Source organism: Lithobates pipiens, unplaced genomic scaffold (assembly GCF_037356315.1).
Source record: "Lithobates pipiens isolate NorthernLeopardFrog02 unplaced genomic scaffold, aLitPip1_a1.2 Scaffold_16, whole genome shotgun sequence".
NCBI classification, from domain to species: Eukaryota; Metazoa; Chordata; class Amphibia; order Anura; family Ranidae; genus Lithobates; species Lithobates pipiens.
In genome coordinates this window covers 263,302,173-263,446,351 of record NW_027507748.1, presented here as the reverse complement: position 1 = coordinate 263,446,351, position 144,179 = coordinate 263,302,173, and the positions used below count along the sequence as shown (strand labels likewise).

The 144,179-nt window shown below is 44.9% G+C and overlaps 2 protein-coding genes across 3 annotated transcripts in view; both read left to right on the top strand.

Moving 5' to 3' along the window:
• The window catches only part of LOC143984328 (gastricsin-like), a 37,683-nt gene extending 28,985 nt beyond the window's left edge, over positions 1-8,698 (top strand). The window contains exons 8-9 of the mRNA XM_077484567.1: positions 2,281-2,379; positions 8,545-8,698. Coding sequence (XP_077340693.1) covers positions 2,281-2,379; positions 8,545-8,697 — 252 coding nt within the window. The 3' untranslated portion in view covers position 8,698. The remainder of the gene's footprint in view (positions 1-2,280; positions 2,380-8,544) is intronic.
• Positions 8,699-32,637: 23,939 nt separating this feature from the next.
• On the top strand, positions 32,638-129,674 carry TFEB (transcription factor EB). Of its 2 annotated transcripts, XM_077481366.1 has the most exons (10): positions 32,638-32,798; positions 41,621-41,823; positions 92,131-92,363; positions 108,118-108,372; positions 115,354-115,434; positions 115,541-115,661; positions 123,525-123,581; positions 123,755-123,830; positions 126,086-126,233; positions 127,630-129,674. In XM_077481366.1, exons 3-10 carry the CDS (start codon positions 92,166-92,168, stop codon positions 128,008-128,010), a joined length of 1,317 nt encoding a protein of 438 aa, XP_077337492.1. In that variant the 5' UTR covers positions 32,638-32,798; positions 41,621-41,823; positions 92,131-92,165; the 3' UTR covers positions 128,011-129,674. The 2 variants fall into 2 exon arrangements, with proteins under 2 accessions (XP_077337492.1, XP_077337491.1); XM_077481365.1 differs by lacking the exon at positions 41,621-41,823.
• The last annotated feature ends 14,505 nt before the right edge of the window (positions 129,675-144,179 follow it).

The following is a 144,179-nucleotide window of genomic DNA, read 5'->3' as shown; positions in this document are numbered from 1 at the left end:
TGTCACAAGCGATCGTGGGTGGCAGGCAGACATTGGGTCCACCGGGCATGCGCATTAGCTCCGGGGACATGCTGTGCGTACGCCTGCTAGATCTTCTTAAAGGAGCAACGTATACCAACGCAATTTACGCAGCCGCGCCAACCTGCTGCAGCATAAAAGTGGCGGCTGGTCGGCTAGCGTTTAAACTTTACCAGCTTGGAAAATTCAGTTTGTAAATGGATAGAAACCTGACTAAAAGACCGATTTAGAGAGTAGTGATTAAAGAGGAACTGCAGTCTGCTCACATAATTTGTAATAAAAACATCTTTGGCATTCTGAAGCTTCCCTCCAAACACTTTGCATATTATTTTAAATATACTGTGATTCTGTACTTGTCAAATATGTTGCAGAAATCTCCCTCCACTAAGCCTGGCTGCAGCCATTTTAACTGTGGGCAGCTGTAGCTGCTGTCTGTTCACTTCCTGGATTTACACAGACACACAGATGTACACCTCCAGCTCTGCAGCTATCACTGGCCCTCTTATGACTCATCCCCCCCTCCTTTCCTGGCAAACTTTCACAAGAGTGAGAGCAAGGGCTGTGCATGATGTCATAAGCCTAGGCTAATGACCAGACAAGAAACAGGAAGTGGGCTGTATAAGGTATTTACTGGCGGAAAAATAATTTTTTTACTGTCAAAAGTTAAAACAACAAGGGCAGAAGTTGAAAAAATAAAGTTTAAAAGATTAAAATGATTGCAGGTCCATTTTAATGACTCATACACTATATGGTCTAAGGTTGTACATGGTGTACCCCAAGGTTCAGAGTTGGAAACCTTAGTTGTTAACATATTTACCAAATTTTTATAAAATATATAGTGTTTGGGATTAAAAGTACAATTTCAGTGGTTACAGATGACACCACGTTATGTAGCGAAATAACGTCTTACAATACAACTTACAATCAAACCTCAGTATTTAATTAGGCAACTATGTGACTAATGAGGTTCAGTGTTGATAAATGTCAGTTAATACACTTTTAGACATAAAAATTATTTAATAATAGAATCCAATGCCAAACTGCCGTTTCTAAAGCAAACTAAATACTTTCTTGAATGAAAATAGATACAGACTCCAGAGGGATATAATTTTGCCCCTCAATCGTTAGTAAGTCTTCATATAAAATATGCAGTTCCATTTTGGGAACCAGTTCACAAAAAGGATATCCGAGAACTGGAGAAAATACAGAAAAGGACAACCAAACTGATAAGAAGCATGGAGTTGCTCAGCTATGAGAAAAGATTAGCTTAACTGAATGCATTCCCTCTTGAGAAGAGGCGATTATGGGGATATGATCACCCTGTATAAATACATGAATTGCCCATATAGTGAACTTGGTCTGGAGTTGTCCATTTTCAGGTGCCTCTTGGGGGATCAGGAAATATTTTTTTCCCCTGCTGTAGCAAATTGGATCATGCTCTGGTGGGGTTTTTTCCTTCCTCTGGATCAAAATTATAGCTTTTGAAATTTCCTTTCAAATTTGGCTGTTAGTGAACATAACGAGTAGAAATTTATCCGAAATAACGAATGTCGTATCTAAACGAATGGAACCTTATTATTATTTATTATTAATTTGTTCCATTCTTTTTGTTTAGATGCGGCATTCATTATTTTGGATAATTTGTAACTTCAGATAAATTTGTATTTGTTACGTTCACAAACAGACAAATTTGAAAGGAAATTCCAATACCTAGATTTTAATAGTTAGTTATTGTTAGTTAGTTATTATTTCGAATTTTACCGATTTTCATTCTTTTTTTCAGATTTTCAAATTTCCAAATTTCTGAATTTTCTAATTCCGAAAAATTCTAAAATTTGGAAATTCGGAATTAGAAAATTCAAAATTCAGAAATTTGAAAATTCTAAATTTGGAAGTTTGAAATTCAAAATTTGGAAAATGTGAAATTTCAAAATTTGGAAATTTGAAAATTCTAAATTCAGAGATTTGGAAATCTGAAAATTTTCGAATTTCTGAATTCCTGAATTTCAGAATTTCCAAAAAAATTATGAAACAAAAAGAACAAATTTTTTGTCAGTGCACACTAGAGACTTTGATAATAAGCTTCACTATCACGAGAAGAGGACGTTGGAGCGTGTACATAGAGCAGTGCAAAGGAACATTCAGTAAAAAATTAAAAATACAATATACATACAGATAACATGACAAAAAAAGATCATAGGCTAATATTAAACTTTTTATGATGAATATTAATATGTCTATATCAATTATTTTGTCTTTCAGTTCCTAGTAAACTGTAACAATGTACAGAACTTGCCAACAATCAGCTTCACCATCAATGGAGTCCAGTTCCCCATCCCACCCTCAGGATACATAATCCAGGTAATGAAAGTTGGTTTTCGCATTATTGATAGCTAAAAGAAACATTTGTTAAAATTCTACTTTGGCTTTTCTTGCAAAAATGTCACCTGACTTCAAAATCACGTAAACATTTTTTTTTCCCTTATTCTCCAACAATCAAAATACATTCACTTCATAATTACCCTGTAATTTATATTTCATGAAATTGTTACTTTCTATGTTTTGCGGCCTCCTTGCAACATCCTCCATGAGCTCCTGAACGTCTCCTCTCAACCCTCACATCCATTTGCCGAATGAGCAGTGCATGTTAGGTGTAATGGTCATGTGCACTGCTTTACACACACTACAAATCCCATTATTATCAACCCATAGTCCATACAGGAAGCAGGAGAGGGTGGCTACGTTCCTACATATAGTGGGACCATGAAAAAAAAAAAAAGAGTTGTAGATTTGAAGGAGGTTAAAGTAATTTTTGCGTTAAGAATACTTACCTAAATATATTTTTTTAACCAGAGTTTAGTTTAACTTTAACACTTAACTCTGGGGCACTTTCCCAGAAGAACCTGGGCTGTCTTCCAAAAGCTGACACTACTGTCTCTAGCTATTTCCGGGAACTTAGTATACACTACAGTATGTATATAGTATATACAATAGCTCACAAAAGTGAGCACACGCCTCACATTTTTGTAAATATTTTATTATAACTTTTCACGTGACAACACTGAAGAAATTACACTTTGCTACAAAAGTAGTGAGTGTACAGCTTGTATAACAGTGTAAATTTACTGTCCCCTTAAAATAACTCAACACACAGCCATTAATGTCTAAACCGCTGTCAACAAAAGTGAGTACACCCCTAAGTGAAAATGTCCAAATTGGGCCCAATTAGCCATTTTCCCTCCTCGGTGTCACATTAGTGTTACAATGTCTCAGGTATGAATGGAGAGCAGGTGTGTTAAATTTGGTGTTGTCGCTCTCACTCTCTCATACTGATCACTGGAAGTTCAACATGGCACCTCATGGCAAAGAACTCTCTGAGGATTTGAAAAAAATAATTTCTGCACTACATAAAGATGGCCTAGGCTATAAGAAGATTGTCAAGAGACCCTGAAAATGAGCTGCAGCATGGTGGCCAAGACCATACAGCGGTTTAACAGGACAGTTTCCACTCAGAACAGGCCTCGCCATGGCCAACCAAAGAAGTTGAGTGCACGTGCTCAGCGTCATATCTAGAGGTTAACTTTGCAAAATAGATGTATGAGTGCCGCCAGCATTGATGCAGAGGTTGAAGGGGTGGGGGGTCAGCCTGTCAGTGCTCAGACCATCACCACATCTAAAGATGATGCACAAGAAAGCCTGCAAACAGTTTTCTGTCGACAAGCAGACTAAGGACATGGATTACTGTACCCATGTCCTGTGGTCTGATGAGACTAAAATAAACTTATTTGGTTCAGATGGTATCAAGCGCGTGTCACGGCAACCAGGTGAGAAGTACAAAGACAAGTGTGTCTTGCCTACAGTCAAGCATGGTGGTGGGAGTGTCATGGTCTGGGGCTGCATGAGTGCTGCTGGCACTGGGGAGCTTCAGTTCATTGAGGGAACCATGAATGCGAACATATACTATGACATACTGAAGCAGAGCATGGTCCACTCCCTTCAGAGACTGGGCCGCAGGGCAGTATTCCAACATGATAACTACCCCAAACACACCTCCAAGGCAACCACTGCCTTGCTAAAAAAGCTTAGGGTAGGAGTGATGGACTGGCCAAGCATGTCTCCAGACCTAAACCCTATGAAGCATCTGTGGGGCATCAAAAAACGGAAGGTGAGGAGCACGCAAGGTCTCTAATATTCACCAGCTCCGTGATGCCATCATGGAGGAGTGGAAGGGGACTTCAGTGGCAACCTGAAGTTAAGCTCTGGTAAACTCCATGCCCAAGTAGGGTTAAGGCCGTGCTGGAAAATAATGGCCACACAAAATATTGATAATTTGGACCTTTTCACTTAGGGGTGTACTTACTTTTGTTGTCAGTGGTTTAGACATTAATGGCTGTGTGTTGAGTTATTTTGAGGGAACAGCAAATTTACACTGTTATACAAGATGTACACTCACTATATATATAGTGGTGTAGTGGTTAGCACTCTCAACTAGCAGTAAGAAGGGTCACTGGTTCGCATCCCAACCACAACATCACCTGCCTGGAGCTTGCATGTTCTCCCTGTGCCTACGTGGGTCTCCTCTGGGTACTCCGGTTTCCTCCCACACTCCAAAGACATGCAGGTAGGCTAATTGGCTTCTGTCCAAAATTGGCCCTAGTATATGAATGGGGACCTTGGATTGTGGGCTCCTTGAGGATAGGGACAATTGTAGACACTCACTCAGGATGGACTGGTGTCCTTATTCAACCTTAGTAACTATATATATATTATGTAGGGGGGCTCTTTGAGATTATGAGATTCCAGTATAAGGGGGCGTTCTCCACTGTTTGAAGCATTTGTAGATCACTTCACTCCTCCAAAGGAAGAGCGATCTACAAAGCTTCATAAACTGGCATCCAGAGGAGAACGATCTTAGTAACTATATATATATATATATATATATATATATATATATATATATATATATTATGTAGGGGGGCTCTTTATTTTTTAGCATTAACCATGCAGTCTGTTCGTGTACTGAGCAGTGATAATTTATCACTGCTTGATAAACTGACATCTCTGTGTTTCTGTGAATTTCAGGTACGGTAATCTCATAAATTCTTATGAGATTCCAGTATAAGGGGGCGTTCTCCACTGTTTGAAGCATTTGTAGATCACTTCACTCCTCCAAAGGAGGAGCGATCTACAAAGCGTCATAAACTGGCATCCAGAGGAGAACGATCTCCTCTGAGAATGCCAGAGAATAAAACAGTGACATTTTTTCACTACTTCATAAACGGACACGAAACGTACTTTAAATAAAGTGCTAATGCACTATAACACATCAAAAACAATAAATCACAGCAGCTGATATTGTTCTATCTCTTTAAATAAAGTGCTGTCTGTATGTGCTATGAAACAAAATCCCAATAATCCACCAAAGTGTCTCACACAGCAATCGATTCAATAAAGTGCAAAGTCCAGAATTCATATAATAAATGTCCATGCAGTTCATATATAAAAGTGCATTTTCTGCTTCACCACCGATGCTATATGGCATGGGAGTGTAAGATCACCACCATAGAAGGGGGGGGGGGGGGGGGGGGCTGCATATTAGAAGGTTAACCTCCACTTTATAAGAGATTATAAGAGATTAGGCAAGCGTAAATAATCAAAATCCCCCAGGAATCAGTTCAACGCCGCCGGATCATGCCACAGACACCGTTCCCTTTAGGCTGCATGTACACTAGCAGCTACTGAATTTGAGTTAAGGAGCTTTTGCCTTTTCATTTTTTTATTTTTTTTTGCCAAAACTCCTAAACTCCATAAAAGCCTATGTGTCAATATACACATAGGCTTTTAGCAGAGTTTAGGAGCTGCTGCAGTTGGGTGAGGTTCAACCTCACTCAACCTTCCTCTTCTTAATGCGGAAGAATCCCATTCAGGATTGGAATGTTTTGACCGCTGGCCATGGAGAAATGCAAAATTTTCCTGCGGCCATGGTAAATGACGTATGCAAGTATACATGAAGTATACAGTGGTGTGAAAAAGTGTTTGCCCCCTTCCTCATTTCCTGTTCCTTTGCATGTTTGTCACACTGAAGTGTTTCGGAACATCAAACCAATTTAAACAATAGTCAAGGACAACACAAGTAAATACAAAATGCAATTTGTAAATGAAGGTGTTTATTATTAAAGGTGAAAAAAAATCCAAACCATCATGGCCCTGTGTGAAAAAGTGATTGCCCCCCTTGTTAAAACATACTATAACTGTGGTTGTCCACACCTGAGTTCAATTTCTCTAGCCACACTCAGGCCTGATTATTGCCACACCTGTTCACAATCAAGGCATCACTTAAATAGGAGCTGCTTGACACAGTAAGGTCCACCAGAAGATGCTTAAAAGCTACACATCATGTCGAGACCCAAAGAAATTCAGGAACAATTGAGAAAGAAAGTAATTGAGATCTATCAGTCTGGAAAGGGTTATAAAGCCATTTCCAAAGCTTTGGGAATCCAGCGAACCACAGTGAGAGCCATTATCCACAAATGGCGAAGACATGGAACAGTGGTGAACCTTCCCAGGAGTGGCCGGCCCCCCAAAATTACCCCAAGAGCACAGCGACAACTCATCCAAGAGGTCACAAAAGACCCCACAACAACGTCCAAGGAACTGCAGGCCTCACTTGCCTCAGTTAAGGTCAGCGTTCATGCCTCCACCATCAGGAAAAGACTGGGCAAAAATGGCCTGCATGGCAGAGTTCCAAGGAGAAAACCACTGCTGAGCAAAAAGAACATCAAAGCTCGTCTCAATTTCTCCACAACACATCTTGATGATCCCCAAGACTTTTGGGACAACATTCTGTGGACCGATGAGACAAAAGTGGAACTCTTTGGAAGGTGTGTGTCCAAGTATATCTGGCGTAGAAGGAACACTGCATTTCATAAAAAGAACATTATACCAACAGTAAAATATGGTGGTGGTAGTGTGATGGTCTGGGGCTGTTTTGCTGCTTCAGGACCTGGAAGACTTGCCGTGATAAAAGAAACTATGAATTCTGCTGTCTACCAAGAGATCCTGAAGGAGAATGTCCGACCATCTGTTCGTGTACTCAAGCTGAAACGAACTTGGGTTCTGCAGCAGGACAATGATCCTAAACACACCAGCAAGTCCACCACCGAATGGCTGAAGAAAAACAAAATGAAGACTTTGGAGTGGCCTAGCCAAAGTCCTGACCTGAATCCTATTGAGATGTTGTGGTATGACCTTAAAAAGGCCGTTCATGCTCGAAAACCCTCTAATGTAACTGAATTAGGACAATTCTGCAAAGATGAGTGGGCCAAAATTCCTCCAGGACGCTGTAAAAGCCTCATTGCACGTTATCGCAAACGCTTGGTTGCAGTTGTTGCTGCTAAGGGTGGCCCAACCAGTTATTAGGTTTAGGGGGCAATCACTTTTTCACACAGGGCCATGATGGTTTGGATTTTTTTTCACCTTTAATAATAAACACCTTCATTTACAAATTGCATTTTGTGTTTACTTGTGTTGTCCTTGACTATTGTTTAAATTGGTTTGATGTTCCGAAACACTTAAGTGTGACAAACATGCAAAGGAACAGGAAATGAGGAAGGGGGCAAACACTTTTTCACACCACTGTACATAGCCACAGCTCCATGAAACTTGCTGGTATCACTGTGATAGGCTGACAATTGAACCACAGGCAGCCAGGTTTCCCATCCAGAATGCTTGGTGCTCCTCTGCCTTATACAACAGTTGGAATGTATTGAGGAAGCCTTGCTTGTAGTGGAAAGTGCCCACTTATGAAAGAATCTTCACCACATCTAGGGAGGCACAGTTTGCTCTGCCAGGTGGTCAAGCATAGATCCCTCTTTAGACTGGCCGTGTACAGTGTATACACTGCGTCCGACACAAGAGCTCACCCCTGGGCATACACTTCTCCTCCTCCACTCAGACATCCTTCTACTTCAAGCAAGGCTATTCAAGGCAAGGCTTCAAGCAAGGCTACTTCAAGCGAGTGTTCTGGCGCGCGGGGGGGGGGGGGGATCTGGGGGGGTTTGGGCCTCTCCCTGTTTGAAAACATTAGAACAGCAAGGGAAATCACTGTACTAATGTTGGATAGTTAGTACAGAGGCTGAGCTGTCAGTTTTTTTTCCTTCAGGCCTGCCCTCTATTATCAAGCCTTTATGACCATAGACCCACCTATCTATCTATCTATCTATCTATCTATCTATCTATCTATCTATCTATCTATCTATCTATCTACAGTATCTTTCTGTCTGTCTATCTATATTTACCTAAAGCTTCATGTGGGATGATGTACAGTAGTAGAGCTTTTAACTGAAGACTATGATTTATTTTGAAATACTGCTGTCAGGTTTGAATTAATACTGAATATATGTATGTACCCTCTGATTCCGCTTGTATTGAATTGTATTGTACCTCTACTGCGTGCCCTCAAACTGTTGGTGCAATATAAATCATGTATTATAATAATAATAATGATGTATGTATTTTTTCTTCTAGAATAACGGTTATTGTATTGTTAGCGTTGAGGAAACCTACCTTCCATCACAGAACGGTCAGCCTCTTTGGATCTTGGGAGATGTATTTTTGAGGCAGTACTATTCTGTCTATGACATGAGCAACAACAGAATCGGTTTTGCTCAAGCAGCATAAGATAGCCATTACTATTGTCTGATGAATTATTCTTTCTCATACTTAAGATAATTACTTCAGGAACATCAAACACAAAAATAAAGCAATGCATTTAATAATTTATTTGAGTCCTATAAAGTTTTTTTTTCTCAATTTGCTGTGGCTAGGCCTTGTATATAAAAAGGTGATATCATACCAGCTACTAGCTCGTTTATTGAAGAATAAGTTCACCTAGAACATTGTGAAACCCCACCAAGTCCATACACTGTTAAAGCTGAACTGCTAATTTTTAGCTAGGGGACCATTAAAAAGCACTTTGACTTCCCTTATAACTCACACTAGCAGGCATCTCTGTTCCATGGAACTGGTCCCGGGTAAGCCAAGTTATACCCGAGTTGATTGATTGATAAACTTGAGTGCATTCAACCTGTCCATATGTGGTTCGAATCCCAGCCGGTTCCTGCTGAACCAGCTGAGATTCGAACCATCCAGCTTAAGAAGTCCTCTTCAGCATTATGCCCTGAAGCCCAATAGGTTGTAATTGATTACCATCATTCCTCTCAGTAGGGATGTCCGAACGGTTCGCCCGGCGGTCGTTTCGTGGCGAATTTCGGCTGTTCGCCGTCCGCCCGAACGGCGGACCATTGCCGCTGTTCGCCCGGCGGACTTCCGTGTTTACTGTGTAAAAGAACTTTGACCTATGATGACACATCCATCATGGGGTACAGGACAGCCAATTGAGACATTACAGCACATGGACACTTGGACATTCCCCATAACTTATAAATAGACCTGATTCGGTGGCCATTTTACATTCTTTCTACTGTCACTATAGGGAGAGGTTGCTGTGTGGAGCAGGGAGAAACTTCAGTGACCCAAATCGCTAGATATTAGGTCCACAAAAGTTCTTTTAAGGACTGGTATCATGGTATAGGTGTTAGGTGTAGTTCAGGATATAGGTTTGAGGCACTGCTGTGCTAGTGATTGTTGCAGCAGCCTGAGTGTCTTTTGTCAGTGTAGAGAAAGGGACAGGACGCTGTGTGCAGCAGGGACAGTCAGTTTAATCATTAGCTGTTACTATTAGGTCCACAAAAGTCCTTTTCAGGACTGGTATGGTAAAGTAGTACAGGATATAGTTTTGAGTGCTATTCAAATTATTGTTCCAGCAGCCTGTGTTTTGTCAGTTTAAATAGGGACAGGCAGGAAGCTGTGTGTGGCAGTGAGGGACAGTCAGTTTAATCAGTAGCTGTTACTATTAGGTCCACAAAGGTTCTTTTCAGGACTGGTATGGTAATAGGCTTGTACACGTATAATATTCTTTCTTCCAAATATAGAAAGAATATTATACCTGACTGCTGCCCTTCTGCTGCAGTAGTCCTTTATCAGTATAGGGACTGAGGTACAGTCTGCTAATCATTCACAACCTACTAGTTCCACAAAGGTCCTTATAAGGACTGGTAAGGTATAGGGTACTACAGTACATAGGGTTGAGTCAGGTACAGTCTGCTATTCCTTAAGGACTGGTATAGGTCCACAATATATAGGGTTGAGGTCAGGTGCACTACTGCTGACTGCTGCCCTATACTGCAGCAGTCCTTTATCAGTATAGGGACTGAGGTACAGTCTGCTAATCATTCACAACCTACTAGTTCCACAAAGGTCCTTATAAGGACTGGTAAGGTATAGGGTACTACAGTACATAGGGTTGAGTGAGGTACAGTCTGCTATTCCTTAAGGACTGGTATAGGTCCACAATATATAGGGTTGAGGTCAGGTGCACTACTGCTGACTGCTGCCCTATACTGCAGCAGTCCTTTATCAGTATAGGGACTGGGGTACAGTCTGCTAATCATTCACAACCTACTAGTTCCACAAAGGTCCTTATAAGGACCGGTAAGGTATAGGGTACTACAGTACATAGGGTTGGGTGAGTTACAGTCTGCTATTCCTTAAGGACTGGTATAGGTCCACAATATATAGGGTTGAGGTCAGGTGCACTACTGCTGACTGCTGCCCTATACTGCAGCAGTCCTTTATCAGTATAGGGACTGAGGTACAGTCTGCTAATCATTCACAACCTACTAGTTCCACAAAGGTCCTTATAAGGACTGGTAAGGTATAGGGTACTACAGTACATAGGGTTGAGTAAGGTACAGTCTGCTATTCCTTAAGGACTGGTATAGGTCCACAATATATAGGGTTGAGGTGCACTACTGCTGACTGCTGCCCTTCTGCTGCAGTAGTCCTTTATCAGTATAGGGACTGAGGTACAGTCTACTAATCATTCACAACCTACTAGTTCCACAAAGGTCCTTATAAGGACTGGTAAGGTATAGGGTACTACAGTACATAGGGTTGAGTGAGGTACAGTCTGCTATTCCTTAAGGACTGGTATAGGTCCACAATATATAGGGTTGAGTTGCACTACTTCTGACTGCTGCCCTTCTGCTGCAGTAGTCCTTTATCAGTATAGGGACTGATGTACAGTCTGCTAATCATTCACAACCTACTAGTTCCACAAAGGTCCTTATAAGGACTGTTAAGGTATAGGGTACTACAGTACATAGGGTTGAGTCAGGTACAGTCTGCTATTACTTAAGGACTGGTATAGGTCCACAATATATAGGGTTAAGGTGCACTACTGCTGACTGCTGCCCTTCTGCTGCAGTAGTCCTTTATCAGTATAGGGACTGAGGTACAGTCTGCTAATCATTCACAACCTATTAGTTCCACAAAGGTCCTTATAAGGACTGGTAAGGTATAGGGTACTACAGTACATAGGGTTGAGTGAGGTACAGTCTGCTATTCATTAAGGACTGGTATAGGTCCACAATATATAGGGTTGAGGTGCACTACTGCTGACTGCTGCCCTTCTGCTGCAGCAGTCCTTTATCAGTATAGGGACTGAGGTACAGTCTGCTAATCATTCACAACCTACTAGTTCCACAAAGGTCCTTATAAGGACTGGTAAGGTATAGGGTACTACAGTAGATAGGGTTGAGTGAGGTACAGTCTGCTATTCCTTAAGGACTGGTATAGGTCCACAATATATAGGGTTGAGGTGCACTACTGCTGACTGCTGCCCTATTCTGCAGCAGTCCTTTATCAGTATAGGGACTGAGAGTTTTGTCACAGGGTCATTTAAAAAATGACAGGCGGAGGAAGAGGCAGGCCCTTCCGCAGGGGTGGTAGGGGTAGGGCAGGAGCAACAGGCTTGAGCCAAAGTGAGAAGTTGCAGAAGGTGCGTTCAATTACTTTAAAGGACGCACCAGACTTGGTTGAGTGGCTCACTCATGTCAAAAGTATAGTGTAAGCGCTCCACTTATATATATATATTCCTTATGGTGATACAAAATAGTATGTACTCATGTGTACCAAAATATATAAAAATACCCCAAAGAAAGGGGGATGGTGCTGCGTGGCAACAAAACTTGAAAGTATATATAAAGTGACTTTCGAATATATATGTAAACAAAAAAATGAAAAAAATTTTTATATGGTGACTGTGTGAATATTTATCCCAGTGGTGAAACAACCGGTAACTACAGATAGATAATCACAGTGATAAAGTCCATAAATAAATATATAGTCCAAATAAACGTGCAAGATGTCAATCCGGATGTGTTATGATGGCAACCAGAATTCTGTGATGTTGTGACCAAGGAAGATAATATTTCACCCTGTGACGATCCCACCACCTTATAGGGCACGAGCTTACCAGATCTATATGACCCTAGTAGACGTACGCCTCAGGGGTCAATCAAAGCTTGTGATCCCAGCCAACATGATCTTAAGAATTGGACGTATCAATCGTGGCATTTACGATCCCAATAAACGACTAGATGTAGTCACTGTTCTTCATGTACAAATCCGACAACAACTCAGGCATGGAAGATGAAGAAACAAGGCCAACATGGCATAATAACGTTTTTTTTAAAAACTCTTTAATAAAAAAATTTTGCTAAAACTCACATTTCCAAGATGGGCAATAAAGCATGTCAGAGAGAAAAGGTGGCAGTAGCGAAGTCCTCCCGACGCGTTTCGACCCACCGGTCATCATCTGGGGTGGGCTCCCGCTACTGCCATACTGCCTTATATAGGTACTCACACCATAAAATGAAATCATTCCCCCATATGTCGCAATTATGCCCACTTCCGGTGTATCCAAGATGGCGGACGGGCGTGCGTTCCACGCCTCGGTTATTATGCATTCCACCTATATGTCCAATCTATTTAAAACTAAAATTGGAAGTGGAAATAGGAAGTGATGATAGCCCCACTTCCGGTGCGGATGAAAATGGTGGCCTGGCGTGCGTTCCACGCCTTGGCCTGGCGTGCGTTCCACGCCTCACATTACATGCGTTCCACCCATTCACATCAGTGTATGAAGAAAAAAGGAAAAACCACTTCATACACTGCGGTATTAAATAACCAGCAAAGGGGGGACCAATCCTCTGTATAGATTTTTAGCCATTCAGATGGACGTGGAGGGATGTCTGAAACGGACTTGACCACACACCATCACACCAAACTCCGACGGAGTCGAACGTGATGACGTACGACTGGATTCGACGTAGGAAGTTCATAGACAGTAGCCAATAGCTGCCCTAGCGTCGGTTTTAGTCCGTCGGAGTAGCACACACACGAGCGAATTTTTCGAAGGGGACCGGGTCCGGCGGAGTTCCGTCGGGAAAATTTGAAGCATGCTTCATTTCTAAAGTCCGTCAGACTTTAGCAAAGCTAAAGTCCGTTGCAGCCCACACACGATCGGATAGTCTGACGGACTCAGTCCGTCGGAGTTTGGATGTCGAAAAGTCCGCTCGTGTGTACGGGGCATAACTCTTCTGCACCCTCCTCATCCACCCTCTTCTTCACTCTCTGCTATGTGCACCCCCAAAGACACTACCCAACAACACCACCACCACCACCACCACATACCTTCCGCTTGAGTCACAGGAATTATTTTCCGATCCATATCAAGACTAGGGATAAGCTTCGTGTTCGAGTCGAGCATACGTTCGACTCGAACATCGGCTGGTCGCCCGTTCGGCGAAGTCCAAAGGTTTTGGTCCGTTCGCGCCAAATTCGTGTGGCGCTCACGGCCCACAATGCACTGCGATGGCGCAGTGAATTGCTGGCTCGTGATTGGCCAAGCATGCACTGTGACCCCGCATGCTTGGCCAATCGCAGCGGCGGCGGCCTTGTGTAGTGTGTTGGCGTCTGAAGCAGTGGGTGTTCTGTGTACCTTCAACACAGTACACACCGATCATTTTCGGACGGTTTTCGATCTTGCTGTTGTGTAGTGGTTGTTGTCTGCGTGCCCTGACCGCAGTATACACCGCTATATTCACCTCACCTATATAGCTAGTGATCTATCTTTTATAATAGAGCTTGCAGTCAGTAGTGTTAGGAACTTGTGCGTGCTGTCTGCGTGCTCTGTACCCAGTACATACCGCTATATCCACCTACATATCTCTTCTCTATTTGAGCCCACTTGCCATCTGCAGGAGTTATTGAAAGTTGTGTGTGCCTCCAGCACAGCACAGTATACATCTGTATATACCCCTTTATCTCTGGTGTTCTATAATAAAGGCATCTGCAGGAGTTAGTGGGTGTTCTGTGTACCTTCAACACAGTACACACCGATCGTTTTCGGACGATTTTCGATCTTGCTGTTGTGTAGTGGTTGTTGTCTGTGTGCCCTGACCGCAGTATACACCGCTATATTCACCTCACCTATATAGCTAGTGATGTATCTTTTATAATAGAGCTTGCAGTCAGTAGTGTTAGGAGCTTGTGCGTGCTGTCTGCGTGCTCTGTACCCAGTACATACCGCTATATCCACCTACATAGCTCTTCTCTATTTGAGCCAACTTGCCATCTGCAGGAGTTATTGGAAGTTGTGTGTGACTCCAGCACAGCACAGTATACATCTGTATATAACCCTTTATCTCTGGTGTTCTATAATAAAGGCATCTGCAGGAGTTAGTGGGTGTTGTGTGCCTCTAGCACAATATACACTACCCAACTGCTTTTTTACCCAACTCCCTTCAGGCCATTACCATGTCTGGAAGGCCAGCAAGGAGAGGCAGACAGGCGCGAGCCGATAAAAGAGGGCAAGCAGGCTCTGTGTCTAGAGACAACAGTGCTGGTCGTGGACGCGGTGCATTGTCATCAGCACGTGGCCATGGGAAACGCTTGTCCTTCTTTTTGGCAGCTGGACATGTTGAGCCACAACATGCCAACAACTTGGTAGAGTGGATGACCAAGCCCTCTTCATCCTCCTCATCCTCTCTCACCCAGTCTCAGGGTACTAGCAAAGCAGTTGCCAACGCATCGTCTTCCCTCGTCTCAATGTCATCACCAGTGACTCCTTCCCTAGACCCACCACGTCCTCCTGAGGAGTCTCCTGAATTCTTTGAGCACAGTGTTGGGTACATGCTCCAGGAGGATGCCCAGTGTTTTGTAGCCTCTGATGATGACACTCAGCTAGAGGAAGGCAGTAGCGTGAATGCAGAGAGAGGGGATGCTCAAGAAGGACAGCAATCTGGCAGTCATGTTCCACAAGCTGCAGCATGCTGCCAGGTTTGCTACAGCATAAAGAGGGAGGGGATGATGAGGGCACTGACTCCACATGGGTGCCTGGTAGGAGAGAGGAGGAGGAGGAGGAGGAGGCACATGTCCAATGAGGCAGGATGCCCTCCGGGGGCCAGCTTAGGGGCAGCACACCGACTGAATCACACCGCAGAGCTCCGCCTGTGCAGGGCGCTGCCTCTGCACGTTATTCTAAAAGTTCTTTGGTGTGGGCCTTTTTTGAGACGAGTGCATCAGATTGCACTGCTGCTATTTGCAACATATGTCTCAAGCGTATCTCGCGTGGCCAAAACATCAGCCGCTTGGGCACCACATGCTTGACCAGTCATATGTTGATCTACCATGCAGCTCGTTGGCAAGCGTACCTCAAAGACCCATACCAAAGAACAAAGCGACCCTCTCCTTGCTCCTCATCAGCTGGCATCTCCAACCCCACTAGACCTTCAGTCCACTCTGAAACCTGCTCTGAGAGGAATGAAGGTGTAGAATTAGGTGTGTCACAGCCAAGTGCTTCCGGGCACTCTGCTAGCAGTACACCCATGTCCGATTATAGCAGGCAAATGTCCCTGCCCCAGCTGCTGGACCGGCGAAAGAAGTTCACTCCCAGCCATCCACATGCCCAGCGGTTGAATGCTAGCTTGGCTAAATTGCTAGTACTTCAACTGCTGCCTTTTCAGTTGGTAGACTCGGCCCCCTTCCGTGAGTTTGTACAATGTGCCATTCCTCAGTGGCAGGTCCCCAAATGCCACTTTTTCTCACGGAAGGCGATTCGGGCTCTCTACCGGCATGTGGAAGGCAATGTCCTTGCCTCGCTGGATAGGGCGGTCAGCGGTAAGGTGCATATTACCGCTGACTCATGGTCCAGCAGGCATGGACAGGGACGTTACCTGTCTTTCACGGCCCATTGGGTCACTCTTCTGGCAGCTGGGAAGGATGCAGGACAAGGTCCAGTAGTGTTGGAGGTTGTTCAGCCACCACGCCTCCAAAATGCTACTATTGGTTGTGACACACCTCTCTCCTCCACCCCCTCCTCTTCTTCTTCCTCCATGGCCTCTTCCAGTGCTCTGTCCTCAGAACCAGCGGTGCTCCGTAGGCGTTCCAGGGGCTACGCAAGTACGCAGGCAAATTGATGCCATGCCGTGCTTGCGCTGGTTTGTTTGGGGGACAGGAGCCACACTGGGGCGGATGTTTTGTCAGCTCTGCAGGGGCAGGCCGAGAGGTGGTTGACGCCACACCAGCTTAAGCCAGGAATGGTGGTTTGCGACAATGGCACCAACCTCCTCTCCGCCCTCCGACATGGACAACTGACCCATGTGCCCTGTGTAGCTCACGTCCTTAACCTGGTGGTGCAGCGGTTCTTGCGCAGGTACCCCGGCTTACAGGATGTCCTGAAGCAGGCCAGGAAAGTCTGTGTGCATTTCCGCCGATCATTTAATGCCTGTGCTCGGCTGGCTGAGCTCCAAAAGGAGTTGAACCTGCCCAAGAACCGCCTTATATGTGACATGCCCACCAGGTGGAACTCAACGTTGGCCATGCTGCAGCGGCTGCACACGCAGCAGAGGGCCATCAATGAGTACCTGTGCGACTACGGCACCAGGACAGGGTCAGGGGAGCTCGGTTTTTTCTCACCACGCCAGTGGGGCATGATCAGGGATGCATGCACTGTCCTGTCACCATTTGAGGAGGCCACAAGGATGGTGAGCAGTGACAGTGCATGCATCAGTGACACTGTACCTCTTGTCCACCTCTTGGAGAATACGCTGCGTGGAATAATGGACAGGGCACTTGAGGCAGAACAGAGGCAGGAAGAGGAGGACTTCCTTGCCTCTCAAGGCCCCCTTTATCCAGACAGTGTTCCTGCTGTGCCACCCATCACACAGGAAAATGATGAGGAGGAGGAAGAGGAGGAGGAGGATGATTGTGTCAGCATGGAGGTGGAGGCTGGCACTCAGCACCAGCAGCAGCAGCAGCAGTCTTGTAGGGATGATTTACAGTGGACTTGTACGTGGCTGGGAGGAGGTAGCTGCGGATCATGTTGTCCTTAGTGACCCAGAGGACTCCGGACCGAATGCCTCAGCTAACCTACGCTGCATGGCCTCCCTGATCCTGCAAAGCCTGCGGAAGGATCCTCGTATTCTTCGGATCAAGGAGAGGGACCATTACTGGCTGGCCACTCTCCTTGATCCACGGTACAAGGGTAAGGTTGCCGACCTTATCTTGCCATCGCAGAGGGAGCAGAGGATGAGACATCTCCGGGAGGCCTTGCAGAAAGGTCTGTGCAACGCGTTCCCAGAGACTGGGAGGTTACAAACTCCTGGTCCTGGACAACGTGTTGCTGAGGCATCGGTCAGAAGGAGCGGTGGAGAAGGTGGCCGTCTGACTGATGCTTTCAGACAATTTTTTAGTCCGCAGCCCCAAGGTATGATCGGTTCCAGCAACCATCGCCAGCGTCTGATTTACATGGTGCAGGAATACCTAGGAGCAAGGTCAGACTTGGACACCTTTCCCACCGAAAATCCTCTGGCTTACTGGGTCTTGAGGATGGATCACTGGCCAGAGCTTGCACAGTATGCAATTGAGCTACTGGCCTGTCCTGCATCCAGTGTTCTTTCGGAACGCACCTTCAGTGCTGCTGGTGGCTTTGTTACCGATCACAGGGTGCGGCTGTCTACCGAATCAGTTGATCGACTGACCTTCATCAAGATGAATCAGTCTTGGATCACCCACAGCTACCAAGCACCTGAAGCTGATGTAACCGAAGAATTTTTTTTGAAATATCACATCCCTTCAAGACTGCCTATGCTGATGCTGAGTGACTGTCCTGTTATGTTGATTGTCTATCCTCTTCCTCCTCCGATGATATGTTGGAAGAACATTTCTGTTTCTGGGTGATGCCATCAGCCCAATTTTTCTGCCCCTGTTTAACAGGGGCGTTTAAGTACAATTTTTGATGCAATGCTTTGCAGCAGGGCTAATTCCTGCAATAAAACAAGAGTATATGGGAGAGGTTGCAGTGTCGTGGCACCAGCACCAGTGCCTAAGGCCCAATTTTTCTGCCCCTGTTTAATAGGGGCGTTTAATTACAATTTTTGATGCAATGCTTTGCAGCAGGGCTAATTCCTGCAATAAAACTAGAGTATATGGGAGAGGTTGCAGTGTCGTGGCACCAGCACCAGTGCCTAAAGCCCAATTTTTCTGCCCCTGTTTAACAGGGGCGTTTAATTACAATTTTTGATGCAATGCTTTGCAGTAGGGCTAATTCCTGCAATAAAACTAGAGTATATGGGAGAGGTTGCAGTGTCGTGGCACCAGCACCAGTGCCTAAGGCCCAATTTTTCTGCCCCTGTTTAACAGGGACATGTAATTACAATTCTTGATATAATATTTCACAGGAGGGCCCGTTCCTGTGCCCACCCAGAGTAACTGTGAGGACTTATAGTGTTGTGGCACCAGCACCACAACCACCAAAGGTCAATTTTTCTACCACTGTTCAACAATGGCATGTAATTACAATTCTTGATATAATCGTTCACAGCAGGGCACTCCAGCGCCCACCAAGAGTCACTTTGAGGGCTTACAATGTTGTGGCAAAACCAACACCTTGTTCCGCCATTTCTGCAGAGCATATAGGGCAGGCCCCTACTTTCAAACATCCAACATACAAACATCTCCTACTTGCAAACGGAAGGAGACAACAGCAAATGAGATGAAAAAAGATGGACGACAAAACAAATTATACAGGGGTAATAACCCTTCCCTATGTTTTCCAAAAAGCTTAAAAATTTTTTTTTTGACTGGAGCTACACTTTAAAAATGTACCAGTTGAAAATTACAAACAGATTCAACTTAACACAACAAACCTACACAGTCCCTGTCTTGTTTGCACCGCCCGTATACTGCTGTTCTGAGTATATAGGGCCTGGGGGCCACACGCATTTCCTTTTTTTAATATGGGTACGGGGTTCCCCTTAATATGCGTACAAGACCCAAAGGGGCTGGTAATGGGCAGGGAGGGCTACCCATGCCATTTTTCTCAATGATTTTCAACCATATTGCAGGAACCAGATATAACATTAAAACCGCAAGCAGCTTTAAATGACGTTATTTCCGTTAAATGTCATTTTGTGCAGGGACTGTTCTAAACACGGGAAACACGTGGCACTTCACAGGCATACTACAGACACCCCCCAGGCACCATATTTAAAGGAATATTTCACTTTTTTTTCCACTTTAATCGTCATTAAAATCAGTGCTCCCGCCAAAACGGCCATTTTTAAAACTTTTTTTTGCATTGACCCATGTCCCCTGGGGCAGGAGCCAGGTCCCCAAACCCTTTTTAGGACAGTATCTTGCATATTAGCCGTTAAAATTAGCACTTTTAATTTCGAACGTTCGAGTCCCATAGACTTCAATGGGGTTCTAACGTTCGTACGAATTTGGGGTCCGTTCAAAAGTTCTGGTGCGAACCGAACCGGGGGGTGTTCGGCTCATCCCTAATCAAGACATTTCTGATGCGCAGCCACTCTTGGCATTGGATCAGGAAGAGGAGGTAGCAAGAACCGCCACTCAGCAGTCTGACGACAGTACCCAGATCAGCCCAAGGAGGAGGTTGGTCCCCGGTGTTGCTGCCTACTCCGAGATCTCTACTTATAGCGGTGGGGAAGGTGACGTCGATGATGACGTGTCTAGTGTTGTCACGTGGGTGCCCACAAGAGAGGAAGAGGAGGGGAGTTCAGAGGGAGATATGGACCAACAGATGGGGAGGAGAAGCAGGAATAACTTACATTGCACAGGAGGGACAAAGCAGACTGCTAATGTATCAGGAGCGAGTCATCGACCATGTACGGTCACATCTGGTGCTCCCAGGACGCCGGCACATGGCTCCGCAGTGTGGGCTTTTTTTAACGTGTCCGCTGCTGACAATAGCGTTGCCATCTGCAATCTTTGCAGTCAACGCATTAGTCGCGGTAAGCCCAACACTCACCTAGGGACGACTGCCTTAAGAAGGCACATAAGCAGCCATCACCGAGCCCAGTGGGAGCAACGGAACACACAAAGCCACACTCCAGGCTCTCACTGTCCAGCCTCGTCTTCTACTTCTCCTTCTCCTCTCTCCTCACAATTGTCCTCCACTCCACCTTCCATCACGCCAAGCTCACGTTTTTCTGCAAAAAGGCAGGCTTCCGTGGGTCTAATGTTCGAGCATAAACGGGTGGTTTGTCAGAACTGATAGCCCGCCAACTACTGCCATATAAACTGGTGGACTCGGAGGCCTTTCGAAAATTTGTGGCCATTGGAACACCACAATGGAAGGTCCCAGGAAAGAAGTATTTCTCAGAGAAGGGCATCCCAGAGCTATATGGCCATGTTCAGCGGCAAGTGAATGTATCTCTGGCACACAGTGTCGGTGCTAAGATACATCTGACCACAGACACGTGGTCTAGCAAACACGGGCAGGGAAGGTATATCACTTTTACTGCCCACTGGGTGAACCTTCTGACGGCTGTCAAGCATGTAACCCGTGGCACCCGTGTAGATTTGGTTTTACATGCAGGCCTGGCTCTTCTTCTCCTCCTCCTACTCCATCCTCCTCCCTCTCCTCCTCGGCTGACTCCTCCTTTTCCGCTGCTAGCGTCTCTTCCGCTGCGCCGCCCAAGCTCCCAGAACCTATTCGATATGCCAGGTGAGACGTTGCCATGCCGTGCTGCGTCTGTTGTGCCTGGAAGCCAAGAGCCACACTGGCCCGGCACTCCTTCCAGCTTTGCGTTCACAGGCAGATCAGTGGCTAACACCGCTCAATTTGACAGTTGGTAAATTGGTGTGTGACAACGGTGCCAATCTGCTTAGTGCATTGAAACAGGGCAAAATGACGCACGTGCCATGCATGGCACATGTCTATAACTTGGTCGTGCAGCGATTCGTTGTCAAATACCCTGGGGTACAGGACAACTTGCGGCAGGCAAGGAAAATCTCGGCCCATTTCAGAAGATCTTACACGGCCATGGCTCGCCTCACCTTCAGCGGCGACACAATCTGCTGGTCAGACATCTTATTTGCGATTGCCCGATGCAATAGAACTCAACCTTCTATATGCTTGATAGGCTGCTCCAGCAGAAACGTGCAGTTAACGTCTACCTGTATGAACTCTGCGGCAGAACAGGTTCTGGGGAGCTAGGTTTTTTTTCACCGCGCCAGTGGCTGCTCATGCGCGATGCATGCAGACTTCTGCACCCATTTGAGGAGATCACCAAACTGGTCAGTCGCAGCCATGGCGCCATCAGTGACATGGTACCTTATGCCTTCTTTATGGAGCGTGCATTGCGTCGTGTCATTGATCAAGCTGTGGAGGAGCAGGAGCGGGAAGATGAGGAAGTCGCAATGCTGTATGAATTCCCAGGGGGGGCTACTCTATCTGAGACAAGTGAACAACAGGAGTCTGAAGAGGAGTCAGAGGAGGATGGTGCCGGGGCGGATGAGGAGGAGCAAGAAGAGCATGCTTTAAACCTTTCTGGGATCCCTGTTGTTGTGCGTGGATGGGGAGAGGAGAATGAAGAGGACAACATTATCCTGGATGATGAGCAGGAGCCAGGCCACCACACCGCTTCCAGTTTAGTGCAAATGGGGGCCTTCATGCTGCAGTGTTTTAATAGGGACCCCCGTATAAAAAGCATAAGGGTCAAGGACCAGTACTTAGACCCCCGGTACAAACACAAAATGGCGGAAATGTTACCGCCATCACAGAGGGCTGTCAGAATAGAGCACTTCCAGGCCTTGCTTCGAGAAATGCTGCATTCTGCTTTTGTGTGCGCTGGCAGAGGAGCAATTCCCACTCCCAGAGAAGGAGTTGCGGGTACCAATCCAACAGCGCCTGCAAGAAGAGGCCGGTTTGAAGATGTGTTGGTGACTTCAGATATGAGGTCATTCTTTCAGCCGACCCATCGACAGGTGTCATCCGGATCCAGCATCAGGGAACGCCTAGACTGTCAGGTGTCCGACTACATCGGGTTAACGGCCGATGTGGACGCTCTGAGGAGTGATGAACCCCTGGACTACTGGGTGGGCAGGCTTGACCTCTGGCCAGAGCTTGCCCAATTTGCAATCGAACTGTTGGCTTGCCCCTCGTCCAGTGTCCTGTCCGAAAGGGGGATCATGACCGATAAGCGTACTCGCCTAGCTCACGACAGTGTTAACTACCTCACATTTCTAAAAATGAATGAGGCATGGATCTCGGAGGAATTCAACACATGTGACCAGTAGACCATGTATATGTCTAGAAACGATTTTTTTAATCGAGCACACAGACCTTCTTTCTTCATTTGGCTCACTTCCTTGTCCAAAAAAAGCACACCGTACTATATGCCCGTACCCTCCTGTTTGAAGAGGTTGAGCGGTGTCATATTTCTACTGGGGCTGCTTATTATGAGGGGCTCCCACCATCCCTGTGCTGTGATTACATCCTCCTGGGGCTGCATATTATGAGGGGCTCCCACCATCCCTGTGCTGTGCTGACTTGATCCTGGGGCTGTACCTCTGCTGTGCATATTGTGAGGGGCTCCCACCATCCCTGTGCTATGCTCATTATGAGGGGCTCCCACCATCCCTGTGCTATGCTCATTATGAGGGGCTCCCATCATCCCTGTGCTATGCTGACATCCTCCTGGGGCTGCTTATTATGAGGGGCTCCCACCATCCCTGTGCTGTGCTGACTTCCTCCTGGTGCTGTACCTCTGCTGTGCATATTATGAGGGGCTCCCACCATCCCTGTGCTATGCTCATTATGAGGGGCTCCCACCATCCCTCTGCTATGCTGACTTCCTCCTGGGGCTGCTTACGGTGCAGGTGTCAGTGCTGTATATCACGGTGCTGGTGTCAGATCACTCTATCACGGTGCAGGTGTCATTGCTGTATGTCACGCTGCTGATGTCAGTGCTGTATATCACGGTGCTGGTGTCAGTGCTGTATATCACAGTGCTGGTGTCAGTGCTTTATGTCACGCTGCTGATGTCAGTGTTCTCTATCACGGTGCTGTTGTCAGATCACTCTGTCACGGTGCAGGTGTCATTGCTGTATGTCACGCTGCTGATGTCAGTGCTCTCTATCACGGTGCTGGTGTCAGATGACTCTATCACGGTGCAGGTGTCATTGCTGTATGTCACGCTGCTGGTGATCATCTCCTGCACCCTCTTCTTTGCCTACCCTGACCTTCCTTCTCCTCCATTGCCTTCATGCGCTCCACAGTCCTGAATTGTCACAACAATTTCACATATAAAAAAAGAATGCTTGTAGTTGTCGATCCCAGATTCACCTCATACCTGTGTTATGTCATTGGCCATGTGGTGGGACTATGTTTGCACAGCTAGTAATTATTTTGTGGCTGCAAATTTGACCTGTAGGTTTGCAAAGTTCGCCTCCCATTGAAGTCAATGGGGCCCGCCACGAACGTTATGGTTCGCGAACTATCGCCGCGTTCGCGAAACATCCCGTCGGAAGTTCGTCCATCACTACCTCTCAGCTTACAGTTTGAAGAAGAAACAGGTCGATTCAGACCAATAATCATTCATAACAAATACTGGCACAAATGATTAGTATCAATGTATGTATTACATTATCCAAGCTGCAAGGATGTGGTTTTCCCTTTCACAGGCGATGGTCTCAGCGGGGGGGCATCAATAGTTTCAAGAAACTATTAGATAAGCACCTGAACGTCTGCAACATACAGGGATATACAATGTTATACTGATATATAATCACACACATAGGTTGGACTTGATGGACTTGTGTCTTTTTTCAACCTCACCTACTATGTAACTATGTAACTATGATAACATTTATACACACCAGGTAGCTCCCAGCCGTTACAAACCAAATAAAAGGATTTTCTAAGTACTGTTGAAGAAATGTAAGCCTTTTATTTGTGTAACATAGCAATGTAGACCAACCCTATAGAAATTGAAGGAAATTTTTCCTTGCAAAAAGAAAAAAAACATCCAAAAACAGGTTATTATGCCTCCATGCCTCTGCCAGATGCATATTCACATGACATTTATTTGCTGTGTGTGTGTGGCATCTTCTCCTTGATACTAAATTTAAATGCCTAATGTAAACTTGCCTGTAAGGATTTGTAGAGATGGTGGTTATATAGTTTGTTTTTCCTTTTAAAACTGCACATAATTAGAATGCACTTCTACATTTACAAAAATTCAAACTGAAATTCAGTAAAAGAAAAAGGCTCCATTTGCTCATACACTGCAACGGCTAAATGCTAGTTTGCATGTAAATAATAATACAATTCTACGCAGTGCACACCACTATTATTCGCACTATTATGCAATCAAAATACCCCTTGAACCCCACACTAGTGCACCAAAACTAAGGTGGATGCAGTGCAGAGCAGCTCATTCACCTGAATGGGCAACATTCAGTGGGTGGTAGTGCCCATGAAAGCAAGAGGGGGTATAATTCCTGTCTGTTGCCTCTGCTAAAGGGGAGCTGTATGCAACATAACCATGGGATTTTACCAACACCCCCCCTCCAACTGCTAGTGTGAATGAGCTCTTAAAGCGGAGGTCCACCCTTAAGTGGACCTTCCGCTCATTGGAATCCTTCCCCCCTCCGGCGCCACAATTGGCACCTTTCAGGGGGGAGGGGGGTGCAGGTACGTGTACAGTACAGGTATCTGCACCCATTTCCGGCGTAGATTCTGCAGAAAGGAACGCCCCTTTCCGCAGAATCTATGCCCCTTTCCGAAAGTCCCCCGCTGCCTGCTGGGAAACACATGGATCCCAGAGACAGCGGGGACCATCCTTATTGCGCAGCGCGACTCGCGCTGATTCCCATACCCAAGATGGCGGCAGCAGCACCCGAGAGACGATCGAGAGATCGGCTTCGGGTGCTGACATCGCGGGCACGCTGGGCGGGTAAGTGTCCTTATTTTAAAAGTCAGCAGCTGCAGTATTTGTAGCTGCTGGCTTTTAAAAAAAAAAAACGGCGGAACTCCCGGCGGACTCCCGCTTTAAGGTGCTACAACCCCTTCACAGTGTATCAATCTGCTAGTACAATAATTTTTAAATATACAGAGTAAACACACCACTGCATATTTATAGAGTGTGCTTACACTGTGTATTTAAATAAATAAATGCAAAGAGCACCGCTGCGAAAAAAATGGGTGTGCTTTAAATTAAATAGTATGTGTTGCTTAAAGGGGGTGTGACTTAAAGGGGATGTGGTCCAAATCTGAAATGAAGGAGGGATGGAGGGAGAAAGAAAGGAGGGAGGAAGAAATAGGGAGGGAAGGAGAGAGAAAGGAGGAAAGAAAGAGGGATGGAGGGCAGCAGGCCCAGATCTTACACCTCAATAGAAGTATGTGTATTACAGAAAATTCAACAGACAGCAGATAAAGAAGATATTCCAAAAATCTGGTGTTAGCGCTTCAATCATTCCGGCACCATGGTTTGCATGGTGTCAGGATGATTGAAGCACATTATTTCTATTACATTGTAATATAAAATGAAATAGTTCAACTCCTCATAGTGCAGAATCAGTGGGAGCCCTGAGCGTCTCAATTGTCACGTCACCTACCACCAGATGCCATCAGGTGTCCCCAGCAGAGTCCCTCCTTACATCAGGTGCCCCCAGCAGAATCCCTTCTTACATCAGGTGTCCCCAGCGGAGTCCCTCCTTATGTCAGGCGTCCCCAGCGGAATTCCTCCTTATGTCAAGTGTCCCCAGCGGAGTCCCCCCTCATGCCAGGTGTCCCCAGCGGAGTCCCCCCTTACATCAGGTGTCCCCAGCGGAGTCCCTCCTAACATTATTACATCAGGTGTCTCCTGGTAATATTGTATGTTTTACCGATATACCTGCAATAAGAATTATTGAACCAGAAATTGTGCTACTTCAGCACGATTTCAAAGCCACAGGTCAGTGCGATTTGCACCTCACTTTCATTGCAGCTTGTGGCTAGGGGCGGACTGACAACTTATGGGGACCCTGGGCAATAGGAGATCATGGGGCCCCCTATGTCCCTGCCCACACTTAAGCCACACCCACACATAACCCCACCTACATATTACAGCTCAGCTGCATAGAGGAGGCATTTAAATATCCACTGCAGCATAGCCTGCATTAAAGTTACAAGCCTCTTTTTGTAGAAGCTGCTGGTCACTTCCAGGTTTAAAGATGGCTGCTGTGTGTTAGCCATCTCTTTGACGCAACCAGGTGCATTTTATGAAAGCAGAAAGCAGTGGACCTGTGTGCAAGATCATAATTTAGCCCCCAACGTCAGAGAAGGAAGTGCGGTGTGCGCAGCGCGCCACAGGAAAAACTGGGTATGGTTTTCAGAGGCTGTAGTTAGGGCCTGCTGTTTACATAGTGCAGTTAAGATGCCCAATGATTGAAGGGTTAATTTCCATGTGCAGCTGTTTGGCTCCCTCTCAGCTCCTTTCTGACAGTGATGCCAAGCCCCCACCACTTTTTTTTTTTTTTACACTGAGCAAACATGGAAAATCTACTGAAAATAACTAATTTTTTTACTGAGATCCTGAAGTATGACAGAAAATCCTATTAAAAACTAAGAGGGTAAGAAGTGGAAGGATAGAGACAGAAGAGGAGGGGGAAGAGAGATAGAAATTGGGGGGGGGGGGGGGGTGCGAGAGAGAGGGAGGGTAAGAGAGGGGGTTGAAAGAGAGGGGTGAGAGAGAGGGAGAGGTGAGAGAGAGGGAGGTTTGAGAGAGAGGAGGGAGAGAGAAAGAGGGAGGTACAGGAGTGAGGGGAGTGAGAGAGATGGGGTGAAAGAGAGAGAGGAGGGAGAAAGAAAGAGGGAGGTACAGGAGTGAGGGGGTGAGAGAGACAGGGTGAAAGAGAGAGGGAGTGGAGTGAAAATGAGGGGTGAAAGATAGGGGATGAGAGAGAAGGGGGTGATAGAAAGAGAGATAGAGGGTGTGTGTGAAAGAGAGAGGGGATAAAAGGGAAAGAGAGAGAGGGGGTGTGAGAGAAAGGGGAGTGAGAGAGAGAGGGGGTATAAGAGAAAGGGGGTGAGAAAGCGAGAAAGGGGGTGAGAAAGAGAGAGAGGGGGTGTGAGAGAAAGGGGGTGAGAAAGCGAGAGATGGGGTATGAGAGAAAGGGGGGTGAGAAAGAGAGAGAGGGGGTGTGGGAGAAAGGGGGTGAGAAAGAGAGAGAGGGGGTGTGAGAGAAAGGGGGTGAGAAAGAGAGAGAGGGGGTGTGAGAGAAAGGGGGTGAGAAAGGGAGAGAGGGGGTGTGAGAGAAAGGGGGTGTGAGAGAAAGGGGGTGAGAAAGAGAGAGAGGGGGTGTGAGAGAAAGGGGGTGAGAAAGAGAGAGAGGCGGTGTGAAAGAAAGGTGGTGAGAAAGAGAGAGAGGGTGTGCAAGAGAAAGAGAGAGAGGGGGTGAGAGACAGAGGGGTAGGACGTGGGTAATCACAGTGGCAGGGCACTTACTGTGGAGAGCAGCGCTCAGTCAGTGAGCCATTGTTGATAGCGAGCAGTGCTGCGTGGCCTTAGGGGTTAGGCTGGGCCCCCGGGTTGTCCCCCAGCTCAGGCATAGCAGAAGTTTTCCCCTGCCACGTAGTCCCGAGTCAAATAGAGAAAGAATGAGTGGAGCTGTCCCTGGACACCACATAGGACAATGAGCGAGCTCCCTCCTCATCACGGGACCCCTCACCTGTGGTGGAGCCGTGCACCCCGAGTGTGTACACTGTCTCCAGCTGTACAGACTGTGCCCTCCATGTACACACCTCACCCATCCCATGTCAGCCCACTCCTCCTCACCTTGACCCTCTATACAAAGTCTAGGACACGAGCCTCTCATGGGACCCCCTACTGGCCCCGGGGCCCTTGAGCAGTGCCTGGGTGCCCGAATGGTCAGTCCGCCCCTGGATATCTGTACACTGCGTACTATTGCCTATATATAACACTGATATCTGTACACTGAGTGGCACTCAGTGTATATAGATATCAGCGTTATTACATGGGGTAGGGAATAGCACCTGGTGTATGGGCACTGGACAGGAACACTCAGCCTGGCTGATATAGATTAACCACTTAGGCTGGATTCACACCTATGCATTTTTGGTGCTTTTTGAATTTTGCAGATTTGCAGTACAGTCCATTTACCATGGTTTCCTATGGAACCCGTTCTGTAGTGCAAATCTGCAAAATGCAAAGAGCACTAAGGCTGGATTCACACCGAGGCATTTTTAGTGCTTTCTGCATTTTGCAGATTTTTACTAGAGTCCATTTATCATGGTTTCCTATGGAACACGTTCTGTAGTGCAAATCTGCAAAATGCAAAAAGCACAAAAAATGAATTGGTGTGAATCCAGCCTTAAGGACCGGAAGATTTGCCCCCTTCCCGGCTAGGCCATTTTTTGCAATACGGCACTGCGTTGCTTTAACTGATAATTGCGCGGTCGTGCAACGCTGTACCCAAACAAAGTTGATGCCCTTTTTTCCCCACAAATAGAGCTTTCTTTTGGTGGTATTTGATCACCTCTGCGGTTTTTATTTTTTGCGCTATAAACAAAAAAAGAGCGACAATTTAAAAAACTTTTTTTTTACTTTCTAGTATAATACATATCCAAAAAATATATAAAAAAACGAATTTATTCATCAGTTTAGGCCAATATGCATTCTTCTACATATGTTTGGTAAAAATAGTCATATATTAATTGGTTTGTGCAAAAGTTACTGTGTGTACAAACTATGGGATAGATTTAGGGACTTTTATTATTTTTTTATTGTTTTTACTGGTAATGGCGACGATCTACGATTTTTAGCGAGACTGCGACATTGCGGCAGACAAATCTGACACTAAATTATACTTTTTGGGGACCAGTGACATTATTACATTGATCAGTGCTATAAAAATGTATAAGGCCTCTTGCACATGATACTCCTGTTTAAGCATCTACTTTTTCAAAAATTTATTTTCACGCATATACGGTCGTGCAAATCCGCGCAGGGAAACTTGTGATTGCATTGAAAATGTCAAAGGACAGATCCGCCTGAGATGTCCCCTGTCAGAACAGGGATCCGCCTTTACAAAAACAAACCCCAGTTCTGCCTCTGTGTACAGCGATCGGGGGGGGGGGACATTGAGTCTGCCGAACCCGCGGGCGTGCTCCCATGGCGCACACGCTCAGTCAAACTCACATGCATGGACCAACATATAAGTACATCGGTTCGTGCAGGAGAGCCGACCTGCCGCAGTATAAGTGTGCATGCGTGCGGGAGTCTTTTTCCCGGTAAGGTCTGGCAGTTCTGCCGGACCTTCAGCCGGGTCTTAAACGCACATGTACCACATGATGTCAGCGGCTGCATTAAACGTAAATATCTCCTAAACCGTACAAGTTTAGGAGATATTAATTTTACCTACAAGTAAGCTTTATTATAGGCTTACCTGTAGGTAAAAGTTAAAAAAAAGATTATACAACCGCTTTAATTAAAATCCACAAGGACTTTTTTTTTTTACCACTCCTATTCCTTTATATTGGCTTTTAAATTTACAAATGCAGCAATTTAGAAATTGGAGGAAAGGTTTAGCACTGGGAAAATATTTTGAAAGATAAAAAGTGCATTTTAGATACATCTACATGGATCAGACCAAAATGAGGGGTAAAGAGGGACAGGGGGACATTGCTCCAAACAAGGGACAGTCCCTCCAAATCAGGGACAGTTGGGAGCAGCCTTTCTCAACCTTTTCAACACAGAGGAACCCTTGAAATAGTTCTCCGGTCTCGGGGAACCCCCTGCTAAAAATTAGAACTCTACAACTCCTGATACATTAGTGAGAAGAATGGTCCTTACACTTGTGGTCATTGGGAAGATTTACCTCCTTACAGATAGCTAAAAAGATCAATGGCGTCAGTGGGAACTTATCTGAGAGGCAGAAAATGCCCAATGCTGAAGGAACCCTGAGCAACCTCTGGAGGAACCCCTAGCAACCTCTGAAGGAACCCCTAGCAACCTCTGGAGGAACCCCTAGCAACCTCTGAAGGAACCCCTAGCAACCTCTGGAGGAACCCATAGTTGCCAACTGTCCTGAATTTTGCGGGACATTCCCGCGATTAGGACATTTGTCCCGAATTAATTTTGTCCCGGGAAATGTCCCGCGAAATTCGGTTTGTCCCGGGAAATTGAATTTCCCGGTTTTTTGACGCCGGCCGCTAGAGGTCGGCGGCCGGCGGAGACAGTGTCTCCGCCGGCCGCCATTTTTAAGAAGACCAGAAGTTGGTCTACACCTGTGGCGCCGCCCACCCCCGCTGCTAGTGTGTGTTTGTGTCAGTGAGTGTAAAGGGCGGTGGGCGGCGCCACAGTCATCTGCGCGCGGCAACGGCGGCATGTCGGGGGCCAGTCTACAATGTGGATGTCGGGGCAGGGTCCAGTCGGATTTCGGGGGCCAGTCGGATGTCGGGGGCCAGTGACAGACAGTCATGGTATGTGGATGTTGGGGGCCAGTCTCAGTCATGGTATGTGAATGTGGGGGGCCAGTCTGTGAATGTGGGGGCCAGTCTGTGAATGTGGGGGCCAGTGGTATGTCGGGGGCAAGTCTGTGAATGTGGGGGCCAGTCTGTGAATGTGGGGGCCAGTCTGTGAATGTGGGGGCCAGTATGTGGATGTGGGGGCCAGTCTGTGAATGTGGGGGGCCAGTCTGTGAATGCGGGGGCCAGTGGTATGTCGGGGGCCAGTCTGTGAATGTGGGGGCCAGTCTGTGAATGTGGGGGACCAGTCTGTGGATGTCGGGGCCAGTCTGTGAATGTGGGGGCCAGTCTGTGGATGTGGGGGCCAGTCTGTGAACGTGGGGGCCAGTCTGTGGATGTGGGGGCCAGTCTGTGGATGTGGGGGCCAGTCTGTGAATGTGGGGGGCCAGTCTGTGGATGTGGGGGCCAGTCTGTGAATGTGGGGGCCAGTGGTATGTCGGGGGCCAGTCTGTGAACGTGGGGGCCAGTCTGTGAACGTGGGGGCCAGTCGTATGTCGGGGGCCAGTGTGTGGATGTGGGGGGCCAGTCTGTGGATGTTGGTGGCCAGTGGTATGCCGGGGGCCAGTCTGGAGATGTGGGGGCCGGTCTGTGGAGTATGTGGGGGCAGGTCTGTGCAGGATGTGGGGGGGGCGGTCTGTGGATGTCAGAGGGGCACCAGATGTAAGAAGGGGCTCCGCTGATGGACACAGATGTGAGGAACGTACCTCTGATGGGGCACCTGATGTAAGGACAGACTCCACTTGGGACACCTGATGGCATCTGGTGGCAGGCAACGTGGCTAGTGACGCGCTCATGGCTCCCACTGATTCTGCATTATGGTGAGTTGAATGATTTCATTTTATATTACAATGTAATAATAGAAATAATGCGCTTCAATCATCCTGACACCATAACAATCATGGCGCCGGGATGATTGAAGCGCCAACACCAGGTATTTGGAGTATCTTTATCTGCTGATTGTCAAACTCTGGAAAACACATATTGCTATTGTGGTGTAGGATCGGGGGGCTGCTGTCTCTCCTTTCCCTCTCCCCCCTTCCCTCTCTCCATCCCCCTCCTTTCCCTCTCCATCCCGCATTCATCTCAGACTCTAACCACACCCCTTTGAGCCACGCCCCATGTAAGTCACGCCCACTATTTAACGTAAACCACGCCCATTTTCCCGCCGCATTTTTTCCTTTTCCTATGCCACACCTATAAACGCATGCCCCACCCCCTAATTATACCACGACTCCGCCCACTGCCAAAAAGGTGTCCCGAATTTTTTTTTTTACAATGTTGGCAACTATGGGAACCCTGGTTGAGAATCACTGGTTGGGAGATATGAAACAAGCCGTGAAATATCTGACAAAGGATCCAAATTTTTTGCATCGATCACATTTCTAAAACCGCCCGATACTCTACTACTGTTTCAGCTACTTTCGTACACAAAATCCCTGAGGTGCTCCAAGCTACATTTACTTTGTTTTGTTTTGTTTGATTCGTGGTCACTGTGCCTTTAAAGCTAAAGAGGACGAGGAAGAAACTCGGAAACAAACGAGTCCAGTCATCCTCACGAGAAGAGACCAGCTCTCAGCTCTGTGCAATGTGATGACAAGTATTCTCCACTAGAGGGGGTTCACGCTGAATTCTCGTAGCTGTAAACTGCGCAGACGCGTCTCCCTGCATAGAGGAACGGCGAGCTTTCCTTTTTCTCGGTCCCTAAGTAAATATATGAACCGTTTTTATCGCCAAACTTATACACAAACAGCATAAAAATAGGCCTCATAAAACTAACGTTTCCCTTAACAAACATGGCGCACTCGTGTGTGTGTGTTCTCCCATGAGCCTCTCCGGCGGGGAACTCCATCTCCCGGTCTCCTCTAAGGCTCGAGGGCTCCCCCTGGTGGCCGAATTGCAGTCCGCTGTGACAGGAGCCGATGACAGCAGTTGACGTGCGGAGTGCGTAGCGGGCTTTGGAGTTTACAGAGGCAACATTTACTGGGTGCGCCTGCCAATCTACCACCGACATCAATAGAAGGGACACGTGCCAGCCGAGGTGAGACACACTGGGTGACCTTCAGGAGGACACGGGAGCCGGGCACCCGGGAGGGGGGAGAAGAGGGGGGCAACGACGACACCCACAGAGTACCGGGGAGTGCCTGAGTGGGCGGGGCTCCGGTGACACCTGTCAGTGGCCGGGCACATCCGGCCAGCGGGAGGTTATTGAGGTCACAGCCGCCTCTGTACCTGAGTGCTGGTGACAGGAAGAGTGCAATCCCATCCCTGGTGTCCATCTATGCCCACTCTGGGTTTGTAGTGCCCTGACTTCTAATAGAGCACCACTACTTCTATTCTATACATCCTGGAGGGGTGGCATCTCCAGTACTGAGGGCACAGCAGGTGTCGCAGCCAGCATGACAATACATTGTATTTATGGATACAGTGCCCCCTAATTACATACTAGTTTTCCACACCAACTCCTGCCCTCATCTGATTGTACAATCTCCTTTAGATCTACCAACAACTTGCCTGATTTTATACAGATTCATTCGGTAGGTGCTCAAATGGCATATGCTTAAACTTGATCGTACAGCGATTATATGGGCAGATTAGCCATACACTGTACAATCACCTTTTTAGAACTACCAAAACCAGGTAATAGGAGGACAAACCTTAACCGCTTCCATACCGCGCAAATTCCAGCACTCCTCTCCTACATGTAATAATCAAAATTCTGTTTGCTAGAAAATTACTCAGAACCCCCAAACATTTATTTTTATCTATCTATCTATCTATCTATCTATCTATCTATCTATCTATCTATATACATATATATATTTATTTCAGCAGAGCCCCTAGGGAATAAAATGGCAGTCATTACAACTTTTTATGTCACATGGTATTTGCACAGCAATTTGTCAAATGCATTAAAAAAATAAAACAAAACTCTTTCCTGAATAAAAACAAAACAGTAAAGTTGCCCAATTTCTTTGTATAATGTGACCGATGATGTAACGCAGAGTAAATAGATGCCTAACATGTCACGCTTTAAAATTGCGCACACTCGTAGAACGGGACACAAAATTTCGGTACTTAAAAATAAGGATGAGCTCCGACGCGTTCGCATACTCCACGTGCAGAGCCCGCCAGGAAGTTGGCGCAGCGCTGCGCTAATCACAGGCAGTGAGACATTGCCCCCGATGCGCGGCTGCAGAGATCGGGCAATGTCTCACTGCCTGTGATTAGCGCAGCGCTGCGCCAACTTCTTGAGGGCTCTGCACGTGGAGCATGCGGACACGCCTGAGCTCATCCTTATTTTAACAATTTTTATAGGTAACATAGTTACATGTTTAGAGTTACAGAGGTCTTGGGCTCGAATTATTGCTCTGTCTCTAACATTTGATACCTCACATGTGTGGTTTGAAGTTGTTTACACATGCGGAAGTGACCTACGTATGCGTTTGCATATGGGGGCGCTTTAAATTATTTTAATTTTTTTAACACTTTCTCCTTTAAAAAAAAAAAAAATGTGATCACTTTTATTCCTATTACAAGGAATGTAAACATCCCTTGTAATAGGAATAGTAAATGACCGGTCCTTTTTATGAAGACCCCACATCTTTCTTCCAGGCCGCAAAGCCTGAGATCCCCAAAAAATGAACGATCTCAGGCTTTCCAGTTGAGTACCCAGCATTGTTCATTTCCGCTGGCCTGGACATGGTGTCATAACGTCGCGCCCGGGCCTCCGAGAGTCAGAGACTGCCGGGGACCATCTGTCCCTCTGAAATCTCTATGGCTAACTTCCACCGGCGGAAGTCATTTCCTGCTGCCTGTAAGAACGATCAAGTGGCTGAACAGCTGAAAAAAAATGTAGCTGCAGACATCATTCAGATATCACCACTGAAAGCCCAGGACGTCATATGACGGACTGCGGTATGGAAGCGGTTAAAGTGTAACCAAAGGCAAAACTTTTTTTTTTTTTTATAGGTTTGAACAGGGTGAAAAGGGATTACCAGCTCCTGTCAAGTTGTTATTGCTGTCTGTGTCCTTGTTAGGGATATTTTCCCTCTCTGTTTGTCTTGGTGACCGTCTTAAGTGAAACTGAAAGAAAAATCCCAAACTGTGGGCTGTCACCAGAACAGGAATAGAGAGGAAATCTTCCAGTGGGGACACTGGTTCTGGTGAGGAGGGATTTCTTCTCATTTCCTGTTTTGTGAGGGTAGGTAAAAGGGGCACCCAATGTCCAATTAGAAGCAAAATGTAGGTGAATATGCAGTCGTTTTATTGAAAATAGCAAAGCATGATAAAGCCAATGCGTTTCGGGGGAACAAAGACTTTCTTCAGGGCTGCTGCTATATGCTAGCGGTAGGTGAGGATGTATCCCAAACTGGTGTCTGTGACACCGAACACTGGAATGTTGCTGTTTACTCTGGCGGTGGCAGCATTGGGCCCCTATGCTGCCACCGCCGTAATAAACAGCAACATTACCTGAAGAAGGGGGAGTCTTTGTTCCCCCCCCCCCCGAAACATGTTGGATGCTACTTTTAATAAAACTACTACATATTCACTTTCAATTTGCTTCTAAGTTGAATACCGGGTGCTTCTTTTACCTAGCCTCACAAGCATTTGCTCACTGCCGCCCTTTTGTCGAGTAGGGCTGGATTCTTCGGGAGAAAACTCTTCCAACCTGCTCCCATTATCACCCACTCATAGACCCTCCACCGAGTGCGACAGTCCAGCGTGGTCTATAACCTTTTAGAGCTGTTTTGGTTATGGGACAGGAAGTGAAGAGAAATCTCCCCTACGGGACACAGATAGGGAGGGGGAAAAATTGACAGGGGTTATAATCCTCTTTTACTATATCCCTCCCAAAAAGTTTTGCCGTTAGCTCTACTTTAAAGTCGAACTAAACTAAACTTTCATTTTGAATAGCGTAAGAGGGGGGGTGGGTTTTAACCCCTGCCAATTTTTTTTTGTTATCTTTTCTCTTGGGGAGAGTTCCCTTTACTTCCTGTCCCATAGCCAAAACAGGAAAATCTCTCCAAAGTGAAGTATCCCCATTGGAAGGTTTCCTTTGTATTCCTGCTCTGGTAACAACCCATAATGTGTGATTTTCTTTCACTTTCATTCTTGGTGATATTGGTGACCAGGAAAATCTCCCTAATGGGGGCACAGACACTATACATTTTGATTGTAAAATCTACCGTCAACTATGTAGTATGAGGGCCTGCCTGATTAGATACGAATTGAATGTTTTGTTTAGGTTTATCTCCATATTATTTGGTTTGAGTAATGCTAAATGAGATTGCACAATCAGATTGTATAGTCTTTCTAAAGCTGATCATACTTTCTTCTATTAGATTGTACAATCTCTGGCTAATCACTTTTTGATTTACCACCAGTATGGGGTCTACCTAAGTTTTGTGTTCAATTTATATCTTCTTCGGCAGGCCCTTGCACTACACAATTGACGGTAGACCTGGAGGAGATTGTACACTGAGGTTGTTTAGTGTATAGCCAGATGTATTCTTCACAGAATCTGATAATATAATTAGATGTCTGAAAAGTCACACAAGGGGGGTTATTTACGAAAGGCAAATCCACTTTACACTGAAAGTGCACTTGGAAGTGCAGTCGCTCTAAATCTAAGCCCTCCTTGTACACACGGTCGGAGATTCCGACAACCAAATATGTCGGAGTAATTCCGACGGATTAATTCCGGAAGAGGTCCGGAAGTGATGTTGCATACACACGGTCGGACTAAGTTGTCGGAAAATCCGATTGTACATAACGTGATGACGTTATTTCGTTAGGACGGGACTACGTTCAGGCTAGTAGCCAATAGCTTTGGTCTAGGAATTTGATGGTGAGCATGCGTGGCACTTTGTCCGTCGTCAGGCTACACATGATCGGAGTATGTCCGATCAAAGCATTTTGTCGGAAAATTTTACCGGCAAGTTGGAAAAGTTGGTCCGTCGGATAGTCCGACGGAAACAGTCCGATGGAGGCCACACACAGTCGGAATATCCGACAAGACGGTCCGATAGGACACATTCCGTCGGAATCTCCGACCGTGTGTACAAGGGCTTAGGGGTAGATCTGAAATGAGGGGAAGCTCTGCTGATTTTATCATCCAATCATGTACAAGCTAAAATTATGTTTTTTATTTTCCTTGCATGTCCCTCTCGGATCTACAGCGACTTTACTTCCAAGTGCACTTACAGTGCAAAGTGGAGTTTCCTTTAGTAAATAACCCCCAATGTGTCATGAACCAATTTCAAGCAAAACCAATCAATTAAATCAAAATTATTTGGATTGGTCTATTAAAGATATGACTTGTTTATTGTGCATCGAACAATCTTTTCTATCTTCTGATATTTTTTCCTATCGTATTTTTTGTATATAAATCATTCTGCGTATGGCCACCATAAGGTCCTTGTCACACATACAGGAGCCAATCAGTCTAGCACAGTGATGGCGAACCTTGGCACCCCAGATGTTTTGGAACTACATTTCCCATGATGCTCAACTACACTGCAGAGTGCATTAGCATCATGGGAAATGTAGTTCCAAAACATCTGGGGTGCCAGGGTTCGCCATCACTGGTCTAGCACATGGATGGAGAATATACAAACTCTATGTAGATAGTGTCCTGGCTGCAATTTGATTCGGGGGCCCCAGTGCCCCAAGAGTGCTAACCACTTTGCCGCTGTGCTGACTTAGAGTGGCTAAAAGAATTAGCGTTCCAGATAATATACTTTAGTCAAAATCGTGTAGCATTGGGGTTGTTTTACTAAAACTGGAGAGTGGGAAATCTGGTGCATCTCAGCATAGAAACCAATCAGCTTCCAGATTTTTGATTGAATAAGTTGAAGTTAGAAGCTGATTGGCTACCATACATAGCTGCACCAGATTTTGCATGCTCCAGTTTTAGTAAATAAACCCCACAATGTCACGTTCATCTGGATTGAGAATTAAAGTGAAACTTTTTTTATTTTTTTATTATTGGAGTAGATAGGGAAGGGTGAGAACCCCTGTCAGGTTTTATTGCTGTCCAGGTACTCATTAAGTTGATTTCCTCTCAATTCCTGTTCTGGATACACTACAAGTAGTGAAAGGAAGTCTCTCCAATGTGAGCGAAGTCACCTGACCTGACAGTTGTCCCCTGTGGGATGTTTCCCCTCTATTACTGATCTGGTGACAACTATGATAATTTAAAGTATTACTGAAGGCAAAACTTTTTGTTTTGGAGGCCATGGAGACGGCCTAGAGCCCTTGTCAAGTTTCTATTGCTATCTGTGCTCCTATTAAGGAGATTCACCTTCTCCATTTGTCCTGTTTGCTTATGTCAGTGATGGAGAACCTTGGCACCCCAGATGTTTTGGAACTACATTTCCAATGATGCTCAACTACACTGCAGAGTGCAAGAGAATCATGGGAAATGTAGTTCCAGAACATCTGGAGTGCCAAGGTTCGCCATCACTGGCCTATGTCATCATCAAAAATGAAAGTAAAAGATAATCCCCAATTTTTCCCCCACAAAAGTAGTAGACGGGAAATCTTCCAATGGGGACACTAGTTCTGGTGACCTGGGAGGTAAGAGAGTAGTAGGGCTTCCCCCTCATTTCCTGTTTTGGCCACAGGACAGGAAGTGAAGGTAACCCCCCCCCCCCTCCCCATGATGGGAAAAATAAACCTTACAGGGGTTATAACCCCCCCTTTCTCTATCCAAAATGAAAAAAAAGTTTTGCCTATAGTTCTACTTTACATAATGTATCTATTGGCCCTTTGAGAACAGAACTTACACTTTATAGTGTTATACTCTTATAGAGGAACTCAAGGCAGATAGGTATATAATCTTGGGATTCATACATTCCTGCCAGGCAGTACAGCCAGGTCCGTGACCTCACTTTTATCCTCTGTGATTAATTACTGTAGCTTGGTCACTAATCCACCCCAGTCTGTGGATTGGACCATGGAGTATCATTATTACGTCTGCCCTTATGGGATTTACAGCTCTGTATATGGCATCAGAACCTGATTGATTCACTTCTATCTTCTCCCAGTCAGGGCCATAGGATTCAGAGACTATTGGGTATACTGCCACCTACAGGAGATTTTGGACACTGTCAAACCTAAAAACAGCGATCAGCATTATATAGCCAATTCTACTCCCAGCATTCCTCAGTTTTTTTGCTAGTGTCTTAGGAGGATGGACATCTTTTCATTAGTGAGTAAAGTGTAACTGTCTTTTTTTTTTTTTGTAGCTATATTTTTCTGCATTCAAGATTATTATTATTATTATTATTATTATTTTTTATTTAATCATGATTCTACTACCTGCTGCTTGAGCTGGTCTCTATGCGCATCTATCCAGGTTGGTTAAGCCCTTTTTCACACTGGCGTGGGTTCAAAGTTGCATGACTTTCAATCCGACATCCCTGCGCAACTTCATCGCAGCTTGCATACCACTTCTTTAACATCAAATGCAAGTCGCTCTGAAGTCGCACCAATTAGAACAATTCCATTGCCATTAATGGGGCGTGACTTGTCGTGCAAATTTGAACTCTCAAGTCGCATGACAAGTCGTGGCAGTGTGAACCGGGGCTAAAGCAAAAGCTTTGGAAGTCCTACCCAAACCTGACAATTTCAAGGCTAACCTGGATTGTAGTCTTCAGGTTAATGCTGAGGGGTTGAGCACTGATGTAATCCCTTAGGTGGAATGTCGCACACATGCGCTCTTCCTACCACCAATAATTATGAAGTAACACATTACTGCCATTGCTCCTCATCATCCGTGGCTCTGTTGGTCTTTGTTGCCCGTCTTCATCATTCTGATCCTTTCCTGCTTTCAGTTTTTTAAGTATTCAAGGCCTAGCTGGATACCTTGAGCAATGGTGCTCCATTGTTGCAGCACAACATGTCAGATCCCAGGTACACAGGGAGCGATTTAGCTGTAAAGGGTCCCCTCAGGTTAGGATCCACAAACAACACCAGTCCTGCCTGTAGTGCCTGACACTGACAGCCTGGAATGTTGTCCTCTGCTTGTGACCCTGCACTCCTCAGTCTACCCTCTGTTAGGCCTGACCCCCTTCCCTTATCCTGGAAGGATTTTACCACATTTATACAGGATTTCATGGGCCAAGTTGTAATCTGGATTGCTTTCTCTGACCACAGAGGCCTTAAGTGGACCTCCACCCCCTTCGCAGCAGAATCAATATTTGTTTGGCTGCAGAGACTTTGGGGTAGATTTACTAAAACGGGTGCATTCAGAATTTAGTGCAGCTGAGCATGGTAGCCAGTCAGCTTCTAACCTCAGCTTGTTCAATTAAGCTTTGGCAATAAAACCTGGAAGCTCGTTGGTTTCTATGCAAAAGTGAGCCTGATTTTGCACTCTCCAGCTTTAGTAAATAAACCCCTATAATGTCTGATGCTGAGACTCGGAAATTCTTAATGGATGACATTGCCAATGAGGAGTTGCAGGCTGCTGCCATTACTTTCAAGTGTGGCTTAGACATGACGTCAGGGATGTCAAACAGTGTTAATTTCATCTACTAAAATTACTAAAACATTTTAGTCGACTAAATGAATACTATTTTAGTCGACTAAAATCCAACTAAAACTAAAACAATTGAGATGACTAGAATACGACTAAAATTAAAATGGAATTTTAGTCAAAAGACTAATGCCTTGTACACACGGTCGTACATTCCGACCACAAAATCCGTCAGATTTTTTCCAACGAATTTTGTCCGAAACTTGTGTTGCAAGTACACACGGTCGGACAAAGTTGTCGGAAAATCCGATCGTTTGGAACGTGGTGACGTTCGTTGCGTACGACGGGACAACGTAGAGGCTAGTAGCCAATTGCCTTTGTCTCGTAATCTGATCATGCGTGGCACTTTGTCCGTTGGAATTCAACATAAACGATTGGAAAAAGTCAGATCGGATTTTTTTGTCGGAAAATTTGAGATCCTGCTTTCCGACGGAAAAAGTTTGATAGAGCCCAAACCCGATCAGATTTTCCAACAATATAATCCGATCGGACCTTTTCCGTCTGAATTTCCGACCGTGTGTACAGGGCATAAGACTAAAACTAAATTGAAATTTGACTTCAAAATTAACACTGGCCTTTAGTGCATGTTCGTACCTCAATACTTTAAATAATATCATGAGATTTTTCACTCCAGCAGTATATAATGAATTTGGAAATTGTAGAGAAATGTTAACTAATGCATTACAATTTAATTACACCCATTTGATTTCAGACGACTAAAATGTACTGGAGATTTATTTGACTAAATACGACTAAAATGGGACTAAAACTAAAATGCCATTTTAGTCCTAAAATTAAAACTAAATCGAAATTTGCTGCCAAAATTAACACTGATGTCAAATCCCAAGAACGAAGTAGTGATTCTGGTTTCAGAGTGATTCAGAAAAGAGAATTTTCTGCAAAGGTCATGTGTCCATGGCCTTTGGACTTGTGTCAGTGGCATCAGTTTGGGACGCTTCTGAGATCATTCAGAATTCACTGACCGCTTCATTTTACCTGCAGTTAATCTCATTCTTGAATATGACCTGCTTCAAGCAGGTTTTGCCTTCCCATAGACTTTCAGTAACTCACAGCAACAAACTAGAATCCACCTTGCACTGGTCTCTTGATTTAAACGTAATGAGTTCTATTTGATGGCTTCATGGTGGGAATTCTTTTCTTCTGTGAGTTCCCGTGCTGAACACTCATAAATATGGTGGGCCCCACTGATGTGCCATCATCTTGGCTGCAAAAACAGTTGACACTCATGAATTCGAGCTTCTTATTGAATAAACTGTAATTATACTTATTGGGCTTCATTCCCCACTCTCCACTCTGCTTAGATCTTCACACCTTGCCCTCCCCCACACATCATCTTCTACAAACTCTGTCAGGACAGTCGGAGTATGAACTCTGCAAAAGTGCTAGATGGAGATTGGGGTACGCATGAGCAGGTGGAGTTGGACTTGACAGTGAAGAATTTGAAGAAGAGGCTTTGTGTCTTCAAGTAGGTCATACAGTGAAGGTGTCGGCCGACTAGGGAAAGGTAAGCATATGACTTGGATGAGGGGGTATGGATGGATATCAAAGCCCAATTATTGTAAGTGCACTAAAAGAGCAGTTACATTAAAGTGTGCCATAGATGGATTCAATCTTGGCCGGTTCAACAGGGATACCGCTATGGGGAGGCTGGTTGCACTGAAGTCAATCCATCGAACGACCTTAGTACAACCAGCCGTCAAAGGCAATAGCACTTCGGGAGGGATTCTCCCATCAGCACTGACTGTGTTGATGGGGGAATCGAGCAATTTTCATTCTTGCATCCATCTATGGCTAGCCTAAGGATGATAAAGATGTTAGAGGGCAGTTGTCCATGCACAATTTGACTGCTTTTAGCAACCAGGTCCCTAAACATATTTAGTCTATAAAGAAGGGGGCGGAAGGCGTGCTACAGAAACCTCTGGTGCCAGCTTATCAGGTTTATATCAGATGTATTGGACAAGGTTTCCAACATCTCTGGTCATACAGTATGTCCTCCACCCAAACACCCTTGTCCAATGGTGATTGATGGAGTCCCATGGACATTAAATCATCTCTTAATCTGGAGGTTCCACTGTTGTCTAACGTTATTAATGTTTAATGGTAACCATACATGGAACTATTTCATATAAGATCTTATTGTCAATAGACTTACTGACCAATGGGAAATCTAATTGTTTGATGCTGGATGGACAGGTGTCTTTATTCAACCTTACTATGATGCGCCATTGACTCAACGATCATCTTAAATGATCTACTTTCCTAAATCCATGTTTTCAATTTAGACCGATCATAATAATTTCCAATAAATGTATCTGCTTTGCTTAAAATCCATTGCACAGTATGTATCTTTTCGATAGTGCATAGATCCGATCATAGTATCTGAATTTGGAAAGAATTGTTCAATCAGATGGTAACGTGTATGGCCACCACTAGTGTTTCTTCTATTTAAACAAAGGATCACTTGCTACCTACGAACTAGATGGTCATTTATCCTATGATTTCGTTTCATGACTAAAGGAGTAGAAAATTTTTACTTTGTAAAGAATGTTTATATAGCTTAGATAGGGGTATAAACAAGCAAAAAAAATTATAAAAAAATCCAGATTTTAATTCTCTTTCATCTGGGGTATTCAAATAAGCAATTTCACCCTTCACTAATGTAAGCGAGCATCTACTCCTTTAATAAATCAACCGCACGGTGTCATGTGCACCTCCCACACACATAACAGTTTTTGCATAATTCAGCTGGAATCTAGGGACATGTACAATGAGACTTTGGTGGTTACCTTTAGATTCCCCTTTCTCATAATGATAAGTATTGAATTGTTTGCCGGCTTGCACATGTTTTGCTTTCTTTTTGAGCTTTCTATGTGGAAATTTCTATCCTGTTCATTTTCACAAATTTTTGATTAGTAAAATATGGAAACAGTTTGTGTGTGAGATGTGAGGAATATTTGCAGAACTGGAGTGTTGTAACATCAGCGAGCTAATGATTGCAACATAGCTGGGATTATTGTGAGCCCCCTCCCCTCCTACCCCTTCGTTAATGTGTGTGCTATGCAAGGTGTCTCAAAAAAGCTAGAGGAAATCAGTCTGGTTTAGTATTTAATAAATGCTTACAAAACATTGCATATATATATATATATATATATATATATATATATATATATATATATATATATATATATATATATATATATATATATATATATATATAGAGAGAGAGAGATATAGATATATAATATACATTTTGGTGTGTTAATGATGATGTTTTCAGTTATAAATGATTTCAACCACTTGACCTCTGGAAAGGCTTTACCCTCTTCATGAGTATTTTTTTTTACGATTCAGCACTGCTCTATTTTAACTGGTAATTGCGCGGTCATGCAACCCTGTACGCAAATTAAATTGATATCACTGTTTTTCAGGGAGCGGCCCATCCATTAAGGGTGCACAGGCACCCCACCTCTCTCATGCCACCCCCCTATATGTTAATCATCCATGGCCACCCCCTATTTAGGCTCTAATAGGCTTCAAAAAATGTGGACTCGGAACGGAGAGCATTGTGCTCGGAGCCCACCTGGGTATGTTAGAAAAGCAAATGGATATTTGCTTTTCTAACACTGAACCGTCTCTCAGCCAATCAGGAACTGCAGTTCTAATACCCGTCACATGATTGGCTGAAGGCACAGGTGATCCTATTGGATGCCAAGCAGAAGGGAAGAAGAGGCGCACGGGAAGCATGGAGGACACGGGACAGGAGCCATCGCCTGACCCACTGCCCGTTCCACAGCTCACTGCTGTCATCCGCTGCTTGACCCGCCATCAAGATGGGGTAAGTGCCAGTCAGACAACGAGCGGGCTGGGGGTAACAGTGAAGCTGCATTTGATGGGGCGGAGTGGCTGAATCTAATTATCACTAGGTTTTTTATTTTTTTGCTATGAATACGAAAAAAATTTACAGCTTTTTCTTAGTTTCTGTTTTACAAACAAATTATTTTTCTATAATTTTAGGCCAAAATGTATTCTGCTACATCTCCTTGGTAAAAATAACCAAAAACAGTGCATATTATTTAGTCTGTGTGAAAGTTGTACAGTCTACAAATTCTCGCACTAAAAGGGCAGGACCGTACAAATACCCCCCCCAAATTACCCCTTTTTGGAAAGTAGACCGTCCAAGGTATTTAGTTAGGGATCAGGGATACTGATTGGTGACAGTATAAAATAAAAACATTTTAAATCGTTTTTTACTTCACTGCACCTCAACGTATGGGTATGTCGCAGCGCCTGGGGGAGCCAAGTGAGTAAAGTGGAATACACGTAATTACATTTTTATTTTTTTTTGTATTTGACACAGTGGTATTGCTATACCTACATACTGTACATTTACATTCTGTTCTGCATAGAACCCTACTGTCCATATAGAGCTTAAACAAATGCATCTGCCCTTCAGAGATCTACAATGTACAGATGTGAAAGTACTGTGCATTGTTGTGTGCTGCTTTGCCTAAAAAAAAGTGTGTAAGGCCAATTTCACACTACAGCGACTTGAAAGTCACGCGATTTTGATGCAATTTTAGGGAATGCCTGTGTAAACTCGAGGTCTATGGACCTCATCACGCATCAAAGTCAGACCAAAGTAGTACAGGGACTACTTTGAAGTTGGTGCCACTCAAAGTCACAGAGATATGAATGGTTATCATTGGGAATCATGGGGTACAACTTGTCATTCGACTCTCATGTCAAAAGTCGCAGAAAAAGTTGCACAAGTGTGAAAGGGGCCTAACAAATTTTGTTTTCAATCTAGGCGCCTACTAAAAAAGTTAGGAGCCAGTTTTTTAACTAACAAAGCTTATGGATGAACATGTTACATGTTTTGGAAGATGAACTTATCCTTTTAACCCTTGCCAGAGACATTTTTGCATTTTTCTCATAGAATACCCACTTAAAGTGGAGGACCACCCTAAAAAAAATATATAAAAACAATCCTTTTAAATACATTAAAAAACATTTGAAAAAAAAAATATTTAACTTCCCAGAAATGCCTGTTGCTAGGCAGATCGTCCTAATCTGCCTGTTCCTATTCTGCGGTGATCTTCAGTCTTCTCCTCACGTTGTCTTCTGGGGAATGGGGCGCGCGTGTGTGTTTCCCAGATCACAGCACCCCATTCACAAAGCGATGCTTGATTTGCGAATGCGTAGTAGGAAACGGGCAGTGAAGACGCAAGGCTCCACTGCCTGTTTTTCTTAGCACGAATGGCGGCGCCTGGACCCAAGGGACGCGTCTGCTCAGGCAGTCGACATCGCGGGCACCCTGGATAGATAAGTGTGCTTATAAAAAGTCATCAGCTACAGTGTTTGTAGCTGCTGACTTTTAAAAATGTTTTTCTTCAGCTGGCCCTCCCCTTTAAGGAACGGGCCTAACACCCAATTACACAATTCCCTATTGCCACACTATTTTGAGACAGAGCCACCTAGTGGCAGACTAGTGCATTGACATGCATTGCATTTGTACTGAACTGTCATTCAGAATGTGCACTGAGGTCCGCAGAAATGAACATGGATGTATAAGTGTGAAACGGGTATATCCAAACCCAAACCAAAAAACGTATATTTGATTTAATTTATATTGCCATCTGTTCACTGTTATACTCTGCAATGTTACACTTACTGGTCCATAGTGTGATGACTGCATTCGTTTTATTTTATTAAGCTTCTTTTGCTTTATTTTTACGTGGTAATTATACAAAAAACACACCTCAAGTACTTGGGTTGTTGCATCACTTTTCCATGGTATCTATGGCGGAGCATGGTTGTTACCCTAGGCCAGTGATTGCAAACCTTGGCACCCCAGGTGTTTTGGAACTACATTTCCCATAATGCTCCACTACATTGCAGAGTGCATGACCATCATGGGAAATGTCGTTCCAAAACATCTGGGGTGCCGAGGTTCACCATCACTGCCCTAGGCTGCTCTGCTGATATGGACTACAAATATGTCCATATCTCTTCATCTCCATTGCATTGGAGGGCAGGGTACTTGGTAGATAACAGATAGCTAGGAAGGAAGATATTCTGTGTAGCTCACAGGAAGTAACAAGGGCGCTTAAGGGAGGAATATAGCCAAATATTTTTTGGCCATTTCTCTTATGGATTACAGGAGTGCAGTTCATTCTGCACTCCTGAGACCCATTTTCAGTCTACAGTCGGCTGGCATCACTCAGCCGGTCCAGACCCTTGATTGTTCCGGACTTTACAGTCCGGGTCCAACAAGAGGCCTGGACCAGTAGCTGGCTCAGCCTCTGTGAGCCACTGAGAACCTCAGCCAGCCCCTCCCACCCCCTCCACAGCCTGGTGCTCCAGGCAGAACAGAGAGCCAATGACAGTCACGGCTATCTGCTCAGAGCAGAGAGGAAAACTGAGTGATCAGCTGTGTTTAATCGCTCAGCTCTCAGTGTAGAGGCGGTGGGGGACAGATTGATGCTGCATCCATCTAAGTTAGTACAAATGTTTTTTTTGTTTTGTTTTTTATACCTGAACTTCTCTTTAAATTATTAGCATGATCAGCAGTTTTTCTTCTGCTTTTTTTTAAGCTAATGCAGCCACCATATCTAAGGGCTACATGCTGCAATATAATACACTTTTGGTTGATGATTGGATACAGCCACTGTTTGACTTTCATTCATGCTTGATGAAGGGGTCCTCTTTGGCCTCAAAATGTTGCAAACCTTTGCGTTTATGAGATCACTTTAACTTTTTTGGATGCTATTTGATGATCTGTAGTATGTTTGCAATGTATACTTTACCCCACTGAGTGAATTTGCACTGTGGATGGGCCAGCTCTGATAAATGTATGCAGCTAGTTTACATCATACCCATTACCTTTTAAGCTTAAAGGGGAAGTCCACCCTAAGGGCTAGTTTACACTTGCTTCAAAACAAGGCTTCGGACACTTGTCAAAGCTCTCTGAACACCAGTCAGAGCTCCTGTCACTAAATAAAATGGTTAGCTTACAGTCCAGTTTACACCTTTTGCCTGGTGCTTCTGTAGAGCTTTGATGAGCCTTTGGTGGGGCTTCGATGAGGCCTTGGTGAGGCTTTGTGTGTGGCTTCGATGAGGCTTCAAGCAAGTTTTGCCATAGACTTCTATAGAGGCTTTAAAGATGCTTTTGAAGCACCACTAAAGCAACATGGGGTATAATTTTGAAGCAAAAGCGAAGTGTAAAGATGACTGTAAGCTAACCATTTTATTTAGCGACAGGGGCTTTGACTAGCGTTCAGAGAGCTTTAACAAAGCCTGTCCAAAGCCTTGTTTTGAAGCAAGTGTAAACTAGCCCTTAATGTGCGTAGAAGCCGAAGCAAGTGTAAATGAGCCCTAACACTAAAATTCCTGCATCTACAGACATCCACAATCTAACACTAACCTATCTAGCCCTCGGGTATACATACCTTTTTTGAAGCCGATCCGTTCCGGTCTCCAGCGGCGGAAGCTCTGCAGAGGACACAGCCGACAGCTGTGAAATGAATGGGGAGTGATGTCACCCATAGAGTTTCTATGGGGCTTCCATTGTTGGATGTGTCCTCTGCAGCCGCTTACACAGTGAAGCCTCGGCTGACAGATCAGTGTGCGATCGGGTCGGGTCGGCTTCAGAAAAGGTATGTATACTGATTTCTTCTGTACAGGGCTAGATAGGTTAGTGTTAGATCGTGGGTGCCTGTAGATGTGGAGATTTTAGTGTTAGGGTGGATTTAACACCGGTTTGGTGGTCGCTATAAGTTGTTAGTGAATTGCTGTACCTATCTTGTATAATTATTATTTTATTATTTCTGTCCTTTTCTTTCCCAGTAGTAAAGTTAAGTTGGACAAGCTTGTTACTTACAGAAATGTGCAGTGACACTGGTGAGCGTGTTAAGAATGGGTCATTGTTTGATTTATAGCTATGTGCTGGGTGAATGGGTCACAGAAAGAAATGTGTGCGGGGCCTTGTCTGCTACAGTGGAGAGAAAAGCCAAAGGGGCACGTCCACATTTTATTTAATAAAAGTTCGTTTTAAAGGTCGATTTTTTTTATTTTTATTTTAAAGCAAAGGTTGTTCATTGTAATTATTGAATTTTCTGGAAGGCTTTCTGTATAAATGAAACGTATGTTAACCATGAGTTGTGTAGTTAGTACACCTGTAAAATAATAGATGAGTTCTAGGCTGATATATAATAGCCCTGTGAAGTTGCCGTCCAGTAAAGATCGCTCTTACCGCGCACTGTCCTCCTGTTTTCAGCTGTCGAACACATCACTTAAATTTCACTGCTAAGCTCGATTCCCCCCTCCCTCCCGCACACTACACACCAAAACACAAACACAGCCTCCATGCTTCTGTATCCGCTGAGCTAAATAGGGCTTGTGACTCACATCCACTGGCCTGCCTTTCATAGCTGCTCAGTTCAGTCTGTGATAACCAGTACCATTAGGACACTCATTCAGTAGACAAATGCCTTATGTTAATAAACGAACAATATAGATCTTTTTTTTTATTATTATACATGATTCAGTGTATAGAGATTGATTTACATATTCAAAACTTGCTATTGGACAGATCAGTATGGATGTCCTGACTTTTTCATACTCTTTCTATAACTGAGCTTTTACTTTACTTCACCCCATTGTCCCCTGACTTTTCTGTCGAGTTCAATATCACAGCTATCAGTCCCTGTGCTTATATCAGGGTGCTAGGTGTGATCCTGGACTCTGACCCCCTCCTTTCAGCTCTATAACACTGTCTAAGGCCTGGTTCACAGTGGTGCGATAATCGCCCCGACTTTAAGAGCACAAGTCGCATGACATGTAGAAATCTATGTTTCCCTTTGAGAGCTATCTTAACTTGTCGGACTTGTGTCGGCCCGACTTTTAAAAAAGTTTCTGCACTACTTTGGTCTGACTTGAGTCCGATTTCAGCCCATTGAATTTAATTGAAGTTGCATCCAAGTTGGATCAAAGGCAATGTTAGCAATGCAAAATGTATTGGGGGAAAAAAAAAACTCTTAGGGTCTGCTATGGATTTTGAGGGGAAACCCCATGTCAAAATTGAAAAAACAAAAATGGTGTGGGGTCTTCTCCAAAATCCATACCAGACCCTTACCCGAGCATGTAGCCACGGGAGGTCAGGAAAGGAGGGATGGGACAATCAAGCGCCTCCCCCAACAACCCCTCCTGAACCATACCAGGCCAGGGAACAAGGGCCTCTTGCATGCAACCCTGTGCTGTGGTTATGAGGGTTTGCAGGTGGGGGCTTATCGGAAACAGGAAGCCCCCTTTGACAAGGGAGCTCCAGATCCCACCCCCTGCCATGTGCATAGTACCCCTACTCATTCATCCCAAACAAAAACAGTGTAGTGTAATAAAAACAGATGACGGTTTTTGACAAGTCCTTTATAAAAAAAATGACTAATGTCCCCCGTGGTAGCTCCAACATCAATCACAATTTCTTCTGCTGCCGCTCCTTGACCTTTTTTTGTTTTGTTTTGTATAAATTTGAGGTGAGGTTTCAGCCGCCATGTATGAGCATCCAGAGCAGCCTGAAGCATGCTGAGAGTGTAGTCACTGACTGAGCTGCCATGGCTACTGATCAGGAACCAGTGGGACAGGCTGCTGATCATGCTACTGCTATGAGAGCCATTCAAAGTGGTCACATGATAGGGAAGTTGCACCACCTTGTGGTGGCCCTTTAAAAGAGAAGTATGCCCAAATCTTTTTTAACCATACTTATCCTGTGACCCAGAGTCAGCTTATAGCGGGCTATTGCCTGCTATCAGCTGACATGGCAGAGCTGCACCAGGCTCTGAAAGGATCCTGACCATATTGTTCAGAACCACTTGGCTGCCTGATTGACAGGTGGCTCCGCCGAAGCCAGCTGCTTCCATCCTCTCTCCAGCCCAGTGCAGAAGGGGCAGTGCAGAGAGTGGTGACTGACAGTCACTACTCTCCACTCCGAGCAGACTGAGAATTGAGCGGGCCACTTTTTTTGGTCTTAGAGCGGGGACAGCTACAGAAGTTAGTGTAAAGGTTTGTTTTCTGTATACCCCAAACTTCTGCTCTGTGTCCCCTTTTAAGCTGAATTCACACTGAACAGAAAGCTGCCAGAGAGGTAAACGGCAGCGCTTTACCCTCCAGCAGCTGTCTGTTCCAAACAACTGTGGTAGAGAGCGGTGTAGTGCACAATTCAGCGCATCACACAGCTCCCATTTTAAATTTTTTTTTTTTAATCATTATTTGACGTGTACAAAAGTAAACACTTCATTCATATTGTTGTACAGCAGATCCTGTGCGGTTCGCTGCAATAAAATGCAGCATGTCTGCATTTTTTTTCCAGCTCCAGGCTGCCCTGTGTGAATAGAACACAAAAAACTGGATAGGCTTGTGTCTTTTTTCAACCAAGGTAAGGCCGGCCATACACAGTTCAAATCTCATCCGGTTCAGCAGGAACTGGCAGAGATTCGAACCGTTAATGGGCAGGCTGAATGTACTAAATCAGGGGTGCCCAACCAGTGGCCCATGACCTCCTGCTCTGGGATGGCGTGTTGGCAAGCCCCGATTGTAGGAGCCAGAGCATCAGTGTTGTGAATGAAGCCAGTGGTAGAGGAAGCAAGCAGCTGTGGAGCAGAGCTGCATAAGCCAATGTTTCCTGTATAGCACCGGTTCCTGTCATAGGTGGAGTGATACCAAATGCACTCTGCCTGGGACAGCAAGTTTATTACTAAAATCACATTGTATATATGGACATATCTGTTCTGCAGTGGTTTCATAGTATAGTTTCATAGTAAGTAAGGTTGAATAAAGACACCAGTCCATCCAGTTCAACCTGAGTGAGTGTCTACAATTATCCCTATCCCTGTACAGTACATTGCACACTCACATCGGTCCCTACCCTCAAGGAGCCCACAATCCAAGGTCCCCATTCATATTCTATGGACAATTTTGGACAGAAGCCAATTAACCTACCTGCATGTCTTTGGAGTGTGGGAGGAAACCGGAGTACCCGGAGGAAACCCACGCAGACACAGGGAGAACATGCAAACTCCAGGCAGGTAGTGTCGTGGTTGGGATTCGAACCAGCGACCCTTTTTACTGCTAGGTGAGAGTGCAAACCACTACACCACTGTGCCGCCCCAACGGTTACTGGGCTGCTTTTAAACTGATCCACAGGTGTAGCGCAGCGTACCTGTGGCTTACCTGCACTGAGCCATAGACTTCTGGTTTTACCTGTGGGTTTGGTGAGCTTTGAGAAAGTGCACTACACCTGCAGGATATGATAGAGTTCTATGGCAAAGTACAGCTAACCTGTAGGAAAGCCACAGGTGCGGGTAGACGGCAGACCATCAGTGTAAAAGTAGCCTTAGGCCCCTTTAACATGATCTGTCTGACCCAATCCGACCCTCCATTCACCTCTATGGAGCGGCAGATGTAAACAGACTTATGTCCGTTAACAGCTGCCTCCTTCCAATCCGATCTGCTAAAAAAATGGAAAGTGGATCCCTCCCCTTCCATTTGATCAGATGAGAGGGCCTATAGAGTAGAGTGGGTTGTGTCTGTGTCTGCTTTGCACACACAGAGTGAACGCAGAACTGTCATCTGCTCATTGTGGCCCACGACTGGTTACTAAGTCGCTTAAGTGGCCCTCGCTCTTCAAAAGGTTGAGCACCCCTGTTCTAAATCAATCAATCATCTTGGGTACAACCAGCCTGCGGGATTCTCGTGCGATTATCGGTAACGGCTATAGCAGCTAATCACTTCATCAATTTTCTACCAGTCGGGGTTTTTTTTTTCTGCTTGTAAAAGCATATGCCTGTGAACTCCTGAAAAAGCCATAGTGTGGATGGATACATTGGCTAACATGGAGGGGAGTTTGCAGGCAAAAAAAAATAGAGCTCAAAAAATCTCAATAGCCTCTAATAGCAGCTTATTTGAGCTGCAGTGAGTATGAGCCTTCAGAGAAGCCTATCTTGCCTTTTATCAAACAAACTTGTCATTAAAGAGGAGGGCCGGTTAAAATAAAAAAAATAAAAAAAGTCAGCAGCTGCAAACACTGCAGTTGCTGACTTAATAAACACACTCACCTGTCCAGGGCGCCCGCGATGTCGGCGGCCCGAGGCCGACCCGTCCCTCGGCTCTCGGGTCCCGGCGCCGCCATTCCCTGTAAGGGAAACAGGCAGTGGAGCCTTATGGCTTCACTGCCCGTTTCCTACTGCGCATGCGCGAGTCCCGCAGCTACTGCGCATGCGCGAGTCCCGCAGCGCTTTCCGAATGGGACGCGCTGTGTTCTGGACAGTTCCCAGAACACAGCGCGACTCATTACCCAGAAGACGCCGCGACGAAGACAGAAGATCTCCGCGGAGGAGGAAGAGGAAGATTAGGATAAAGTGCCTAGCAACAGGCATTTCTGGTAAGTAAAAAAAAAAATTTTTTTCATTTTTTTTTTTTTTTAGATTTTTTTCTAATTTTTAAAATGTTTTTGTTTTTCAGGGTGGCCCTCCACTTTAACTTTCTTTCAGCTCATCCCTTACAGTTATTACCTTTTGTACCTTTTGTACCACTTGGCCTTCCCTTTTTTGTATTGGAAACTCATGAGCAGAGTCCTCTTAACTCTCTTGTGTTGAATTGTAATGTTACTGTACTGTCTCCCTTTCTAAAGTGTTCTGCAAACGACTTTCCTAATGTTTTGTCAAGGCCTCATGCGCACTGGGCACTTGCCCAGGTCTTCTAAATGCCTTTCTCCTGGCAGGAGAAAAGCAATGTCTAAAGTCGTGTTTTTGCAAAATGCGTTTTGCAGCATCAAGTGTTAGTTCGCCTATTCATTTCCAGTGTGGTCAGAATATTAACCACTTCAACCCCCGGAAGATTTGGCCCCTCAATGACCAGAGCACTTTTTACAATTGGCACTGCATCGCTTTAACTGGTAATTGAGCGGTCATGCAATGCTGTACCCAAAAAAAAATTGGCGTGCTTTTTTCCCCACAAATAGACATTTCTTTTGATGGTATTTGATTGCCTCTGCAATTTTTTTTTGTGTGATATAAACGGAGAAAGACCGAAAATTTTGAAAAAAAATTATATTTTCTACTTTTTGTTATATAAAAAAAGATCCAATCAACTCAATTTTAGTCATACATTTAGGCCAAAATGTATTCAGCCACATGTCTTTGGTAAAAAAAAGTCAATAAGCGTATACTTATTGGTTTGCGCAAAAGTTATAGCATCTACAACCTAGGGTACATTTTCTGGAATTTACACAGCTTTTAGTTTGACTAAAATGGCAGGGCAGTACAACCCCCCCCCCCCCCCCCCCAAATGACCCCGTTTAAGAAAATGGACACCCCAAGGAAATTGCTGAGAGGTATGTTGAGCCCATTGAATATTTTATTTTTTTGTCACAAGTGATTGAAAAATGAAAAAATAAAATAAAAATAATTACACAAAGTTGTCACTAAATGATATATCGCTCACACATGCCATGGGCATATGTGAAATTACACCCCAAAATAGCCACGTACAGGACCCTGAAAACCAAGCACCGCCATCAGGATTTCTAAGGGCATACATTTTTTATCTCACTCTGCCTATTACAGTTTCGGAGGCCATGAAATGTCCAGAGAGCACACTCCTCGCACCCCCCCCCCCCCCCCCCAATTTGGAAAGTAGACACCCCAAGCTATTTGCTGAGAGGCATGTTGAGTATTTTGCAGATCTCGGTTTTTGTCACAAAAGTTTTGAGATTTTCAAAAACAAATGAGAGCTGCAAAATACTTTGCAAATACCATAGGGTGTCTACTATCCAAAATGAGGTAATTTGGGGGCGTTTTTTGCTATCTGGACATTCCATGGCTTCCGAAACTGTGATAGGCAGTGAGGAGTGAAATCAAAAATGTAAACCCTTAGCCTGAAGGCGGTGCTTGATTTTCGGGGTCCCGTATGCGGCTAGGCTCCCAAAAAGTCTCACGCATGTGGTATCCTTGTACTCAGGAGAAGCAACAGAATGTATTTTGAGGTGTAATTTCCCATATGCCCATGGCATATGTGAGCAATATATCCCTTGGTGACACTTTATGTACTTATTATTTATTTATTTTTTTGTCATTTTTCAATCACTTGTGCAAAAAAATTAAATAAAATGTATTTGGACTGGTGCCCAGAACTGGACAGCATACTCTAGGTGCGGAGGACCAGAGTCTTGTAGAGCAGGTTAATTATTGTTTTATCCCTGGAGTTGACCCCCTTTTTAATGCATACCAATATTCTGTTTGCTTTTTTTTAGCAGGAGCTTGGCATTGCATGTCATTGCTGAGCCTATCATCTACTAGGACCCCCAGGTGCGTTTCCATCCTATATTTCAGAAGTTCTCCCTCCAGTGTGTAGATTGTATTCATATTTTTTGCCACCCAAATGCATTATTTTACATTTTTCTACCTTAAACCTCTATTTTAGAGGCCATTAGTTGCCCACTCCATTAATTTGTTCAGATATTTTTGCAAGGTCTCCACATCCTGCGTAGAAGTTATTACCCTGCTTAGCTTAGTCTCGTCCACAAATACAGAGATTGAACTGTTTACCCCATCCTCCAGATCGTTTATGAACAAAATAAATAGGATTGGTCCACCTCTGATGATTCCAAGTACTCCCTATTTATCAACACCCTCTGAACTCGCCCTTGTAGCCAGTTTTCAAGCCACGTACTCACCCTATGGACCTTATTTAAACATTTATGGGGAACTATGTCAAATGCTTTTTCAAAATCCAGATACACCACATCTACGTGCCTTTATCTAGATGGCAACTCGCCTCCTCATAGAAGGTTAATAGATTGGTTTGGCAAGAACGATTCTTCATGAATCCATGCTGATTACTGCTAATGATGTACTAGGCCGCTGGTGCTTGCCAGTTCACCAGAAGGATGAGTGGCACTAGTACTGGCTCTTTGCTTCATACGAGAGTTCTGCGGCGATGAAGTGACCAGCATACAAATTGCTTTGGTCCACAACAGATCTATAGAGTTCTGTGAATAATAGCAAATAAAAAAAAACTATTTTCACATGAATTCTGGGTTGGCCAGTGAATGGGGAAAGTATGGGTGCTGCAGAAGTGCTGGGCTCCCAATTTGGATTGGCAAATGCAGCAGGAAGGGCACTATGGGCTCGATAGGCCTGTGTTTGTCTTCTTGGTGGCTGCGGGACTCTACTTGTGCTAGCCACCTCACCAGCTTGAACTGCAGTGACTCGCCATGTCACCAAGTATTACTGCAGTGCTGGATGTACGACCAGGATGTAATAGGCCGCTGGTGCTTGCCAGTTCACCAGAAGGATAAGCTGCGCTAGTACTGGCTCTCTGCTCCATACGAGAGCCCAGTGGTTCTTCCACCTCAACAACAGCAGAAGAAAGGGGGGGCACTACTCTGTCGTCAGAGCTATCTGTCAGGGTGCTGTTGCTGTCTACTGGTTCATATTCTGAGCCTGAATTAGACAGATGGATGACTTCCTCTTCACTGTCATCTGTCAGGCCCAGAAACGTGTAGGCCTCTTCAATAGTGTACCTTCGATTGGACATTTCAGCCTCTAAATTTACTGGTACACTTGTGCGACTCACAGGAAAAAAGAGCACCTGACTGTCAGCAACTGCTTCAAACACAACCAAAAAAACTGTTAGCGTTTGCAGGGATCAGGCCTGACTCTGCGAATACTGCAGTTATGTGTTTTGTAAGTGACAGTGATCGATTGATACTGCACTTGGGTGGGCTGGGCGGAGGGGCTAAACGCGGGTGCTAGCAGGTATCTGGGCTGATCCTGCTGATGCTGCATTTTTGGGAACCCTAAACTATTGGGGACGCTAAGATAGTTCTGATCAGATCAAAGGTAACGTCGCTTTACCCAGCGGAAGCAACCTGCCGCTGCATACCTATGGCGACTGATCCAGAACTGGTTAATTAATTATGGCCATTGATATAAATCAACACCCAAGTTGGCGCACCTAGCACTAAGACCCCTTTCACACTGCCAAGCCTATAGCCTAAAAATAGCAGCGTTTTACCGTCGGATTTGCAGCGCATTTTGGCCGAGAAAGGGTTAAAACCACCCGTAATACGCTGCAATAGCGGCGTTTTGCCGGCAGTAATACAGCGGTCCAAAGAAGCTGCTGGCAGGACTTTTCCTGACGTCCTGCCAGCGCAACGCTCCGGTGTGAAACCCTCAGGGCTTTCACACTGGAGACAAAGGAGCAGCAGTTTGAGGGCAGATTGCAGTCGTTATCTCTAATGCTATAGCGCCTGCAAAACGCCCTCGGTGTGAAACGGGTCTTAAGTGTGCTTACGTGCGTTCAGGCGCACCAGGGATTTTTTCTGACAAAACGCGGCTGCACCTGAATGCGCTGGTAACTTTTTTTTTTTTGCCCTCTTAACGCCTGTAAACACCTATGTGTGCATGAACACATAGACTAACATTAAGGGGCGTTTAGAGACAGAAAAAGAAAACAGCGGCCTATTACATCCTGGTCGTACATCCAGCACTGCAGTAATACTTGGTGACGTGGCGAGTCCCATAAGACGCCCCTAGAAATTATGTTCAAAAAAGACCAAGTGTGCATGAGGCCTATGTGGTGTACATTGGGATTTATTTACTAAAGGCAAATCCACTTTGCCCTACAAGTACACTTGAAAAAGCAGTCACTGTAAATCTGAGGGGGACATGCAAGGAAAATAAATAGCATTTTTGCTTGTATATGATTGGATGATAACATGAGCAGAGCTTCCTCTCATTTCAGATCTTCCCCCTCAGATCCAAAGCGATTGCGCTTCAAGCGACCATCATTCATTAGCTAAATACATGTACCTGAGATCAGGGCTGTTTCTAGACAGGTGAGTAGGGAATCACCTAGCATCCCTCCGGTTTAAAAAGACATCAAGTGGGGTGAAAAGTCGGTATTTTAAAGTGAACCTACAGTCAAAACTTTTTTCCTCAGTTTAGGCTGATATTTATTCTACATATTTTTGGTAAAAATAAAAATTATCGAAATAAGCGTATATTGATTGGTTTGCACAAAACTACAAAATAAGGGATAGATTTATGGCATTTTTATTGTTCATTTTTTTCTTACTAATAATGGCGGAGATCTGTGCCTTTTATTGTGACTGTGACATTGCGGCGGACAGATCGGACACCTTTTTTACAGTATTTTGGGACCAGTGACACTTAGCCCCTGTACACACGGTCGGAGATTTCGACAACCAAATCCGTCGGATTTTGGCCGTCGGATCGTGTCTGAAACTGTTGCATACACACGGTCGGACTAAGTTGTCGAAAAATCCGATCATTCAGAACGTGATGACGTAATTTCGTTACGATGGGACTACATTCAGGCTAGTAGCCAATAGCTTTGACGTAGGAATTTGATCTGAGCATGCGTGGCACTTGGTCCGATCAAAATTCTCTACACATGATCAGAGTATGTCCGATCGAACCAGTTGGTCGGGAAATATTTCCAAGATGTTGGAAAACTGGGTCCGACGGAATCAGTCCGATGCATACCACACACAGTCGGATTATCCGACGACACGGTCCAATAGGACACATTCCGACGGATTCTCTGACCGTGTATAAAAGGGCTAATACAGCGATCAGTGCTATAAATAGGGTGTACCCCCTATACCGCCAGGAAGCCAAGGACGTCATATGATGCCCACCCAGGATGGGAGATCCCACCTGCAGACGTCATATGACTATGGGCGAGTAGAGAAGTGGTTAAAGCTAAACTCTTGAGTATAAAAACTTTCATTCAAATATAATCCTCAATAGCCACAAAGGAAATTAATCCATTTTGTGTGCACTTAATGCCTTTGCAAATACAGATATTATCTTGTAAAGTAGCAGTGGCATCATCGCTGTGTAGGGAGCAGAGCTGTGGGAGGAACTCAGGAGGCCCCACCCACTACCTGCAGAAAACTACAGGAGAAGGTGGATACAAGACCAGTCATCCTGCCATAGGAGAGAGAGAGCAACAGTGACTGGTCTTTATTACAGAATGCACATGCTTCTTTTATTTAGATAACATTTGTTTATCCGAGAGTTCAACTTTTATGGCAAAAAACCTTTGCCCATTCAGGGACAAAGCAATGGGCTTTGATTTTAGAATTCCAGACTAAACCTAAAGCCCAAAAAATGCTCCCTCTCCCCTCCTATTGCCTATGCAGACTAGGATGTATAAGAAATATGTCAATGCCCTACAGCTCGCTCTCATCCAGTCACATGATCACCTATGTCAACTAGTGGCAGCTGTTGGGGAGAGGAAAGAGAGCGCTCAACAGCAGCTGGGAATGCCTGGGAACAATGACGTTACCCATAGGCTCCCATGGCCCATCTGTTGTTGGTGCTCCCTTTGCTCCCCTGCAGCCAATGTTGACTGACACAGGGGACCTGGATAATGTGACTGTATGGGCCTGAGCTGAAAACAGGTAAGTGTACAGATCTTTCTTATGCCGCGTACACACGACTGGACTTTCCGGCAGACTAGGTCCGACGGTCTTCCCGACGGACTTTCGGTAGAGTTCCGACTGACTTTTCGAATTAACGGACTTGGCCACACACAATCACACCAAAGTCCGACGGATTCGAATCTCATGATGTACGACCGGACTAGAATAAGGAAGTCCATAGCCAGTAGCCAATAGCTGCCCTAGCATTGGTTTTCATCTGTCGGACTAGCATACAGATGAGCGGATTTCTCCATAGGAACTAAGTCCGGAGGAGTTCCGGTGGAAATTTTTTAAAGATGTTCTATTTCTAAAGTCACCAACCAAGCCGCTCTCTTCAGTCATCCCAAGACCTCCTGCTCTCTAGCTCCCTTGTCACCTCCTCCCATGCTCGCCTCCAGGATTTCTCCAGAGCTTCTCCCATTCTTTGGAACTCTCTACCCCAATCTGTCCGACTGTCCCCTAATCTATCCATCTTTGGACGATCCCTGAAAACCCTTCTCTTCAAAGAAGAATATCTTGCTTCTAACACTGTTTGCCCTTGTACACACGATCGGAGATTCAGACGGAATGTGTCCGATCAGAGCGCTTTGTCGGATATTCCGACTGTGTGTGGTCTGCATCGGACTGTTTCCGTCGGAATATCCGTCAGACCAAATTTTCCAACTTGCCGGAAATATTTTCCGACATAATGCTCCGATTGGACATACTCTGATCATGTGTAGAGAATTCTGATCGGACAAAGTGCCACGCATGCTCAGATCAAATTCCTACATCAAAGCTATTGGCTACTAGCCTGAACGTAGTCCCGTCGAAATCAAATAACGTCATCGCGTTCTGAATGATCGGATTTTCCGACAACTTCGTTTGACCGTGTGTATACAACAGTTTCGGACAAAATCCGTCGGACAAAATCTGACAGATTTGGTTGTCGGAATCTCCGACCGTGTGTACAAGGGCTTATACTTCCTCCATCAGATCATCCCTCCACAGCTATTACCTTTTGTATCAGTTGACCCTTCCTTTTTAGATTGTAAGCTCTAACGAGCAGGGCCCTCTGATTCCTTTCGTACCAAATTGTAATGTAACTGTAATGTCTGCCATCATGTTGTAAAGCGCTGAGCAAACTGTTGGCGCTATATAAAACCTGAATAATAATAATTACACATTTTATTAAGCATAGGTGTTAGGAGCGAGGAAGGGGACATTTTTAAGACTACTTAGGTTTAGCCTGGAATTCTGCTTTAATCCTCCATATACCCCCAGCATCTACTTACAATGCCTTGAAAAAGTATTCATACCCCTTGAAATTTTCCAAATTTTGTCATGTTACAACCAAAAACGTAAATGTATTTTATTGGGATTTTATGTGATAGACCAACACAAAGTGGCAAATAATTGTGAAGTGTAAGGAAAATGATAAACATGTGAAAAGTGTGGTGTGCATTTGTATTCGGCCCCCCTCAGTCAATATTTTATAGAACCACCCTTCACTGCAATTACAGCTGCACATCTTTTTGGGTGAAGTTTGTAAGATTTCTGGTGAGGACAACCATATTATTAAGCACTGAGAAGCGCACCGGGACATTTATGTGTTTATTCAGGCATGTGCACCGGTATACATTTGTATAAGGATTCATTTTATATATTTATGTGTTTATTTAGGTATTTGCACTAGCACACATTGTTATCAAGTGTTTGTTTGTTTTTTCTCTCACATATGGTTCATTAAGGCAACTACAATTGATACAAGCCATCTTAAGAATTATTTTATCAAATTTTTTTAACTTTTTTGATGTCACTTAATCACTATTAAGTCGGTACTTGGCACCATATGTATAATTTATACCCACTTTAACACTAATTCACATCATCACGTTTAGGGTAACCCCTCCACATAGGGTTGTACACGCAAAGGGATTCACCTATTCAGGTATAGCACCACAATCTACTCCCCTCTTTATTCCATCCATGTTACCATCCATGTTATAAGTAGAGGCAGCTCATACATATTTCCCTTTTTTCCTGGTTTATTCCATAGCGCAGTCTCACTTTTTTTTCTTTGCATTTTTTTGGGTATGTCTACCTGCTTTGCACATCTTGGGTGTGAAATATTTGCCCATTCTTCTTTGCAAAATAGCTCAAACTCTGTCAGATTGGATGGAGAGCATCTGTGAACAGCAATGTTCAAGTCTTGCCACAGATTCTCAATTGGATTTAGGTCTAGACTTTGGGCCATTCTAACATGAATATGCTTTGATTTAAACCATTCCATTGTAGCGCTGGCTGTATGTTTAGGTTCATTGTCCTGCTGGAAGGTGCACCTCCACCCCGGTCTCAAGTCTTTTGCAGACTCTAACAGGTTTTCTTCTAAGATTGCCCTGTATTTGGCTCCATCCATCTTCCCATCAACTCTGACCAGCTTCCCTGTCCCTGCTGAAGAAAATCATCCCCACAACATGATTCTGCCACCACCATGTTTCACAGTGGGGATGGTGTGTTCAGGGTGATGTGCAGTGGTAGTTTTATGCCACACCTAGGGTTTTTCCTTTCGGCCAAAAAGTTCAATATTGGTCTTATCTGACCGAAGCACCTTCTTTTACATGTTTTCTGTGTCCCCCGCATGGCTTTTTGCAAACTGTAAATGGCACTTGTTATGGCTTTCTTTTAACAATGGCTTTCTTCTTGCCACTCTTCCATAAAGGCCTGCTTCTCTGATTAATGCTCTCCTTGCCCAGCCTGTCAGTTTAGGTGGACGGCGATGTCTTGGTAGGTTTGCAGTTGTGCCATACTCTTTCCATTTTTGATGATGAATAGTGTTCCGTGATATGTTCAAGGCTTGGGATATTATTATTCTTTTTTTTTTTTATAACCTAACCCTGCTTTAAACGTCTCCACAACTTTATCCCTGGCCTGTCTTGTGTATTCCTTGGCCTTCATGATGCTGTTTGTTCACTAAGGTTCTGTAACAAGCCTCTGAGGGCTTCACAGAACAGCTGTATTTATACTGAGATCAAATTACACACAGGTGGACTCTATTTACTAATTAAGTGACTTCTGAAGGCAATTGTGTGCCTCAGGAGTCGCACGGGAAGCGCAATCATAGGAGGAGTTCTTTAACGCACCCCCTCACGCGCAAAGTAAGCCTGCGCTGTAGCCGTCATTCAGCTATAGCATGGGCAGGAAGGGATTAAAAACGCACCACAAGTGCTGTTAAAGTGCAGCAAAAATGTTTACTGGCGATTTAAGCGAACCAGGATGAAAGCGCCCTGAATATCTAGCTGTAAAGAACTTGTATTTTTTAAGGTTTTGTCTTTTTTTGTGCTGGGTGATTGGGTGTGTGCATTTTGTATGTGTTTGTGTGTCACCAACTTCCTGGTAACAGTATGGTAAGATATTGAGGAAGCAGGATTGTGTGATGTGGGAATTACCCACAGATATATTGCGGGCAAAAATATTTTCCAAATTCTTCTATAAAAAGTCTGAAGAGGTGAAGGCAGGTAGCCCTATTCTGAGAGGAAAGAGGTCTGTGCAGAGTATATAATGCAAAGTGCAGTGTATATAGCCAAGCAGTTTGGGGTATATGGTGTGCAGCATTGTACATACAGCTAAACACGATGGACTATATAATATACAGCATATAATGTAAAGCACACTATACAGTGCCTTGAAAAAGTATTCATACACCTTGAAATTTTCCACATTTTGTCATGTTACAACCAAAAACGTAAATGTCTTTTATTGGGATTTTATGTGATAGACCAACACAAAGTGGCACATAGTTGTGAGGTGGAAGGAAAATACTTTGTAGAACCACCTTTTCACTGCAATTACAGCTGCCAGTCTTTTTGGGGATGTCTCCACCAGCTTTGCACAGCTAAAGAGTGACATTTTTTCCCATTCTTTTTTGCAAAATTGCTCAAGCTCTGTCAGGTTGGATGGAGAACGTCTGTGAACAGCAATTTTCAAGTCTTGCCACAGATTCTCAATTGGATTTAGGTCTGAACTTTGGTCCGTTCTAACACATGAATATGCTTTGATCTAAAGTTATAAACAGGCCAAGGAAAAATCCAAGGAAAAAAAACAAGCTTAACTTACCGACCAGCTCGCAAACAACCAAGTAAACCTGTCTAACAGTATGCGTTAAAAGCAGGGGTTTAGTCTGCACACATTTACAAATACATGCGTAAGCCACAGAGCCTCGTCAAGGCACCCTGGTATCTGTGATACCTAACACTAACTTATAAGTTTCCTCAAAGTGGAGACACATGCATTCTGATGGATAGGTGAGAGCAGGTGGACTGAAGCTTGATCTATCTATGGAACTATCCCCCTCTGTAGCTCTGGCTGTATGTTCAGGGTTGTTGTCCTGCTGGAAGGTGAACCTCCGCCCCAGTCTCAAGTCTTTTGCGAACTCAACAGGTTTTCTTCTAAGATTGCCCTGTATTTGGCTCCATCCATCTTCCCATCAACTCTGACCAGCTTCCTGTCCCCTGCTCAAGAATTGCACCCCCACAACATGATGCTGCCACCGCCATGTTTCACAGTGGGGATGGTGTGTGTTCAGGGTGATGTACAGTGTTAAGGCCTGTACACAGGCTTTGATTTTCGGACCGCAAATCTTAACGTTGGTACGGTGCTTTCGACAGCTGATTTCACTTTTTCGTCTGACAAAAGCTGGATGTGCAGACTATAAAATTTTCAGATGTGAACTCAACGTCTGATTTTTGTTTCACTAGCATGGTTTTTGTACAAAAAAAAAATGTAAAAAGCAAGACTACGCATGCTCAGAAACGAAAGAATACATAAAAAACTATTCAACATCACTTCTGACGTTGTATTCTGTCAAATGAAAATTATCGTATTGTTAGTAACCTATTCACTTTTGACATGAGACTAGCATGTCACAAAAATCAGATGTTCTGTCTTCCATAAATCAAAGCGTGTGTACTAGCCTTTAGTTTTCCGCCACACATATCGTTTTGCTTTTAGGCCAAAAAGTAAAATTTTGGTCTAATCTGAGCAGAGCGCCACCTTCCACATGTTTGTTGTGTCCCCCACATGGCTTCTCGAAAACTGCAAATGAGACTTCTTATAGCTTTCTTTCAACAATGGCTTTCTTCTTGCCACTCTTCCATAAGACCCCTTTCACAGCACGCCGCTATTTTTAGCGGCGTTTTACCGGCGGATTTGCGGTGCATTTCAGCCACTAGCGGGGAGCTTTTACCCCCCGCTAGCGGCCGCGAAAGGGTTAAAACCGCCGGCAATATGCCGCAATAGCGGCGTTTTGCCGGTGGCATTACAGCGCTGCCCCATTGATTTCAATGGGGAGCAGCAGTGGAGGAGCGGTAAACACACCGCTCCTTCACCGCTCCAAAGAAGCTGCTGGCAGGACTTTTTTCTGATGTCCTGCCAGCGCACCGCTGTAGTGTGAAAGCCCTCTGGCCTTTCACACTACAAACAATGGTGCAGCTTCTTTAGGGCGGTTTGCAGGCGCTATTTCTAACGCTATAGCGCCTGCAAAATGGCCTGGTGTGAAAGGGGTGTTAAGGCCAGATTTGCACGACTAATAGTTGTCCTGTGGACAGATTCTCCTACCTCAGCTGTGGATGTCTTCAGTTCCTCCAGAGTTAACATGGGCTTCTTGGCTGCTTTTCTGATTAACGCTCTACTTGTCGGGCCTGTCAGTTTAGGTGGACGACCATGTCTTGGTAGGTTTGTAGTTGTGCCATACTCTTTCCATTTTCAGATGATGGTTGAACGGTGCTCCGTGAGATGTTCAATTCTAGGGATATTTTATATAACCCAACCCTGTTTTATACTTCTCCACAACTTTATCTCTGGCCTGTTTGTTGTGTTCCTTGGCCTTCATGATGCTGTTTGGTCACTAAAGTTCTCTAACAAACCTCCGAGGGCTTCACAGAACAGCTGTATTTATGCTGAGATTAAAATACACACAGATGGACTCTACTAATTAAGTGACTTCTGAAGGCAATTGGTTCCACTAGATTTTAGTTAGGGGTATCAGAGTAAGCCCAAGTTCATACTGAGCTACGGGAATGAAGCCGTGCGAGTTCACTTGAACTTGCATGATTTCACTCCCGCATATCTGTCAGTCCCGATTTCGGACGGAATTTCATAGGCATCTGTGCATCTGTGTTTCTGCACAGATGTCAATGTAAATCGCAAAAAGTAATACAGAAACTACTTATTGAAATCAGTGCAGCACCACAGATGCTGCATCGCACCGATTAGGACGGTGCAATTTCCGTGTCCATGTCAAATCGCATTTCAAATCGTACCAATGTGAACCAGGGCTAAATTTGTAAACCATTTATCATTTTCCTTCCACTTCACAATTCTGTGCTACTTTGTGTTGGTCTATGCTTCCTCCTCTTCGGCGAGCTGCCCCGTTGTCTTCTTGGACATGTGCGTGTCCCAGAATACAACACGGTCATTCACAAAACGCTTGCGCAGTAGGAAACGGGCAGTGAAGCCGCAAGGCTCCACTGCTGTTTCCCTTAGTTAAGATGGCGGCACCGGGAAACCCGATCCGATGGACAGATCGGCCTCGGGCTGCTGACATCGAGGGCTTGCTGGAAAGGTAAGTGTCCTTATTAAAAGTCAGTAGTGTTTGTAGCAGTTGACTTTAAAAAAACGCGGCTGGAACACCGCTTTAATATTTATTAACCAGAGTGTTCAGAAAACAGGAAATGTTCAATGATTGGCGTTACAAGATATCTCAAATCGGAGGCGTACAAGAAAGGGTTAATGAGCTGGCACTGGGGGTTGCACAGTACAGGATTCATTGCCATTGAATAGAATGGACATAGTAAAGTTGCTGGAAAGTGTTAATAAAAGGTTTAAAAAAGGGAAATGAAAGTGCTCAGTAAAGGACTGTGTGGAGGTGGATAAAAAGAATGTTAATACACAGTAATTGTATTGCAGCTCTGGGTATGGACCATGCTGCTGTGTGGTTTGTGTGTTGGGTATGGTGCACACAGCTGTGACTGTTGTGTACTGTGACTGTTGCCATGGTTTGTGTGCTGTGATGTGTGCGTTGTTTTTTTTTTGTGTGCTGTACCTGGTTTGGACTATATTGTTTAATGGTGTGTGTGTTGATCATTAGACTCCAAAGTCGTACACTTTCCAATGAGACTTTGAGTAGGACTTTACACTCTCTGGAAGTCAAATCAAAAGTCGCACCAAAGTAGTCTTTAAGTTGCACCGATCTGCAAGGGTGCCATTGAAAAGAATGGGGTGCGACTTGTCATGTCCCAAGTCGCGCTAGTGTGAATGGAGCGTTACGGTATGTTTGGTGAATACCAGTGAGGGTGTAAGTCAGCTACAACCAATAAATATTATATGATAAAGGAATGAATAGGAGGGGCATAATAAAGGGTAATGTGTAAACAATATCGTTCCCATGGAAGCGCACAATACATGTGAATTCTCAGAATTCTATTTCACTTTCCTCATGGCCGTTTCCATGTTTGTACCGCCCCGCAAGCGCACCGCCCCAGTGTGAAAAAACGTATTCAAATGAATGGAAGGCAGTTTTCAGGTGCTATTTTTAGAGCTAAAACGCCTAATAACTGCCTCAGTGTGAAAGGGGTCTTATGGTCCACTCACACCGCAACGTGTGCATTGGCATGCTGTGGTATGTTGAATTTTAATATGCACTTTTTTTCCTCTCTTCCTGGAACTTATGCTGGCCTGCTGTTTTTTCTTTGTGTTAATGTGCATTGGTCTGCTATGACACGTTACCATGCATTGTTCTGAAAAAAAAAAAATAGGGCTTTGTCTACTTTTGTTTTTACTGCAAACCAGCACATAACAATGCACCAGTGGGAACTGTTCCTGTTCACATACCTTATTTTCTACAGATCCTGGTGTAAATGGACTCTAAATCACGGGTCCTCTTCTCTTGGTGACAGCAATGGGTGGGCATTAAAGTGATACCAAAAATACACAGTTTAATTTACAATGTACCTTGTTTTTCTGTATGTGGATGATAACACTGTAATTGTTTTATTGAAAAAAAAAATTAAGTACCTTATTCCTATGTGATAGCTGTCATGACCCAGCGCTCTCCCAGCCTGTCTGCAGGGAAACATAAGCAGGAAGAGCCTCTAGTCCTCTGCTGCTGGTCATAGTATCATAGTAGTTTCATAGTTAGTAAGGTTGAATAAGGACACCAGTCCATCCAGTTCAACCTGAGTGTCTACAATAGTCCCTATCCCTGTACATTGCACACTGACATCGGTCCCTACCCTCAAGGAGCCCACAATCCAAGATCCCCAATTCATATACTAGGGCCAATTTGGGACAGAAGCCAATTAGCCTACCTGCATGTCTTTGGCGTGTGGGAGGAAACCGGAGTACCCAGAGGAAACCCACGCAGGTACAGGGAGTACATGCAAACTCCAGGTGGGTAGTGTGGTGGTTGGGATTTGAACCAGCGACCCTTCTTACTGAGAGTGCTAACCACTACACCACTGTGCTGCCCCAAGTCACACATTAAAAAAAATAAAAATAAAAAAAAAAGCCTTTTGAAATACAGAGTAAAAATAAATAAATAATACTAATAAAATGTTTTAAATTGGCATAGAAATATACATTTGAAATCAAATCATATTTTGTGGAAATAACATGGTGTGGGTGGATTTCTGTCAGTCACAGACTGTGTCATGCGACTCCAGCCTGTGTCTTAGAATAAGAGGGAGGTGAAGCCACCATTTTTTTTTTGCATGCAATATCCCACCCCCATTGTGTTTTAGGTGGTTAGTGGGCATGGGTGAGGAGAGAGGGAGTGAGCTGTCATTTACCACCATGAATACACCCACATATGTGACTCTATAGTCACATGAGCTGCTCAGATGTGATCGGGAGGAAATGCTCATTATAGAAACTCACTGAAAACTGAGCGTGTGCAGATTTGCCACCACAGCTCTGCAAAATCCCTAGCTGAATTGGGGGCATAAATAGAGTGGGGAGATAGAGAACAGCAGGTTCAAACAGAAAACGAATCTCATAGTGACTGAGCGAGTATGAACGGCATAAAATACAATATTTATTGCTAGTTTTTTATGACATTTTTAAACTCCAGAAAGTGGGACTGTCGATGTGGTGTCTATAGTGTTGTATAGTTATCCTAGGCCCAGGGCTCACATGTAATGGGTTGATGGCCCTCATTCAGCCCAAGAGAGGAGTTCCACTGGACTTTAGAGAGGTAGGTCAGCAGGGGACGGCACTAAAGAAGAGGTGAACATTGCAGAGAAAGTTTTTCTTTTTTTTTTTTTTTTACCGCGTTGGGCTTCATGAAGAAAAAACTAAATAAATACAGGAGTTCCAATTTTTATGAGCATCTTGCATAGACTTAAAAAGATACTTCAAGGGGAATCAAAGGAAGAACATTGTGTTCTTCACAGAACAAAGTGATTGTCAGTGTCTGCTAAAGCTCAGCATCTTGTCGCTGTGTATTTACCTCATGGTCCAGCTGTTGTTTGTTCAGTGTCTGTCTTATTTAAAGTTGACACAAAATGTATAGTATAATTGGGGGCTTAGCTACCTAAGGTAGCTAATTGTCTGTAGCAACTGTTCTGCTGGTTATTTTCATTTTTTTTTTACAGCAGTAGCAAAATATCACCTTGAAACCCCTCGGTTTCTATGTTACACCTCAGCTTTTGTTTTTTCTCCAGATTTTCGAATCTCACTCCTGTTACTGTAGATAAACTGGTGAGTCAAAAAGAAAGCAGAAGTCGCACACAAACAGGCTGAGCTAAAGCAGAAGAGAGCTATTTCGGGGTATTGATTCCCCGCCCATAGCATCAGACCCCTTGGTATGAAGAAAGATTCAGCTGACACGCATCCAGGGATATATAGGTAAACACCTACCTGGACCTAAGCACACTGTACACATCCGGCCATAGAGGTAGGATACACACAAAAAGAGACACCAAGTGGTCAGATGACCAACATAAGGACAACACTTTCTGTTAACATTACACTGGCTTTCGTTACGGCAGGGGACAGATGGAGATTTGGAATCCTGACAGAACATACTCGGCAGTGTAAGAGAAGAGGGCATTGCTCGCGGATAAACATCTCTCTCACTATGTGCACCCACTGCAAAGTTTCTCCTTTGCATAAGTATTGTTGGCCTCAAATTAAAATGTATTTGGTGCAGGTGCATGTGTTCTGGTCCACTGAGCTAGCAGAAAGGTTTCTTGCCTTAAGCAAGGACAGAATCTTCTGGATAAAATGTAACTAGTCCAATTCATTCTGTACAGTGAGTGACCTTCTGTTCTGTGGTAGATCCTCTGAGCCAGACATGCTGTGTTATTAGACATTACGGAACATATGGCGAAACTCATATGGGAAGTGATTGCTTTTTGAACTTTGGGTTACTTTCTTGTAAAAAAAAAAAAAGTACTTTTCATAACTAATACTGTGTTTTCCTGAAACTAAGACCGGGTCTTACAATAATTTTCGCTACAAAAAACACACTAGGGTTTATTTTTAGGGGATGTATTATTTATTTACGGTATGTACAATAAAGTTCCCCTGTCTTCTCTCCCCCTCTCCCCCTGCCAGCTCAGGAGTCATCATTGTGAAATTCTGTAGTCCAAAAAATAAACCTTAGTTAAAGTCCTTGGAAAAAAAAAAAATCATGTAATTTGTTCTGTAAAAAGATTATATAATGTGAAGTGTGTCTCCTTGTTTAACTTTATTTTGGAAAATACCTCACGTGACCCCTAGTACAGTGAAAGGTTCCAGATGAGAAGGGATTGTGTAGGGATGGTCTGGTGGTCCCCTGGAAACAGCAGTGGTAAGACCCTGTTCTAGCCTGCATTACCAGCACAGCATACTATGACTAAGCTATGTTAATGTGAATTTAAAAATGCCTTATTGTACTTGGGGATACTTGGGATTATTACCGATTCGCTTTACTGTTCATTACTCATTGCATAAAACCAGAACATTCCCAGAAGACGACGTCTCACCTGATCCCTTAAATGATCGCCTTCCAGCTAGCCCTGCCAACAACGTTGCAATTTATTTCTCTTTTTCTGATTTAGCCTTGACTCTGTATTTTTGTTTTTCTTTAAATCTTTCAGTTTCCAAATTGTATTGTGTATCCAGCATTCTTTTTGGTGTTCTTCGGTGACTTCCAATTTCCTTCTCTGCGCTATCCCTAACTACATGTTTGAAGTGGGCCCATAAGTCATCAGTATTGGCAGCATCTTGTAGCAGTTGGAACTGTTTTCTCAGGTCGAGTTGAAATTGTTGCTCAATTTCAGGTGTCTTCAACTTCTCCAGTGTGTATGAGTAGCAGGCCTGTCGGTCTTGCTTTACATTTTTAAGGCCGGGTTCACACTGCTGCGGGGGGAGATCCGGATGTGATTCGCACCGCACTGCAGTGCAAATCACATCCGATCTCCGTAGCGATGCGAGTTCAGCCATACAGATAGTATGGCTGAATTCGCATCGCTCCCGCAGCAAACTCGCATGGGACCCTTTTTTTGGTCCGCAACAGAATCGGATCGCATGGGGGTTCACACCATGCGATCCGATTCCTGTGCGAGTCGGCAGATCGCACTGCGATATGCGGACGGATCTGGGGGTGTCATTAACATATCATTGACACTCCCAGCCGTCCGCATAGGGAAGTGTGAACTGCCGGCGGGAGTAATGCGATGCGGGAAAACGCAGCGGATTCGCGGCGTTCCCGCATCACAGCGGTGTGAACCCAGCCTAATGAAGCTTGAGAGAGGATCTTAGGAGGTGGTGATCAGATCAAATATCTGCTTTACAATACACCCTCAGGTCCATCAGTGCTGAACATCAACGTCTGTTGATGCAAATTTATTTCATTGTTTGTAATTCTATCTTGGGTCTTGAGCTTTTTCTGAATGGTCTTATGTAAAATGTATGTATTTCCAATGCAGAGGCTGTTCGTATTACAGAAGAGCTGTAGATGCTCCCCATAGTCTGTTTGGCTGATCTATAGAGCCTAGATATACAGTATCTCACAAAGGTGAGTACACCCCTCACATTTTTTAAAAATATTTTATTATATCTTTTTATGTGACAACACTGAAAATATTACACTTTTCTACAATGTAAAGTAGTGAGTGTACAGCATGTATAACAGTGTAAATTTGCTGTCCCCTCAAAATAACTCAACACACAGCCATTAATGTCTAAACTAAGTGAAAATGTCCAAATTGTGCCCAAAGTGGCAATATTTTGTGTGGCCACCATTATTTTCCAGCACTGCCCTAACCCTTTTGGGCATGGAGTTCACCAGAGCTTCACGGGTTGCCACTGGAGTCCTCTTCCACTCCTCCATGATGACATCACAGGGCTGGTGGATGTTAGAGACCTTGCGCTCCTCCACCTTCTGTTTTGAGGATGCCCCACAGATGCTCAGTACAGTTTAGGTCTGGAGACATGCTTGGCCAGTCCATCACTTTTACCCTCAGCTTTTTTAGCAAGGCAGTGGTCGTCTTGGAGGGGTGTTTGGAGTCGTCATCATGTTGGAATACTGCCCTGCGGCCCAGTCTCTGAAGGGAGGGGATCGTGCTCTGCTTAAGTATGTCACAGTACTTGTTGGCATTTGTGGTTCCCTCAATGAACTGTAGCTCCCTAGTGCCGGCAGCACTCATGCAGCCCCAGACAATGTCTTTGTACTCCTCACCTGGTTGTCACCACACACGCTTGACACCATTTGAACCAAATAAGTGTATCTTGGTATCATAGGACATGGTTCCAGTAATCCATATCCTTAGTCTGCTTGTCTTCAGCAAACTGTTTGCCGTGAGGTGCCATTTTGAACTGCCAGTGACCAGTATGAGAGAGTGATAGCACCCAATTTAACACACCTGCTCCCCATTCCTTGTAACAATAATGAGTCACATGACATCGGGTAGCGATAATGGCTAATTGTGCCCAATTTGGACATTTTGATTTAGGGGTGTACTCACTTTTTTTTGCCAGCGGTTTAGACGTTAATGGCTGTGTGTTGAGTTGTTTTGAGGGGACAGCAAATTTACACTGTTATACAAGCTGTACACTCACTACTTTACATTGTAGCAAAGTGTAATTTCTTCAGTCCTGTCACATAAAACGATATTATAAAATATTTACCAAAATGTGAGGAGTGTACTCGCTCTTGTGAGATACTGTATGCACCAAAAGCTGGCAGTTTGAGAAGTAGGTCTCATTTTGGGGTTTTCGGGGCCATGCATCTGCTTGGATGTCACTTTGGGAGCAGCAGCTGTGTCTGTGCATCCACGCCATCCGAATAAACAGCAATACGATTGCTGTCACAGGGATGCACGTAACACCTGTGCATCCCAATGCCGGTAAAACATGACCCTGCATTGGGCACGGATGAAATTTTCCTGTGTGGAGGAGGTCTTCAATTTGCCAATAAGGAGATTTATGCGGTAATCTAGGGTTCTTTGCAACAGGTTATAAAAACCTTTTTTCTTACATTTGTCTGCATCTTTAGTAGGTGCAGAAACTTGTACAATGGTTGTCTAAGGCCCCTTTCACACTGGGGCGGGAGGTGCATCGACAGTAAAGTGCCGCTGTTCTTAGCGCGCTTTACTGTTGGATTTGCGGCGCTATTCGGCCTCTAGCGTGGCGGTTTTACCCTCCGCTAGCAGCCGAGAAAGAGTTAAAAACCATTGCAAAGTTTCTCTGCAAAGGAGCTTTACCAGCGGTATAGAGGTGAAGGAGCCCAAAGATGCTTCTAGCAGGACTTTTTTTACCTACCTTCCTGCTAGCACACAGCTCCAGCGTGAAAGCCCTCTGGGCTTTCACACTGGAGACACAGCAGCGGCTGTTTCAGGTCTGTTTTTAGCGCAATAGCGCGTGCAAAATGACCCAGTGTGAAAGGGGTCTTAGTGTGTCTGGCAGGAACCACGCAGTGGTAATGCAGTCAGGGTACGTACACTTTGATAACAAATGTTGCACTACTGAGTCGTATTGGACACATGGGTGGGTTTCCTTCAATGTCGCCATTGGAACTGAGTCGGCGCTGATGTGAGATCTAAGCACCTCCTGACTTGCACAGGTTTTTGCCACACCGTTTAAAATATAAATAGTTTAAAGTAACAGGGTTTTATTTTTGTATCAGTTATTTAACATTAGTTAAAAACCCTGCAGGAATACAATGAATTATTTGAATAGGAAAATAATCTGATGATCGCTGTTCACACAATAGTTACTGTTATGTTACTGTTATGGCACACACAGTTTGTATTAATCCTAATAGTCAATGATGTTATCCATAAATCAACATTAAAAGAATAATGGTCATTTCCATTCTAAGCTTGGAGCCTGCACCCTGGGTGGTCATTATTGTTATTGACCAGGCTAGGAGCAGGGGGCAGTTGCCCCCCGGGCCTCTCTGACCCCCCGTAAAAAGGCTGCACCCAGGGCTGAATTAACATAGGGGACTGACACAGTATACAGCCGCCGACCATCGCTACGCTGTACTAGCAGAGCTGCAGCGGACTAGTGGGAGGCGGGAAGGAAGAATGCTGCCGCTGTGAGTGAGCAGAGGATAATACACAGTGTCTTAGTTGTATGAACTGGCTGAAGTGGTTAATTTATTTTTTTCAGGGTACTTAATTTACAATGCTATTCGTAATATGCAGCATGGTGGGGGTTAATGTATTGCCACTGGTCACTGATACATTAGTGACCAGTGGCCATTAATTAACCCCTTTTTGGCAGTGGCTCCAGTGTCAGTGTTAATTAACTCCTTTATGCTGCAGCATTAAGGGGTTAATGAACATGGACGCTTGTGCCACTAATGCAGCACAAAGGGGTTAATTTGTTGCCACTGGTCACTAATGCATTAGTGACCAGTGGCAATACATTAACCCAGGGCTTGACAAATTTGCTTGGAATCTAGGAGCCAGCTAAAAAAGTTAGGAGCCAAGTCCGTGACAGCGATCTGGACCTGTCCCTGGCCTGACATGGAGACGAGTGAGGGGAAGATAGCCCCCCGCCACCTGTCTCCAAGTCATTGCCCATAGCTCTTAGAAGACTTAGAGGGACATTTTATTTATTTATTTTCAAATTTTTTTTAAATTGCATTTTTGTGTAAATATGAGATCTAAGGTCTCTCTGACCCCAGATCTCATATTTAAGAGGACCTGTCATGCTTTTTTCTATTACAAGGGATTTTTACATTCCTTGTAATAGGAATAAAAGTGACACTTTTTTTTTTTTAAAAGAACAGTGAAAAAAATCTAAATAAAAGTTAAAATAAGAAAAAAAAAATGTAAACGTGCCCTGTCCCGCCCGCATATGAAAGCGGTGTTCAAACCACACATGTGAAGTATCGCCGTGATCGGTGGAGCAAGAGCAATAATTATAGAGGGTATCCTAGGACCACAGAAGGCCTCAAAGCCGCGGCCTCAATTACCGGCTGCCGACGGAACGGCCCAACGCGATCACGCCGGGGGGGGGGGGGGGTCCACGGAGACAGGATACACCCAGGATACCCCCAGCTGTGCTGCCCCAGGCGCCAGGTCGCTAATTCTAGTCGCAAATGTGACCTGGCGCCCATTTTTTACACAAATAGAGAAACGGAAAAAGATCGAACATTCCCCTAAATGCCCCTTTTTGGAAAGTAAACAGTCCAAGGTATTTAGTAAGAGGCAATGGTGAGTTTTAATTTTTCAAGAAATTAAAAAGAAAAGTTTTTTTTTAATACTAAATATTTTTTTTTTGCTTTTTTATGACTTTTTTTTATTTATTTTTACATGCATTACATACATTTTTTTTTACAATAGTTATTATTATTTTTTACACACTTATAACAGTAAGGGAAATGGGTTACTAGGGGCTACTCCGAAAAATGAATGCCCTATAAGGCCTGAATTTCACTGCTATAGCAGACTGCTTTTTCTGCATGAAATCTATTCATCATCGTTTACTATTGTGATTAGTTGTGATTGGCCACAGCTAATCAAATGGTATAGATGGGTTATGATTGGCCATGTTTGTACCATATGATCACAGTGTACACAATGGTATTAATGGATGTCATCCATTGTGTACAATTGTCATGTAATCTGCTGTGATTTGGTCACAGCAATCACATGGTACTGGCAGCAGGCCGGCACACTGATCTGTCATCCACTGTGTTTGGTGGACACAGCAGGTGACAGATCATGGCGCAGTGCGGGCCATGGGGCACGCGCATGCCATGTTCTGGGGAGGAGGTTCTGGGGATGTCCCACCCAGCCATCATTTTACTATAGGCCGGGCGGGAAGGTGTTAATAAGGTGTTAATATCACTTTAAGTACTCCAGCCAGTTTACATGGGGATTATTATTGCAGAAACTGCCATCAATGCTGGGGGTTATTACATAAACTGGCACCATTACTGGGGATTAGTGTTGCAGTAACTGGCACTGATGCTGGGGGATATGATTGCAGAAACTGGCACTGATGCTGGGAGTTATTATTGCTTCTACTGACACAAATGCTGTGGGGTATTATTGCGCAAACTGGCACTTATGCTGACGATTATTATTATGGAAATGGACTCTGATGTGAAAGGGGACCCTTGATGGAAGTGGGCTCCTGATTTAGGGAGCCACTGCTGATATGAAGGGAACTCTGATGTAAAGGACACCATCTGATACTAAGTAGGAGCTCCTGAAGTGTACGAGACTCCAGATGTGAAGGGGGGACTTCTGATATAAAAGGGGGCTAAGTATACTTTGTTTAGTACTGGCAACAAAGTATTCCTCAGCTCCTGAGTGTATACATGGCAGGATTTTTTTAATGAAATCTAGGTTTATGTAAGTGAGTCTCTCATGCATAGTACAGTGATTATGTAGTATTTTGCAGGTACGAGATTAAAACGTTCTCTATTTATGTTAAACAGTCCTAAAATGTGATTTATTGTGTTTTTTTTTTCTTGCGTTTTAATTTACATGGATGACAAAAGTGTCAGGTGGTTATTGGGAGAAGGCAGGGAAGAGGGAAAGCGGGAGGGGTGCCAAGTTCGCTCCACCATGGGCCTCTGGGTTGTACTTGCCCCCTGGGCCAAAAGTTGCCAGTCAGCACATGACTGGGAGCATTTTTAAAATGTGAAGACTGCCCAGCTGTGCACAAACCATAGTAGTGAGAATGCTAACTTACTGCATCTGAATTCTGTATTTCTGTATGTAATTTGTTCTGACACAATTGCCCTTTTAGGCTGGGCACACACTCCGCACGGTGCGACCCACAGCAGGGGACCGGTGCGTCCCTGTTCACCGATTCAGATCCGATTTCAGTCTGAATTTTTGACTGAATTCGGAACTGAAATCGTCCAGAAGACTCACAGGGCTCTTGTGCAATTCGCTCCGGAGCCCCTCCGGAGATGTGTGAAGCAGCTCCATAGAGAGCCAGTCACAAATAATGCCTTGACATGCGAATTGGATGCCGTAAAAAACCCACATCCGGATCGTAATAGTGTGAAGCCAGCCTTAAAGTGATATTAAAGGGTTTCTTTTTTTTTGGTCAAATAACAAACATGTTATACTTTGCCCAGTGTAGCCTGGATCCTCCTTTTCTCTGGTCCCTCACCAGAACTCTTGGCCTCCCTCCTGCCGAGTGTGCCCAGACCAAGCAGCTTGCAATGAGGGTACCCAAGCAGGCTCGTTCACAAGCTGTGGCTCGGTGTGTCTCTACACACACAGAGCATTGGCTCGGCCTCACCCCTCTCTCCTCATTGGCTCACTGCCTGTGATTGACAGCAGCAAGAGCCAATAGAGGGAGAGTCTCTGGAGAGCCAAGACTCTTGTGCACATAGCTGGAAGAATATCTGGCTCAGGTAAGTATTAGGGAGGTAGCTGCTGCACAGAGGAGGTTTTTTACCTTCACGCATAGAATGCGTGAAGGTAAAAAACCTTGAACCTTTACAACCATTTAAATCCGTTCAAAATGTAAATTACATTTACTTTTTTTTGTTTATCATTAGTGGCTAAAATGGCACAACATGTTACCTACAAACACTACACACTTGTTTCAAAACTTTGCGCCATTGACTTGGGGGGAAAAAAGGGTTTGTCCGAGCCAGAGAAAAAAAACTACTATTACTGGACCATTATGGACTAAATAAAACCAACAGAGAAAAAAAAAATAGGAAACCTCCATATACACAACTTTTTCTACCCACAGTTGATCCAGAGAAGGGCAAAAAAATAAAAACCCCAATAAAGCATGATGCAATTTGCTCCAAAAAAGAAAATGAATCTTTCCCATTGGCCCAGGAGGCAATCTGATATTCCCTGGATCAACTACCCCTGGTGTTATTGCCTATAAATGATGGTATCCAGTTATAATTTGTGCATCAAGGAATGCATAAAGGTCTTTTTTTTTTTTAATACAAACTACTGAGCTGGCCAGAACTAGTTCTTGAGGGAGTTTATTCCACATTTTCACAGCTCTTGTTGTGAATAAGCCTTTACATATGTGGAGGTGTAAAGAGTACCCCTTGCAGGGCCGTCTTTAATATTGATTGGACCCTGGGCAAAAAAACAAATTTGGGCCCCCACCTCCATGCAGTTTCGCTCTCCACCTGCTTTGAGACATACATAAAAAAGCAGCTAGACTCACAATCAGTTTACTGAATCAGATCAGACAGCGATTGTGATTGGTTGCCAGAGGTTACAGTGTATCATTACCACTCACTGACTGGTTGCTAGAGGTTACAGCACATAATTTCTGCTTGTTGATTGGTTGCTAGAGATTACTGCACATCAATACTGCTCACTGATTTTGGAAAAGGGGTTTGCAAGTTTCTTCCACATTTGTAGCACATAGAGCAGCCCATTGAAATGTATAGGCTGCCCTACACATGACCTACATCTTCATCCACTCTGTCAGTACACCTTTGCTTCCTTAAATCCATGCTGACCTCTGCACCCTAAACCTCCCCCATCCTCTCCACTCCCCCTCTCCTTTAACTCTACCTGCCTCCTCTGCTCATCTTTGCACCCATCTTACTTACCTCTGTACATTCCCTCCTTGCTCATCTGTGCACTTCGTTACCTACCTCTGCACACCCCACACTACCCTCCTCCCCACTAATTTGCTTACCTTGGCAGAACAGGCTGATTGTAGGCTTAAGGACCACAGTTGTAGGCAGGACTTTCAAGCATGCCCCTTTGCCGCCCCAGGGGGCACATTCAGTATAGGTGATGGTGGATATGACCTCAGGGGGGCATGATATACATATGACTACTGCCTCTATTTATATACGAATCCCGCTGGTCTGCCGCTATTTACATATGAATGTCATCGCTATTTACATATCAATGTCAGAATTTACATGTAAACACAAGGTCTGCAGGTGAGTCATCTGTACACAACAATAGGGCAGAGCTGGGCAGCATTAGTAACATGACTTCACACTGAGATATTGGGACACAGCACAGGACTAAAACCTCAAGGGACAAGGGATTTTAAACTGGGATAGTTTCCAAGTATGAGGCAGCTGCTTTGGGCCCCACAAGGACAGGGCCCAGGGCAGCTGCCCCTTTTGCCCTGCCTTAAAAACGGCACTGACCCCTTGTCATCTGTAGTGACCTGAAAGTGGATAACTCAACACCAAGTTCACTATATGGACCACTTATGTATTCATACATGGTGATCATATCCCCCTAAAGTGATTCTACAGGCCCACTTTTTTTTTAAATAACACATGTTATACTTACCTACTCTGTGTATTAGTTTTGAACAGAGCAGCCCCAATCCTCCTCTATTCGGGTTCCCTGCCAGCGGATTATGAATATAATTAGTTCCAGAAACATGCTTATAATCCAAAGCACTTGTATATCAAAGCGAGCTTCCCCATAAAAAATAATGCAAAGCGGCATTCACAAATCAAGTCAGAATAAAAAAAATATATATATAGCTTGTCTTTTGAAAAGCTCATATACCGCGTTACTCGCAAACCGAGGCATAGCTGTATATTATGGCACAAGATTATCATATTGATTATTGATATTAGTGCACTAATAATTTATATAGTTTGTTGAAAAGTGAAGGTTCACTGAAATTGGTGCAGCTTTTATTATCTTTACTTTATTCTTGATCATTTATTCACCACACCAACGCTGGAGTATTTTGCACTTTAGTACATCTAAAGGGATGCAGCTCCTGCAAGTTTCCTCATTAGAGCCTCACAGGTGCACCATACAGCATAATTCGCACATGGGCACAGACAAATAAACAGCTATTTTTTTCAAAATAACACAAGTTAGGAATCTGCAACAGTTTGTTAAAATCCCTGCAATGAACATGGATCACCCAGAGGGGAAGGTTTTTTTTTTTCCTCAACAAAAGTGGAGTTACTCTTTAAGTTTATGATCTACCAGTAAACTCAGATCCTTCTTGACCATTGGCTCCCCCAGCTGTTCTCCTTCTAGAATGTATGATGCATGTTATTTGCCCTCCCAAGTGCATTTATCAACATTCAATTTCATTTACCACATAGTTGCCCAATTAAACAGTGCACTGAGGTCAATGAAAATACCAGTTAGAATTAGCAAGCTGCTGGCAATTAGCCAAATTGTTTAACGTGAATTAAAACTAAAGCGCAGCGCTGTGTGAAAATAAATGTGCAAACAATTAAAATGTCAGTGCAACAATAAAAATATATCGAAATCGATGACCAATGATTGCCACCTACATAAATTCATGAATATTTATACATAAAGTGCAAAGAAAATGTGCAAAACAATTTGTAATTCACAATGTCCATCAATCATGAATCTGAAAATGAAGAAACGTGATATTTTTACAGTGAGTCCCAACAAATGAAAGTGACTTCTAAATGAAGGACAGTTCAAAGATGTTAGGAAAGTAAGTAATCTGCCCTCTGTGAAAGAAAACCACCATGGAAAGAATGCACCATCCACTGAGCAGCCACCACCAAACGAAATGATCGGGTACTCTTACCAAATCGTGTGGACCCCCTGCCAGCGGCAAGGAGCCAAACAAGCGGAAAAACTGGGGAGATTTTAACTTCCCAGGAACCAGCATAAGGGATGCACAGCAACACCATCCCAGCATCCAAAAAGTATTAGGCTCCCCCAATCATAGAAGGGATCATGGAAGGAAGAAATCGCCACATAGCATAAAATCCTTAACTAAGGTTTTATTGAATAAAGCAATGCACTTACATCAATGTAGATGAATACAGGCACTGTAAACTGTGTGATCACAAAGGGTGATAAAGAACGCAATAACATGGAGCCAACGCAATATGTCCCGACGCATTTTGTGCACTAAGACGTCATCTGGGGTATAGGTATATACCCCAGATGACTTCTTACTGGATGAAATGCGTCCCTTCTATGATTGGTGGAGCCTAATACTTTTTGGATGCTGAGACGGTGTTGCTGTGCACTGGAATGTTGTGGCCATTCAGGTGCTTATCTAATAGTTTTTTAAAACTATCGATGCCCCCTGCTGAAACCACCGCCTGTGGAAGGGAATTCCACATCCTTGCCGCACTTACAGTAAAGAACCCTCCATGAAGTCTAAATTTAAACCTAATCTTAATGAGTGGCCACGTGTCTTATTAAACTCCCTTCCACGGAAATTTTTTATCCCTATTGTGGGGTCACCAGTATGGTATTGGTACATTTAAAATCATATACTCTCTCAAGCATCTCTTCTGTAGCGAGAATAAGTTCAGTGCTCGTAACCTGTCTTTATAACTAATGTCTCCCGGTCCCTTTATTAGCTTTGTTGCCCTTCTCTGTAGTTACATATGGTAGTAGGTGAGGTCGAAAAATGTCCATCAAGTCCAACAAATTATATGTCAGTATTACATTGTATATCCCTGTATGTTGCGGTCGTTCAGGTGCTTATCTAATAGTTTCTTGAAGCTATCACTGCTCCCCGCTGAGAGCACCGCCCATGGAAAGGAATTCCACATCCTTGCCACTCTCACAGTAAAGAACCCTCTGTGTAGTTTAAGGTTAAACCTCTTTTCTTCCAATTTTAATGAGTGGCCACTGGTCTTGTTAAACTCCCTTCTGCGAAAAAGTTTTATCCCTGTTGTGGGGTCACCAGTATGGTATTTGTAAATTGAAATCATGTCCCCTCTCAAGCGTCTCTTCTCCAGAGAGAATAAGTTCAGTGCTCGCAACCTTTCCTCATAATTAACCACTTGCCGCCCGCCCTATAGCAAATGGACGGCGGCAAAGTGGTTTCATAATCCTGACCGGACGTCATATGACGTGATCAGGATTATGAGCCGCTGCGCGCCCCCGGGGGCGTGCATCGCAGCGATCGTTGTTGCGGGGTGTCAGTCTGACACCCGGCAACTACGATCTCGGTAAAGAGTCTCCGACGGAGACTCTTTACCATGTGATCAGCCGTGTCCAATCACGGCTGATCACAGTGTAAACAGGAAAAGCCGGTGATCGGCTTTTCCTCACTCGCGTCTGTCAGACGCGAGTAGAGGAGAGCCGATCGGCAGCTCCTCTGACAGGGGGGGTCAGCACAGCCCCCCCGAGGATGCCCACACTGGACCACCAGGGACGCCACCAGACCACCAGGGATGCCAAGGACAAGATATGCCACCCTAGACCACCAGGGATTCTAGTCAGTGCCACAATGGATGCCAATCAGTGCCCATAATGGATGCCAATCAGTGCCCACAATGGGCATCACTGATTGGCATGCATTATTGATTGGCACTGATTGGCATCCATTAGTGCAATATATTATAATACAATGCCGCCTATCAGTTCCCATCTGTGCCGCCTATCAGTGCCTACCCATGCCCACCTGTGCCGCCTACCCATGCCCACCTGTGCCACCTACCCATGCCCACCTGTGCCGCCTACCCATGCCCACCTGTGCCGCCTAACCCATGCCCACCTGTGCCACTTATCCATGCCCATCCATTCCAATCCGTGCCAATTTGTGCCACCTATCAGTGCCCATCCGTGTCGCCCATCAGTGCCGCCTATCAGTGCCACATATCGGTGTCCATCAATGCCACCTCATCAGTGCCACTTCATTGGTGCCACCTCATCGGTGCCCATCAGTGCCGCCTTATCATTGCCCATCAGTGTAGCCCCATCAGTGAAGGAGAAAACTTACTTATTTGCAAAGTTTTGAAACTGAAACAAAAAAAAAAAAAAAAAATTTTCGGTATTTTTTTATTTGTTTAGCAAAAAATAAAAACCGTAGAGGTGATCAAATACCACCAAAAGAAAGCTCTATTTGTGGGAAAAAAAATGATACAAATTTCATTTGGGTACAGTGTAGCATGACCGCGCAATTGTCATTCAAAGTGCGACAGCGCTGAAAGCTCAAAATTGGTCTGGGCAGGAAGGTGTTTAAGTGCCCGGTATTGAAGTGGTTAATATCCTCCAGACCCTTTATTAGCTTTGTTGTCCTTCTTTGTACTCACTCCATTTCCAGTACATCCTTCCTGAGGACTGGTGCCCAGAACTGGACAGTATACTCTAGGTGAGGCCGGACCAGAGTCTTGTAGAGCGGGAGAATTATTATTTTATCTCTGGAGTTAATCCCCTTTTTAATGCATGCCAATATTCTGTTTGCTTTGTCAGCAGCATCTTGGCATTGCATTCCATTGCTGAGCCTGTCATCTACTAGGACTGTTGCACTGACACTTTAATTGTTTGCACATTTATTTCCACACAACACTACACTTTATTTTACATTCAGTGCATTAAGGTGGGCTTGTAAATTGGAGACATCTTGTAAGGATGGTATTCTACTGCAGAGCTTGATGTCCTCTGCAAAGACTGAAATGTTTATATAATCTCAGACCCTATATCATTTATAAATATGTTAAAAAGTAAGGATCCCAACACTGAACCTTGGGGTACACCACTAATAACCTTAGACTATTCAGAGTATGAATTATTAACAACTATTCTCTGAATGCAGGGCTGGTGCAAGGATTGTTGACACCCTAGGCGAAACCTAATTTTGCAGCTCCCCTTGGCTCCACCCCTGATCCCACCCCCTTTGCTCTGCCCATGTATACGCCACCTTTTTAATGAAGCACCCATAAAATGCAGCCCACCAGTGCCCATCAATGCAGCCTACCAGTGCATATCAATGAATGTTTGTTTACTTCCATTCATTTGGGAGTTGGGACATAGACACAGTCCTCCACTGCTGCTGCTCCTCTGACACTATGTGTGAATGGAGCAGCGGCTGCCTGCTGATGCTGAGAATTAGTTGCTTGCTCCAGAGAGGAGAGAGTTGGAACACCAGTGACTGAGTGCCCCAGGCAGCAGTGCGCTCTATGCGGCTGCCTAGTTTGCCTAGTGGTAGTACCGGTGTCTTGTCTAATAACGTCCTCCATCGGATAGTGTCCGCTGTGTACTGCGCATGCGCAGTACACAGCAACACAGATTCCGAAAATTGCCGAGGATGAACGGCGCCTGCGCCTTGAGTCCAGGTTCTATGCCCACTATCTAAGTGGACATAGAGTAGGAATAAAAAAGAGCCGAGCGCAGCGAGGCCGAGCCCGAAGCGTGGTGAGCGAAGCTCGCCCGCGAGGGGCCCTTTAATACTCACAACCCTATGTCCGCTTGGATGGTGGGGCTACCACCTCCACTCACGGCGCAGGCGCCGTTCAGCTTCGGAAATTTTCCGAAGCTTGGTCTGCTCCGTACTGCGCATGCGCAGTACGGGGCGGACGCTATATGATGGCCGGACACTATACGGCAGAACACCGGCCCTGCCTGGATAGAGTCTCTTAGCCAGTTTTCTGTACATTTTACAAACTGATTTTTCTAAGTTTGTGGAATTTAAAGGCTAAGTTCAATTTATCAAGCAGAATTTTACTTGTTTATAATAATTAGAAGCCTTTTTTAATGTTTTTTAAGCCCAAGCCATCCCAATGTGCTGATCTCTCACTCATCTAGTCCATTGCAGCCTTGCATTTGTACCCTCTCTTTCCAAAATTTCAAAAGATGCATTCTGAGGCCTGGCTTCCTGTAGCATCTTGTGACTATCCAGGAATCTCATGATAGGCAGCCTTACTGCATCGTAGAATAGGATGTGTGGAATACACCTCACTTATTCCTGGTTTTGGAAAGCACTGCAGCACTGGGCTGAATTAAGGTAGTGAGGGGGTAGGCAGGACCATTCTTCTGGAGGAGCAGGGGAAGAGTGGGGTATGTTTAATTGAGGTCAGCTGCTGAAGAACTTCTTCATTCTACGAACAGCTCAGGAGATACTAGGAAGACATGGAGGAGTGTTCTATAGAAGAAAGCAGAGGTGATGCCTACTCCCGAACATAGGGACAACTTTTTATTTTCTGCAACAGAGGTACATTATTGGTATATTTGTACATAGGAAAGTTGTACTTTAAAAAAAGAAAAAAAAAAAAGGTGAATTTAGCCTTTAACTTACACTTAATTGTGTAAAAGACTTTCACAAAATCTAAGTATACGATATCCACATCCACTCCTTTGTCTAAGCTTACTTCCTCATAAAAAAGAAATCAGATTTGTGTGACAACTTTATTCGTTCATGAATTCTGGTACAATAGTTTCATAATTACATAGTTAGTAAGGTTGAATAAAGACACTAGTCCATCCAGTTCAACCTGAGTGAGAGTCTACCCCTATCCCTGTACATTGCACACTCACATCGGTCCCTACCCTCAAGGAGTCCACAATCCAAGGTCCCCATTCATATACTAGGGCCAATTTTTGGACAGAAGCCAATTAGCCTACCAGCATGTCTTTGGAGTGTGGGAGGAAACCGGAGTACCCGGAGGAAACCCACACAAACACAGGGAGAACATGCAAACTCAGGTATGGCAGGTAGTGTCGTAGTTGGGATTCGAACCAGCAATCCTTTTTACTGATAGGTGAGAGTGCTAACCACTACACCACTGTGCTGCTAATTCAATTTGATGCAGTGTGCGGCATATGGTCTGAGCACTGACAGGCTGACCCCCCACCCCTTCAACCTCTGCAGCAATGCTGGCAGCACTCATACATCTATTTCCCAAAGACAACCTCTGGATATGATGCTGAGCGCGTGCACTCAGCGTCTTTGGTCGACCATGGTGAGGCCTGGTCCGAGTGAAACCTGTCTTGTTAAACCGCTGTATGGTCTTAGCCACCATGCTGCAGCTCAGTTTCAGGGTCTTGGCAATCTTCTTATAGCCCAGTCCATCTTTATGTAGAGTAACAATATTTTTTTTTCCAGATCCTCAGAGAGTTATTTCCCATGAGGTGCCATGTTGAACTTCCAGTGACCAGTATGAAAAAGAGTGAGAGTGATAACATCAAATTTAACACACCTGAGACCTTGTAACACTAACAAGTCACATAACACCGGGAAGGGAAAATGGCTAATTTGCCCCAATTTGGATATTTTCTCGTAGGGGTGCACTCACTTTTGTTTCCAGCGGTTTAGACATTAATGGCTGTGTGTTGAGTTATTTTGAAGGGACTGTAAATTTACACTGTTTTCATACTGGTCACTGGAAGTTCAACATAGCACCTCATGGGAAATTACTCTCTGAGGATCTGAAAAAAAATATTGTTACTCTACATAAAGATGGACTGGGCTATAAAACTGTACACTAACTACTTTACATTGTAGCAAAGCATCTTTTCTTCTGTGTTGTCACATCAAAAGATATAATAGAATATTTACAAAAATGTGAGGAGTGTACTCACTTTTGTGAGATAGTGTATGTGTAGCAGCCCCCCTAATGTTTACCTGAGCTCTGTCTCTGTCCAGCGATGTGCATGTGTTCCTCAGCCATCTGAGACTCACCCTCCTGATTGGTTGAGACACAGCAGTGGTGCCATTGGCTCCCACTGCTGTCAATAAAAGTCTGTTACCAATCAGAAGAGAGAGGGGGTGGGCCGAATCACGGCTCCATGCCTGAGTGCCCCCATAGCAAGGTGCTTGCTTGCTTGTGGGGGCACTCAACAGGAAGGAGGGGCCAGGAGCGCCAAAGAGAGACCCGAGAAGGAGAATCTGGGCTGCTCTGTGAAAAACCATTTCGCATAGCAGGCAAGTATAACCTGTTTATGACTTTTAAAGAAAAAAAAAATATCACTTTAAGTTTGTTCTCCATGGTCCCACTCTATGTAGGAAAGTAGCCACTCTTTTTCTTTCTATCAAGATGAACTAGAACTATAAAATATGGCCTATAGGATGTGTACTCTGCATATCACTGCAATGATTGTGCACTGCTCGTTCTAAACAAATAGAACTGAGGGGGAAAAGCAGACATCCAGAAGTTCACGGAGAACATTACAAAAAAGCAGAAAGTAAGAAATTCATTCAAATAAAAATCAATAACAGGGCCATTAAGTAGTATAAGGTGTGTGAAATATTTCTGCAGAATAGGGATATTGTTTAAGGAGAACTCTTTCAAGAATGTATGCATTGTAGCCATTGGATATTAGATTAGTGCCCCTTTCACACATGCGGACCGTATGTCCGTATTTCATCCATCCGTTTGCGGATGAAATACAAACATACATGCATCCCTATGGGATAGCAGGTGTCAGCAGTTGAACATCTGCAGACTCCCGATATCGTCCGTCTCGGCTATGATCCGATTCTGCAGACGGAGGAAAATCCTATTTTTCTATCCGTCTGCAGAGCGAATCGGATGAACACAGACAGATGTGTTCATCTGATCTCCCATAGAGGAGAGCGGAGAGCTGTGCAGGGATCGCCCTGTCATCCGCCGGCTCAGCAGGGATAAGCGGAGCGATCCCCGCTGAGCAAGCGGATCATCGCGGGGCAGATCATTACGGATCCGTCCCGTGTGAAAGGGGCCTAAGGCAGAACCTTACCCCATATTTATGGAATAAAGATAATAATTTTAGCACATAAAACCTTTTTTTCTAGTAAGATACAGTAAAACAATTGTAAGATTATTACAACCCTTTAGCATCTTCCTAAACTCTTATCCAAAAATTCTTAATTGTTGATTGTGTGTATGTACAATTTACAATTTGCTGTTTCATATCCCAGCATTTGATATTACTGGATTTCTATATTTCTTGTAATGTGTACACTACTGAGATGTCAAAGCGAGATGAATGTCACCAGCACACCAAGGTTTTTCAGACCGGGTCCAAAGCTTTATTCAGTGATCACATCATAGTTACAAAAAGTAATGTTTCGGAGCCTCGAAGGACCCCTTTATCAGACATGTGACGGCACCCTTATACATTTACAGACAATTTCAGGAACATGTGCATTTGAAATATTGTCCTTGGGCTGTTGAGATATTAGATACCAAAAATCCAGTGATTTGCTTCACTATAGAAGCATAAAAACAGGATCTTATACATTTTCTCTACTGATCCATTGGTTTAGTACCCCTAATGGTGTACGTGCCCTAATACGTGAGACAAGGCTAACCGCTCCAATGGCATCTGATTAAAGAATGTTGGACAGTTTGAATAATTGAAGCACAATGTCTCTCAGTGATATAGATGTCATAAATACCGTGGAAGTTAAAATTTAGTTTCAGGTTTTTATTTACTGTATATCTGTGACCCTATTGGTGAGATGTATCACTACTTCCGGTCTATACATGAAATATGGCTTCCCAGTGCTCCTAAACAGAGCTTACAGTGGGATTGTGCCGTGGTATCAAGGAGAAGGTGATTGATTCCCTTTAACAGAAAAACGTAAGGATAAACCTCTAATCCGTGGCTTTAACAAAAACCTAATATAACCCCTTGAATTAAAGTGTAAGTAAACCCCCTTATCGTTTTCAGCCAAGGAAGCTGCCATCTTTGCCTCTGTTTAATCTACAACTGCCATGATGCTGCACATGTGATCAGTTATGACACCAGCCATTGGATGGCTTGACAGTTTGGTTGAGAGCACAACCAATGGGAGTGTTACAATTCCGGCACGTGCCGGAGACTGTTTTATGGATTTGTTTACTTCCGCTTTAAGCCCCAACGTGAAACTTATTTTACCTTGTTCTGCCCTTGGAGCAATGGTAAACACGCTAAACAAAGTTCTAGCAGACTTTACCATAAAAACAGAGATTCTTGCTTCACACGTATTTTAACACTTGTCTGAAGCCTGACTCCAGGTTTTAAGATCCACCCCTCTTTCCCACATAAAAAAAGAAATAAATACATACCCTAAATCAGGCGTTCTTCTGGACAGACAGGCAACATCATGTCCTTTCTTTTCCCCTCCATTATCAGCCATGGGCAGTCCAACTCCTCGAAAGGGCTGCACTGTCATAAATTCCTTGAGCCCAGGCTGATGTGATTACACACCCCCCAGGGAGGTGCGTCCATGGTGGCTTGCGCTCACAGGAAGTGGCTTTGATGAAATTGGGTGCTGGTTTGCAGGGCAGGGAGTTTTCAGGTAACAATTTGTTTTACACTGCTAGGCTGCTCCTTAAAGAAAATTATAAAGGTGAAGTTGAGCTTTAGGGTCCTTTCACACGGGGCGGATCAGTTCTGATCCGCCCCGTGGATGTCCGTTTGCTCAGCGGGGATCACTCCGCCGATCCCCGCTGAGCAGGGAGATGACAGGTCTGTCTCCGCACACTGTGCAGGGACGGACCTGTCACAGCGCCGCTCTCCCCTATGGGAGATCGGATGACGACGGACCGCAGTGCCCGTCGTCATCCGATCCGATCCGCAGACGGATGGAAAAATAGCTTTTTCCTCCGTCACACTTTTTCGGATCGGAGCGGGTCGGATGTCAGCGGACATGTCACCGCTGACATCCGACGCTCCATAGAGCTCTATGGAGCACCCGTTCAGGTCCGCCTGAAAAACTGACAGGCGGGCCTGAACGGGACGTTAGTGTGAAAGGGGCCTAAATCTGAACAAATGTGTCAAAGTGATACCTCTTTCACATACTACCTGTTACATACACAGTAGTCCCAGTATGCTGAGTTAAACCAAAATATCTAGGTCACATTCTTTGTGACTGGTGCTCCTCTTCTGGTTCTCTGGTAGATGAACAAAAAAATTACATTGGCCAAAAAATGGATTTAGAATGGATTCATAATAGGCTCTAGTGAGTATGTTGTGTATACATATTTAAAGTATTTTTTTTTCCTATAAAAATAACAAATGTTATACTTACCTGGTCTTTTGCAGTGGATTTGCACAGAGCAGCCTGTATCCTCCTCTTCTCAGGTCTCTCTTTGGTGCTCCTGGCCTCTCCCTCCTGTTCAGTGCCCTTACAGCAAGCAGCTTGCTATGGGGGGCATCCAAACTGAGTCACAGCTCCCTTTGTCCATTCAGACACAGTGTGTTGGGAAAGGTTTCACCTACTGGTGACGCTGTCAGATCTTTGGGCCCCAGTGCTGGTGTCCACCAGCAGATGTCTCCCGGCAGTCTGGAGCCGACATCATCTCCTGCAATCAGGCATTACCTGAGACTGATTGAAGTAGATGTGTATATATACCTGGCAGATGCTCACACATTTGCCTTGGTATTTTCTTGAGCCCTGATCTGTATTCTTTAATCCTGTATCTTGCGACCTGTATTCCTGAATCCTGTACCTTGTGTCCTGTGTTCCTGAACCCATCCATCCTTGGACCCCTGTCTTGCAGACTTATCCCTTCCTCATAGTTTCATAGTTAGGTTGAATAAAGACACCAGTCCATCCAGTTCAACCTGAGTGAGTGTCTACAATGGTCCCTTTCCCTATACATTGCTACACCCACATCGGTCCCTATCCTCAAGGAGCCCACAATCCAAGGTCCCCATTCATATACTAGGGCCAATTTTGGACAGAAGCCAGTTAACCTACCTGCATGTCTTTGGAGTGTGGGAGGAAACTGGAGTACCTGGAGGAAGCCCACGCAGGCACAGGGAGAACATGCAAACTCCAGGCAGGTAGTGTCATGGTTGGGATTTGAACCAGTGACCTTCTTACTGCTAGGTGAGAGTGCTAACCACTACACCACTGTGCCACCCACTCCTCCTGTTGTCCTCTCCCTGTCCCGTCCTTCTCCCTGTTCAATCTGATTGATCCCTTGTGTATGGCCCTGGCTTGATTACGTTTATGATTATATCTTACTCCTGTATTCACATTTGGGTTAGAGAGTTATTATTGTGTGTCACCGTGGTTGTTTGCTGGTTTGCTTTATTGTTTGACTTATCCTTTTATTAAAACTATTATCACTTTACATGCGTTTTGGTCTTCCCTACTGCAGTCCGCACATTTCTGGTCGCACCGGTTTATGACACGGAGCCCTGACAATGCCCTGGCTCTCCTCTGATTGGCTTGCTGACTTTGATTGACAGCAGTGACAGCCAATGGTCCACTGCTGTGTCTTACCCAATCAGGAGGGAGAATCTCGGGATGGCTTGGACGTCGCTGGACAGAGTGGGACCTCAGGTAAGTTTGAGTAGGGCTGCTGCACACAGAAGGATTTTTATCTTAATGTATAGAACGCATTAAAGTGGACACATAACCCACCCGTGGAACAGTCTGTAAAGGCAATTATTTTATTTATTTTATTTTTCTAAATACCTTGTTTTGCTTTATATAGCCTGCACTTCTGCCTCGGCGATGTCATCATTAGGCATTTGCTAGGACTGCTGGGATGTCAGCGTCATCTATCCCAGGAGTCTTTGAACCGCACTTGAATTCCGTCTCGATTGACAGGTTCCACTAGAAATGGGGTGGGAACTGCCACCACCATTGTTATGGCAACCATAAAACAACAGTGCGCCATGCTGCATCCTTACAGCGCAGGCGTGAGATCAGGACGTGCATGCTGGGTAGCCAGGCGCACGGATTCCTGGAAGCAAGTAGGAGCGGGCTTCAGATGACCGCACTTATAATAACCACTGCCTGTCTGCCAGGATCCTGTGATAAATATCATAATTGTAAGTAAGAAGAAGGAATACACTTATACCAGTATCCTATTTATATTGTGCAAAAAAAGAGAATAATGGAGGTGCTTTTTGGAGAAAACTGACAAAGAGATTGGAGCTCCGCCTTAAGATAAAAAACCTTCGGCCTTTACAACCCCTTTAACTTCCAAAATATGTTTCTTATAAAAGTGATAACTACCACTCTGACTTCATTCAGCATTCTTTGCAGAGTCTTTTAGGTGTTTTTTATTGTAAAATTCCCCTACGTCGTAGCGATGAAACAAAAGAAGATAAAGTATATTGCCGCTAAGTGCAATATTTTGAGAGCTACGTTATGAACCATTAGATGACCTAGTCATTTGCTTTTCCTCAGTAGGTGGTTTTCAGCACAAACAGTGAACAATGTTAGAGAAACTAAATATTGAGTGGCCTCACATTGCACAATAGCATGCATAACAAATTGTGTACCATCATCCCAATAGAATAGAATAGAGGTTTGAGGATCTGGACCCCAACCAAGACCCATCAAGAGCAAATACGCAAGCGGACTATCACGGTACAGCTTAAACACTTACAAGAAGGATTGGTGAACACTCTACCATAGGGATGATTGTGATTGTGGAGAATGGTGAAGAACAAGAGTGAAGCGAAATAAAGGCCCAAGATTAATGATGTAGAAAGGATTAGGTAGATGACCAAGGGACTTAAGTAAAAAAATTAGGAAACAGAAAAGAGATGTGAGGTGGGAGATAGGAAAGTAAGGGAGGAAAAAAAACGGGGGCGGGGGAAAACAAAAATGGGAGGGAAAGGGGCGGTGGGGGGGGGGGGGGGAGGAAACAAGGGGAAAGGGAAGGAGGAAGGGGGAGGAGGGGGCCGGGGTCAATGTTAGGAGAAGACTAAAGGGGGGTTATAATACAACACGCTAGAGTTAAAAGTAAAGCTACTGCTAAAAATATTGTATTCTAATAACTGTATGTAATAGTATTCAGTATATGATTTTACTTTACCTTTCTCTTGGCATTTTTTAAATATTTTCTCCACATTTTACATTTTAACATTTCCAGGAAAAGTCACTGTGTCAGAGGTAAACTATAGCCTGGCCCAGTTTGTCCCACCCCCCTGCCAATTTTGATGGACAGCTTGGGTTTTCTTGTAAATCTGGTAAAAAAATAAATAAAAATCAGGTCAAGTTCTTCTTATTGCTGTTTTGACTTGATTTTGGAAAATGGACACTTTTTCTTAATGTTTACGAATAAATGTCATCTTTTATTATCTGAAGGTAGCATGTATATGTGTGATTATTTATTGGTGGAATCACCTTTTATACATCGCAAGATCCCTGAATAGCCTTAAAAACAAACAAAAAACAATTTTGTTGGAGAGTGATTTTGTCATTTTAAGCTATATATATATGTGTGTTTTGTAGGGGTCAAGAGCTACCCAGCCCGTGCTCCTGCAATCATGGCTTCTCGGATTGGATTACGAATGCAGCTGATGAGAGAACAAGCTCAGCAGGAAGAACAGCGAGAACGGATACAGCTGCAACATCAGCAACATTTCATGCAGAGGCAACACCTTATGACTTCCAATGCATCCCCTGCAATCAGCACCCCTGCTTCCTTCCAGCCACCACCACCTGTTCCTGTTGAGGTCCTTCAGGTAATTTTGGCCAATGCGAGGATCTGAATTCTGAAAGCTGTGGCAAAAACAAAAGGCAGTGGGCAAAGAATTAGCTACCATTCTTGCTAGTGGTCTCCTTACAACCGATCTTTCCCCCATTACTGCCTTGCCCTGTTCTGCACGGCATCGCTTTGTTGAGGCACTCATCTTGGTAGAGCCAGGCCTTTGCATCCCCATGTCTGTGCCTCCAGCAAGGAGAACAGTGAGGAGCACAATAGTAACTATTTTTTTACAATGAGTACAAATACAGATTTTTTTTTTTTTTTTTAGTACTCAACTATATTAATTACCAATACCTACTGCAACTGTTTTGTTTCAGCTGTCAGCAATCGTACAAAGCATTGAAAAGTTATTTCCAAAGGAAATAAATAGATTTATTTTTTTAATATAGCGCTTTTTCAGTGTGAAATGTTTAAATATATGTTAATATTATTGTGTAAAAAGCAAGTAAAAGCAAACAAAAAAAAAGTTTTAATTGTTTATCGTTTATAAAATAGATGTGAACAAAAGAAAAAAAAGCAGGAAAATAATTAAATGGAGAAGAATAGAGAGTTAATTAAGGGTGATTAGAGTAAATTATGGGTTATTAACCCCTTCCCGCCGAGCGTACGCAGATGTGCGTACTCGTCTTCCGGGGGGTATACCGGGATGATGCCCGCACCTGCAGGCATCATCCCGATACCGTTTTTTACAGCGGGCGATTGGCTATCCAGCCATAACAACCGAAGCGGCTAAAAGCCACTCAGGTGTTATGTCGGAGGAGCGGGAGGGGACGTCCCCCCCCCTCCCGCCACTGTTACCGGTGCTCCCATTCAATCGGGAGCACCGTTTCACGATCCGATGCCTCCGGCTGCTGGGGAGGAACTTGAACGAAGCCGTAATCGGCTTCGTTCCAGTCTCCTAATAGTAAACATGGAAGCGACGTCATGACGTCACTTCCCGTTTACTCGGCTGTCAATGGCGCCGGTTTAAAAAAATATATACAGTATTCAGAATCGCAGTTTTCGGCGATCTGAATACTTTGAAGTGTAAGGCCGGGTTCACACCGCTGCGATGCGGGAACGCCGCGAATCCGCTGCGTTTTCCCGCATCGCACACCTCCCGCCGGCAGTTCACACTGCCCTATGCGGACGGCTGGGAGTGTCAATGATATGCTAATGACACCCCCAGATCCGTCCGCATATCGCAGTGCGATCTGCCGACTCGCACAGGAATCGGATCGCATGGTGTGAACCCCCATGCGATCCGATTCTGTTGCGGACCAAAAAAAGGGTCCCGTGCGAGTTTGCTGCGGGAGCGATGCGAATTCAGTCATACTATCTGTATGGCTGAACTCGCATCGCTACGGAGATCGGATGTGATTTGCGGTGCGAATCACATCCGGATCTCCCCCCGCAGCAGTGTCAACCCAGCCTAAAGGAGGGATCGGAGGTCTTTTAGACCCCCGATCCCTCCATAAAGAGTACCTGTCACCGCCTATTACTGTCACAAGGGAGTGCGACCTGTCCCTAGTGCCACCTGCCCCCAGTGCCACGTATAAGTGTCATCAGTGCCACTGCCATGTATAAGTGCCATCTGTCCCCAGTGCCACCTGTCCCCAGTGCCACGTATAGGTGCCATCAGTGCCACTGCCACGTATAAGTGCCACCTGTCCCCAGTGCCACGTATAATTGCCATCTGTCATCAGTGCCACTGCCACGTATAAGTGCCATCTGTCATGGTGCCACCTGTCATCAGTGCCACGTGCCACCCCAGTTCCACATATAAGTGCCATCTGTCATCAGTGCCACTGCCATGTATAAGTGCCATCTGTCATCAGTGCCACTGCCATGTATAAGTGCCACCTGCCCCCAGTGCCACGTATAAGTGCCATCTGTCATCAGTGCCACTGCTACGTATAAGTGCCATCTGTCCCCAGAGCCATCGGTCCCCAGTGCCACCTGTCCCCAGTGCCACGTATAAGTGCCATCTGTCATCAGTGCCACTGCCATGTATAAGTGCCATCTGTCATCAGTGCCATCTGTCATCAGTGCCATCTGTCATCAGTGCCACCTGTCCCCAATGCCATCTGTCCCCAGTGCCACCTGTTCCCAGTGCCACATATAAGTGCCATCTGTCATCAGTGCCTGCCACGTATAAGTGCCATCTGTCATCAGTGTCATCTGTCCCCAGTGCCACGTATAAGTGCCACCTGTCCCCAGTGCCACGTATAAGTGCCATCTGTCATCAGTACCACTGCCACGTATAAGTGCCATCTGTCATCAGTGCCATCTGTCCCCAGTGCCATGTATAAGTGCCATCTGTCCCCAGTGCCACGTATAAGTGCCATCTGTCATCGGTGCCACTGCCACGTATAAGTGCCATCTGTCATCAGTGCCATCTGTGATCAGTGTCATCTGTCCCCAGTGCCACCTGTCCCCACTGCCATGTATAAGTGCCACCTGTCCCTAGTGCCACCTGCCCTCAGTGCCACGTATAAGTGCCATCTGTCATCAGTGCCACTGCCACGTATAAGTGCCATCTGTCTCCAGTGCCATCTGTCTCCAGTGCCATCTGTCCCCAGTGCCACCTGTCCCCAGTGCCACGTATAAGTGCCATCTGTCATCAGTGCCACTGCCATGTATAAGTGCCATCTGTCATCAGTGCCATCTGTCATCAGTGCCACCTGTCATCAGTGCCACCTGTCCCCAGTGCCATCTGTCCCCAGTGCCACGTATAAGTGCCATCTGTCATCAGTGCCATCTGTCCCCAGTGCCACGTATAAGTGCCATCTGTCCCCAGTGCCATCTGTCCCCAGTGCCACGTATAAGTGCCATCTGTCATCAGTGCCACTGCCACGTATAAGTGCCATCTGTCATCAGTGCCACCTGTCCCCAGTGCCACGTATAAGTGCCATCTGTCATCAGTGCCACCTGTCCCCAGTGCCATCTGTCCCCAGTGTCATCTGTCATCAGTGCCACGTATAAGTGCCATCTGTCATCAGTTCCACTGCCACGTATAAGTGCCACCTGTCATCAGTGCCATCTGTTCCCAGTGCCACCTGTCCCCAGTGCCACGTATAAGTGCCATCTGTCATCAGTGCCACTGCCATGTATAAGTGCCATCTGTCATCAGTGCCACTGCCATGCATAAGTGCCACCTGTCCCTAGTGCCACCTGTCCCCAGTGCCACCTGTCCCTAGTGCGACCTATCCCTAGTGCCACCTGCCCCCAGTGCCACGTATAAGTGCCATCTGTCAGTGCCACTGCCACGTATAAGTGCCATCTGTCCCCAGTGCCATCTGTCCCCAGTGCCACGTATAAGTGCCATCTGTCATCAGTGCCACTGCCATGTATAAGTGCCATCTGTCATCAGTGCCACTGCCATGTATAAGTGTCATCTGTCATCAGTGCCACCTGTCCCCAGTGCCATCTATCCCTAGTGCCACGTATAAGTGCCATCTGTCATCAGTGCCACTGCCACGTATAAGTGCCATCTGTCATCAGTGCCATCTGTCCCCAGTGCCACATATAAGTGCATCTGTCCCCCAGTGCCACCTGTCCCCAGTGCCACGTATAAGTGCCATCTGTCATCAGTGCCACTGCCACGTATCAGTGCCACCTGTCATCAGTGCCACCTGACCCCAGTGCCATCTGTCCCCAGTGCCACCAGTCCCCAGTGCCACGTATAAGTGCCATCTGTCATCAGTGCCACCTGTCATCAGTGCCACCTGTCCCCAGTGCCACGTATAAGTGCCATCTGTCATCAGTGCCACTGCCATGTATAAGTGCCATCTGTCATCAGTGCCATCTGTCATCAGTGCCATCTGTCATCAGTGCCACCTGTCATCAGTGCCACCTGTCCCCAATGCCATCTGTCCCCAGTGCCACCTGTTCCCAGTGCCACATATAAGTGCCATCTGTCATCAGTGCCTGCCACGTATAAGTGCCATATGTCATCAGTGTCATCTGTCCCCAGTGCCACGTATAAGTGCCACCTGTCCCCAGTGCCACGTATAAGTGCCATCTGTCATCAGTACCACTGCCACGTATAAGTGCCATCTGTCATCAGTGCCATCTGTCCCCAGTGCCATGTATAAGTGCCATCTGTCCCCAGTGCCACCTGTCCCCAGTGCCACGTATAAGTGCCATCTGTCATCGGTGCCACTGCCACGTATAAGTGCCATCTGTCATCAGTGCCATCTGTGATCAGTGTCATCTGTCCCCAGTGCCACCTGTCCCCACTGCCATGTATAAGTGCCACCAGTCCCTAGTGCCACCTGTCCCTAGTGCCACCTGCCCTCAGTGCCACGTATAAGTGCCATCTGTCATCAGTGCCACTGCCACGTATAAGTGCCATCTGTCTCCAGTGCCATCTGTCTCCAGTGCCATCTGTCTCCAGTGCCATCTGTCCCCAGAGCCATCTGTCCCCAGTGCCACCTGTCCCCAGTGCCACGTATAAGTGCCATCTGTCATCAGTGCCACTGCCATGTATAAGTGCCATCTGTCATCAGTGCCATCTGTCATCAGTGCCATCTGTCATCAGTGCCACCTGTCATCAGTGCCACCTGTCCCCAGTGCCATCTGTCCCCAGTGCCACGTATAAGTGCCATCTGTCATCAGTGCCATCTGTCCCCAGTGCCACGTATAAGTGCCATCTGTCCCCAGTGCCATCTGTCCCCAGTGCCACGTATAAGTGCCATCTGTCATCAGTGCCACTGCCACGTATAAGTGCCATCTGTCATCAGTGCCACCTGTCCCCAGTGCCACGTATAAGTGCCATCTGTCATCAGTGCCACCTGTCCCCAGTGCCATCTGTCCCCAGTGTCATCTGTCATCAGTGCCACGTATAAGTGCCATCTGTCATCAGTTCCACTGCCAAGTATAAGTGCCACCTGTTATCAGTGCCATCTGTTCCCAGTGCCACCTGTCCCCAGTGCCACGTATAAGTGCCATCTGTCATCAGTGCCACTGCCATGTATAAGTGCCATCTGTCATCAGTGCCACTGCCATGCATAAGTGCCACCTGTCCCTAGTGCCACCTGTCCCCAGTGCCACCTGTCCCTAGTGCGACCTATCCCTAGTGCCACCTGCCCCCAGTGCCACGTATAAGTGCCATCTGTCAGTGCCACTGCCACGTATAAGTGCCATCTGTCCCCAGTGCCATCTGTCCCCAGTGCCACGTATAAGTGCCATCTGTCATCAGTGCCACTGCCATGTATAAGTGCCATCTGTCATCAGTGCCACTGCCATGTATAAGTGTCATCTGTCATCAGTGCCACCTGTCCCCAGTGCCATCTATCCCTAGTGCCACGTATAAGTGCCATCTGTCATCAGTGCCACTGCCACGTATAAGTGCCATCTGTCATCAGTGCCATCTGTCCCCAGTGCCACATATAAGTGCATCTGTCCCCCAGTGCCACCTGTCCCCAGTGCCACGTATAAGTGCCATCTGTCATCAGTGCCACTGCCACGTATCAGTGCCACCTGTCATCAGTGCCACCTGACCCCAGTGCCATCTTTCCCCAGTGCCACCAGTCCCCAGTGCCACGTATAAGTGCCATCTGTCATCAGTGCCACCTGTCATCAGTGCCACCTGTCCCCAGTGCCACGTATAAGTGCCATCTGTCCCCAGTGCCACCTGTCCCCAGTGTCACGTATAAGTGCCATCTGTCATCAGTGCCACGCATCAGTGCCACCTGTCATCAGTGCCACCTGACCCCAGTGCCATCTGTCCCCAGTGCCACCAGTCCCCAGTGCCACGTATAAGTGCCATCTGTCATCAGTGCCACCTGTCCCCAATGCCACGTATAAGTGCCATCTGTCATCAGTATCAGTATTTATTGGAAAAAAGCTTTTCAAGCTTCAATCAGTAATAGATTATTACTTTTTTTTTTAGCATTTAACACTGTCTACAGTACCAGTCACCTTTTAAAAGTAGCTTGGCACTTCAAATAAGGATTGGATCGATTATATTGTTACGGCACCAGATGGCGACAAATTAATATAGACGGTAGGGCCCAAAAGTGACTCAAGCCCAGGGGCCCCCAGCACCCTAAGTCCTGCCCTGTCGGCACAGATATCAATGCTCATATTGTTGCAACCCTAGTACTAACCTCACCAAAGCTCACTCTAAGACCCCTTTCACACCACACCGTCCATTGCGTCGGTGGTAAAATGCCGTTATTTTTAGCGTCGTTTTACCGCCGGATTTCGCTATCGGGGCGCTTTTACCCCCGCTAGCGGCCACGAAAGGGTTAAAACTGCCGGCAATATGCCGCAATAGTGGCGTTTTGCCGGCGGTATTACAGCGGTATTACAGCGCTGCCCCATTGATTTCAATGGGGAGCAGCGGTGGAGGAGCGGTAAACACACCGCTCCTTCACCGCTCCAAAGAAGCTGCTGGCAGGACTTTTTTCTGACGTCCTGCCAGCGCACCGCTGTAGTGTGAAAGCCCTCGAGGCTTTCACACTACACACAATGGTGCAGCTTCTTTAGGGCGGATTGCAGGCACTATTTCTAACGCTATAGCGCCTGCAAAATGCCCTGGTGTGAAAGGGGTGTTAATCTTCTGAGACTAGCACTCAGAGGAAGAAGCACCTTAGATCTTACACTAGCGATATTCAATTATAAGTATACTGCTAGTTTTTAAGCATTCCAGGCAGAAGTACATTTTTCAGGGTAGTACTTAGACACAATGAACACTTTCCCCAGTGACAGTGGGCGGGCACCTTCTCCAGTCGCCCGCTGTCACTGTCTGCCCAGCCACATCATTCATTCACAGTTCTCTGTGAACGGGGAACTACAAGTCCCAACAACCTTTGCAGCTGTCTGCTTTTAGTTTTAAAGAACTACCATGGCGCCATTGATCAATCTGGTAGTTCATTCATTCTTCCTGTCAGTGTGTATATGTCTGCAGAAGTCCTGCATGGCACCCATGATCAGCAGATGCTTTTCTGGCCCTTAAGTAAAAAAAAAAAAAAAATGCAAATTTTTTACCTGCAAAAAGATGTACATTTTTATTTTTATTTTTTAAAAGGTGAACTTCTCTTTTAGGCTGGGTTCACACTGCTGCGGTGTACGAGATGGAATGTGATTCGTACCGCACTGCAGTGCAAATCACATGTGATCTCTGTGCGATGCAATTTCAGCCATACAGATAGTATGGTTGAATTTGCATTGCATCCAGCCCAAACTCGTACAGGACCCTTTTTTGGTCCGCAGCAGAATCGGATCGCATTGGGTGTTCACACCATGCGATCCGATTACTGTCCGAGTTTGCAGATCGCACTGCGATATGCGAACTGATTTGGAGGTGTCATTAACTTTTCACTGACACTCCCAGCAGTTCGCATAGGGCACTGTGAATTTCCGCCGGGAGGCATGCGATACGGGAACCCGCAGCGGATTCGCAGCGTTCCCGCATCGCTGCAATGTGAACCCAGCATTAAGCAAATGCTGTAATTGATGGAAGAGTATGTAAAGCATTATCTTTAGTAATTAGTGGAAGCTCTTTTATTGAGAACCCTTAACCAAATGCTTTTTAAAGTTGCTGAGCAGATCTTTACAGCATTAATTAGCACTGAGATTAGGTCTTATGTTTTAAAGAAGAAAATATTTCTTCTGATTTGTTTTTTTTTTTTCCTTTTTAACCTTGTGGCTTAACTTCTTTGGAGATTAAAGTGGATCTAAAGTCTAAAAGTTTTTTAATGCATGCCCTGAATTATTGTAAAAAATGTTTAGCTACCTTTTCTATCCCTCTGCCCCTAAACACATCTGTCTTGATCCAGTGCTGTGCCCGGCTGCAGGTCTTTACACAGGAGACTCAGGCAATGGCTCCCACTGCTGTCAGTCATATCCTGTGAGGAGGGAGTGGGGGCATGGTTGAGCTGGGCTGTGTGTGTCCATGGATGCACACAGCCTGGATTGGGAGTGCACCTGCACCGTTGCCCCCCAATAGCACACGACTTGCTTTGGAAACAGCACCAGCAGGGAACCTCTAAAGAAGGGGTAAGGGGGGCGCTTTGTGCGATACCATTGCACAGCGTAGGTAAGTATAAGCCTTTTTTTTTGTTGTTAAAAAAAAGAAAGCTTAGTGTCACTTTCATTGTTAGACAGGTGTGTTGTCCTGCAGCTAAGCATTTACTAAGGGTTCCAACCTGTGGGGCAGCAAAGCTTCATCATGCACAGTTGGGATGAGGTGTTTAGTTTACAGTTTTTCTCCAAACATAACCTTGTACATATATTAAAATTCAGAACTAATGATTGTGTGACACACAGAGAAAGATAGCACTCTTATTTAGTGTTTGTTTTTTCTTTCTTATGGTAGTAGTCATCACCACAGATTTTAATATATGCAAGAAATGGCTGCAAATCTGTATCTGCAGGGTTTTTGTAATCTTGAGAATTGCATTGTACTTTGTGGAATGTTCAGTTCTGACAGAATTGCAACAGTGGTGAATTTGTCTCTGGGCTGATGGCAATATTCCACTCTAACAAAACAAAATACTATATATATCTATATATATTCAGGGGCGGGCTGGGCCGGGCGCTGCACTCGTATGCTCTACATAGGCCGCTGTGTCGCCAGCTCAGAACCGCACATGCGCAGTTTTTGAGCTGGCCGCGTGCGGCATCTCCATCCAGTACTGTGAGGGAGGGATGTCTCAGGGCCAACAGTCTGCGTTAGAGAGCACAGCCCCGCTCCTCCACACGAATGGCTAGACCTGCTCACTCTTTCCCCGCCCACACTCCGGGCAGACCGTGTGCGCCGTGTGCTGTCTGTGAAGAGAATGTGTGGGCGGGGAAGCGCAATTGGCGCGAATACAGCGAGGCTCCTGGGAGGCTGGGGAAGATCAAGTAAGTGAACCTCTCCGCCCACCCCCCCCCCCCCCCCCTGCAGCCAAAGACTTTTTTTCCCTAGCAGCCTGTGACACTACCTTGCTTGCCCTCCTAGGTGGTATGATGTGGGCTCACACTGGCATGCTGCAGTGCTGGTGTACTGGCAGTCCCTGCATGTTGCCCCCAGTCCCATAGAGGTTGCACATTTTGCTGCATGTTCTGAAAGTGCACAAAGCGTCCTGCATGCTGCATCTTTGGAGCACTTCAAGAAAATGTAGCAAAAATGTGCAACCTAAAAGGAGTCTGAGGGACTATGGCTATGGAAAGCTGCTAGTATACCAGTGTGAGCCCAAAGGCTGGTATTCACTTGCAGCAGGCACTGCCACTCCACTGAAAAGTGACAGAGAAGGTCATATTACATTTCCTCCCTGCCTGTTTTAACCCCCTAAATGCCAGTGTCAAGCGGTCTCTCTCTCTCTCTCTCTCTCTCTCTCTCTCTCTCTCTCTCACACACATGTGGTGTAGATGGATGGTGAGCTGGTTCAATGGGCCACTTGCCCCCCAGGCCTAAGGCTGCCAGCCCTCCCCTGTGTGTGTGTGTATGTATGTATGTATATATATATATATATATATATATATATATATATATACATACAGGGCTCGACAAACCCCAGGCGCCAGTGCGACCAGAAACCGCAGCCTGGCGCCTAAGCTGCCACCAGCCCACTCACTATTGATGCCCCAGACATGCAGAGCATAACACTGACTGCCCTCCTCCACACCCAGCGGCGCCGAGCTAAGTGTGTGAAACAGGAGGATCTGTCAGATTTCAGCTTGATGCCGGCACCCAGCAGCTATTAAACACCAGCCAATGGGATCTGGATGGGCTTCTACGTGTATGTGGCCCCGCCCCTTTTCATAAGCAGCCCAATCGTTGGCTGGTGTTTGATAGATGCTGAGTCCCACCCACCCGGCTGAGCCCCGCCCATTCCGTCATTAAGCTCAATTCTGACAGCTCCTCTGTTACATTTCAGTAACGGAAGTGCTCCGTGTGAAACCTGCTAGTGCCACCTGTCAGAGCCAACCAGTGCCATCTGCCAGTGCCAACCAGTGCCACCGCCAATCAGTGCCACTGCCACCTGCCAGTGTCAGTGCCACCTGCTAGTGCCACCGCCAATCAATACCACCTGCCACCACCAACCAGTGCCACCTGCCACCACCAACCAGTGCCACCGCCAATCAGTGCCACCTGCCAGTGACAATCAGTGCCACCTGCCACCGCCAATCAGTGCCACCTGCCAGTGCCACCTGCCACTACCAATCAGTGCCACCTACCAGTGCCACCTACCAGTGCCACCTGCCACCACCAACCAGTGCCACCGCCAATCAGTGCCACCTGCCAGTGACAATCAGTGCCACCTGCCACCTACCAGTGCCACCTGCCAGTGCCATCTGCCACTGCCAATCAGTGCCACCTGCCACCGCCAATCAGTGCCACCTGCCAGTGCCACCTGCCACCACCTACCAGTGCCACCGCCAATCAGTGGCAACTAGTGCCACCACCTACCAGTGCCACCTGCCAACACCAACCAGTGCCACCGCCAATCAGTGCCATCTGCCAGTGACAACTAGTGCCACCACCAACCAGTGCCACCTGCCAGTGCCAATAGTGCCCCCTGCCAGTTCCGAACCAGTGTCACCTGCCAATGCCAACCAGTGTCACCTGCCAATGCCAACCAGTCTCACCTGCCAATGCCATCTGGCAGTTCCACGTGCCTGCCAGTGGCAACCAGTGCCACCAGCCAGTGCCACCTGCCACCGCTAATCAGTGCCACCTGCCAGTGCCACTGCCAATCAATGCAACCTGCCAGTGCCACCGCTAAACCAGTGCCACCTGCCATCACCAACCAGTGCCACCGCCAACCAGGGCCACCTGCCATCACCAATCAGGGCCACCTGCCACTTCCAAACCGGCGCCACCTGCCAGTGCCAATAGTGTCACCTGCCAGTTCCAACCAGTATCACCTGTCAGTGCCATCTGGCAGTTCCACGTTCCTGCCAGTGCCAGCCAGTTCCATCTGTTGCCAGCCTTACTCTGAAACAGCGTTTCATTGGAGTTATTGACTGGGTGCTCCATTGTGAGTTAGGGATAGGGGGTGAAAATTAGTGGCCTTGTCCCGGGAGCTGACAATCCATACCACACAAAAAAAAAAACTGGCTCCTAACTTTTTTAACCGGCTCCTCAATTCAAAGAAAATTTGTCAACCCCTGTATATGTGTGTGTGTATATGTATATGTATATATATGTATATGTATATATATGTATATATATATATATATATATATATATATATATATACTCTCCGCAAAAGAGAGTACACCCCTCACATTTTTGTAAATATTTTATTATAATTTTTCATGCGACAACACTGAAGAAATTATACTTTGCTACAATGTAATGTAGTGAGTGTACAGCTTATATGACTGTCAATTTGCTGTCCCCTCAGAGTAACTCAACACACAGCCATTAATGTCTAAATTGCTGGCAACAAAAGCTAGTACACCCCTAAGTGAAAATGTCCAAATTGGGCCCAATTATAAATTTTCCCTCCCAGGTGTCATGTGACTCGGCGTGAATAGAGAGCAGGTGTGTTAAATTTGGTGTTATCACACTCACTCTCATATTGGTCACTGAAAGTTCAACATGGCACCTCATGGCAAAGAACTCTCCGAGGATCTGAAAAAAAGAATTGTTGCTCTACATAAAGATGGCCTAGGCTATAAGAAGATTGCCAAGACCCTGAAACTGAGCTGCAGCATGGTGGCCAAGACCATACAGCGGTTTAAAGAGGAAGTAAACCCTGATGGGTTTACTTCCTCTTTCATTCCCTGCAAAGGCAAAGCATAATGGACTACTATGCATCGCATAGTAGTCCATTATGTGTCACTTACCTGACACAGGAGCCAGCGAAGTCGCCGCTGTCCCCTGTAGTCCGCCGCATCCATCTTGCTGGTGGCGTCTCGCAGCTCCGCCGCTGTCATTCGGCGAAGCCGCGATGACGTCACTACCGCGCATGCGCACGGGAGTCGTCACGCGCGGCAGCTCCATTCTTGGAAATGCCGCGCTCAGTGCGCCTGCGCGCCGCTGTCTACGGCGCATGCGCCGTAGACAGCGGTGCCCGTTTTCGGGCAAATATCTCCTAAACCATATAGGTTTAGGAGATATTGCTTAGACCTACAGGTAAGCCTTAATCTAGGCTTACCTGTAGGTCAAAGTGGTTTGTAAGGGTTTACAACCACTTTAACAGAACAGGTTCCACTCAGAACAGGCCTCGCCATGGTCGACCAAAGAAGTTGAGTGCACATGTTCAGAGTCATATCCAGAGGTTGTCTTTGGGAAAGAGACGTATGAGTGCTGCCAGCAGTGCTGCAGAGGTTGAAAGGGTGGGGAGTCAGCCTGTCAGTGCTCAGACTATATGCCGCATGCTGCAACAAATTGTTCTGCATGGCTGTCACCCCAGAAGGAAGCCTCTTCTAAAGATGATGCACAAGAAAGGTCTCAAACAGTTTGCTGAAGACAAGCAGACTAAGGATATGGATTACTGGAACCATGTCCTTTGGTCTGATGAGACCAAGATAAACGTATTTGGTTCAGATCGTGTCAAGTGTGTGGCGGTAACCAGGTGAGAAGTACAAAGACAAGTGTGTCTTGCCTACAGTCAAGTATGGTGGTGGGAGTGTCATGGTCTGGGGCTGCATGAGTGCTGCTGGCACTGGGGAGCTACAGTTCATTGAGGGAACCATTAATGCCAACATGTACTGTGACATACTGAAGCAGAGCATGGTCTTCTCCCTTTGGCGACTGCGCCGCAGGGCAGTATTCCAACATAATGACGCCAAACACAACTCCAAGACGACCACTGCCTTGCTAAAGAAGCTGAGGGTAAAGGTGATGGACTGGCCAAGCGTGTTTCCAGACCTTTTGAGCATCTTCTGTAGGGCATCCTCAAACGGAAGGTGGAGGAGCGCAAGGTTTCTAACATCCACCAGCTCCGTCATGGAGGAGTGGTAGAGCACTCCAGTGGCAACCTATGAAGCGCTGGTGAACTCCATGCCCAAGAGTGCTGGAAAATAATGGTGGCCACACAAAATATTCACACTCTGGGCTCAATTCGGACATTTTCGCTTAGAGGTGTACTCACTTTTGTTGCCAGCGGTTTAGACATTAATGGCTTTGTGTTGAGTTATGTTGAGGGGACAGAAATTTACACTGTTATACAAGCTGTGCACTCACTACTTTACATTGTAACAAAGTGTTATTTCTTCAGAGCCCATTCACACAGGGGCAACACGACTTGTAGGCGACTTGAGTCAGGCAACTTGGACACGACTTGAGTTAAGATCACAGCGCGACTTGGGACGACTTCAAAACGACTTGTGATGACTTCAAGCCCGACTTGGGACGACTTACAAGTCGCCCCAGGCCAGGCGACTTTTGCCGATGCCAAGCAGAGAATGAGCTCAAGGGGGAACTCCACGGCAAATTTCTGAAAAAAATTTGGCGTGGGTTCCCCCTCCGAGAGCATACCAGGCCCTTAGGTCTGGTATGGATTCCAAGGGGAACCCCCTACGCCGAAAAAACGGCGTGGGGGTCCCCCCCAGATCCACACCAGACCCTTATCCGAGCACGCTACCCGGCCGGCCAGGAAAGGGGGTGGGGACGAGCGGGCGCCCCCCCCCTCCTGAGCCGTACCAGGCCGCGTGCCCTCAACATGGGGGGGGTGCCTTGGGGGAGGGGGGCGTGCGGCCCCCCCACCCCAAAGCACCTTGTCCCCATGTCGATGAGGACAAGGGCCTCTTCCCGACAACCCTGGCCGTTGGTTGTCGGGGTCTGCGGGCGGGGGGCTTATCGGAATCCAGGAGCCCCCTTTAATAAGGGGGCCCCCGGATACCGGCCCCCCACCCTATGTGAATGAGTATGGGGTACAATGTACCCCTACCCATTCACCTGTGGAAAAAAGTACAAAAAAAAAACACAACACAGGGAAAAAATATTTTATTGCACAGCTCCGGGGGTCTTCCGTCTTCGGGGGTCTTCTCGCCGGACTCCTCCGCTATCTTCTTGTAGCTCTTTTACTAGCGGAGGAGCCCGGCATTCTTCCTCCCCGCCGCCGGCCTCTTCTCCCGACTTCGGGGGTCTTGTCCCCCTCTTCGGTTCTTCTGCCGGGCCACCGCGCCTTCTTATAGCTCTTTTACAGGCGGTGGCCCGGTCTTCTGTCGCCACCGCCGCCGCCTTCCGTTCTTCTTCTTCTTCTTCTTCTCCAGGAGATGTTGACACGACGCTCTCTCCGGCCACAATGCCAGGGACGCGCTCCGCTGCCACTTATATAGGGACAATGGGGCGGTGTCACATGGTTTGATGTCACATGGGTTGATGTCACATGGTAAGGGGGCGGGGTCACCATGTGACATCAACCCATGTGACCAACCCATGTGACATCAACCCATGTGACACCGCCCCATTGTCCCTATATAAGTGGCAGCGGAGCGCGTCCCTGGCATTGTGGCCGGAGAGAGCGTCGTGTCAACATCTCCTGGAGAAGAAGAAGAAGAACGGAAGGCGGCGGCGACAGAAGACCGGGCCACCGCCTGTAAAAGAGCTATAAGAAGGCGCGGTGGCCCGGCAGAAGAACCGAAGAGGGGGACAAGACCCCCGAAGTCGGGAGAAGAGGCCGGCGGCGGGGAGGAAGAATGCCGGGCTCCTCCGCTAGTAAAAGAGCTACAAGAAGATAGCGGAGGAGTCCGGCGAGAAGACCCCCGAAGACGGAAGACCCCCGGAGCTGTGCAATAAAATATTTTTTCCCTGTGTTGTGTTTTTTTTTTTGTACTTTTTTTCCACAGGTGAATGGGTAGGGGTACATTGTACCCCATACTCATTCACATAGGGTGGGGGGCCGGTATCCGGGGGCCCCCTTATTAAAGGGGGCTCCCGGATTCCGATAAGCCCCCCGCCCGCAGACCCCGACAACCAATGGCCAGGGTTGTCGGGAAGAGGCCCTTGTCCTCATCGACATGGGGACAAGGTGCTTTGGGGTGGGGGGGCCGCACGCCCCCCCTCCCCCAAGGCACCCCCCCCCATGTTGAGGGCACGCGGCCTGGTACGGCTCAGGAGGGGGGGGGGCCGCCCGCTCGTCCCCACCCCCTTTCCTGGCCGGCCGGGTAGCGTGCTCGGATAAGGGTCTGGTGTGGATCTGGGGGGGACCCCAACGCCGTTTTTTTCGGCGTAGGGGGTTCCCCTTGGAATCCATACCAGACCTAAGGGCCTGGTATGCTCTCGGAGGGGGAACCCACGCCAAATTTTTTTCAGAAATTTGCCGTGGAGTTCCCCCTTCAGAGCTAATAATTCTGTCAAAGTCGCCTCCGTATAGACGGAGATCCGACTTGGAGGCGATCTCCATTGAAATCAATGGGTACCGGTCGCCTACAAGTCGGATAGAAGTAGTACAGGAACCTTTTCTGAAGTCGGAGCGACTTCAGTAGTGTGCATTAAGACGGCTCTCATTCACTTACATTGCTTTTTAAATGTTGTCCGACCTGAGGCGACCTGAGGCGACTAGGGGCGACCTGAAGTCGGATCAGGAGTTGCCCCTGTGTGAATGGGCTCTCAGTGTTGTCATATGAAAAGATATAATACATTTTTTTTTCAGATTTTCCTTTTCCAGATGTCCTGATCCTACAGGTTTACAGATCTATGTGTGTGCCTCTCGTAACACTATTTTTATTATGACTTGTGTAAAGATCCGATCACATTTAAGAAACTATTAATATCATTATCCATTCCTTTCTCAAGGGTTCATAAACTTATATGTGTGTGTTAGTATATATTTGCATTAAATATTTATATTTTTATACAGGTGCAGACACACCTTGAGAACCCAACATCTTACCACCTGCAGCAGTCCCGAGACAAGAAGGTTCGTGATTATCTGTCAGATACCTATGGCAATAAATTTGCTTCCCATCTTAGTCCACTCAGGCTGTCTCCTAAACCCCCACCTGCTCCTCCATCTCCTGCAAACCGTACTACTCGCCTTTCATCTTCAGCAGGAAACAGTGCACCAAACAGTCCCATGGCCAGAATGAACTTGTGCTCCAATCCAGAACGTGAAGTAAGTACATTGAGGGGAGTCGTGCTTCCTACTATTTATATCGGTATTTGCATCCATAGTACTTTCATTTCTAGAAATTATTTATGTCCTGCACACAAAAGAAGGAAAGGGCAGGAGGAGAGGATCAGTGATATCTGCTTCTCAATATATACAGCTAACTTTCCAATATCCATTCCACCAATGAGTTTTGGACTTCAGTAGACAAAGCTCATGTAAAGTATCCTTGTCATCAATTAGATCTGCTTGACAGCACACACTACTTTCTCCCCAAGTATCCTTATCACAGGAGAGAACTATAGCACACACAAGCCATTCCTCTGGTCCTCATAATCCTATCCTACTTTATTGAGGAGAAAATTAGGTCACCTTTCCTGAGAAATGTGATTGGCCATCTAACATAATTGTTGGCTTTATTCCACCTTCCCCACCTTACTGTCAATTTATCTCTACAGCATGTATCGCCCCTGTGAAACTGGTCTCTAAGAGCTTTGGGATTTTTAATACATCTCAGTTATATACAGCTCTTCATACCACTCTATTACACACACACTGCACTATACCTTTGATTTACAAGTAGTGTTCATGACTGTGGAAGTCACTATCAAAGCCCACACAACCAACCCCTTCTGTCAGCCGAAGAGAATGAATGATTATGCACTATGGATACAACCTAAATCTGTGACATACCCCTTAGAGAAAATAGGATGACCTTCTGCGGTGTCCATCTCTGTTAGAGTTGGTGCCTCATGTCCCCATAGTAAATGCAATACTTCTCCCCTCCTGAATTATGTGCAGTACACTATCCCTTTCTATTATAAGCAGTGCATTGTGCTTTTATCATGCAATTCCTCCTGTTCATTTATTACTTAAATACCTCACATAGACCTTCCATGTCTACAGGAGAAATGGATACTAGGCTCATAAAAACTGAAGAACTGCCCCTTTTAAGGCTATAACCCCTCTTACCTCACAACATGCCAGTTAGGCTTAATGCCATCAGGAGAATAGGTGTCTCTTTCCTCTCTGCTAGATTTTTTTTCATTGATTTGGAAGATTGTTTTACCATCAACTGCTTTTGGTAGATTAATGCCAAATATTTAGAATCCTGGAAGTCTCTCCAGTCAGCAAACGGGCAGGTTTTCCTTACTGGTGTTCTCGCTGTGATTGCCTGGCATTCCTAGTAGGGACAAACCCGTTTGTGTTCCAGCTATCACAGTACTCTGTATGGAGTCTGGTCACGACTGCCAGGACTTCCAGAACTCCTTCTCTTATGCCGCGTACACAGGATCGTAATTCTCGTCGGAAAAATCTCTGATGGTTTTCCTGCCGGAATTTCCGACGGAATTTGGCTTAAGCTGTCTTGCGTACACACGGTCACATCAAATTCCGATCGTTTATAACGTGGTGACGTACGACGTGACTAGAAAAATGAAGTTCAATAGCCAGTAGCCAATAGCGTCTGTCTCGTAGTTGAATCTGAGCATGCGTGATTTTTGGCATGTCGGAATTGCATACACACGATCGGAATTACCGATAGAACGTTTTTCCGTCAGGAAAATTGAGAAAATTTTATCAATTTTTGGCTGGCGGAAATTGGGACAGCTGAATTCCAATGGAACATACACATGGTTGTATTTTCCGATGAAAAGCTCTCATCAGTCTTTTTCTGGCCGGAATTCTGATCGTGTGTACGTGGCATTAGAATCCCTGGCAAGATTTCCAAAATTCCTTCTTCCAGAATACCTGTCAGGGCTTCCAGTGGTACTTGTAGTATCCATGCCAGGACTTACAGAGTTCTGTAAAACAACACTGACAAAAGGTTTTTTAAAGTTCATTTTTTAGATTTTTTTTTTTATAAATGTACATTTTTTTGCAGGTGAAAAAATGTGCATTCATTATTTGTTGCAGTAGCCTGTAAAGCAGATCGCTGGTGCCATGCAGGTCTCCTGCAGACCTGTCAGTGTATCAGCTTGCTCGTACCTTGTACAAGAAAGTTGATACATTTTGACAGGAAGAATCCATGAACTTCAGCTCCGTGGTAGTTCATTGAAAACTCAAAGCTGGCAGCAACAAAGGCTGCCGTACCTTGTAGTTTGCCACTCACAGAGAACTGTAGCCAGGCAGAACCCCGCTCGGCCACAGTCTTTTTAAATCGTGATCATCTCTGCTTTGCCTACCATTTCCAAGTCTAAGCTACCTCTTCTGGATCGTTTCTGCAGAGAAGTTAGCCAGGTTTGAGTCCTTTTGTAATGCTTGTCTCTTCTGTTTCTCTACAACCAAAGACCTTGGCTGGTGAGCACATCATAGTGCATACCGTAATATCCCTCCTTCAGGAGGGGTGTCAAGCCTGGGCTTTTCACCCCATGGAACTGAAGTTTTTGACAGTCTCTCCTCCCTGTTTCAGGCATTGACTAAACTTTACGAGGTCCCTTAGCAAGCTACCACCACAGAGTCTGCTCAAGGAAACCTTCACCTGTGTTGAAGACTTTTGAGGAGTATATCTCTGACTTTCTTAGAGTGTGGATACAGTAGTTACATTAGGTTGTGCTGCAGATTCAAACCATGTACTGCGGATGTCTCTTTATGCAGCTTTACTGGAGAATAATGCATTTTCTTAATATTGCTACTAATACAAGCTGGCTACTGTGTTTTAACTTAAGAGACTTAAACTTTTTTTTGCTACTTGGTTGGCTCTGAGATCAGCCAGCGAAAATACCGGCTGGTCAATCGAGACTTCTGGTGGGACAAGAGATCCAGGTAAAACCGGCAGTGGCTAGTTAGCCAATAGGATTGCTTTTACGAGAGAGCTGACCGTCTGCTCTAATAATAATAAAAAAAAGGGTACTGGGTGATGATTGCAGCTGCAGACATCATCCCGGTATAACCACTTGAAGTCTAGTGATGTACCAGATATGTGACTGGTCAGCAAGTGGTGTTAATTCTGTGCATAAACAAGCATGTGTGCTTCCCAGCCTTGCTTTGCTCTGGCTCTTAACTTTATTAAAGAGGTGCTTGCATGCCCATTTGCACTGCTTCCCTGATATGAGAATGTTCAACTTGGGCATTCACTTGCACATGCACAGCAGGCCACTTTTCTTCCATGCTCTGCACGGGCCAGGCCTAGTTGTGTTCCACATAAAATTGAGAGGAATCCACCACTACATCGACTATGATGTCTAGCCTCTATTCTCCTAAATCTCAACTTGTCACAAAGATTCTTCTTCTTCAGCCCCTATTCAATAGATTTATTTACAAAGATTGGGAACTCCCAGTTAAGCAATCCCTTGTTCCTAAATTATTACAGACACTCTATCCCTTTCTAGAAGTCTTTCTCAAGAAGTGCAAATGGCAAGGAATTGTCGGCCAACAAACACGAACGTAGTGACGTACTACGTGTTTTTTCAGCTCTTTAGCGCCACCCTTTGGGCTCCTTCTGCTAATTTTGTGTTAGTGGAAGTTTGAGTGTTGATTTGGGCTTTTGATTTAGCGCTTTTGATTTAGCGCTTTTCAGTTTGTTTCTGAATGGCCGCTTGTCAACCAGACATGTTGCGGAATGGGAGGAGATAATGTGTTATCATTGGCCTTGGAGTTATTGCTTTGACCCAAGTCCAGTCCATTAACAGGAGGAGGAGGATTTCTTGGACAAAAAATTGGTTGTTTTATTAATTGTGACCAATTATATATATTATTATATAGTCATATCATATGCCTTTGCTGCGGGAGCTCCAGGAGAATAATCCAAATGATTTTCGGAATTATCTCCGGATGATGGACCCCTGCTTTCACCAACTCTGATCTTAAAAACTATGGGATAATGGTGTTGTAACTTGCCCAAAAAAACAAAGCATAATAATATTATTCTCTATCACTAGAAAAAAAAGCCTTTCAAAATTAGTTTGCAATAACTCCATCAGTATCACTAGCAAAGCAGATTCATTATTATCCCGTTAAAGAAGAAGAGACTGTGCGCTGCATTTTGAGATTTCATAATTTACCGCATCACCAATGTCAATTCTTCATTACGAACGCTAGTTTACAAGACTGACCGCTCCTGGGTCGTCCTTGCTTCCGAGCATTCGTGTTTGTACTTTTGACTTTTGTCCGACGGACTTGTGTACACACGCTTGGAAAACCCGACAACAGACATTTGTCTGCAGAAAATTTTAAAGCCTGCCATCTAACATTTGAACGTGGAAAATCCGACAACAATTGTCCAATGGAGCATATAAACGGTTGGATTTTCCACCAACAGCCTGTCATCACACAATTCCCGTCGAAAAGTCAGATCGTGTACGACGTATGTGGCTTTAGGCTGTGATCTGGTCTTGTGTAACATGTTTTCTAAGTTTTACAGGGTTTATGTATTTGCCATCTGCAGACACTGGTTTTCAGCTAAAATGTTGTTTGTTTAATGCCTATGTTTTTTTCCTATTGGTATTGTTTGTTTTTCTAGACACAGGCCTGATGATGAAATGCATGTTGTTTAGGTGTGCTCTGTTTGGACTGCTTTCGGATATGTCTACATTGCTTAATACCACACAAAAGTACATCTGGTTCAACCAGTAGAAAAACAAAAACATATAAAACCTCTATATACACAATTCTATACCCAGAGTTAATCCAGAGGTAGTAAAAAAAAAAAAAACGCAATAAAGCATGGTCCAATTTGTTCCAGCGAAGGAAAATAATTCTTCCTGATCCCCCAGGAGGCAATCAGATGTTCCTTGGATCAACAGTCTCTGGTGTACCTATTAATGTTTATATAGAGTTGTATTTTGTGCATTCAGGAATGCATCTAGATCCTTTTTTTTTTTTTTTTTTAAACCCGCTAAAGTCTACTGAGCTGGGCAGAACCAGCTGTTGAGGGAGTCTATTTCACATGTTCACAGCTTTTAGTGCGAACAAGCCTTTTCATATGTGGCAGTTAATCTATTTTTCTCCAGATGTAAAGAGTGCTTGTTTGTCCTCTGCAATGACCTGAAAGTGAATAACTCTACACCATGTTCACTACATGGACCACGTATGAATTTATACATGTTGATTATATCCCTCTTTGACAGCCTCTTCCTAACAAGAGAATAAATTCAGTTCCTCTAATCTTTCCTCATAGCTGAGTTCCTCCATGCCTCTTATCAGTTTAGTTGCCCTTCTCTACACTTTCTCCAGTTCCCTGATATCCTTTTTGTGAACTGGTGCCCAAAACTGAACCGCATATTCCAGATGAGGTCTTACTAATGATTTGTACAGAAGCAAAATGTGGTGTCTATACCTCGTTTAATACAAGACGTACCATTTAAAATTTGTACTCCCCATAGAAAAAAAAATAATTGTCTGCAAATTAGTAATATCCTTAGGGCTCATTTACAGTTGGTTTGACTTCAACACACATTAGGACCCCTTTCACACCACACCGCCCATAGCGTGGGCGGTAAAACGCCGCTATTTTTAGCAGTGTTTTACTGCCAGATTTGCGGCGCATTTCGGCCGCTAGAGGGGCGCTTTTACCCCCCGCTAGTGGCCGAGAAAGGGTTAAAACCGCCAGCAATATGCCTCAATAGCGGCGGTTTGCCGGCGGTATTGCAGCGCTGCCCCATTGATTACAATGGGGAGCAGCGGTGGAGGAACGGTAAACACACCGCTCCAAAGAAGCTGCTGGCAGGACTTTTCCCTGACGTCCTGCCAGCGCACCGCTGTAGTGTGAAAGCCCTCAGGCTTTCACACTACAGACAATGGACAATGGTGCTGCTTTTTTAGAGCAGATTGCATGCGCTATTTCTAACGCTATAGCGCCTGCAAAACGGCCTGGTGTGAAAGGGGTCTAAAGCGCATGCTTTTTTTAAATTTATTTTTGATGCTTCTGGAATGCTTCAGTGATTTTTCGATGATGCATTAATGAAGTTTGGCAGATGCCCTGTGTATGTGTTGATATCTCAAAAAAAGCTAAAGATGAATTAAAGCCTCTCAAAAGCTGCAGGCTCTTCAAGCGAGCTTTCCTTCTTTGGAGGCTTTGAAGATGCTTTGAAGCACCACTAAAGCAACGTGGGGTATAATTTTTAAACCATTTTATTTAGTGACAGGCTTTGACTGGCATTCATAGAGCTTTAAAAAATAAGTCCAAAGGCATGTTTTGAAGCAAGTGTAAATAAGCCCTTAGGCCCCATTCACACCTGAGCATTGTGTAGCTTGAAGCCTGAAGCTACAAAACGCTGGAGGGGAAAAAATCTATAATTCTCAGTGGAGATGGTTCACATCTCCACTCCTTGTCGCCTGAAGCTCAAACAAGTTCCAGACCCTTTTTTTGTTGCTCAAATCAGGCAGATTTGGGCGTTTTTTTTCCTTTTACATTGCTGACCTTCTGCCCTGCACAAAATTGCGGCAAAACGCGGTAAAAAAAAAACGCTGGTAAAATCACGCAATTTTCTGCCTGAAAGCGCTACGTTCAGGTGTGAATGGGACCTTATTGTCAAATCACAGACGTATGCCGGCACTGCTGAATTTGGCTTGGGCCAGATTTGCAGCGTCATGACCTCTGGTCATGAAACAGTTATTCATTCTTTTTCATTATTGTATGCAAATCATGGAGAGGACAATTGATACAAACAAATGTATAATCCAAAATTTATCAATGTGCATATGGCCAGCAAAAGACAGAACAATGATGATTATACATTGTATATAACCATAGTTAATAGCACCTTTTGTTTTCCACCTTTGGTAGATTTCATTTAGTTTGCAGCTTCAGAGATACAACAAGAAGTGGAAATCTTCCTATAGTAAGGGAAAATACCCTCACTGGAAATGTTTTAAAAATAGATTCACTTTAATTATAAAAATGGAAAAAATTTCAGCCAGTCATGCCCTCATCACTGTTTAAACTTCAGTTCAATAAATAGAAATAACCGCCAAAAGAAAATATTAATTGTTCTTTATGCAACATAAATTGTTAATAAATATAAAAGCATATGTTTTCCTACTTTGCAGATGGATGATGTCCTTGACAGCATAATTAGCTTAGATGATATGTATGGATGCACTGAACCTGCCCTCTCCATGCCAAATACGGTATGAATGTTTATGCCATTGATTTGTTTTCTTGTAATTGTCATATTCCTTTATCTGTTACATTCACTCATTCTTTTTGTTTTTCTTACCTCCATTTTCTATGCAGTTGCCATTTTCCAGTAGCCATCTGGGGCTCTATAGTGATAGTCCACGGCTTAGTGATACCATTGTAGGTATGACCAGCAATTCATGCCCAGCAGACTTACCAGTAAAGAGAGAAATAACAGGTAAGAACACTTATTTTATATTAACTTTTTTCTGAGTACTATTCTGTTAACTGAAAGTCCAGTACTCTGTCATAGATGAAACTTGACATCCTAACCACTGTCATTTTGAATCTTTCAGTATCTTCAGTGATGATCTTTCACTTGCCATGGTTAGTTGTTGCCCAGGCTGCAAAATGGGGGATCCATTTCTTTCTGCTTTATTTTCTTTAACCTTTAATGACCAATAGTCATTTCTGTATAGATGCCCAGTAGAGATGGTCTCGGGTGTATTCGAAATCCTATGTGCCCGATCCTGCTAGGAAGCCGACACTGCACACGGCTAATCACAGGCAGTGAGACATTTCCCGATCTGTGCAGCTGTGAATCGGGAAATGTCTCACTGCCTGTGATTAGCCGTGTGCAGTGTCGGCTTCCTTGTGGGATCGGGCATGTGGGATTTGGAACACGCCCGAGCCCATCTCTAATGTCCAGACTAATTTTAGCATTGTCAGTATCCATCAGTTAACTTGACAATATTTATATGACATTATTTTTTTAAGGATACTGTCCCCGTGTACTATATATTGTTTTTTTTGGGACACAGAGAGATGTAATGTGCTATTAGATGTGGAAATGTACACTTATTTCATTAGTCTAAGCCCCTGTACACGCGGTCGGACATTCTGCCAACCAAATCCGTCGGATTTTGTCCGACGGATTGTGTCCGAAACTGTTGCATACACACGGTCGAACCAAGTTGTCGGAAAATCCGACGTGATGACGTAATTTCGTTACGATGGGACTATGTTCAGGCTAGTAGCCAATAGCTTTGATGTAGGAATTTGATCTGAGCATGCGTGGCACTTGGTCCGATCTGAATTCTCTACACATGATCGGAGTATGTCCGATCGGACCAGTTGGTCGAAAAATATTTCCAACATGTTGGAAAACTTGGTCCGACGGATATTCCGACAGAATCAGTCCGATGCATACCACACACAGTCGGATTATCCGACAACACGGTCCGATAGGACACATTCCGACGGATTCTCCGACTGTGTGTACAAGGGCTAAGAAGAAACAGAGAACCTTTCCCTTTTCTTTTTTTTTTCTTTTTTTTTACCAAACATAACTTTTTGTGCAACCCCCAGATATTTCAGATATTTATCCAAAAATACAATGAAAACAATTCTGACTAAAAGGATATCTCATAAGTGTGATATTTATTTACTGTAGTGGAATGGTAAAGCTCAGTTTGGATTTAAATTAAAACTATAGGCAAAAGTTGTTTTTTGTCATTGTGGATAGCATAAGGAAGGATTAGAGCCCCTGTGAAGGTTTTTTTTTTGTCATCTGTGTACCATTGCAGAGATTTCCATTAACTTCCATCTATAGTGAGGGAATCCCGAGGTGTCACCAGAACTAGTGTCCCGATTTACATAGTTACATAGTCAGGTTGAAAACTACTGTTATGGGAACTTTCAGTGAGTAAATGGAGCAAATAGAGCGGGTTAGTCTCCCTAACAGAGTCACAGACAGAAAAAAAAACTGACAGGTGTTTTAATCCCTTTCTACTCAATCCAAAGCTAAAAAGAAACGTTTTGCCTTTATTTATACTTTAAGTTTAAGGAGTATAAATGAGTGAATATTGTTATCAAAAAATGTTTACCTGTGCTATTTGCAAATCATTAACTACCCTAGACCCATATAAATAACCGCAGGAAGTCATCTACTTTCTGTAGAATGTTATCACGCCATTATTTTTAGGATCTAAATAAAAGTGCAGACTCCTGAAACAGGAAGTATGTCGGATTTTTTTTACATTTTATTTCTTCAGTCTCATCTTGCTTGAATTTCTGTTGGGATGTTATTCTATTTACCTGCAAATTTTAGATATATTTTGGCACATATATAATTTTGGTATGTTACTATGAGATATGTGATATTTGGGAAAGCTGTTTTCTTTATCGTACATCATGGGACACAGAGCAACCATAATAATGACTATATGGGTTATACGCCACCTACTGGTGAATAGATACTGGCAGATAGTCAAACAGGAAGGACTTTTTTTTTTTTGCCAGTGTTTGTAAAGTGGTGGTCAGTGATGTGATAAATGTTCCTGAAGCATACTTGGAGGCCTGGAATGGTTCTACTGAGAATCAAGGACTTCAATCTGATCCATTCGGAAAAGCTGTCAGCCAAAATGGATGGTACCCGGGCCTCATGGGAAGGAGAGAAGATTCCTCAAGGTTTGCCTGTAATGCAGCCTTACGGCGCTGGACTTTGCTTTAATGGAACCCTGTGCAGTGTTTGTTCTGACCAAAGTGCTTTCATGTAGGGTGCTATACAGGTCCAGGGGAGTGGACCCCACATTAAGGGGGACCCAGTCCCTGAAGGTTTTTTTATGATAAAGCCTGTCATGATGGGTGAAGATTGGACTCCTGTTATGCTCAGAGTCCTAATGCTAAGCTTGCATTTTTTTGCAGTTTCTGTTTAAAAAGAAAAAAGAGATCTGACTGGTTTTCTCTTAATAGCCCCTAGGGGCAATTTGCTGTTTAAAACATTCCCTGTGCACTTATTAGGAGTATGGGCTTCCGTTTCTCCTCTAGAGGGTGAAGGGGCCTATTTCTATATAGGCAGGAAGTGGAGGGGCAGCCATGTTTGCCATGTGGATGGCAGGTTCAACAGGGCCGGTTGAGACTTAACAGCAGCCCATGGATGCTAATGACGTGTGAGTACTTACTATGGGAGAAATGTGTGGCCAGACACCTCTTGATTATATACTGCATACTTCCTACTTAATCCAGGGTATATAGACTTAAATAAGTTGATACACCACTAGCAGTGCACTTCAAAGTGTTGTTCTCCAGAATACTGTGCATTTGGCACAAAAATAGTATGGGGCCTGGTACAGTTGAACATGTGCATTATTGCAATCTGGCTTTAGTTCATGTTCACTAAAAGCTCATGTTAAATGACGGCAGGGCAGTGCTGCTCTCATTCTGGAACATTATATGGTGGTATCCCAGAATGGCCGCTCTTGCTGGGGGGTGCGACCTGGATATCTGTAAAGAGACGCGTACGCGGCTCTTTAACCATGTGATCAGCTGTGTCCAATCACAGCCGGTCACGTGTAAACACAGAGATGCCTGTAATCGCTGCTCCTCGCTTCACACTGACAGAGTGTGTGGCGAGGAGAGCTGAGCATCGGCATCCCCTCATAGGAGACATCTACACATGTAATCAGGGCACTGATCATCAGTGCCCTGATTACAGTAGTGACACCAGTGCCACAAATCAGTGGCTGTGATGAGTGCCCATCAGTGCGTGCCACTGCCCACAAGTGCCACCAATCAGTGCCCATTAGTGATGCCAGTCCATGCTGGCTATAAGTCTCATCTCGCCTATCAGTGCTGTCCATCACTGCTGCCCATCAGTGCCACCCATCAATACCACCTATCCCTTTCACCTATTAGTGCTCATCAGTGCCACCTAATAGTGCTTATAAGTGCGGCATATTAGTGCCTCCTCATCAGTGCCTATAAGTGGCACCTCATCAATGCCCATCAGTTTAGCTTATTAGTCCAGCCTCATCAGCGCACATCAGTGAGTAAGAAAAAGTGACTTAAAAAATAAAAAACCCAACAGTGATTAATTACTGTGACAGAACCTATCCCCCCACACTCCGCTTGAGTGTTTCTGTCAGTGTACCGCTTCCTAAGTCCTGGAACATGAGTCCAATGGATCTGGCTATAGGAACCCCCAAGAATTAGACAACACCAGTCTTGGAGTACATTAGGAATAGTCTTTTATTTGAGATCTCCCACAAATATATACAGCAGGATGACTAAAACCTAACCTAATTATCTAATCGTTGACCCAGACTAGTTGTCTGAGAGTTAAGACTCTTCAGGGCAAGACTTTGTCTCCTAGCTTACTGACTGACTATTCAATATACATTACCATAAACATAAACACATGGTTAATTAGCACAAACAACAATGTGTGGAATACTCTTATAAGCCAGACTAGACTCATTTACCCAACAGACAGGTGACTGGAGTTGATGACATATATAATACATATCCAGAGTCTGTGTGTCTTTGGGGGGGGGGGGGGGGCACGGACCTGAATCCAAGTAACACCACCACAGGGGTCCCCAGGCATACAGCTCACAAACAGCACCGTTTCCCCAAATACCAGGGCCCATAATCGGTGGGCAAGAGGCTCGCATTCAGTCCCCTCCAAAAGCCTTGGTCCCGGCTAGGTCTGTCACATTCACAATTACCACCAAAAGAAAGCTCTATTTGTGTGAAGAAAATGATAAAAATTTCATCTGGGTACAGTGTAGCATGACCACGCAATTGTCATTCAAAGTGCGACAGTGCTGAAAGTTGAAAAATGGCCTGGGCATAAAGCGGGTGTAAGTGCCCTGTAGGCAAGTGGTTAAAACTCATGCTTGCTAAAGGCTCATGCTTGCTAAAAGCTTTATCTCAGAAGGTGGAACTCATATTTGCTAAAAGCTTAGGTTTGCTAAAAGCTCGTATTTTCTCAAAGGCAGAGTTGCATAAGACACATTTTTTCATAGATACATGTTGCATGTTTGCTTATATACATGGTCACTTGATGCATAGACACGATTGCTTACTTGCATAAACACATGTTGCATACATGCTTACTAGCATAGAAACGCATGTTTACATAAACTTGAACTGCATACATGTGTGTGTTTTTTTTGTTTAGTTTTTTTTTTGCATTAAATTGCATAAATATGTGCTTATTACATTAAACTGTATAGATATGTATTTATTTGCATTATACTGCATACATAAATGCATGCAATCTATACAAAAGTGTAGCGCTAATAAAATAAAACAATGTGCAAAGAATACAAGAACATGTATAAAATCCCTGTGTACAACCACCTGGTACTCTATAAATGTTCCCTGTAATGAGAACTTTAATCCTAATAAACACAGAAATTGTGTTAGTGAAACAATTTACCACATAGAATTGTGCTTATATGTGTCTATAGAACGGAACATTTGCCATATAAAATTGTGTTACTTTGCATCCATAGAACAAAATAATCAATATCAAACGGAAAGGGGGCGTCATACTCAGTATACCTTTGCTCAGGAAGCAGTTGGTCCAGATTTTCCAAGTCGAAGCACATTCCTTATGTACAGTCCTACTCCAGGTCTTGGAGAGGCTCATGCCTGGAACTTAAAGATCCAGGCATTGGCTCTGTTACTGGGGTGTTGCACAGCTAAAGATTGGTGGTTGATGGTTCAGAATCTAGAAAGGTTGAATTCTTCCTTTCAGGTATTGGAAGATAACCACTGATGCCAGTTTCTCCATTTGGTTTGAGGGTGGCTATAGTTCAGCGGACTTGGTCTCCACAGGTGAGAATACTGCCCATAATTATCGTGGAACTTGTGACCAGTATGCCTTGTTCTGGATTATAGTACAAACCATTTGTAGGTTCTCTCCAAAAAAGCCTCTGCAGGGGCATATATATACCAACAATTAGGGCGGCACCAGGAGTCACGCGGCTCAGGAAGGTGAACCACATTCCATCTGGGACAGCACAAGTGCTGTCTCTATCGTCAGTGCATATTCCAAGTATAGAATAGTGGCAGGGGGGACTCTGCAGGTGAATCTACTAGATTCCAAGTTCTACAACAAGTTGGGACAGGTTGTCTGGGACGAGGGTTCAACTGGCAATAGGGGTAGATGCACTGGTAATGCCTTAGGGACTAATTCTCCCTTATTTGACGCTTTCCTTCTGTTTGGACTTCTGCCACATCTTTTGCAAAGGTAACACTGATAATGCTAGCCAAATTAGCCCAGGAGGGCTTGGCACACTGACAAAGCGAAGCTTCTAGGGCCGCTTCTTGGACGCTCCCAGTCCAGCGGGACCTAATGGTCTTGAGTCCTGTATCTCAGCACTGTTCAGGCCATGAAACCAGCTTCGGAGAACTTCAATTACAGGACTTGAAAATGTTTTTTTTAAGGAGATTGGCCTTATGTACCATTTAGGATCAGGGTTTGTCCCTATAATTTTTTTTCCAGAAGGTCGTTGTTTCTCTTGATTCATACAGCGTGTAACGTAGACAGTCCTGTCTGTCAGTCCATTCTTGTGTCCTTGGGACTTGAATTTGATCTTGACTGTCCTTGCAGAGGTGGCTTTTTGAACCAGTCGGGGGATTCTGTTGGTCCTCTATCTCAGAAAGTGGTTTCTTTGGTGGCAATCACTTCACTAAGTGGAGTGTCATAATTGGCGGCAGCTTTTTCATGCAAGAAGCCGTTCTTGGTCTCGCATCATGATAAGGTGATGTTGTGTCCTCATCCATTTTTTGCCTAGATTGGTGTCTAGTTTTCACTGGAATCAAGACAATGTCTTGCCTTCTTTTCTGATCCTCAGTTGGCAGGAGTAAGATCACTGCATACTCTGGAGGTATTTCAGGCAGTCAGATTTACTTGAATTGTCAGCGCAGGTCAGGAATCCTGGTTTGTGCTGCAGGTAGACCCCAGGATGGGCAGGAAGCATCCAAGTTAACTATTTTCATTGGATTCGCCAGTTAATTTTTTGAGCCCATGGCTTGAAAGGCCAAGGTCCCCCATCCCTTTTTTTTTTTCGTCAAAGCACTCGCTACCAGGTATGTGGGGGCATATTGGGCCATCCGCCATCAGGTGTCAGAGGCTCAGGATTTTATGGCCGTTACATGGTCTTTTGTTTATCCATTCAAAGAATTTTACCAGATGGATATCAAAGCCACGGAGGATACTGCTTTGGCCACAGTATGTTTTGGGTAGCAGAAGAAGTCCTCCTCTGGTGGCGAATTCTGTGATCGTGTCTCCCTCCCGTCAAGTGCATTGCTTTAGGACATCCCATATAGTCATTATTTATGGTTGCTCTTTGTCCTGTGATGTACGATAAAGAAAATAGTTTTTTTCATCATACGTAACTGTAAAATAGTTTTCTTGGAGTACAACATGGGACACAGAGGTTCCTCCCATCTTTTCAGGGATAGTCATTGCTTTGCCACAAAACTGAGGTCCTTTCTGTGTAGGAGGGGTTATATAGGGGAGGACTTCATGTTTAAGTATCTGCCAGTGTCCATTCACCAGTAGGTGGCTTATAACACTTATAGTCATTATTATGGTTGTTCTGTGTCCCCATGATGTACTCCAAGAAAAGGATTTTACAGGTTGACGTATTTTGATGGATTTTACAGTATGACGAAAAAAAACTATTTTTGCATGTCTGGTTGGCAATTACTAAGATTCCATTGTAGGTCCCAAATGCATCAAAGATGGTCTCTTTTGTTATCCATGTGCATGGCCAAATTGGTGCTGGAATTAAAGACAAGACTGGCCAATTTTTGGCCTAATTTCTGTTTTATATATATATATGTTTTATATAAACCCCCATTTAGTTATGCAAACATAAAATGCATAAGCTAAATACTTCATTATTATACACCAATAGCTGAAAGTACTGCCATGGAATGCAATGCCTTGTCATAGCGTTATGACTGTGTATCTTATGCGTACATACATTATGCTGTTGCTGTGCCTATAATGGAGCAGTAAGCCAAAATTCCTAAAGTGGCAAAAGTGAAATTTAAAGGTAGTATGTAAACTAATAACATTGTTATATGTGCAATGCATTTTCATATGCTGTTGTCAGGGTCCATCACTGAGAACATGTCTCCCTGTGGGGTTCTAAAGCTGACCATACACAGTTCAGTTATTCTTTTTTGTTCAACCTAAGACTGGACGGTTTCTTTGCATGTATACATCAGCAATGGCCTATACAGAAAGTTGGTACAAATACTAATGTGCCATTTTAAATTTGCTGTGTTTATCCCACAGATGCAGAAAATCGTGCTCTTGTTCGTGAGCGTCAGAAAAAGGATACACATAACATGAGTAAGTCCTGAACATCTCATATAACATAGCTCATATGACATTCTAATAACTTTAGCCAATTTCCATGTCACAGTCAAGGCCCAGTCAGTGCAGATATTTCTGATGTTTTATGTTATGTGGCATACTGTACCATGATCTATTTCAAGATTTGTTTGTTTTTTTGTGCCTTACAGTTGAACGAAGGAGAAGATTCAACATCAATGATCGCATAAAGGAGCTGGGCCATTTAATTCCAAAAACAAATGATCTGTGAGTTTCACAAACAAATCATTGTTCAAAAAATGAAAAATAATATAGTAATATACAGTGTATATGTACTGTATAATATACCTTTCTCTAGGCCTTTTTATTGGGGTTGAGGTTTATTGTTATAGCTTTATTTTTGTACTTAAAAGTTTCAGCTTTTATAAAAGCAATGTGTTTAAGTTTTTACAGAACATAGTTACATAGTTAATTTGGTTGAAAAAAAAAAACACATCCATCTAGTTCAACTCAAAAAAGGAAAAAGAAAACACACACAAGTTGAAAACTACCATATACACAATCCTATTCTACACAGTTGATCCAGAGGAAGGGAAAAAAACAAACAAACAATAAAGCATGGTCTAATTTGCTCCATTGGGGGGGGGGGGGAATTATTTTATAATCCCCCAAGAGGCAATCATATTTACTGTAAACCATTTACAAAGCTTTCAGCCAAGTAACTTCTTTAATGCGACCCTCTTTACTGAAACTGCAAGGGTTATATCTCAGAGCTTCATAAAGGGTATATAAGGGGAGGTAAGGGAAGGGGGCAGGGGGAGGGGAGAAGAAGAGGTTTAGAAGAAGGAAAGCAAAGGGATAAAGGGGAAACTGGGAAGAAAACAATCTCTCTCGCCTGGGGCCAAATTTTAATGGAACCCCCCCCCCCATTCAGAGGGCTTCCCCGCCAGGTCATCATTTGTCCGGTGTTTTAACAGTCCCAGCCAGTTCTTGCCAAAACTGTTTACCGTATATACTCGAGTATAGGCCGACCCGAATATAAGCCGAGGCCCCCAATTTACCCCCAAAAAAATTGGCAAACTTATTGACTCGTGTATAAGCCGAGGGTGAGACATGCCTGTCCATCCCTGTGTGTGTGTCCGTCCATCCCTGTGTGTCCGTCCATCCCTGTGTGTCCGTCCATCCCTGTGTGTCCGTCCATCCATCCCTGTGTGTGTGTGTGTCCATCCATCCATCCATCCCTGTGTGTGTGTGTGTCCATCCATCCATCCATCCCTGTGTGTGTGTGTCTCCATCCATCCATCCATCCCTGTGTGTGTGTGTCTCCATCCATCCATCCCTGTGTGTGTGTGTGTCTCCATCCATCCATCCATCCATCCCTGTGTGTGTGTGTCCATGTGTGTGTGTGTGTGTGTGTGTGTGTGTGTCCAGCCTACCTGTGTCCCGAGCCTGTGTCCCGAGCCTCCGTCCCGTGCCTTGCTTCCTTGCCTCCGTCCCGTGCCGTGCCTTGCCTCCTTGCCTCCGTCCCGTGCCGTGCCTTGCCTCCGTCCCGTGTCGTGCCTTGCCTCCGTCCCGTCCCGTGCCGTGCCTTGCCTTGCCTCCGTCCCGTGCCTTGCCAGGATCGCCGCTCTTCGTCGGCGCCTCGGCGGCCATTCTAAAATTCAAAAGCCGCGCCTCCGCCTTCGCCTGTGATAGGCGGAACACTGAATTTCCCAGCAGCCTGTGTTCCGCCTATCACGGACATCGTCTCATCCTCGTCCGTAGTACGAGGATGAGACGATGTCCGTGATAGGCGGAACACAGGCTGCTGGGAAATTCAGTGTTCCGCCTATCACAGGCGGAGGCGAAGGCGCGGCGTTTGAAGGGTAGAATGTCCGCTGTCTGTCTGCTCGACACGCTGATCGAGCAGGCAGACAGCGATGACTCGAGTATAAGCCGAGGGGGGCACTTTCAGCCTCAAAAAAGAGGCTGAAAATCTCGGCTTATACTCGAGTATATACGGTAATTTTCGGCAATCCCAAAAAATGTGTAGCCTAGTGCCCTGTCCAGCACCACATCGCCAGCAGGTGCCTGATACCTGAGGAAATATGCGATGCAGAGTCATGGGCACCCTGTACCATCTAGTTAGCATCTTGTAATTGGTTTCCTGGACCTTTGTGGCAAACCCAGCCTTTTTGACCTGGTTTAAGGGGTGCTCTGTGTGCAGGAAAAACATGGAAAGTGTAAAAAAATAAAACTGACACATTATAAAAAATATTTCTAGGTTTTCTACAATTTACCTCTAAATGTTCATGTGATTCATGTGATAGCTAAAAGTATCCTTGTGAGAGGTGTGAGGGATCTTATCATTAGACAGGCTTCAGCTGCTTTGGGAACTCTGGAGGAGCACATTTTTTTTTTTTTTATTAGAATAAAAAAGGGACAGTTAAGCATCCCAAATGTAACTAAATGTAGGCAAGTATTGCTTGCTGTACACATGCATGCTTAGGATAACAAGACACCCTCTCTCTATTGGATTTTAGTGAAACCCGGTGGAATAAGGGGACTATCTTGAGAGCCTCTGTGGATTATATCAAACATATGCAGAAAGAACAACAAAGGAGCCGAGACTTGGAGATGCATTCAAAGCAACTGGAACAAGCTAACAAGCAACTTTGGCTTCGGATCAAGGTGAGAGCAGTAAATATAATTACATTTACATTGAGGCTTTTATTCACCAATTCAAGTGCAAATTGTTACTTAAAATCGCACCATAGTTACATAACCGTACTGAAACACGCTCAGGACCCTTTTAAAAAGGCTGCTAGTTCACATGTCATGTGAATTGGATGTGGTTCAAAACGCATCTAATTTGCATATGTGTGAACTAAGCCTAAAGAGACTCTTCAGTCCAGCCAAAAAAAAATGTTTCAAGTCAGCATCTGCAAATGCTGTAGCTGCTGAATTTTTAAAACCTGAGGACCCATACACATGTTAGATTTTCTGCAGATTTTTGTCTTCAGATTTACCAAAACCATATAATATGAGGTCAAATCTTAAGAGTTTCAATTTGCATGCAATCAGGCAGGCCCTTGCACTACATGGTTTTGGTAAATCTGAAGACAAAAATCTTCAGAAAATCTAATAGTGTGTATGGGGCCCGAGCCAGTCTTTCACCAGTCTTGGTGTCCTCTGCACCTGCATTTTAACAGTGGCTTCTTGCAGCTTCCCACTGTGCACGTGAGAGCCACATTGTGCTTTCTGAATGGTCCTGCAGGCTTCTGGGACCCATAATAGGCTGCTGGAAAAGGTGGGGGGAGGGATAACTTCTGGTGGTATCATTTAGGCCAGGGGTAGGGAACCTTGGCTCTCCAGCTGTTTGGAGACTACAAATCCCATCATGCCTCTGCCACTGGGAGTCATGCCTGTGATTGTTAAGGTCTTGCAATGTCTCATGGGACTTGTAGTTTCAAAACAGCTGGAGAGCCAACGTTCTCTACCCCTGATTTAGGCGATCCGAGCAGAAGTGGGAGCGGGTACCTGTCAAAAACACGTACCCACTCCTGCCAAAAAAAATAGGTGTCCAAAAGTGAGAGTGGGGAGGAGGCAAAAAATGCGGAACTTCCTCTTTTGGGTTCCACTTTAAGTATGATTATCTCAAGACTACTTATCTCTGTCAACCTTTTTTTACATACACATGTGAACTAAAGACATTACCACATCAACAGTACATGAATATGCAGCCTCCCGACGTGTGGGCCTTAACGCAGTGTCAGCATATTTGTGTGCCAGATTGTAAATGCAGCTGTATCAAGAGCGTGAGCCCTGCATGCTCCTGGCACAGTTACTGCCAGCTAACGGAAAGCTCCCAATCACTGCTTGCGATCGGGAGCTTTCTGATCATGTGACAGCCTATCATGGCTGTCATATGATCATAAACCCCGCCTCCCGGCATCTGAAACCCCTAAAGGGCCAGGAGGCGCTGGCGCAAAGGGGGTTAAAATAGTGCCTATAGTAATATATATCTCTTGTGGCTTTACTATCACTGACAAACGTGTCTCAATAATACTTATACTTTGTGTTTAAGGAGCTGGAACTGCAGGCACAGGCACAGGCTCAAGGCCTTGCTGCAAATTCCTCCCATGGTTTGAACCCCAATGATGCCGTCAAGCAAGAATCAGATGCTATGCTAGGTATTCATCAGCAACTCACAGTTCCTCAGCAAACTACATATCAGCAGACAGTGGACTTTTCTGCAGGCCTTGGATACCAAAACAGTGCCTGCGCAGACACTTCTTTCCCTGCAATTTCCAAGTCAGAGCTTGATCTTATGCTTATGGAAGACACCATGCTAAGCTCTGATCCCATGATGACATGTGATCCACTTATGTCTACCCTTTCCCCTGGAACTTCTAAGGCTAGCAGCAGAAGGAGCAGCTTCAGCATTGATGAAGTGGATGGTCTGTGACATCATGAACTCTAAGACCTGGGATCCTTGTTTATTTTGTACAGTGACTGATAATGACATCACTGCAAACTAGAACCCCGGGTATCATGTTACCTTATTTATGGGACAGTTTGGAAAGAAGCACACGACCACTAAATTATATGCACTTGAGAATATGCAACTATATAGTTAGATAGTCTAGTGCTTACCAGCAACCATGCATAAATCGTGGCTTGGGAAGGTCCTTTTTTTTTTTTTTCTTTAAAAGCAATGGTTCAGAATTTTGAAAAACCTGTAAAATAATAACATCTGGACACACTATTATCAGAATGTTTTTAAAAGAAGTACTAAATAACTACTTTCCCACCAGCGTCATTTTTCTAAAATCTCTGCGGGAGTGTCACACACAGATGCCTCAGCTCCTACACTGCCTGTTTCCTCTGTGGCATGCACAAGGGACACTTGCCAAGAATCTGGAGTGCCTTCACTGAGAAACACTTTGCATATGGATTTTGACTAGTTTGGGTATATCGGCAAGGATACACCTTCTTTAAATTAAGGAGTGTTACAGTTCTTTTGATAACGTTGTTTTAAAACGTTGGAATGTGTGCTTATGTTTTGATTTTCCATACAATTTGTCAACTTGGAAATATCAAGACCTTGGATATTAAGGAATAATCCACTTTCATCTCTTTTGAAATCACTGGATCAAGCTGTGGCTTAAAGTTTTTGAAATTACGGATATATTCTGGGTACCTTGGATACTGTCATACAATTTTGTATACACAATGTATACACTGTATGCTGTAAGAGACGTTAGTGGTTATGGCCTTTTGTACACAGTTTTCTTTGCCACTATTTAAAGCTTTTCCCCGTTATTGCTAATTGACTATGCACAACTAAGCCTGGTTACTGTTAAGATTGTGACTCATTGTTATGTTTAAAGCACGAAATCTTCATTATTGTGAGACATTATGTTGTTTAGAGCACTTGGCTGTTCTGAAGCCACTACAATGGATTCCCAAATCCAGTTGTCCAAAGCCAAAGATTTACCTGCACAAATAGAGCACATGTCCCCCATGGGGGAACAGATTTAGCCACTCGTGCCTACACCATCTCAACTGTGTCATCCCTTTCATTTTACAAGCCAAGCCTGAAACCTTTCAGTGACCACATGGAATTATATTTATAGATGTCCTTCAGATTTCATTCTTTTATAATAATTCAGACTTGGGATGGCCATACATGCTGTAGAAAAAAAACCTCAAGAAAAACATGCACATTACCTCTAGTCAAAACAGTAGTTCTGTGCTACAGTTTTTAAATTTATACTCCTGATAATTCTCTGCTTTTACTATAGGAAATGCTATGGTAGGTTTATAATGCCAAACCGTTTAGTGCCTGCTTTGAACTTTTTCTAACAGAGCGTCCACACTCTGTAAATGGGAAGTAAGATTTCCACACACTTCTCAGGTGTCCAGATCTGTCAAGTTCTTTGTATTATTATTATTATTTTGATTCAGATGTTCACGTTTTATAATTAACTGGATTTTGCTTGTTCTAGAACTCTATACACTATACAAGTTGTATTGTCTGTTTTGCTACTGCAGTTCATTTCCTGCAGTGAACCACAAGAGGGTGCTGCATGTGTTAAATAAATACTGATGAAAACAGCTGTGAATTTACTTTAAGTTCTGCTGGTCTCTGTTTTTACATAGGAAAAATACTTTAGGTCTTATTATGGAAGGCATTCTACAAACTGCGCTCAGTAGAACTTAGCAGAAATAATTTATTTTCCATTGCAATCCCTTATGATCAATACATTCTCTAGCAACTTAATTAAGCTATGCCATGTGTTTTAACTTTCTAATAAATGTGATTTCCATAAAATCACAAAAAATAATTGCAGGAAAAATAAAATGGAGCATAGAGATTTTATTTATTTTTTTCTGTTTAAAACTAATTATTGTACTGCCCATTTTTTTCAGCTCTCATTTTATACATCGCTTTACCATTAAACTCATTATTTTCTGTATCTGGGGAGATTAGAACATAGTGTCCTGCAACAGTTACACAACCTTACTTTATTCAACACTTATTGAGATGGCTCGTAAAAAAGTGGACGAGAGTCAAAAACAACCAATCAATTTTTACCTTTCATTATGTGGAAACAATAGACAAGATGTCTGATGAGAAAAGGTTTGGGAGCCCTTCGGTTTATTTATGAATCCCTTCCCTCAAAAAGCTTACAATCCAACATCCTTTACACACGTGCACAAACCCAATGCATATAGTTTCCTGACCTGGATTGGAACCAAGGACCCCAGTGCTGCAAGGCAGAAATGTGACTCCTAAAATGCCATTTCATCTTTGTCTACAACGTAAGCCATAATAAAACAAGCATAAAAAAAAATTGCTCAGTCAAGGTCAGTGATGGTTTGTTTAATAAAAAATGTATTACTTTTGCTCTTTCTGATCCAGATTAACCACTTCTGGACCAAGCCTATTTTTGACACTTGTTTAGTTAAAATCAGTATTGTTTTGCTAGAAAATTACTTAGAATCCCCAAACATTATATATAATTTTTTTAGCAAAGACCCTAGAAAATAACATGGCGGTCGTTGCAATATTGTTTGTCACACGGTATTTGCGCAGCCGTTCTTCAAACACAATTTTTTTGTAGAAAATACACTTTACTGAATTAAAAAATAAGAAAACGGTAAAGTTAGCCCAATTTTTTTGGCATATTGTGAAAGATGATGTTTTACCGAGCAAATAAATATCTAACATGTTACGCTTTAAAATTGCACACACTCATGGAATGGTGACAAATTTACGGTACTTAAATATCTCCACAGGCGACGTTTACATTTTTTTAACAGTTACCAGTTTAGAGTTACAGAGGAGGTCTTTTGCTAGAATTACTGTGCTTGCGCCAACCGCTGTGTATACCGCACATGTGGGATTTGAACACATTTTACATTTGCAGGCGTGACTTGCATTTTCTTTGGTACACGAGCATGCGGGGACAGGGGCGCTTTAAAAAAATTGTTTTTTTTCTTATTTATTTAACACTGTCCCTTTATTTAAAAAAAAAAAAATCTGATCACTTTTACTGCTGTCACAAAGAATTTAAACATCCCTTGTGACAGTAATAGGCAGTGACAGGTACTCTTTATGGAGGGATCTGGAGTCTAAAAGACCCCAAATCCCTCCTTTGCACTTAAAAGTATTCAAAATGCTAAAATCTACATTTTGGAATACTATAGTTTTTTGAAAATCGTGCCATTGGCAGCCAAGTAAACCGAAAGTGGCGTTGTCTTACAACGGAGACTCCATCGAAGCTGACTCCAGCTTCATTCGTGTTTCCGGGGAAGGTGTCAGGTGGTCGCGCTCAAGTCTCCCGTCCCACCGGAGCAGTTGAAGACTAGTCTCCCGTCCCACCGGAGCAGTTGAAGACAGCGGGAGGGGGGACATCCTCCTGCTGCTTGTGATAACGGCCGAGCGGCTGCTAAGTTGCAGCGGCTGTTATCAACAGACCGCCGACCACCAGCTCTAAAAAAACTGTACGCTTCACCTCGGTACAACCACTTCAGCAAAATGACGTACAGGTATGTGATTTTGCATGAAGTGGTTAAGGATCATTCTGCAGTACCAAGCTACTTTATGATTTTAGATAAGAGTGGCTGATATTTGTTCCAGAATTTCTTCTTTTTCAATAGTTTATAGCTCTATCAGTGATCGGTGGCTCTGCAAGCCATCAAGACACCAAGAAACGAATTCCTCAATAGGATCCTAGAGATATGGTCAGCAAACAGCACGGATCTCCCAGACCAAGAGGTTCCAACAGAGTGCTCAGAATATTCAGATGTTGCCCAAAATTTAAAGGGAACTCACCATAGCATAATTCAAATTTTGTTGGATGGGAGTGGAATATCCAACTTCTCCACTGTGATCAGGCTCTCCATGTGCTCATGAGTCTCTCTTCCATGTGTTCACCTTTAGAGGGAATAATATGTTTACCTCGTTGTGTGGACTTCGCTTCTCTAATGTGCATAGACATTTGAAGGCAAGAAGCCCAGCGCATTGCACTTGATACTTACAAACCAGCAAACGCCCTCACACAGAGAACACGTCTCTAAGCCCATGAGAAGGTTTTCATACTGACGGTTTTACAGCTGGTCCTGATTCAACCCAAGTGCGCTCTGGTAGAATTTCTACAACAGGTCCTCTTTGTCATATGCTCCCATGTGACCCTCGATGAATCTTGATCTTCTTAATCGGTCCTTAAAGCCGCGTACACACGTAGCCGTCTGTCCGACGTACTTAGTCTGGCGGACTTCCCGCCAGACTGTCCGTCGGACTTTCCGAACGGGCTACTTGCCCACACACGGCACTTTTTCAGCGGACTAATACGGCGTACTAAGTCCGCCGTACTGTCCGCCCTACTTTTGAAATGAACGGACTCGCCCCCACACGCGGAGGAAAGTCCGCTCATTTCGAGCGGGTCTCCAGGTAGCCGGGGCCCGCGAAGGAGACGTCGCTGGCCCCGCCGCCTGGTATGGACTTAAAGGGGAACCCCAACGTCGAAAAAAATCGGTGTGGGGGTCCCCCCAGGTCCACAACAGACCCTTGTCCGAGCATGCTACCCGGCCGGCCAGGAAAGGGGCGAGCGAGCGCCCCCACTCCTGAGCCGTACCAGGCCGCGTGCCCTCAACATGGGGGGTGCCTTGGGGAAGGGGGGGCCACGCGGCCCCCCCACCCCAAAGCACCTTGTCCCCATGTTGATGAGGACAAGGGCCTCTTCCCGACAACCCTGGCCGTTGGTTGTCGGGGTCTGTGGGCGGGGGGCTTATCGGAATCCGGGAGCCCCCTTTAATAAGGGGGCCCCCGGATACCGGCCCCCCACCCTATGTGAATGAGTATGGGGTACAATATACCCCTACCCATTCACCTGTAAAATAAAGTACAAAAAAAACACAACACACAAGATAAAATAATTTATTGCACAGCTCCGGGGGTCTTCCGTCTTCGGGGGTCTTCTCGCCGGACTCCTCCGCTATCTTCTTGTAGCTCTTTTACTAGCGGAGGAGCCCGGCATTCTTCTTCGTCGCGGCGGCCTCTTCTTCCGACTTCGGGGGTCTTGTCCCCCTCTTCGGTTCTTCTGCCGGGCCACCGCGCCTTCTTATAGCTCTTTTACAGGCGGTGGCCCGGTCTTCTGTCGCCGCCGCCTTCCGTTCTTCTTCTTCTTCTTCTCCAGGAGATGTTGACTCGACGATCTCTCCGGCCGCAATGCCAGGGACGCGCTGCGCTGCCACTTATATAGGGACAAGGGGCAGTGTCACATGGATTTATGTCACATGAGTTGGTCACATGGGTTGATGTCACATGGCGACAGTCCCAGCATCCTCCGGGACTGTGACATCGTAAGGGGGCGGGGTCACCATGTGACATAAACCCATGTGACACTGCCCCTTGTCCCTATATAAGTGGCAGCGCAGCGCGTCCCTGGCATTGCAGCCGGAGAGATCGTCGAGTCAACATCTCCTGGAGAAGAAGAAGAAGAACGGAAGGCGGCGGCGACAGAAGACCGGGCCACCGCCTGTAAAAGAGCTATAAGAAGGCGCGGTGGCCCGGCAGAAGAACCGAAGAGGGGGACAAGACCCCGAAGTCGGAAGAAGAGGCCGCGGCGACGAAGAAGAATGCCGGGCTCCTCCGCTAGTAAAAGAGCTACAAGAAGATAGCGGAGGAGTCCGGCGAGAAGACCCCCGAAGACGGAAGACCCCCGGAGCTGTGCAATAAATTATTTTATCTTGTGTGTTGTGTTTTTTTTTGTACTTTTATTTTACAGGTGAATGGGTAGGGGTATATTGTACCCCATACTCATTCACATAGGGTGGGGGGCCGGTATCCGGGGGCCCCCTTATTAAAGGTGGCTCCCGGATTCCGATAAGCCCCCCGCCCGCAGACCCCGACAACCAACGGCCAGGGTTGTCTGGAAGAGGCCCTTGTCCTCATCAACATGGGGACAAGGTGCTTTGGGGTGGGGGGGCCACGCGGCCCCCCCTTCCCCAAGGCACCCCCCATGTTGAGGGCAGGCGGCCTGGTACGGCTCAGGAGGGGGGGCACTCGCTCGCCCCCCTTTCCTCTCCGGCCGGGTAGCATGCTCAGACAAGGGTCTGTTGTGGATTTGGGGGGGACCCCCACGCCGTTTTTTTTCAGCGTTGGGGTTCCCCTTTAAGTCCATACCAGGCGGCAGGGCCAGCGACATCTCCTTTGCGGGCCCCGCCTACCTGGAGACCCGCTCGAAATGAGCGGACTTTTCTCCGGGCGGGAAAAGTCCGCTCATTTCAAAAGTACGGAGGACTGGCATACACATGGCCGGATTGTCCGCCGAAATGCGAGTCCAGCGGGAAAGATTGGAGTGCAACACGGCATTCTAAGTCCGCTGTACTTTCGGATCAAAAAAGTATGCCGGAGGCTACACACGGGGGGATTTCAGTTTGCCGGACTTTTCCACCCGCTTGTTTGATCGTGTGTACGTGGCAAAAGTCCATAAAAAGGAAAACATGGTTTGACTTGTAGACTCTGTTCTTCAGGATGGATGATTTAGAGGAGGACATGAAGGCCGGTTGGTCTGGGATCCTCTGTGTCTTGTACATGGGTGGGGCTTTGGGGCGTCTCATCTCAGAGAAAGATATGGTCATCTGCTCGTGCTCTGTTCAGAAACAAAAACAACATGAGTATATATACCCCTACTTCCTTCAACCATGATCTGCTGAAAAATACAAAATAAAATCCCCAAAGATTGCCAGATCCTTAAAAGGATTTCAACCTTCACTAGCTATAGCTTTGGCTTTGCCGTGCAGGTATCTATATACTTATCCACATGGGCCATCTTTTAATAGAAAGGTCTGGTCTGCCGTTGGTGAGCAATCCCTTTCTAGCTGTCCCTGCCATTCTTACCTTCTCTTGTGCCATCAGATCCTCGCGATCGGCCGTGACATAAGATGCTGGGACGAGTTTCACCAGCACACATGAACCTCTTGCATTAGGGGAATTACCTTATAAGCTGTAGATCCGAATTAATAACAAACTAAAGTGGAAGCACACTTGTGGGATACCTAGTTGTCCCAATACCAAAGCTGGCAAGGACCAGAGCTATTCTTAAAATTATAATTAATTTTAACCTCTAGAAGTGTATTGTTAAATTCTATTGACAGGTATCTGGATTTTACTAGTTTGTCAAAACTCCTCATACCAATATGAACATATCCTATATATCATGTACCACGGTCATCTATGGGGTACTAGAGCTCGGTGGAGATTCATAGTAGATCCAACAATGTGTCCTGTTTTCTTTCTTAGCTATTTGGAAAATACATTTTAAAAATATAAATAAATAAAGATACTCCTCGTCCTTTGGTGTAGTTGAGCAGCTTCTTGTAGTGCCTGGCATAGACCCAGTTGTCTCGCCCTTCAAGCTTCTTTACAATGATCCAGTCACCTGGTTGGAAAGAATGTAAACTGGTTATTGTGTCAGGTTCCAGGAGGGACTCATGAACCCTGTGGTGGACCTTTTGAAGTTTGTTACAGTGAATGCACCTACCCCATCAGCTGAGAATGTTGACAGCTGCTGAGGAAAGTACAACCCCGTTTTTGGTTGACCTCCAAACAAACCTAACTCAATGACTGTGGTCAATGTGTGGCTTACCATTTGGGGTGTAATACCTGGAACCACTGACAAAAAGGTTCTTAGCATCTGTTTCTTGGAGGATAGGGGTATCCAGGGAGCAACAGAGAGGTCTACGCCACTTAAGAAGTGTTCTAGCTGCACCCATAGTTTAGAATCATTAGCATATTTCCAGTCCCCCACCTGTGACAGCACAACAGCATGGTAATAAGCTAGGAGATTTGAAAGAGCTAACCCCCCGGAGCACTTGGAGTGAAAGAGTAGCGTTCTAGATACTCTGGGATGGCTGTTCCACCAAATAAATTGGGAGATCATAGTCTGATCAGGTAAAGAAGCCTATAAGAACACCCAGTGGGATAATTTGAAAGATAAAGAGAATACGGGGCAATACATTCATTTTGATAATATTTACTATGTCCAAGCAAGAATCGGACAGGCTAGACCATTTTCTTAAGCACTTCTCTAATGCTGTTTAACAGGGGGATATAATTATGTTTAAAGAGGAAGTGAAGATTGGGGGTGAGATGTATACCTAAATATTTCATGCTCTTTTTCTCCCATCAAAAAGGGGAGAGAGGTTTAATAAATCCGCCTCTGATCTAAGGAGGTTGATGTTCAGGATTTATTTAACCACTAGATATCCGCGCAATACCTGAATGACGGGTACAGCACGGACCTGCTTTGCCGGGACTATGTCTATTGACGTCGTCCAGTGCACGAGCGGCCTGCGCGCCCCCTGAGGGGCGCACGCGGCGCGCTCTGTGATCGGCGAGTCTATGAGACTCGCCTGATCACGGATCGGAGCAAGGGGTCGATCCCGACCCCTTACCACGTGATCAGCTGTCAGCCAATGACAGCTGATCATGTGACACAACAGAGCCGGTAATCGGCTATTTTTCCTCGCGCTGACAGCATGAGGAGAGAAAAAAAAGCCGATCACCGGCGGCCGTGAGAGGGAGTTCAGTCCCGATCACGACCAGCTCATCAGTGCCCATCTGCCCCCTGCCAGTGCCACCCAGATATTAAAAAAGTTCCACCCATCAGTGCCCATAGTGCCACCCATCAGTGCCCACAGTGCCATACATCAGTACCCACAGTACCACCTATCAGTGCCCACAATCTGCCTCAACAACAGTGCTGCACCTCAGTGCCACATATCCGTGCCCATCAGTGTCATCTACCAGTGCCCATCAGTGCCGCCCATCAGTGCCACCTATCAGAGCCACCTATCAGTGCCCATCAGTCCCATCTATCAGTGGTACCTATCAGTGCTCCTTAGTGCCACCCATCCGTGCCACCCATCAGTGCCACCTATCAGTGCCATCTTATCTGTGCCCATCTTTGCCCATCAGTGCCGCCTTATCTGTGCCCATCAGTACTACCTTATCTGTGCCACCTTATCTGTGCCTATTAGTGCCGCCTTAACTGTGCCTATCAGTGCCCACCAGTGCAGCCTATCAGTGCCCACCAGTGCCGCCTCATCAGCGCATTTCAATGAAGGAGAAAAATGACATGTTTGCAAAATTGTATAACAAACTATTAAACATGATTTTTTATTTTGCATCTTTTTTTGTTTGTTTAGCAAAAAATAAAACTCCCAGCTGTAATTAAATACCACCAAAAGAAAGCTCTATTTGTGGGAAAAAAATGATAAAAATTTCATTTGGGTACGGTTTTGTATGACCGCGCAATTGTCATTCAACGTGCATCAGCGTTGAAAGCTGAAAATTGGTCTGGGCAGGAGGGGGGTTTAAGTGCCCAGTAAGCAAGTGGTTAAAGTTGAATATTGTTTGGAAGATAGAAAAGGCTGACATTAGGTTTGGGAGTGAGATGTGTGCTTGCTGAATAAAAAATAAGATGTCATCTGCATAAGCTGCGTATTTGAGTTATATTGCCTGCATGGATACTGTTTATACTAGCATTAGATCTCATTGTTGCCATAAAGGGTTCTAGGGTGATGGATGGCGAAAAAGGAGAGGGGACAGGGGGCAACCATGTCTAGTACCATTATGTAGGGTAAAAGGGTCGCTCGGTGAACCATTTATGCAAATTTATGCAGTGGGGTTTGAGTAGAGGGATGAGATGTGGTAGTACATCTTGGGTGTTAAACCAAAGTAACATAGGGTCATCAAATGCTTTTTCAGCATCAATGAATAGGAGTAGGGTGGGTTGGGCACATCTACGTACGTATTGAATTAGGGATAGAATTTGTGAGGAATTGTCTTTAGCTTCTCTGTTTGGTATGAAACCAGTTTGGTCAGATGAAATCCACCTTGGTAATAGGGAGAGTAACCAATTTGCCATTACTTTGGCATATAATTTAACATCTACATTTAAAAGTGAGATTGGCCTGTAACCGCCACCAAGGGTGGCGTCCTTGCCGGGTTTGGGGATGACGGTTATGTGGGCTGTGAGGGATTCCGGGCACAAACCTGAGGAGTGGGAGGCTGAGTTGACGTAAGCTGTGAGACGGGGGAGTGAGGTATCACTAAATGTTTCATAATATAAAATGGTGAACCCGTGTGGTCCAGGGTCTTTTCCTGAGGGAGATTTCAAAGCATTTTTAAATTCAAGAGAGAAGTCAGTTTCCATTTCACTAAGGGCCAAATGATATAATTTGGGTAATTTAGCAGTTTTCAGATAGGAGAGCATGCGACTGCGTTTCTAATTTGAGATAAGCAGGTTAAACTGTTTATAACGTTGTAAAGGTCCTCATAAATTTCTATAAATGCTTTGGTGATGTGAGGTGTCAGAAGTTAAATTTTGGGGATAAATGACTTAGCCCTTGTACACACGGTCGGACATTCCGAAGGAAAATGTCCGATCAGACTGTGTTGTTGGATAATCCGACCGTGTGTGGGCTCCATCTGACTTTTTCTGTCAGAATGTCCGAGCAACAAAGTTTGAGAGCTGGATATAAAATTTTCCAACCACATGATCCGATCGGACTTAGTCCGATCGTTTGTAGAGAATTACGATCAGAGAAAGTGCCACGCATGATCAAATTACGAGACCAAAGCTATTGGCTACTAGCCTGAACGTAGTCCCATCGTAACGAACGAACGGCATCATGTTCTGAACAATCTGATTTTCTGACAACTGTGTCCGACCATGTGTATGCAACACCAGTTTCGGACAAAATCCGTCTGAAAAAATCCGACGGATTTTGTTGTCGGAATGTCCGACCATGTGTACAAGGGCTTAGTCTTATTTGCTCTAAAGGACCTGGCAAGTTATTTACCTGGTTTATTCCCCCATTCATATAGTTTTTGTGATATGTAATGGAATTGTGTCTTAGTTTCTAGGTCAAGGAGATATTTCAGTTCCTCTCGTTTAAGTGTAAGGGCTTTGAGGTGTGTGGTATGTAGTGAGAGTTTGTGTTGTTTGTCAAGTTTAGTTATTTGTTGTAGAACTTGTTCAAGCTGTTGACCATGCTCCCTTTTTACCTTATTATTGACCGCCCCATCAAAGTTAATGTTAGGGGTACTCTGCAGTTTGGTCATGATGGTCTTCAAAATAGTGTAGGCGGCGAATTACATCTCTGGGTTAGTCAGATGTGACATTGTGAGGCCTCAGAGTGTAGTGCACTCGATCAAATCGCAGCGGGTCAGAGACAGGGTTGCCCAGTATTGTTATAAGGATTTCACAGATCGAGGGCTCGAGATCATTATCTCTGGTTGCCTCTGGTAATCCTCAGATACGCAGATTATTTCTGCAATTATGATTCTCGAGATCCTCAAGTTTATACAGTGAGTCATGGTGAGCAAATGCTGGTTGAGTGACCTGCAGCTCTTTAATGGCCGTTGCATGAGAGTCCTGGCGCTGCTCTGTCTCCTCTATTCCGACCAGTAAATGTGACATATATGCTCTCACTGCTCTGATTTACTTTTTGATGGACTTTTCTAATCTGTGGAACATCCCTGCAAGTTCCTTTTTAAGCCCGCTCACCATGATGTCACGTCTGAGCCAGCAGGGGATCTGGGATCGTCCAACCTGCCACCTTATACTGTGGCAGGTTGGCCCATTCCCGCAAATCGCGGTAGCTGTATGTCTGTCAGTTTTACAGCTATAGCAGGCGTGCGCCCACTGCACGGCGGGGGAGCTGATGTGTGTGGCTAGCGGCCGTGATTTTCACAGGCCACCCGAGATCATTCCACAGAGAGCCAGATCAGGGATCTGTGAATGTAAACAAACAGATGCCCGTTCTGACAATAGAGTACTGAGTGAAATCGTCTGTTCCTAGTGGTTAGGAACACCGATCTCTCTGTACTCTGGCAGCCCCCTCAGTTAGCAGCACCTCCCAGGGAACACATTTAACCCCTTGATCACCACTAGTGTTAACCCCTTCCCTGCCAGTGTCTTTTGTACAGTATTCAGTACATTTTTATAGCACTGATCTCTATATAAAGGTCACTGGTCCCAAAAAAGTGTCAAAAGTGTCCGATCTGTCTGCCTCAATGTCGCAGTAAAAAGAAAAATGTATAATAAAAATCCCATAAATATATCCTTTATTTTGTAGACGCTATAACTTTTGCGCAATCCAATCAATATACGCTTATTGTGTTTTTTTTTACCAAGAATATGTAGAAGAATACCTATTGGCCTAAACTGATATAGAAGTTTTATTTTTATTTTTTTGTGGATATTTAACCACTATACAATACAGGGCACTTTCACCCCCTTCCTTCCCAGCCCAATTTTCAGCTTTCATCGCTCTCGCACTTGCAATGACAATTTTGCGTTCATGCTACACTGTACCCAAATGAAATTTTTATCATTTTGTTCACACAAATAGAGATTTATTTTGGTGGTATTTATTCACGACTCCGTTTTTTATTTTTTGCGATATAAGCACAAAAAATGCGGAAATTTGGAGAAAAAAATATTTTCTTCTTTCTATTTTAAAAGAAATCCAATGAAATCAAATTTTGTCATAAATTTAAGCCAAAATGTATTCTGCTACATGTTTTTGGTAAAAAAAAATTCCGTTAAGTGTATAATAATTGCTTTGTGTGATCACGGACATATGTACGCAAATGATCATGTACATATGTGTGCAGGTGATCACGTACATATGTGTGCAGATAATCATTGGGATATGTGATTTTAGTGGGACATATGTGGGGGACATGTGTTTTTACTATTTGGGGACATGTGTTTTTATTATTTGGGGACGTGTGTGTTTTGGGGACATGTGTGGGGATATGTGTTTTGGGGACATGTGTGGGGACATGTGTGTATTACACTAGACTAGTGTAAAAACAGCTCATACTCACTGATCACCAGCTGGCTGCAGCGATCTGCTCTCCTCTCCTCAGTGACGACTTCCGTGTGAGGAGAGGAGAGCCGATTGCCTAGCAACCGGCTGTTTGTTTACATCACATGACAGCTGTGATTAGACACGGCCGTCATGTGATCAGTAGGGCCAATCACAGAGCCCTCCTTCCGATCCGAGATGCGCCGTGTCCGGGTGACACGAGCGCATCAGGGTTGCGGCGCTGCGCGGGCACGCGCGCGCGCGATCCCCGTCCTTCTGATGGACGTTCCTGAATGTCAAGTCAGAAGGAGGCGGCTCCACCCAGCCATATATGTACATTGGCCGGGTGGAAAGTGGTTAATATAGCAAAAAGTAAAAAACATTGTCGTTCTTTTCCAAACTGTCGATAGCGCAAAAAAAATTTAAACCGCAGAGGGAAAAAAGGACATCAATTTTATTTGAGTACAGTGCCTTATCGCAAAAAATGGCCTGGTCATTAAGGGGGAAAATCTTCCGGTCCTTAAGTGGTTAAAGTGGTCGGACAGAGCAAACCTAGAAGGAAGAACTTGCGATGATAGGAGCGCCTAGGCTCAGATAAAGCAGTGACAGAGCTGGAGGTAAGACAGGTAAGTCTGCCAACATGTGCTAATATGCTATACTAGCACATTATGGCATAATCCTCTTATGAGTCTGCTGAACAATTCTGATATAAGCTTATGGTCACTTCAGTGTCCATAAGCTTATATCAGAATTGTTCAGTCATCCTTCTGCTCCACTCATTGTGGCCCGCGACCGGTTACCAAGTCGCTTAAGTGGCCCTCGCTCTTCAAAAGGTTGGGCAACCCTGTGCTAGATGGGTGGGGTATGGAATCCCCATCCATCTGTTTTTAGCGAACTGGATCAGATGCTGGTGGGCGTGAACAGACACATGTCCATTTACATCAGTCTCTCCATAGAGAACAGCGGGTGGTCCGATTGGGCCTGCCTAAAAAACGGACATGCAGACCCAATCGGTGTGCTTGTGTGAAAGGGGCCTAAGGCCTTGTTCACACAGGGCATACACAGCATACCTTTACAGGGATGCACAGGTGTTACATAAATCTCTGTGCAGACAGTCCCATTGATGTCATTTGGGATGTAGCACCTGCACGAACAGAGGTGTTGCTCCCAATTTTACATCCATGTAAGTCCGCATGCATGTCCCTGAGCTCACACTATCTGCATTCGGGATCACGTATCCACACCCGCATGGATGTCAGATTGGGAGCAGCAGCTATGCCTGTGCAGCCGTTGCATACCAATTGACATAAATGGGGCTGCCTATACGGGATTTCACAGAACACCTGTGTGGGTAAACATGGTCCCCCATTGGCTTACACTTTAGTATGCCACATGTGGAGGCTTTAGTACTAATTTAGCAGGAATTTTGTAAGTTACGTTGTGTCCGTGTGCAATTAATAATTTTAGTGTATTTTTAGTGAAAATAGCGATATGATGAACATTTCCGTAATTATTGCGGGGGCCCAAAAAATTTGCAGCATTTTTTTTCTTCTACTGGCCATGTGCTTTTAGAAAATGTCTAGTTTGAGGGGTCTTTTCAAATTCTGAACGCTGTAAGTGAAAAATAAAAACCTCAAGATTTTTAGAGAAATTTTTGGGTATGTTTGATTTTCACCATTTTGCAAAAAGGCGCAGTTTCAAATTTACATTTGTTATTTATTATCTCCATATAGGTTAAGCTTTTATATTTAGTAAGGCTTTAGTTTTTATCTGCTAATAATGGTTTTAGTGTATTTTTTTTCAAATATATTGGTTTGATAAACATCTACGCAAACACCACAGGGTCTAAAAAATCAGTAGCACCTTCTTTTTATTCTAGAAGTCATATGCTTTCAGAAAATATATGGTTTTGGGGGTCTTTCAGAAATTCTGAAAGCTGTAAGGGAAAAATGAAAACCTTCAGATTTTTTGAGAAATTTGGATATTTACACTTTTGCGTCAACATTTTCACCATTTCGCAAAAAGACACAATTTAAAAGTTACAAATATTTGTTATTTATTCACTCAATACAGGTTAAGCTTTTATATTTAGTAGAAGTTTTGTAAAATTTGCTGTATTTTTATCTGCTAATAGTGGTTTTAGTGTATTTATTGCAAATATATTGGTTTGTACAAATACTGCAGGGTCTAAAAAATGTGCTTTCAGAAAATATATGGTTTGGGGGGTCTTTTACAAATTATGAAAGCTATAAGTGAAAAATAAAAAACAAAAGAAAAATTGCAAAAATGGTCTAGCCACCTGAGTGTACAAAATGGAGCACAGGGCCTGGCAATGAAATGGTTAATACTGACGAGTGCTTACAGTGGTCAGCTTTTTTTTTCATGTCTATAAAACCTTTATCCCAATAGCAAAAATGGTTTGCTCCATCTAAATGTGCTAGTCTAACACATCCTCCCCTAGACTGAAAATGCTGTTGTCCAAAGGTGTCTGCTTTCCTACTTCATCCAGAATGCAGACAACCTAAGACAGGAAGTGTGTTACTGGCTAAATCACCAGGTAAAATAAAGGTAATCCTAAAAAAGGAAACAAATGCAGCCACATCTAAGGACTCGTAAGCTGAAATATATTACACTTTTGTTTTATGGAATAATGTATCACAGAAGGTATCTTAATTATACATTCTACTCAGAGTACACTACACCCCAGTGAAACTTTATCAGATAGGCAGGCTACCTGACTTGCTGTGTGGCAAATGCAGGCGTATATCGGGGGATCTTAGCCATCTCTTTTAGTGATGCCCAAAGCTCCATAGTTGCTGGAACAAGGTACTCTCCACGCTTAATGGAATCCAAGTGTCTATTCCTATGAATCCTGTCCATTGTCTTCTGGGGAATTCTAGAGGAGGTCGTCTCAGAGATGACAAGGATAGCTTTTTCTAGGGCCCTATTTCAAGCCAGGAAGATTATTATTGGCTAGAAGTCTATGCCCCCCCCCCCCAAGTTAAAAGGTGGGTGACGGCTCCATAAATTTGAAAAATTGTGGTCTCCATGACTAAACACTCCTGGGATGTACCCCAGGGAGCTTGTCCTGATGAAAACTTTGCAGTGTCCAATAGGATGAGTGCGCCCTGGGAGACTCCGGGGAACATGGATGGAGTGTGTGCGTCTCTTTATCGGGCCCATGTTCTCAAGTTATGGGGGTTTATTTACTTTACTTTATTTTGAAAGTATACTTGGAAG

Bases quoted from the DNA above. Each gene is read 5' to 3' on its own strand.
- TFEB (XM_077481365.1), top strand. From the start codon at position 92,166: ATGGCTTCTCGGATTGGATTACGAATGCAGCTGATGAGAGAACAAGCT. The intron at 108,373-115,353 runs GTAAGTACATTG...CCTACTTTGCAG, and splicing joins GCTCCAATCCAGAACGTGAA to ATGGATGATGTCCTTGACAG. The intron at 123,582-123,754 runs GTAAGTCCTGAA...TGTGCCTTACAG, and splicing joins AAAGGATACACATAACATGA to TTGAACGAAGGAGAAGATTC.